Source organism: Aotus nancymaae, unplaced genomic scaffold (genome assembly GCF_030222135.1).
Source record: "Aotus nancymaae isolate 86718 unplaced genomic scaffold, 86718_ANA_hifiasm-v0.15.2.pri h1tg000018l, whole genome shotgun sequence".
NCBI classification, from domain to species: Eukaryota; Metazoa; Chordata; class Mammalia; order Primates; family Aotidae; genus Aotus; species Aotus nancymaae.
Genome location: NW_026988430.1, coordinates 4,413,548 through 4,527,209, shown reverse-complemented (window position 1 = coordinate 4,527,209; position 113,662 = coordinate 4,413,548). Strand labels below are relative to the sequence as shown.

The window sequence follows — 113,662 nt, the reverse complement described above, 5'->3', positions numbered from 1 at the left end:
ATAATCAACCAGTGGAGAGGAGACATGCACAGCCATCCAAGTGCATGGTTCTGTGACAGATCACAAGGCCATGGTGGATCTCTGTGACGTCCTCTCCCAGCTGTCCCCACGTGCTTCCCCTGCCCTCAGCGGGTCAGGACTTTGCTGCTTGGCCTCACTTTGATTCTGAAGCCTCTGGGCCTCTGTGGCAAACCTTTGTGGGAAGTTGTTTGACTTCACTTGGAAACACCAAGAACACCAGAGAATGCCCGGGGTTTCAGGCTTAGTGCTGTCTCCACATTAAATAGAACCATTTTTGTGTGCTCTTGAGGAAAGCTTCACTCTGCCGGGTCTAAGAACTTTTAAACCAGCAAAGCTCCATCTTTCCAGGACAGGAATAGGAACATTTTGTGACTGAGAGATGAGGTGCAATACTGAACACTCCGCTTTCACACCTTGACAGACTTGTACCTTCTGGAAGGAAGAGAGGAAGGTTTCCTTCTGCTGAAAGCTCCTTTTTGCCTCGTTTCTGAAGCCAGGGAATGTCAGCAGATCCCAGTGCACCTGTGGTGCCTGCGTCACCATCTGCCCGGATGTGCATCTGACCACAACCCCCACCCCCAACCCAGACTCCAGGTTCCCTCCAGCTGGAGTCCTGGGCTCCTGATACAGCCTGGACTGTTTGTCCTGCCTTGGCTGAATATGGGAGGGGAGGGCTGTACCTTGTATTTCCCTGGGTTCTCAGCCTTGACTTCCTCAATGTCTAGCAGGAGTGACCACGCCCAGTCCTGAGCCGCCAGGGGAATGCCTTTGTACACTGTTTGGGAGAGTTACAGACAAAAGAACGCTTCACTGAGACAGGACACAGGTGACCCCGGGGAGGAAAGCTGGCAAACAGGCCTGCTGTCTATGGTGAGGATGGGTGCCACCCACCCACTGAGAGGCAGGTGGTGCCAGGTCACAGCCATGGGTGCCTGTCTCCTGGCTCTGCAGAGAGCAGTCACGGGGGCCACTCCCTCCCCATGGTACCTTCTTGCTGTTCTGTGTTTCCGTCTCAGCATCTTCAGCCACTTCTTAATTTGTGTTATTTCCTGACGTCTGTGCTGTGAAATGGGCCATGATAGAGTTAGCGGAGCTGTCAGGCTTCTGGTAGCGGCCCATAGATGCTAAGTCCTGGGCTTCAGGGTCCGGAAGGGACCCAACCGGAAGGAGCCAAGAAAGGGCAGACCCCAGGGGCTGAGACCCTCTGAACTAACGAGCTGGCAGTCTGGACTGGTGATGCCAGGACACACCATCTGCAGGCCACAGAAGCCCTGAGTTTCGGTCAGTCCCAGGCTTCAGCTCGGGACTTGGTGCAAACAGGCAGTGATCTTTGGGTCGGCAGTTCTTGCTTTGCATTTTGGTGAAACCCTCAGGGGACAGGGTCCAGCAGGAATGGCTGCCCTTCTCAGTGACAGCCGTGGCCCACTCACCACCACCCTGGCCCTTGGGCCACTCCCGCTGCCTCAGCAACCACCCGATTCCCTGTCCCTGGACCAGCCTCCCACACAGCAGGCCCAGGCTCTTACCTTTACCTCCAGAACACTGACAGGGGGCAGCTCTGTCTGACTGTAAGGCAACCCAGGCAGAGCTGAGAGCCTGCCCAGGCCAGGATCCATCCCCCTCCCAGAGAGGACCCCAGGGAAGGACCAGCCCATCCCTATCCACCCTAAGTCTCAGCCCGGAAGAAGGCACAGGGAAGGAAGGCAAAGCCTCCCTGTGGAGCCGACCGCCCGCGAGGCACTGGGAGCCTGGAGGAGAGGGAGCTCAAGGCTGGCCTGGGGGTGGGCACTTGGGGCCCATGGGGTGCCTCGGGCTGCACAATGGGGCTGCCCTTCCTGGGCTGGAGGCAACACTCTCTGTGGGAGCTGAGCAAGTCCAGTCCTGAGACGGGATGGGTGCTGCCCAGGGTGGGTGGCCGAGCCCTGACTGACGGGAGTGACCACATCACCCACCAGAGTCCAGGGAGCCTGGCCTGAGAGCTGCCCAGGGCCCTGAGGATGCACCTGCAGCCCATTCCACCCGGTGCTTCACACGGGCCTTGCAGGGTCTGACCTCCCAGCATGCACCTGCCTCTGCCTGCACCCTGGTCGCTGACCCTGCCTGTTCCCCGCCTTCCCCCATCCTGCCCGGCCCAGAGATTGTGACCCTCTTTGGCCACCCTGGCCCTTCTGTGACCCTCTTCCTGTCACAGCCTAAGAATGAGACCCCCAAGATCTGCCCACACCCCTGCCTTGGCCACTCTCACTGGGCTGCCCAGCGCTGCTGTGGAAAATTCTGGGGTGACAAAGGTGACCAAGGGCCCTGCAGTCAGTGGGGCTGGCCCCACCACCCCGCCTCCAGCCTCAGCTGGCTCTCAGGGCAGTCAGCCTTCAGCCCTCAGCTTCCTCCCAGCCACTGCAAAAACCGGGACATGCAGTGCCTGGCTGTCCTCCCCCGCTGTCCTGCCTGCCCCCGACTCTGCCCCCCATCCACCTCTGCAGTGCTGACTGAGCCAGTGGGAAGCAGAGTCTCTGGAAGGCCACGCAGAGCCTTGGGGACTGACCAAGTCCCCCCACTGAAGGGTCCCAGGTGAGCCACTGTTACCTGCTCACCTCATCTGTTGTCCTCCCCAGACTGTCAGCTCCACCCTGGGCTGGCTTGGTTCAGGTACATCCCAGAAGTGGCAGTTCTCACAGGCTCACCCCGCCCCCCTCCCCCAGGCTCCTCCTCTCTCCATCCTGTGAGTCCTGAGGGGTCGGCTCCAGGCTGGGCTCCCCTTCCCAGGCCCAGAGCCCTTCCCAGCACCACTCCCAGAGAAAACCCCAATGGCTCCCACCAGGCCCCTAAACACTGGCCAGATGGGTGAGCCCCATTCCACCACCACTCCCAGGTGACAAGGGGCCAGACCCAGTGGCCCCACTCCTGCCCGTCTCTAGAGTCCCTGCCCTGGACTAGGGTGGGCTCCTTCCTGAGGACTTGAGCACAGGGGGACCTGGACAGAGAGGCCTGTTGTTCCCAAATGCCCCGAGACAGACACACCTGCCCCAGCAGGACAGACGGCACTCACCTGCTGAGGGTGAAGGGCCCACAACGGCTGTTCCAGGCAGCTGGAGACAGATGGGGTTAGGGACCAGATGTCTCTAGAGGATCAGCCTCTGGGATCATTCAGGAATAATGAAGATGCCCAGTTTTCTGTAGGAAGCAAGACATCTGGGGACTGCTCCATTCTACTCCAATTCTCACTCACTCGGGCCAGTGACGCCGCTTCAGGAATAACGCCAGCTAAACGGCAGGGTGTTTGGTTTGGGGGAAAAAAGATCTATTGAGTCAAAAGCAGCCTCTGTGCTCGTGGAGACCCCGTCTCAGGTGGAGGGATCGGCGGACTCCGCAATTCCCAGCTGTCAGTACAGGAGGGGGCTTCGTTTTCCCGGGTCACTGAAGAAGAACAAGAGAATTCTGGGGCCTTGGTCCTGGAGAACACCCAGGTGGCCATCCCTCCTGGGAACACTTGAGGCAAAGGGAGGGCAAGGCTTCTAGAGGATCAGAAAGAGAAAGGGTCACTGGAGGAAGGTCCCGTTCCTTCCCCAAGCCCCTTTGACAAGGAGCTACGATCGTCACCCTCCAGGCAGCTTTCCAGAGCTCCATTTTCCACAGCTGCCTGAGGATAGGGCGCTCCCCACCCCACTCCTAGCTGAAGGATCCCATGTGTCTAGTGGGTCCCACAGGGACCATCAGTGACCGCATCTGAGTCTGAGTTGGTGAGAACTCCTCCTGTGGGGATCCAGCTTAGGGCACAGACTTAGACTGAGAGTCACCCCCAGCACCCCATCCACAGGGCCAGAATCTGCCCCATCAGGGTCTGGAACCCCAGGGAAATTTTGGATCCAAGACAGAGTGTCTGCAGAGGTCAGGGCTTGAGTCCAGCACGGCACAGGGCAGGGCTGAGAGCACGGCCCAGGGTCATGCAAAACAAAGTCATCCAAGGGTCCCACTGCACCCCAGCACTCCAGAGAACACCCCAACGGTCCCTGGGCCGGTAACCTCCTTTCTGACCCTAGACATCTCCGGTAAAATGGGTACATTAGGGGACAGCACCCCCCTCCCCCTGGAGTCACTGTGATGACAAACGAGATGAACATCTATATTGTCAGTGGAGAACGGGCACCTGGTGAGTGCTCAGGGATGGCCCTCCTCAGCACCTGCCCAGGGGCCAGCACCGCCCACCCAGTCAGCAGGGAGGGAACAGAGCAGGTCACACTCACCTGAGTCTGCTGATCCAGCTGTGCCTCTCACTTAGGAAAAGCCTCCTCTGCGCAGAACCACACACCGCTGTGTGTCTTGTCTCAAAGAGCTCCAGACATAGAGCAGGGCAGGCGGGTAGGCGGGTGGGTACCCAGCACCAGGGACATTGTAGGGTTATGGCACCCATCACAATGGGCCCCTGCCTGGGCCAGCAGGGACCAGAGACAGCATCCTCCACACTCTGAAGTGTCAACATGTGTGCGTGCAGTGTGCACGTATGTGCACACATATGTGGGCGAACATGTGTGCATGTGGGTGGCTTCCCTGGGCAGGTGGCCCCACTCACGTGTGCACCCCAGTCCTCGTCACTGTCACCCCCGATCCTGGGGGCCAGCGCGTCCACAGGGTGGCAGCGGGGAGGTCAGTGAGGAGGCTGGTACAGTAATCTAGATGAGAAATGATGCGCAGTGATTAAAAAGGTCATGGCAAGTGGCTGGAATCAGGACATATTTTACGGGTAGGGCCAACAGTACATGGATAAAATAGACAGCATTTAGAGTTTCAGATTTTCTTTCTACCAAAGGATCCCTTTCTTTAAAAAAAAATGTACAAAAGATCAATTTAAAAAACTGACCAAAGAAACACCACAAAATTGTGTCTGATTGAGGCTGGGGTTGAACCTGGGCACCCTGTGTTTTCAGCACCCCAAACACCCCGGCTATTCCAGAGGCTCCTGCAGTGAAAAGGTGTCCCAGCGGGGTCGCCAATGACGTCACAGCACGGGGGGAGCACAGCGCATCTGCGCGTGGAGGGCCGTGCTTCCTAGGCTCTTCCCGCCGCCCTGGCTAACCCCTGCGTCAGGTCCGCTGCACCGGGGCTCAGGGGCCAGTGCTTTCCGGAACCCCTGCTCGCTGAGGCTGTTCCCGCCGCATTCTGCGAGAAGCTTCCTTTTCAGGTCTTTTCTCGGGGCTCAGGTCCTGCACCGCCTCGGTGGTCCCTCGCCTGTCCAAGCGCAGCCTCTGGCTAGGGCCGGGGCCTCCCTTACGTTTTTATTTTTAAAAACCAACATATTTTTGTTACACAGATACAAAAATAAGTGGTTATGTGCCCTGATCAAGCCAGAGACAAGTATGGAAAACAAGTAAAACACGCAGCCGTAATTTTTTTTTTCTGAGCTAAGGTCTCGCTTTGCCGCCCAGGCTGGAGTGCAGTGCTGCGATCTCGGCGCAGCTGCAACCTCCACCTCCCGGGTTCAAGCGAGTCTCCTACCTCAGCCTCCTGTAGCTGAGATTACATGTAGGCAAACGCCACCAAGCCCAGCTAATTTTTGTATTTTTAGTAGAGACGGGGTTTCACCATGTTGGCCAGACTGGTCACGAACTCCTGACCTCAAGTGATCCACCCGCCTTGGCCTCCCAAAGTGCTGGAATTATGGGTGTGAGCCACTGCGCAGGCCCATCCCTAATTTTTCAGATCACGCTGGAGATAAGCAGCCTTCTTTCCCTGCGCCGTGAGGGCTGGCAGCTCCTGTGCAAAGAGCTGCTTGCCGTGTTCCCTAGGAATGGGCTACCCCAGTTCAGAGGCAGCGCTCTGTGCACCAAGGCAAACAGCGGGCTTAAGCAGATAAGTTCTCAGCACTTTGGGAGGCCAAGGCGGGAGGATCACCAGAAGTCAGGAGTTCAAGACCAGCCTGGCCAACATGGTGAAACCCCGTCTCCACTAAAAATACAAAAATTAGCCGGGTGTGGTGGCAGGTGCCTGTAATCCCAGCTACTTGGGAGGCTGAGGCTGGAGAATTGCTTTACCCTGGGAGGTGGATGTTGCAGTTGAGCTGAGATTGTGCCACTGCACTCCAGCCTGGGCGACAGAGCGAGACTCCGTCTCACTCCATCTCAAAAAATAAAAATAAAAATAACGCACCTGATATGCAAAATTAAAATGTTCATGTCAAATATATGTGAATGTTTCATATGAACTGATCTTAGCACATTGTAAGCACATTGTAATGATCTCTTTTGGAAATTTCAATTGCTGCATGTGGGTAGCTCACATTGGCTATCTTAATGGGTCAATTCAATGTCACATCATGGTACAAGATACTCACCGTTCTCTTACTCCTTGGTTATGTGAGTGACCGATAATTTCCCAGAGGTTCTGTGTACTGTCCTAAATTATAGGACAATAACATTAACCTATATTTAATGAACACATCTAAACCCAAACCAATAACTTATCATTGTAGTAAAAATATACAACAGGAATTATGAGATGGCTTCCCCAGTGAAAAGTGCTGTGTGCACAATCATTCTCTAGGTGACTTTATATTTCTCTAGTCCAATTCTCTGGGAACAATGAAAGTGCTCTCTCTTTGCTCTTCTCTAGTACCTACTTTTCACGTGCAAAGATATGGACCCTAGTGGGAAATAGTGCATGAGACCACCAACACCTGATGGTTTGCTCCTGATACTATAAATGAAAGTGTTCTCCAAATAATGTTAACATCTGTGTTTGTCTATCACATTGCCTCAATGTTTATGTGATGCTATACAACTTAGAAGGTCTAGAAGGATGTTTTTGCTTTTTTCCATATAAAAAGTGGTTCAGCACAGATACAGATGATTATAGATAGATAGGGTCGTATTTTGAAATTTGTTTCTCTAAGGGACTTATTTCACTTCAAATTTGAAATTATTCTGGTTTTAAATGTAACAAATGATAAACCTTATAGAATGATAACACAACTGTACGTGTTATAAAGGCACAGGGTATATCAAATGATGAACCAATCATTTTGTGTTGAGGTTGGTATTATTTTTTACTGAGACTTCAATTCTCAGTAAATGAGAACAGTTTTTATATGGAGGGGCCATGCCCTACCACCACCACGTGCTGGGGTTGTCCTCATACTGTGAGGTTCTGCCCACACCAAGCCAGGATGAGAATTTCATTCCTCACACTGTTCTCGGTACTTGTTTGTATCCCATAATGTCCCCCCAAAAGTTCATTTTTATGCTGTTTGTTCTCTTATATTTAATACATGTATCAAAAAGTTATCTTCGTTTAAAAAATAAAATTGTATACTATCTTTTAATCTATGTCCCTATAAAATAATCTTGGTCCATATACTTTTGTTATTACAGGCAGATCAGGACAAAATTCCTCTCTCTGGAATAAATGCTATGACCACTCCTCTTTCAGCATTATTTTTCTTAAATTATTTTTTAAACAGAAATTTATCTAACTTACATTAACCAAATTTCTTTTCAAAGTCACCACATTTAAGTTAAAAATATTTACCTTCTGTTGTCAAGAATTCTCTGAATATAAAATTAATTTTTTTAAAACTTTAGAAGAAATTGAAAATATCTACATGTTACTAATCTAAAAATACAGGCTCTGGGTTTATATGGTGTTAACATGTCTTCCAAATTTTAAGGAATATGTATTTAAATGCCACGCCCTTTGATTTCAAGTTTAGAAGATGTTTCAACCTTTTGGCTGTGCATAGTGGCTCATGCCTATAATCTCAGCACTTTGGGAGGCTGAAGTGGGAGGAACACCTAAGTCCAGGCATTCGAGTCGAGCCTGGGCAACATGGTGAACCCCATCTCTACAAAAAATTACAAAAATTGGCCGGGCATGGTGGCACCACCTGTAGTCCCAGCTACTTGAGAGGCTGAGATGGGAGGATTGCTGGAGCCAGAAAAATTGAGGCTACAGAAGGTAAAGTGTTGAGGCGAACAGATGGTAAATATTTTTCACTTAAAAGAGATATTGGTTACATTGAAAAGACATTTGTATAAATAAATTTCTGTTAAAAATAATTTTAAGTGAGTCTTGTTAACACTACTGTACTCTAGCCTTGGCAACAAAGCAAAACCTGTCCAAAGAAAGAAAGAGGAAGGAGGGAGGGAAGGAAGGAAAAAAGGAAAAAAGGAAGGAAGGAAGCAGAAGGGGAAGGGGAAGGAGAAGGGGAATGGAAGGGGAAGGGGAAGGGAAGGGGAAGGGAGGGGAAGGGGGAGGGAAGGGGGAGGGAAGGGGGAGGGAAGGGGGAGGGAAGGGGGAGGGAAGGGGGAGGGAAGAGGGAGGGAAAGGGGAGGGAAGGGGATGGGAGGAGAAGGGGGAGGGAAGGGGGAGGGAGGGGAAGGGGAGGGAGGGGAAGGGGGAGGGAAGGGGAAGGGAGGGGAAGGGGGAGGGAAAGGGGAGGGAAGAGGGAGGGAAGGGGGAGGGAAGAGGGAGGGAAAGGGGAGGGAAGGGGATGGGAGGAGAAGGGGGAGGGAAGGGGGAGGGAGGGGAAGGGGAGGGAGGGGAAGGGGGAGGGAAGGGGAAGGGAGGGGAAGGGGGAGGGAAAGGGGAGGGAAGAGGGAGGGAAGGGGGAGGGAAGAGGGAGGGAAGGGGGAGGGAAGGGGAGGGAAGGGGAAGGGAGGAGAAAGGGGAGGGAGGGGAAGGAGGAGGAGAAGGGGGAGGGGGGAAGGGGGAGGGAAGGGGGAGGGAAGAGGGAGGGAAGGGGAAGGGAGGAGAAGGGGGAGGGAGGGGAAGGGGGAGAGAAGGGGGAGGGAAGAGGGAGGGAAGGGGAAGGGAAGGGGAAGGGGAAGCAGAAGGGGAGGGAAGGAGAGAGAGAAAGAAAAGAAGGAAGGAAAGAGAAAGAAAGATGAAAGAAGGAAGAAAAGGAAGAAAAATGGAAGAAAGGAAAAAAAGAAAAAAAGAAAATGTTTCAAGTTTTACAGTAGCAAAGCCACACTGTAATGAATAAACAACAGAACAAAAACAAAAAAGGATTCTACACACCAATCTAACCAACAATAGTTATAAACTTCTGATTCAAATATGAAACAGCAGTTTCAATAATAACAGGGTATGAAGACCCCACAAAGGTCAAGTAGGACGTATTATACTTCAATGAAATTATGAGTTGAGAGGAGGAAATCTGTCAATCTAATCAAACAAATCGAAGAATTATGAGGAAATTGTACTGCTAATGTATTATTTGGTAAGCTATTCAGTGGAACACAAAGATATTCTTAATAAAGTTGCATATACATTTTAAAATGTTATCATTGAAATGGATTTTTAAAAATGAAGACATGAATAACTTGAAAATGTATTCAGGGATAAAGAGAGAAAAATTAATTTAGATTGTTTACTTATATAAAATATGTTTTGAAAGATATAGGCTTGTCATTTTTTCTTCCTTTTTTTTTTTTTTTTAAAAGATGGGGTTTCACCATGATGGCCAGGCTGGTCTTGAATTCCTGACCTCAGGTGATCTGCCCACCTCGGCCTCCCAAAGTGCTAGGATTACAGGCGTGAGCTACTGTGCCCGGCCCTGTCTTTTTTTATTCCTTAAATAAAAGGAGCAGATATTTAAATCCCATGCCTTTCATTTTAAAATTTAGGAAATGCTTACAGCTTCCCACATTGAAATTTAACACAGCTAATCTAATCAATGGATAACAAAATCAGAACAAATGGAATTCTCTTGACCAATCTATTTTCTTAATTTTTAAAAGTCTAAATGTATACTCAAAGAAATAAAACTATTAATAATTGATTTTATTATTCAAAAATCTCTACTGATCATTTACGTTACACTAAGTGATCTCCAGCTCATGGAGGTAGATCAGTGAAAAAAATATATAAAGTTACCCAGCTTTGTTAAGCTTACATTCTAAGAAGAAGTAATGGAGCAGGTAATTTAAAACAGGACTGTTATGATATGGCTTGGAATTCTAAAAACTGAATGCTGTGGTTGCTGTGTAGACTGCATTGAAAGTGAGGGCAATGATATAAGCTTAAATTCATATATACTATGGCTAGTCTATAATTTTGAGGGTCCGTGAAATAAGAAAGTATAATAGGTCTAATTATTTCCCCAAGAAATCTCTGCAGTAGACCTTGTGGGGGAAGTAGTGTAGTTTGTACTACAGTGGTGAGGGTGGGAAGGTGAATTTGAAAACACCATTTGGAATTACTGAACTTTAAAGGTAAAGCTGGCAGGTTTTCCATACACATCAGATCTGAAAATGTGTGTGTGTGTGCACACGCATGTGATGGAGAGATAGAGAATGAGAACCAGACAGATACAGAGAGAACTAAAAGGGGACACCAAGAATATTGAGCTGAGAAATTATAAAACGGGAGTTGCCCTTAAACAGAACGGGGAGAGCGAGTTTAGGGAGTATCACTGGCTCCATGTGGACATAATTAATTTTGAAATTCCTAACTGACATCCAAGTGAAGAAGTCAGACAGTGTTGGGTGTAGTCTAATGTTGAGGTGTAATATGAAATGTCAGGAAATTAATAACAGAAAAATTAGTGAGAAAGCAAAGATTTAAAGATAAATCCAGGTCCTGAGCTTAGTGGTTTTCTAACGTTTAAAAAGGAGTAAAGGTGAGAAGAAACCAGCAAAAAAGGACTAGGGGTAAGTATCAAAAATATCAGGAAAACGTGGGTTAAGTGTTCTGGAATTCTATCAAAGAAAGATTTGCAAAAAGGAGGAAGAGATCAACTGTCAAATGCTGCTGATACATAAATTAAGAAAAAGGCTGAGGAATTACGCTTCAATTCATAACTTAATAAGAATATTGTTTGTGCTTTGATAAAAGCAATTTTGTTGGCATGAATAGGTGAGAAACCATATTGGTGTCACTGCTTAAAGGAATATCTGACCTCTGGATTATTATTATTATTTTTTTTTGAGACAGAGTCTCGCTCTGTCACACAGGCTGGAGTGCAGTGGTGCAATCTCAGCTCACTGCAACCTCTGCCTCCTGGGTTCAAGCTAGTCTCCTGCCTCAGGCTCTTGAGCAGCTGTGCTGGGGTGGCCCCACGCTGGGAGCACCACTGGTGGGGTCACCACCTGCAAGGGTCTGTCCTGCAGACCCTGTCTCAATGATGGATGAATAGACACACACAGATATTATGCTTTGCCAGTCTGGCTGAGGGTCCGTGGCTGCTTACAGACTCCCTGGAGAGTGCTGTAAACAGATAGCAGCCACCAGCCCTCTCCAGCCAGTGAGACTTGCATTTATTTAGTAAAGTTTAACTAACAAAGGCTTGAGTCAACACCATTAGAATTTGAAGATTAAAGCACAGGTTCCAATGCCCAAAGCAAACACCGTCAGTGGATAATATGCCTGGTCAAACCCCACCTTCCCCACACTGAGAGGGCCATCCGGCTCAAAAGGTTAGTTTTAAGATCACATGAGTAAACAAGTTAGGCAAACTCCCCAACATGCTCTATTTGCTTCACTTATTAACTAAACGTAAGGAGGATTTAGGCTGCCTTCAGCTGAAACTTCTACTGAAACTATGAAAAAACCCTTAGGTCTTCCAAAAGGGTTTGAGACTATATTTTAAAACTTTCTTTACGTTTCCCTTAATATTTTTGCCACCACCCTGAGTGAATTTCCACACAGCTGGGACAACAGGTTCACACCACCACACCCAGCTAATTTTTGTATTTTTAGTAGAGACGGGTTTCACCATATTGGTCAGCTGGTTTTGAACTCCTGATCTCATGATCCACCCACCTCGGCTTTCCAAAGTGCTGGGATTACAGAAGTCAGCCACCATGGCTGGCCTGACCTCTGGATTCTTAAGGAAATTTTTCATTAAACAGTGGAGGCACAAATTGGATTAGTTGCAATTCTAGGGTCAGGACACACTCTAAACATGTGCTTCTGCATGCCCTGCTGTTTTTCAGCTAGGTATTCTATTATCTTTTAATAATATAATAATCACCTGCAAAACCAACACCCATTTAATTGACAAACTTTACAAACACTGATACTAGAGGTTATTGGAGAAGACGTGGTTTCACGTAATATCTTATGAGTCACTGATGGGCAAGTAAGCTGGTGAAATGTCTTTGGAAAACTGGTCATACCTGCTATACTTAAGCATTCAGATACCAAACACCCAGAAATTCCATATTGTAATATATTTCCACCAGAAAAAACAAGAGACCTATATTAAAATATCAATTATTATTAAAAGTAATCACACTGGGTTTCCTGAATTTTGTATTAGCACCTCACTCTCTTGTTTTCAGCAGTACAACCTCTACCCAATATATATTTAGCATTTTTTAATCTACCACTCTCTAAGAACAAATATTATATTTTCTATCAATTCTACATTCAGCGTCTAGAACAGAAACCAGCATTTGTAGATTCCAAAGAACTATTTGTTGAACAAATAATGAATAATTTAAATAAGTTGTTATTTATAGTATCTATATACAAATAATGTATCATGTCACAATACAGTGACTTAGTCACTGTCCACTGGGATTTCCAAACACAGAAAGAACCTCAGGAGGCGTTCCGCCTGGCACCGCTGCCTTCGCCTCTCTGCGCCAGGCCGGCGCCCTTGGGTCCGGAGCCTCCGGGGTTCGGCTCCCAGGGATTTCCGGGAGCAGCTGGCCCCGCCCCAGGGCTCCCTCGGGCCCCGTGATTGGCACCGCGGGCCGGGGGTGGGGCTTGGGCGGGGCCGGGGGTGGGGCTTGGGCGGGTCCGGAGCGCCGAAGGAGCACGACGGCGTCAGGAGCCACAGGCGTCGCTTCCTGTTGCCAGTGGCTGAGAGGCCGCATCCTCTGCTCGGAGGCTGAGGGGCTGCCGCAACCGTGAGCGCCCCCCGCCTCGCTCCATTTTCCATTGGTGAGTTAGGGGGTCAAGAGGCGAGAAGGGCGGCCGAGGGGCGGCGGAGCCGAGGCGCGAAAGGGCGGGTGGGCCTTCCGCTTCCCCCGCGATCCCCAGCCCTGGTTGCCCGGAGACTGCCCGGCTTCAGAGCCCTCAGCCCTGCCCAGCCCGCGCCTCCCCGGCTTCCACCCAGCCTTCCCCGTGCACCGCCGCTGCGCGCCCGTCCGCCCTGTCTGTTCCACGCCAAGCCCGCGCCCGCATCCCCTCACCAGCGGTCTTGCGTAAATGCAGCTTCACTCGTGACCCCACTTTACCCCAGTTCCGACCCCGATCTCGGCCACGTCCTTTCGCCTCGCCCTGACACACCTCGTCCTCTCTCCCGACCCCTCTGGTAACCCCGATGCTCCGCGCTCACCTCCCCGAGACCCAGTATTCGGGTTTCCCCTTTTCTGGCTCAACTTTCTTATCCCAGTCACCCCCATCACCTGTCCAGCTCCCCAAGGTCTGCTGATCCCAAACACTCCACCTCTGCCCCCTCTCATCTAAGGCCCTCCGCCAAAGTAGGTGCCCTGTTGAGCTCACTGCTTTCTTCTGGATAACGCCGATCTCAGCCTTATTCCAAGTCTTAACTGTGTCTTCTCGTCTTAGCGTCCTAGCCCACTGTATACTTCCTTTCCGACTCCTGGGGTCCTGAGGACACCCATCCCTAAGTCTTTGCTAAAGTGTCCTGAACTCTTGCTGCCTCCTTTCCTACCACCCTCACCCAATCTTGTTAAAAATGACATCTCCATGTCCTTTCACCCTCCCTGACCCCACCGCAGCTCTTCACCCCAACTTCGTCCATTCCTTTCCTCGACCCAACTCCCATTCAATCTGAGAACTTGGTGCAGAGTCTCCTGCCAACTCCACCAACCGCCCCTCAACTGCCAAATGTAGGTGCTCACTGAGACTGGCAGTTAGAGACTGAGCAGCGTGATTGGTGGGCCTAGGGCCTCAGATGATAAATGAGGTTGGAGGAGCAGTGGGCTCTCCCCAAATTGTGGATTGAGCCGGAGGGTTTTCCTGGCGTCTGGTCTCCTGTACCCCGCAGCGACTGTGTTTCTGGCATTCATATTAAATGACTTGTGCTGGCTGCTGGAATGGTAGGTATCATTCAAATACCTGGAAGGTGAGAGATGGCCACTCACTCAGTTCGCTTAGCATAGGATGATGGAAGCCATCGCTTCCTTCTGGCTGCTGTTCTGGCCCTGAAGAGCCTCTGGGAGGTTTTTAAAGAGTCCTAAAGAACATTGTCTCTGCTGTGGTCACAGAACATTGACGATGTTCCTTTTTCTGGCACTTGTAAGGGCCTCTCCCTGCCAGAGCTGATGGCAGATCAATCCTGATGCAGAATTCAGGGGACACGATGGGTGCCAGAGGCAGTGTTACCTGTTGTGAAGAGTATAGGTGAGTAGGTCCTGGGGAGGCTGAGGCCTCAGTAGGTAAAGAGGGTCTTGAATCGCTTTCTTTTCTTACGAGTGCTGGCTCATTGACTTTTGGCCATTTGGATTCCATGAACACAGGGAACCACATTATCTCAGAGTAGCTGAGGCAGAAGGACATTCCAGAGGCACCCAAGTCCCATGCTCAGCATTTATAGTTTCCTGAGGGCTTTTGGGGACACATTTTCTCTGAATCCTGAGGACCCAGCATCAGATGGGTGGGCCATTTGACCACAGTTTTAAAGGGTCCTAAAGAACATTGTCTCTGCTTGCCGTTTATAGTCTTACTCCTTTGAAAACTAAATGCTGTTTACCTTCAATGTCCTTCCATTCATATGCAGGATATTTAAGTTGTTTTCAGCCTTATTGGCAGCTTGGCTTAATGGAAGGAGGTCCACAGTGGCCCCAGCACTTAAGAGTTACATACCCCAACTTCCCAGGGTGTGAAATGGAGATACTTGCCCTGTGCCTTGATTTTATTTTATTAATCGGTTCATTCAACAGCTTATTTTTTGAGCACCAGTGTGTGCCAAGCACTGTTCTAGGTACAGTGGTAGTCAGGCAACTTTCCTGTTTTCATTCATTCAGCGTTTGGTCCTTGTTAGAATCCTCTGGGATATGGGACAAGAATATAGGGAAGATAGGTGTTAGTGGATGGAAGGAAGGAGGGAGGAAAGAAAGATTCCAAGTGTTCACTGACTCCAGTTCTGCCCTCATCCACTAGCCCTGAGTCTGGGAATTACAAGCTACAAGTTTCTCACCCTTCATCTGGTATTTAATTGCTTCAAAGCTCCAACCCCCCACCACCTCACCCATCACAGAAATCCAGCTTTCCTCAGGTGGACAGAGGTGCTGTTTCCTCAGTCAGCACTCACATGCCTGAAGGATCAGCTGCCTTTCTGAATCAGAAGATAACTTTGTCATTCTTTTCCAATTGAAAAAACATGACTCATCAATTGGTACAGCAGCTGAATGGCTTAAAGCCAGGCTGTGGCTCTGAAGAGCCAGGTACACAATTCAGGCAGTGGTGAGAAGGCCGTGGGGAGTGGCTGAGAAGTCCCTCAAGAGAAGAGGCTGCTGTTCACTGATAGTGGAGTGTTTTGAGAGTGGTGAAGCCAGGTTATCTTTCTTCTTTTAATGTAAGTCTCATCTAAGTAATTCTCTTTTTTTCTTCCTTCATATCTGTAGGAAGTGAAATTGGACATATAGAGAAGTCCAGGCAGTGTAATGAAGGAAACCAACCGGAACTGTTCCTTCCTGTGTTGGAACATTTAAGAAAGTAGAGCTCTGAGACTTTGGGAGCGTTGGTAGGACCTGGGTTCGGCTCGTTGGGGCTATAAATCTGATCGGCAGAACTGTTTCTTGTTGGTTTTAGACCTGTGATAAAATGGAGCTTCCAAGTACCTCTGAAGAGGAAGTAATAGTTTGCCTGAAATTCTCTGAGCCAAAGACCTGAGGCCGTTTCATCCAGGGAAATATGCAAGAGTTGGGATGAAGAAACCAGAGAGTTCTGTCCCTTACCTGAGGCCCATGGCTGCTGAACCTCAGTTTTGCCCATGACCCATGACATAGTCCTGGGAGGTCCTGAGAACAGGTGCCCAGGGTGATTGGGTTACAGCTTGCTTTTTTCCAAGGTACTGGCAGAAGTTACAGGCAAAGACATAAATTAGTATATGTAAGGTATACATTGGTAGGGGCAGGGTAAGGTGAGTTAAAAGGTTTCCTGATTGTCAATTGGTTGAAAGAGTTAAACTTTGCCTAAAGAGTTGAAGTCAGCGGAGAGAGAAATGCTTGGGGTTAAGATAAGGTGGGTTGTGGAAGCCAAGGTGTAGATGAAGCCTTCAGGTAACAGGCTCCAGAGAGAGTAGATAGTACATGTATTTTATCAGACCCTAAAAGGTGTGGGACTTTAGTTAAATCTCTCCTAGATCAGTAAAAAGCCTAGAAAGGGAAGGGAATCTCTGCAGGATATAAATTTTCCCCACAAGAGATGGCTTTGCAGGGCCATTCCAAAATATGTCAAATAAACATATTTGGGGGTAAAATACTTTGATTTCCTTTAAGGCCAGTTATCTCTCATGTGATGTGAGACCAGAGTCAGGTTGGAGTTGGTATCTTCATTGCTAAGAGTCTGTCCTGTGAGTCTTAGGATTCTGTTTTAATGTTAATGCTGGTCAGTTGTGTCTAAGCTTCAGAAGGGAGAGGCTATCATGAGGCACTGCCCATGCCCCACTTCCTGTCATGGCTTGAACTAAGTTTTTAAGTTTTTTAAAATCCTTTCGGCCAAGAGGGAATCCATTCAAGCAGTTGGGGGGTGTAGAATTTTATTTTTGGTTTACAGCTCTCACTCAGGAATTGGGGTTTTTCTAGGGCTGGGTTGGCTTCCTCCTGGGGGCCGGTGGTAGAGTCAGGCCGCTTATCAGCCCTGGGACCTCAGGAACTTCCTTGACCTGGGTCAGCTGCCTTTCCATATCTGTCAGGTGAAGATAATAAAACAGCACTTCTAGGGTGTTTAGGAGGGATATCAATTAGGCAATATAAGTGAAGAGAGCCTTGGTTTTGTTAACTTCTTTGTGCCATTATTTTTTGAGAGCCCAGACAGCCATCCCTTTCCTGGTGTTCCCCTGATGCTCAGCCAGGCATTCGCTAGAGATTTGTTTAGATGTGAATGTGCCTGCCTAGCCTAGGTCTGCCCAAGTTGCTGGGATGGGGCCACTAGCCAGCAGCCCCCTCAGGCTCAGGCCAAAGTCCTCACCCCACCCCACCCACTCCCAGGGGGAAGCCGGCAGCCCTGAGGGATTGAACCACTCACTGACTTCAACTCTTCCTGCATACTCATTTGGACATGGCATTCTTGTTCTGTAGATTTAGGTGGTCACATCCGCTGGGATGACAGACACCAGGTACAGGTACATATCAGGCCCTGTGACAGGCGTTTTACACATTCTCCATCTAAGAGGTCTGTGCGTGCCTACCTGGTTAGTGGCAGATTGCGATGAGACCTCGTGGTTGTTGCGATTAGACGTGCCCCTGTATGCCACTCAAGCCAGACCCTTGAAGCCCAAAAGGAGAAGAAGTGTAGCAAGGGAGCCCTTCCTTTTCAAAGCCATTCCAGTTGTACTTTTTACTGCTGAGCTGGCAGACATTGGACTGGGACAAGAGTGAGGGGTGGGGGCAGGGTGTTGCAGGACCCAGCCCCTGAATGTGACTTGTAAGCCCCTGCTTCCTGGTCCCAGTCGGTTCCTTCCACCTTCAGCTGCATCCTCCCCCTTGAACCCACAGCTCTGTATCTGCATCAGCCTGTCGTTCCCTGCTTACAGGTTGCCATCCTACAGGGCCGTGGCTTTCCAGGCAGCATTTGATGTGAATTGCCTTGACCACCCACTCCTTGGGGTGGACCCACCCCTGGCACCCAGGACTCCTTGCCTCCCAAGGACTGAGCCCTCTGGGCTCTCCTTCCTTCAAATCTACTCTCAGTTTTTACTTTTGTGTTGAGTGAAAGGGGCTGACCTCCTGCTGCTTGCTGGGAATGGACTCTGCCTGGTGGGGAGCTGGCCGCCCGTTCATCTGGCTGCCATCTGTCTCTTCAGGTGTTATGTGATTCTCCGAGGGAGCAGCTGTGTGATTGGAGATGCTCTCAGTGGTGGAGAATGGACTGGACCCCCGGGCTGCCATCCCGGTAGGTGGGCGAGAGAGGATCAAGGGTGGGGAAGGGCTGCAGGGGACGGTCATTTCTTTGGCTTGGCTCACTTCGAAATGAATGGGCACTGCCCTGCAAGAGAGGCCAGGTAGAAGAAAAAGTTACAACACAAGTAGGCTCTGAGGAGACCCTGTCCTTTCTAGATCACCTTATTGGTGATAAGGTGGGAATTTAGAAAAAGCATTGGAAATTTAAGATCAGTTACCTGAAGACTAAGGATTTCCATTCAGCCCTGTACCCTTAGGCCATGATTTGGTTACAGTCTGGGCAGTGCATTGAATTGGTGGGAAACGGATATTCCCAGGCACTAGTTTGTCGTTTCAGTAATGGGGGTAAGCCGGTTAGCTTACATGTATCTGAACATTTACCATTTTCTAGGATTTTCTAAATGTAATTATTTGTGACCAGTTCACCAGAGCCCCTTAAGACTCTCTCTTGGAGAGCCCTTTGCACCCTCCTGGGATGTCTCAGGCACTCTGTGGATGGAGCTGTTGGTTCCCTTGGAGAGGCAGAAAGTCAGGTAGCTTTGGGGCTGATCCCTTAGCAGCATCCTGAGGTCACTTTCTGGGAGAGGCCAGGATTTCCCTTTCCTCCTCACTACTGCTTCCCAGCTCAGAGAACTCTCTGCTTGAAAGGAACTGTAGCCCCCAGAGCTGTGCCTTTCCCCTCCTGGCCACAGGAGAGTCCAGCTCCACCTGTCTCCCAGCTGGCTTTCATGCAGAGGCTCTTCCCTCCCCTCGGCACCCCCACTGTACCACCCCAGTACCGGCTGAATCCCGCCCCAGGACCCTCCAGAGCTAGGGCAGAGCCCTGGCCAACTCAGCCTTTTAACAGCAGCTGCATAAACTGACTCCATGAGGGTATGCGTTTCTTGAGTGTATGCCGTATTTCTCTCTGTATACCCTAACCCAACACCTAGTAGGCACAGTTGAACGAAGTGTGTTATGTACTTTTTTTAGATAATATACTAATAACATCTTGCATTGAAAAGAACATTTAACATTAGACTTTTTCAAGATTAAAAAGTTTTGAGCTTCAAAGGATACTGTTAAGAAAATGAAAAGACAACCCACAAAATGGGAGATAACATTTGCAAATCAAATATCTGATAAGGGTCTAGTATCCAGAACATATAAAGAACACTTATAACTCAATAAAAAGACAAATCCTCCAGTTATAAAATGGGTAAAGGATTTGAATAGGCACAGAAGATATACACATGACCAGTAAAGACGCTCATTATCATTACACATCAGGGAAATGCACATCAAAGCCACAGTGAGCCACTACTTCACACCCACTAGGATGGCTGTCATAAAAAGTCAGTAACTAGTGCTGGCAACAATGTGGAGAGACTGGAACTCATATTGCTGGTGGGAGTGTAAAATAGTGCAGCCACTTTGGTTAACAGTTTGGCAGTTTCTCGATAAGTTAAACAGGGTTACATATACAATTCCACTCCTAGGTATATACCCAAGAGAACTGGAAATATAAATCCACCCAAAAACTTGTACATGGATGTTCATAGCGGCATTGTTAATAATAGCAAAAGAGTAGAAACAACCCAGATGTCTGTTAACCGATGAATGAATGATAAAATGTGGTATATCTATGCAGTGGAGTATTATCTGGCAATAAAAAGGGATGAAGTACTGATACATGCTTGAAAATATTATACTTTTTGTATTTTTAGTAGAGACGGGTTTCACCATTGTTGGTCAGGCTGGTCTCGAACTCCTGACCTCAGGCAATCCACCCGCCTTGGCCTCCCAAAGTGCTGGGATTACAGGTATGAGCCACTGTGCCCAGCCATAAAATCTTCTAAAATTAGATAGTAGTGATGGTTGCATAATTGTGTGAATGTACTAGAAACAATTGAACTATGTATTTTAAATGGGTGCATTTTATGGTATATGAATTATATCTCATTAAAGCTGTTACTTTTTTAAAATTTAACTTTTCAAAGATTATTAACATTTGTTGTTTTGGCTGAAATCAAAATAAAAGATTATAATATATATCCATAATCCTATCACCCAACAATTCAAACCAGTTTTTCTTCAATCCCTTCCAGTCCTTTTCCAAACACTTAATGTGATTTTCACATACTTATAATTATGCTCAATTTTTACTCTATATTTCCAGGAGACTTTATATACATTTTGTGGTGTATTCATTTAACAAACATTTATTGAGTATTTCTATGTGCCAGGCACAGTGCCAAATGTTGACACAAGGATGAATAAAACACTGGTCTTAGTACCACACTCAGCTCTTTTATGTACATATTTATGTATTTTTTTCCATTTTTTTTGAGACAGAGTCTCGGCTCTGCCACTCAGGCTGTAGTGCAGTGGCATGATCTATGCTCACTACAACCTCTGCCTCCTGGGTTCAAGCGATTCTCCTGCCTCAGCCTCCTAAGTAGCTGAGATTACAGGCGCTCACCATCACACCCAGCTAATTTTTGCATTTTTAGTAGAGATGGGTTTCATCATGTCTGCCAGGCTGATCCCAAAGTGTTGGGAATACAGGCATGAGCCACCGTGCCTGGCCTCTTTTATAATTTATCTAGTAGGTTTTCTGGTTTTCAAGGGAAACCACTTCCCTAAAAACAAAAGGTAGCCCTGCCCTCAGGAGCAATCTTTATAGTGCTATAGATCAGAAAGTATTATTTCTGCTTTAATAGATGAGGGAATTGAGGCTCAGAGAGGTTAAGTGAAATGTCTGAGGAGGCCCATCTAGTTACTGATGGCTAGGACTGAGCCTAGTCCTGTGGCTTCCAGGCCTAGGATCTTTCTTTTTTTTTTTTCCCCCTGTTTTCTTTCTTTCTTTGTCTTTTTTTTTTTTTTTTTAAATACAAAGTCTCACTCTGTCGCCCAAGCTCGAGTCAATAGCGAGATCTTGGCTCACTGCAACCTTCACCTCCTGGATTCAAACATTTCTCCTGCCTCAGCCTCCCCAGTAGCTGGGATGACAGGCTCACACTACCATGCCCTGCTAATTTTTTTGTGTTTTTCAGTAGAGATGGAGTTTCATTATGTTAACCAGGCTGGTCTTGAACTCCTGACCTTGTGATCTACCTGCCTCGGCCTCCCAAAGTGCTGGTATTGCAGGGGTGAGCCACCACGCTCGGACTTTTTGGCCTTTTCTTTCTTTTTTTGAGACAAAGTCTTGCTATGTTGCCCAGGCTGGAGTACCGTGGTGTGATCACAGCTCGCTGCAGCCTTGAACTCCTGGACTCAAGCAGTTCTCCTGCCTCTAGGGTCCCAAAGTGCTGGGATTACGGGTGTGAGCCACCACACCCAGCCTAGGATCTTTCTTAATGTAAACCAGGCTCCTGATCTCCTCACATTTTTTATTGCTGTGGGGATGGGGGGATTGTTTTTGTTTTCCTCTTAGCTTATGGATTCTCTACAGAAACTTGTTTAGGTAAAAAAGCTGGGAAGCCCCACCCTTGTCCTAGATGGGTTTACCCAAGCTCCCATTGTTGCAGCTATGATAGGGTTAAATTTAAACACAAGATTATATGGCTCTAAGTTCACATAAGTTTGATCTAAAAATCAAAAAGAGTCTACACTGAAGGATATGTAAAACAACAATAGCAATAATTATCTCTGGGCAGTGTGTGTGATTTTCCTTTTCTTCTCTATGCTTTATCTTTCTTTGCTATAGTTAACAATGTGCTAATTTTGCAGAAGGAATCTACAGACCTACCCGTAGATGTGTGTGCATGTGGTTGCACGTGTATTTGGCAACAGGCAAAGAATTACACTCTAGGGAATCTCCATAGGATTTTCTGCTAAAGACCTGTGTTCTGTTTGGCATTGCCTAGGTCATCAAGAAGAAGCTGGTGGGATCCGTGAAGGCCTTGCAGAAGCAGTGTGTGTCCCTGGACACAGTGGTCACTAGTGAAGACGGAGATGCCAATACTATGTGCAGCGCCCTGGAGGCTGTTTTTATCCATGGCCTGCACGCCAAGCACATCCGAGCTGAGGCCGGAGGAAAAAGGAAGAAAAGTGCCCACCAGAAGCCTCTGCCCCAGCCTGTCTTCTGGCCCCTCCTGAAAGCTGTCACTCACAAGTGAGATTAGCTGGAGAAGTTTGGCTTTGGGAGGATCAGCAGAGTGTGGGACACTTGGCTTTTCCTCCCCAGCTATTCAGGAAGCCAACAGAGATGCCCTGTGTTGTAGCATAGAGATAGGGTGAGGTAGGGTTGAAAGTGTCTTCTAGAAAGGTTTATCTCTAGACCAAGCTTCCCAGCCAGTGTGCCAGCAGATCTGGAGACCCTCAGCACTCAGGCAAGAGCCTGTGGCTGCTTTGAGCCCTGGGACTGGTTGCCTTTAGCAGGAACAGCCTTTTTGCCACACTGGGGCAGAGTTATGTAGTTATAACAGAGGTTGTGTGGCCTGCAAAGCCTAAAGTATGTACTATCTGGTCCTTTACAGAAAACGTTTGCTGACCCTGCCTTAGATTGTTCGAACATCTGAGTTGTAAATCTTATCTCTTAAGGAGGTATGGGGTTATTTTTATTAAAGACTGGAATCAGGAAGGAGCATATGAATATTCATCCTGAGACACTTATCTCTGGCCTCTGTCTGGGCTTTTGAGCAAGTAGCTGGCACTGTGCCTCTAAGGACCACTAAATGCCACCTTGAGCCCAAAGAAGGCTTGTCAGTCTCTGATCTTCCTTTCCACGCTGACTGCCACTGCCCCATCTCAGGTTCCTCTTCTTTCCTGGGTAACAGTGGCTTTCTAGTTGTCCCCTTATCTCACTCTGTCTTTCCTTGAGTCAGTCATCTGGTCAACATTTACTGAGCTGAAGCTCCTGGAGCTTACTCACTGAGCCTAGTAGAGTTCGGTCTATATTCCCATGGGGGAGATAGAAACACGCAAGGGATTGTGGTAGCTCAGAGGAGGGGCATGTACATCAGACCGAGGCATTCCAGGATTGAGTTTGGTACACCTGGGGTCTGATCTCATGCAGAACATCTACCCTGCAGTCTGCATGACTGTGGTCAAGTCACTTTTTTTTTTTTGAGATGGAGTTTCGCTCTTGTTGCCCAGGCTGGAGTGCAATGGCGAGATCTCGGCTCATTACAACCTCCGCCTCCCAGTTTCAGGCAATTCTCCAGCCTCAGCCTCCCAAGTAGCTGGGATTACAGGCATGTGCCACCACGCCCAGCTAATTTTGTATTTTTAATAGAGAAGAGGTTTCTCCATGTTAGTCAGGCTGGTCTCAAACTCCCAACCTCAGGTGGCCCACCCGCCTAGGCCTCCCAAAGTGCTGGGATTACAGGTGTTAGCCACTGCGCCTGGCCAGTCAAACCAGTCAAGTCACTTTTCTAAATAAAAATCTGTAGCTCCAGGCTCCCAGATACTAGCCTAGAGTCTGATTCACTAGGTTTGGGCTCCAGAATTTGTATCCTGCTCAAGTTCCCCAGGGATTCTGGTGGATGGCCTGGGTGTGGGACCATTCCCCTGTGTTGCCTTATTGGTTTGATATTCAAGACCCTCTCTTTCCTGGCCTTGCAACCAAATCACCCACTCTTCCTCCAAGTGCTGTCATTGGAGCTCTCCCTAATCCTCTTACAGGGTTGTTGATATCCTACCCTTTATGCCTTTTTTCATCAGTCTTTTGTGCCTGAGGGTAGGGACCATGTCTTTACCCTGCATCTTCACCGCTCCAAGGACGTTGCACTTAGGGAGCTCTGACAGCATGCCTTGGATGAGCAGATGATGTCCAAGGCCCAGGGGTAGTTGGAACGAACATGGAAATTATCTTACACAATTCCAATCTCAAAAGGTTGGGGGTTATAGCTCTCTCTCTCTCTCTCTCTCTCTCTCTCTCTATATATATATATATATATATATATATACACATATACACATTTCTCTTTTTTTGAGGTGGAATCTCGCTCTGTCACCCAGGCTGGAATGCAATAATGCAATATCAGCTCGCTGCAACTTCCACCTCCCGGGTTCAAGTGATTCTTCTGCCTCAGCCTTCTGAGTAGCTGGGATTATAGGCATGTGCCACTGCCACGCCTGGCAAATTTTTTTTGTATTTTTAGTAGAGACGGGGTTTCACCATGTTGTTCAGGCTGGTCTTGAACTTCTGACCTCGTGATCCGCCCGTCTTGGCCTCCCAAAGTGCTGGGATTACAGGCGTGAGCCACCGCACCAGGCTTTTTTTTTTTTTTTTTTTTTGAGACAAAGTCTTACTCCGTTGCCTACGCTGGAGTGTAGTGGTGCAATCTCAGCTTATTGCAACCTCTATCTTCCCAGGCTCAACCTCACCCTCCTGAGTAGCTGGGACTACATGTGCAAGCCACCACATCTGGCTGTTATGTTGTTGTTGTTGAGATGGAGTTTTGTCCTGTTGCCCAGGCTGGTCTCGAACTCCTGAGGTCAGGTGATTCGCCTGCCTTGACGTCCCAAAGTGCTGGGATTACCGGTGTGAGCCACAACATTTGGCCTAAAACACTATGATTCAAGAATTCTTCATGCCTGTATCTATTTGCAGTGGTTATTCCTCGTTCCTGCTAACCAGGGGATAAAAGCACATCTCCATGATTTGGGGTAGTTTCTTGAAACACATCTGTTCTCCCTTTGCAGACACATCATCTCAGAGTTGGAACACCTGACGTTTGTCAACATGGATGTGGGCCGCTGCCGGGCATGGCTACGGCTGGCCCTGAATGATGGCCTGATGGAGTGCTACCTGAAGCTGCTGCTGCAGGAGCAGGCCCGCTCGCGCGAGTACTACCAGCCCACTGCCCTGCTCCGGGACGACGAGGAAGGCGAGTTCCTCCTGAGCTTCCTGCAGGGCCTCACGTCCTTGTCCTTTGAACTCTCCTACAAGTCTGCCATCTTAAACGAGTGGACACTTACCCCACTGGCCCTGTCTGGGCTTTGCCCGCTTTTTGAGCTGGACCCTCTCTCTACCTCTGGTGCAGAACTACAGCGGAAGGAGTCTCTGGATTCCATTTCCCATTCCTCAGGCTCTGAGGACATTGAAGTCCAGCACTTGGGTCATAATATCCGGAGGAACCAGAAGCTCACTGCCTCCTCCCTCAGCCTGGACACGGCCAGTTCATCCCAGCTGTCCTGCAGCCTAAACTCTGATAGCTGCTTACTCCAAGAGAATGGCTCCAAGAGTCCAGACCGTTGCGAGGAGCCCATGTCCTACGACTCAGACCTGGGCACAGCAAACACTGAGGACTCAGACTGGTCTCTGCAAGAGTGAGTACCCTCCCCCCACTGCTTCCTACCCTCTCTCCTCCCTCCCTTCTTTCTTTCCTCTCTTCCTCCCTTTCTTCCTGTAGCATGTGATTGTCTGTCACTGAACTCTAGTAGTAATTCAAGAAAGCCAAGGGAGACATCGCCTTCTCCAGGAAGTGGAGTCGCTGGGAGCAGGCAACACAGGCATAGTGGAGAGAGTGGACTTAGAACAGCTCAGAGCTGGTTTGGGCTCCAGCTCTGCCACGGTGACTTTTAGCAAGTTACTTGGCCGAGTGCAGTGGCTCACACCTGAAATCCGAACACTTGGGAGGCTAAGGCAGGAGGATTGCTTGAGCCCAGGAGTTCGAGGCCAGCCTGGGCAATGTAGCAAGATCCCATCTCTAAATGTAGAAATAATAATAAAATAAAACAAAAACAACAAAAAAGCAAGTTACTTAGTCACTGCAAGGCACAGTGTAAAATATTGTTGTCTTCTTCTAGAAGGAAAGGAAGGAAACTAGTAGGTCAGAGCATATTTAAAACTTCCAACAAATAGATGAAACATAATGCATGAGTGTGACTTCACAGAAGACCTTGGGGACACAGGACCTGAGTGCTGTGTGCAGGAGGTGGTGGACAGGTGGGGACAGACAGGTGTGTGGAAGAGTACATGGGGCAGATGAACTTGGCTGGAGAGGGAACTGGGGCAGAGCCTTCTTCACACAGCCTTCTAAAATTTTTTTGCATAGATAATCCATTTTTATATAGTTAAAACAAATCTGAAATATGTATAGTAGAAGCCCTTCCCATCCTGTTCTCCCTCTACCATGTTCTTTCCTCCCACTCCTACAACCATAATGATTAATTTTCTATATATTCTTCCAAATTTCTAAATGCATCTACAACAAATACCAGTATAAAGATTTTTAAAATTTCTTTCTTATTTATTACTTTCTCCCCTACAAAGGCAGTATCTACATACTGTTCTATATCTTATTTTAGAGAGATCTTTTCATATCAGAGTTTCTTCATTCTTTTAATTTATTTTTGTTTTTATTTTTTATAGAGACGGGGGTCTCACTATGTTGCCCAGGCTGGTCTTGAACTCCTGGGCTCAAGATATCCTCCTGCCTTGGGCTCCCAAAGTGCTGGGATTACAGGTGTGAGCCACCCTGCCCAGCCTCATTCTTTTTTTTCTATTGCATATTGTTCCAGTCTATGAATGTACCTTAGTTTACTTAATCAGGCCAGTATTTAATGGGTGCTGGGGTCTTTGTTTTCATAAATAACCTTGTGTATGCAGTCATTTAGTTCTGTATAGATATCTCTGTTCAGTAAACTTCCAGAAGCAAAACTGCTGAGCAAAAGATAGATTAATATGGAATGTTTACAGATAATTGCCCACTTATACACCTCCAGGAATGTCCTTGTGTCTCAGCCTTGCCAACTGATGGTATTAGCAAACTTTTGGATATTTGTTCATCTGATAGGTGGAAAATGGGAACTTTTTATTAAAAGCTCCTACAGTTGGTCCATGTTCCATCAGCCTGTGTTTGGGACGACCTTCTTTCCACTCCTCCTGAGGTCTCGCCTTGGTTCAGGTCCCTCCAGGGTCCTCACCCAGCATAGGAGGAGTACCAGCATTGGGTGGTATAATGGACTGGGCTTGGAGCAGACCTAGTTTCAAGTCCTGGTCCGCCACTTACAAGCCTAGGAAGGTCAGGCACATTGCTGACTCTTTCTGGGGCTCTGTTTCCTCATCTGTAAAATGGAGATTCCCTCGTGGGGCTGTTTGAGAATCAAATCAGATGCCTGTTAGTGAACGACACATGGGAGATTGTCTGGTAGGCCCAGAAATGGCTTCTGAGCACATTAGGTGGAGTTTTCAAATGTTAAATGGAGGGATTTAGATAGAATCCATTGGGAAGGAATAGTCTCTGCCTCCGGTGACCACTGGGACCGTGGCGTGACAGGCCTGCAGTGTGACCCAGGCACAGGGCATGACTTAGGCTCACTCACCTGTCTTAGTCCTTCCTGTGTGTCTGCCTCCTCTGCAGACCAGCCAGCCATCCCCTTGTCATGTGTCTCGCCTTTGTCTCATGTGTCTTGTGATTGGAAAATTCCAGCTTAAGGTCACTGAATCAGTAACCATCCTCTCTGCGCAGGAAGTGTTGTCTCGGCTATTATGGGGAAATTGGAGGGAAAAGGGTCAGGATGTATAGACGCATACTGGACAGTGGCATGAGGATCTGGCAAATGTAAGACACACAGAGGCACAAACACACAACCAACACCAGCATTCATCAAGCTGGGCCTTCAAGTCAGTCCTTGAGCATCCACAGAGACCAGCATTTCTTGAAGTGTATATTTCAAGGGTAAACTGTTCTCATCGACACTTAGAGTTCATTAAAGTTTTTACATTCTTTGAATATTTGTAACTTTAAATTAGACATAAATTCCTTGTGCCTATCATTACACGTATAAAATCAAAACATCCACAAATTAAATGTAAAAGTATAAAAGACACAACATTCAAAATGAAGTTTATTAATATAAAGTGGTTCTGTTTAGCAGAAACCAAATTGCAGTTTGCCTAGTGAATAGAGGATTGACTGTCCTGAATAGCTTCTTTTGTGCAGATTGGATCTGTATTATAATAATCACTGAGTGGTGTAGGTATAGTCTAGAGGGTCTAAGTACTTAGTTTTAAGTACTTAGAATGGTCCCTGGTGCATAGGCATCAATAGTGCTCAATCGGTGGTATTACTGTATTTTATTGTGTTCTTATTTAATTTTATTTATTTATTTATTTGAGATGAAGTCTCGCTGTCACCCAGGCCAGAGTGCAGTGGTGTGATCTCAGCTCACTGCAACCTCTGCCTCCTGGGTTCAAGTGATTCTCCTCCCTCAGCCTCCCAAGTAGGTGGGATTACAGGTGCCAGACACCACACACAGCTAATTTTTGTACTTATAGAGAAAGAGTTTCACTAATGTTGGCCAGGTGAACTCCTGACCTCAGGTGATCCACCCATCTCCACCTCCCAAAGTGCTGGTATTACAGGCATGAGCCACTGCACCTAGGCTGGGTAGACATACGGTTTTTTGTTTTCGAGACAGAGTCTCTCTCTGTTGCCCAGGCTGGAATGCAGTGGTGGGATTTTGGCTCACTGCAACTTCCACCTCCCAGATTCAAGCAATTCTCTGCCTCAGCCTCCCGAGTAGCTGGGATTACAGGTGCCCGCCACCATGCCCAGCTAATTTTTTGTATTTTTAGTAGAGACGAGATTTCACCATGTTGGTCAGGCTGTTCTCAAATTCCTGACCTCATGATCTGTCCACCTCAGCCTCCCAAAGTGCTAGGATTACAGGCATGAGCCACCACACCCCACCATGTGTTTTTAATTCTCTTAGTTATATACCTAGGGGTGGAATTGCTGGGTCATATGTACCTCCATGTTTAATTTTTTGAGGAACTACCAAATTGTTTTCTACAGTAGTTATGTCATTTTACATTCTCATCACTAATATATACAAGTTATAATTTTTCTACATCTTTGCCAACCCTTGTTATTTTCTGTCTTTTTTATTATAACCATCCCAGTGGGTATAAAGTAGTATCTCATTGTAGTTTTGATTTGCATTTCTCTTTGACTGATGATGTTGAGTATCTTTTCATGTGCTTATCGAACATTTCAATATCTTCTTTGGAGAAATGTATGTTCAGATCCTTTGCCCATTTAAAAATTTGGTTATGGTTGGGCGTGGTGGCTCACGCCTGTAATCCAAGCACTTTGGAGGCCAAGGCGGGCGGATCACCTGAGGTCAGGAGTTCAAGACCAGCCTGACCAACATGGTGAAACCCCGTCTTTTAAAAAAATAAATAAATAAAAATAAAAAATTTTGGTTATTTATCTTTTTATTGTTGATTTGTAAGAGTTCTGTATATATTCTGGATAATAGGCCCTTCTATATAATTTAAAAATATTTCCCCCCATTCTGTGAGTTGTTTTTTTTATATTTTGTTTTTTGTTTTTTACCTTCTTGATAGTATCCTTTAAAACACAAACATTTTTTATTTTTGTTTTTTGAGACAGAGTCTTACTCTGTTGCCCAGGCTGGAGTGCAGTGGCGCAATCTCGGCTCACTGCGGTCTCTCCCTCCCGTGTTCAAGCGATCCTCCTGCCTCAGCCCCCCAAGGAGCTGGGATTACAGGTGTGTGCCACCACGCCTAGCTAATTTTCGTATTTTTAGTAAAGATGGGGTTTCACCATGTTGGCCAGGCTGGTCTCAAACTCTTGGCCTCAGGTGATCCACCCATCTTGGTCTCCCAAACTGCTGGGATAAAATTTATTTATTTATTTATTTATTTATTTATTTATTTATTTAGACAGAGTCTTGCAGTGTCACCCAAGCTGGAGTGCAGTGGTATGATCTCAGCTCACTGTACCTCGGCGTACTGGGTTGAAGCAATTCTCCTGCCTCAGCCTCCCAAGTAGCTGGGACTACAGGTGCCCGCCACCATGCCCATCTAATTTTTTTTGTATTTTTAGTACAGACAGGGTTTCACTACGTTGGTCTGACTGGTGTTGAACTCCTGACCTCGTGATCCACCGCCTCGGCCTCCCAAAGTGCTGGGATTATAGGCATGAGCCACCGTGACTGGCCAATTTATTTTTTATTGCTTGCTTATGGTGTAGATCTCACATCTAAGAAACCATTGCTAATCCAAAGACATGAAGTTATACCTCTCTTTCCTTCTAAAAGCTTTAAGGTTTTAGCCCTTACATTTAGGTCTTTAATCCATTCTGAGCTAATTTTTGTATATAATGTGAGATAGCAGTCTCGCTCTTTTCTTTTGCATGTGACCCACTCACTTATCTCAGCACCATTGTTGAAAAGGCTATTCTCTCCCCATTAAAATGTGTTGGTATCTATGTTGAAAATCAGTTACTTTTTTTTTTTTTTTTTTTTTTTTGTAAACAGAGTCTCCCTCTGTCGCCCAGCCTGGAGTGCAGTGGTGTGATCTTGGCTCACTGCGACTTCCATCTCCCAGATTCAAGCAATTCTCTGCCTCAGCCACCTGAGTAGCTGGGATTATAGGCACCCACCACCATGCCTGGCTACTTTTTGTATTTTTAGTAGAGATGGGGTTTCACCATCTTGGCCAGGCTAGTCTTGAACTCCTAACCTTGTGATCCACCCACCTCGACCTCCCAAAGTGCTGGGATTCCAAGTGTGAGCCACCGAGCCTGGCCCAAATCAGTTACTTATACGTGTATGGATTGGCCACCTATTCTTGACTATAATGTCTTGAAATGTTGTTTGGGGTTAAGATGGTATAGGTAAGAGCAGAGCTCACTGGGAACAAAATCAGGTAAGCAACTGGGATTCTAAAATCCTCATTTCCATAAGCCCAAATTAAGGGGCAGCTGGTCTCAAACGCCTGGCCTCAAGCAATCAGCCCACCTGGGCCTCCCAAAGTGCTGAAATTACAGGGGTGAGCCACGGTGCTCGGCCTGAAATAGTTCTTTACAGCGAGTGAAAACGGAGTAATACAAGAGTCTATTGTTTAATTTCCACATATTTTGGATTTTCCAGTTATTTCCTCTGTTACTGATTTCTACTTAATTTTTTTGAGACAAAGTCTTAAAAAGACAGGCATGAGCCACCGTGCCCAGGCCATTGTGATTGGAAAAGATAATCAGCCACCATGAGTGCAGTCTTTTAAAATTTATGGGCCAGGCATGGTGGCTTATATCTGTAAACTTAGTGCTTTGAGAGGCTGAGGCAGTAGGATTGCTGAGGCCAGGAGTTTGAAATTACCCAGGGCAACATAGCGAGACCTTGTCTCTACAAAAAAATTTTTAAAATTATCTGGGTGTGGTGGTATGCACCTTTAGTTCAAGCTTCTTGGGAGGCTGAGGTAAGAGGGATTACTTCAGCCCAGGAGGATGCTGCAATGAGCTAATTGCACCACTGTACTCCAGCCTGGGAAACAGAGAGACATTGTCTCTGATTTTTAAAAAAATTATTAAGACTTGTTTTGTGGCCTAAGGTGTGGTCTGTTTTGGAGGCAGGCAGATCACGCGATCAAGAGATCAAGACCATCCTGGCCAACATGGCGAAACCCCGTCTTTACTAAAAATACAAAAATTAGCTGGGCATGGTGGTATATGCCTGTAGTCCCAGCTACTTTGGAGGCTGAGGTAGGAGAATCACTTGAACCCGGGAGGTGGAGTTCGCTGTGAGCCAAGATCTCACCACTGCACTCCAGCCTGGGCAACAAAGCATGAAACTCTGTCTCAAAAAAAAAAAAAAAGATATCGAACAAATACAAAGGAGCCAAGCCAAACTCACTAATGAAGAGAAGAATGCAAATTAAATTAATAGCTAACTGGTCCTCGTGCATTTGTAAGGCATCAAATCTTCTAACATTCCGTGTTGGTAAAAATGAGGGGAAAGGAACAGTCTTCTATCTTGCTGTATTCACTGGGATAGCCTATCTGGAAAGCATCTCTTTTGGTCTGACAATTCCATTTCTAGGAGTCCATCCTAATAAAATGCACACATACACAAAGGTATTCACACACACACACACACACACACACACACACACACACACACATTCACTAGAGCCTGTTTATAGTAACCAAAAAATGAAAACAAGGACCTAATTAAATAAAATAACATACATCTATCGGACTCTCTGTGGCACTTAAAAGCATACAGTGGGTCAGGTATGGTGGCTCATGCTTGTAATCCCAACACTTTAGGAGACTGAGGCAGGAGGAGCACTTGAGGTCAGGAGTTCAAGACCAGCCCAGCCAACATGATGAAACCCCATCTCTACTAAAAAAAAAAAAAGAAATACAAACATTAGCTGGGCACGGTGGCAGGCACCTATAGTCCCAGCTATTAGGGAGGCTGAGGCAGGAGAATGGCTTACATCAGGGAGGCAGGGGCTGCAGTGAGCCAAAATCTAGCCTGGGAGAAAGAGGAAGACTCTGTCTCAAAAAAAAAAAAAAAAAAGCATATAGTGGCTCTCCACATCCTGTTGCGGAACATCATCTGTGGTATACTACAAAGTAAAAAACAATATGCTGCAAACAACTCAAAAAATATGATGTAATTTGTCTTAAACTATGCGTGTATATAAAGACATACATAAACAAGCACGCATCTCAAGACACAAGTTCAAGAGAGAAAAAAAAGAGAACAAGCACTCAAACAGGTATAAAGAACTCCCACAAAAACAATGTAGAAAGAGACAGAGCAAACTCTTGTGACCCATAAAGAAGATAGCAAAGCTGGAGGGAATTCACTTTCTACTTTACGCGCATCTATTCTGTCCACATAACACTCCTCACAAGGAACACATGTAACTTCTGTACTTTTTTATTTTTTCGAGACGGAATTCCGCTCTTGTCGGCCAGGCTGGAGCGCAATGATGCAATCTCGGCTCACTGCAACTTCCACTTCCTGGGTTCAAGTGATTCTCCTGCCCCAGCCTCCCAAGTAGCTGGAATTATACGCATGCACCACCACGCTCAGCTAATTTTGTATTTTTGGTAGAGATGGGGTTTCTCCATGTTGGTCAGGCGGGTCTCAAACTCCCGACCTCAGGTGATCCGTCCACTTCAGCCTCCCAAAGTGCTGGGATTACAGGTGTAAGCCACCACATCTGGCCACCTTTTTCTTTTAAATTTACTTTACATTTTAAAAAAGAAAGAAAAGAGTACAGCACTACACAGACACCTATAATATGCCAGCAATTTTCTAATTTCTTGTTGTAACAAATGCTTTCACATTACTATCAGCTGAAAAAGAATTCAATAATGAGAATACATAAAACACATAAAAACACATACAGTTCAAATAACACTGTTCACAAATAGTAAAACCCAGTGTAATCTAAACACATACCTAGGCATTAAGCTCCTGTTTTTTTCATAAAACATCCTTAAGTCTTGAGGACTGTTGGCCTATTAAAAAAAAAAAGGTTTAATTTCCTAAACAATGGGAGCAAAACTTCCAAATCATGATTGACGCTCATATTTTTTTAAGGGACTGAGGGAGTGGGAGTTTCAAGAAAAGGATTGAGGGGAAAGTACAAGGGAGGAGGAAAGGAAAGACAGACAATGCTCATATTCTTGCTACAGAACATAAATTCTCAACTTGAAAGCCATGAATTGCTGAAGGAGCCATAACTGGTCATTAGAAACTCATAAAACTTGTGAAATTGTGTGAAAATTCTGTACATTTGAGTATAACGTATCTTTTCTGAGGTACCTTTTTCGAGGTCAGTCTCTCAGAGGAGTCTGAAACTTAGAATAGATTAAGGACCACTATTCTGAAGGTTACATGGCCTGCCCAATATGTAGATTATTGTGTAAAATTCAGGTGTACTTTACCTTAGGAGCCTGAAGGAATTCAAAGAAGATAACTATGTATACTGCTACTATTCACTCTCTCCACAGCAACAAGTAGCTGATAACAACAGCTACTGACTTAGTGAAGCCTCCTCTATATGCAAACTAGACTAAGAAATTAAAAGTGTTTAACTTGGATATGTCACTAATTTTCTTAATATTATCTTGGGCAAATATTTTCACTTTGTTCCAGTTTTCAAATTCAAAGATCTTCTTTGTAACATAAGAAATTATAACATGGCAGCCGGGCATGGTGGCTCACGCCTGTAATCCAAGCACTTTGGAGGCCAAGGCGGGCAGATCACCTGAGGTCGGGAGTTCAAGACCAGCCTGACCAACATGGTAAAACCCCGTCTTTATTTTTAAAAAAAGAAAAAAAAAGAAAAGAAATTATAACATGGCAATATTAACTCAAAAGAAATCATTGTGATTATACTCTACAGGGTCACTTTTTGACAGGATATTGGGGGAGAGGAGGAAAAGACAGACTCATAATAATTTCCATAAAGTGTGTATAATTACCTCCCGCTCACCTAGCAGTGTCAGGAACAGACAGCTAGAGATGGTTTCCAGTGATCTCCCCAGACCACCCCCAGCCCTCATGTGGATTCCAGGCTAAGCAGGAAGTTCTGGTGTCACCGTTCACACCCGTTTCCCAGCAGGCTGTTATCCCTGACCCCAGCTAGTTTTTTTTACTAGCCTGGAAAACATACAACAGGCTTCATGCCCAGTTCAACTACAAAGGGCAGGCAAATAAAAGGGGAAAAGCAAAGGATGTTCTGGGTCATTAACACAGTTTTTGCCTATAACAGAATCAAAGTAAGTCACAGAGAAGCCAAAAACACTGCTTTCAAAGTATTCTTCATTTTACAAATCAAAGGCAACTATAAAATGAGAAGATTCCAAAACTGAGGCCATAAGAAAAAAATCAGGCTACCTGAAAAGGTGGTTTTCCAACTAGGCATTGGTATATGACTGTTCCTATGCGCCACAAGTCAGCCTTAGCATCATAATGTTGAGACATAATAACTTCAGGAGCCTAGGTACAGAGAAATATAAGGGGTATGGAGTACATTATTCACATAATTAATAGGCACATATTAATTAACTGGTTAAAATGACACTCCTAACAAACTACCAGAGTAAAACAACACCCTGTGATAGTTCTCTAATCAAATAACTTAGAACTATATAATTATATATTGAGATTTACTAGTAAATCTCAAAAACAATGCTGCATGAAAAGACGCAGTTATAGAAACAAATGTTTCAACTGATTATAATGGACACATGAAGTCCAATGACAGGACTGAAATAATAATAAAGAAAAATACACACCAATTACAGGACAGAGGTTCCCTCAGGTGTGTGAGAGAAGCAGAGCAGGAAATGAAATCAGGGACAGGTGCAAAGGAACTTGGACTGTTTCCAAAATATTTTATTTCTTTTAAAGACAAGATCAAGATACCCAGATACCGGGTCAGAAAAAAAAAAAAAAAAAAAAACACAAGATCAAGACAAACATGGCAAAATGTTAACTTTGTGAAATACGGATGGTGGGTACACGGGTGTTTGCTATATTATTCCCTATGTTTTTTGTAATCTGAACACTTTCATAGTAATAGAACAACTATGATGCAAAACCTCACACAACAATAAACATTGTCCTAAAAGCAAAACCATTTACCTGCTGCTTTGTTACAGGTATTTTCCCATCTCTCATCAAATTCTGCTTTTAAATATACCATTAATCAGCACTATTAAATAGAAATGGAAAAATATACTTAAAGATAGCAAGTTTTATTTCCCAGATGTAACATTTCTTTTCAGTTTTAATTCCCTTTGGAAATGGGGTCTTCCTGTGTCCACAGCTGGCCATGAATTCCTGGGCTCCAGCAGCCCTCCTGCCTCAGCCTCCCAAGTAGCTGAGTTTAAAGGCATGTATCACTACACCCAGCTCGGGCATAACATTTTTATTTATTTTCCCTAGTAAATTTCTTATTAAGTCAATTTCTTTTAATAATCAGCCAAAGCACTCTAACCTCATGGCTAAAGAAAGAAAAAGAAAAAAAAGAAGTACAAAGTAATTTTAAAATTTACATAAAATTATAAAATTTATTATATACAAGCAGTAAAATTAGGATCAAGAAAGTAAAGCTGATAAATTTTTTTGAAATGTGATTACTAGTTCAAAGTTGATTTTAGTTTAGAGAAATTTCTAATTTAATATAAACTGATTTTAAACTTAGAACTAAAATAGGGACATTTATTTCACATAATTCTGAAGCTCTAGAATTAAGGTATTTCCAGACTAAATACTGCACATTAGTTTACAAATGACTTACTTTTGCAGTCCACTATGCTAAAGCAAAAGATGTCTGTATTACAGCATCATCAGTAGTATAATCAACATTAGGAATAACAACTTGGACTATCTGTAAAATCACATCTTATTTGGAATCAAGCATTATATTTAAATTCCAATGCTTATGGAGCCACACTTTAAACATGCAAGGATGCAAACACTCACTCACCATGTACATGGGGGATCCACACAGTGTTGCAGCCATCATGTTACTATGTAGATAACGAGCAAAACCAAGATCCGCTATTTCACAAAATAAAAAGTAGAAAAGCAAATGATACCTTTGTTCATACCTAACATATATGATTCTTCAAGACACAAGAAGGCACAAAGGACTGTGAAAAATAAACAGCTTATTGAATAAGACTGTCCACCAAAGAAAAAAGTGGCTACCTTGATTTCAACAAGCTAAAAACAGTAGTGATCGTCAACTGTACAAGTCATTGCTCTGCCAGATTTGTAACCAAGGTGCACCAAACTTTGCAAGTGAAAATACTAATTATAGTAAGTTCATTAATAAAGATTTCATTAAATATCAATACCAGATGTAGAATGTGAATAATTATGTTTTTCTTTTCTTTTTTTTCATTTTTTGAGGTGGAGTCTCGCTCTGTTGCCCAGGCTGGAGTGCAGTGGTGCAATCTCAGCTCACTGCAACCTTTGCCTCCTGGGTTCAAGCAATTCTTCTGCCTCAGCCTCCCTAGTAGCTGGGACAAGAGGCATGCACCACCACACCTGGCTAATTTTTGTATTTTTAGTAGACAGGGTGTCACCATATTGGCCTGGTCTTGAACTCCTGACCTCATGATCTGCCCACCTCAGCCTCCCAAAGTGCTGGGATTACAGACATGAGCCACTGTGCCCAGCCAATTATGTTTTTCTTTTGAGATACTGCTAAAAAAGAAAAAAGAAAAAAAACTGCCAAGGGCTAAACTAGATGGTCTCTGAGATCCCTATGTCAAAAGCCTAGGAACTGTAAAGAATCAGGGTTAATTTGCTGCCAGTAACCACACCACATCAATTTCCCACTCAAGAGAAGCAGGTATTCATAGTTAGAGTTCTCGATGTGGGTCTGTCAGCACCGCCTGAGATTTAGCAGACACTGTCAATAAAGTTAAGGATTCACCTATCTAAGCAACCTCCACAACCTCAATAAAAATATCAAACTGCATCAATAAAATCCATCATTTGGCTGGATGTGGTGGCTCACACCTGTAATCTCAGCACTTTGGGAGGCTGAGGCGGGCAGATCACCTGAGGTCAAGAGTTCAAGACCTGCCTGGCCAACATAGTGATACCCTTTCTCTACTAAAATACAAAATTTAGCTAGGCATGGTGGTGCATGCCTGTAATCCCAGCTACTCAGGAGGCTGAAGAAGAATCACTTGAACTCAGGAGGCCTAGGCTGCAGCGAGCTGAGATCATGCCACTGCACTCAAGCCTGGGCGACAAGAGCAAAACTCCCAATAAAAGAAAAAAAAAATAATCCATCATTCAACAAAGCTAAAGTTGTCTAAAAATAGTTTCAAAAATGTTCTTTCCACAACACAATACATGGCCATTTACCTATTTTGATGCGAATACCACTGACACTTGACTTTCTGCGATTGGCATAGGATAGCAAGATGTTCTGTGGTTTGAGATCTCTGTGGATGATTCCTTTGCTGTGCAGGATTCTCATGGCAGCTGCAATCTGATGCAGAAACACTCTGATAGTGTCTTCACTGAGAGTTCCTTTCACTGGTACAAAAGGAGTCACGTAAATATTTAAGTACACAAAATCAAATTCCATCTGCATATTCCATCAACATCGCTGGGTTGTGAAGGAAAGCATGAAGGGAATAAGGAACCTTTATTCACATTTATTCATTTTTAACTTTAATAATTGAAGTCTATGAAGAAATACGAGATTTCTCAAGACTTGAAATCAATCTGTTGTAAACAGAACTGACTGGTACTTTCATCTTTGGTTTCACCTGTGTCTTCTGCTTTTCCCTTCCTGTTTTTACTGCTGAAGGTGCCCACGTGACTCTGAACACCATAGGTACTCAATAAACATGAATCCCCTTTACCAGCCAAAAACTAAGTTCCCCTTCATATTAGTCAAATATCTGGAATAAGTGTCCATATTTAATTCTAACCATTATGTGAACACAAATGAAAAACAAGCAAAATCCTTGACCAGAGGGACCTGGATTCTACTCCTACCTGTAGCTGTGAGGCATCTACGTTCCTGCATCTTCTCTGTCCTTTTCTCTCCCACATACCTGTCCCACCATAATATCTTTCATAACTCAAGATACCCCAAGAATAAATGTTTTAACCTATTTCACCACTATAAAGAGGTGATATGAGCTGGGCGCGGTGGCTCATGCCTGTAATCCCAGCACTTTGAAAGACCGAGGTGGGTGTATCACGAGGTCAAGAGATCGAGACCATCCTGGCCAACATAGCCAACTCCCCGTCTCTACTAAAAACACAAAAATTAGCTGGGCGTGGTAGCACATGCCTGTAGTCCCAGCTACTCAGGAGGCTTGAGGCAGGAGAATCACTTGATTCTCGGGAGACAGAGGTTGCAGTGAGCCAAGATAGCGCCATTGCACTCCAGCCTGGTGACAGAGCAAGACTCCGTCTCAAAAAAAAAAAAAAAAAAGACAATCCCTCTGTGCCATATATAAAACTTGATGAGACTAACTACATGAGGTTGACATGATGATTAAATAAAACCCATTTAATAATGAAAACTTGCAGCTGGGTGCAGTGGCTCAGACCTGTAATCCCAGCACTTTGGGAGGCTGAGGGCGGGCAGATCACAAGGTCAGTAGTTCAAGACCAGCCTGGCCAACATGGTGAAACCCCATCATCTAATAAAAATACAAAGAAAATTAGCTGGTGTGTGGCGCACACCGGTAGTCCCAGCTACTCAGGAGGCTGAGGCAGGAGAATCACTTGAACCTAAAAGGCGGAGGTTGCAGTGAGCTGAGATGGTGCCACTGCACTCCAGCCTGGTGTCAGAGTGAGATTCTGTCTCAAAAAATAAATAAATAGTGGCTGGGCGCAGTGGCTCACGCCTGTAATCCCAGCACTTTGGGAGGCCGAGGCGGGTGGATCATGAGGTCAAGAGATCGAGACCATCCTGCTCAACATGGTGAAACCCCGTCTCTACTAAAAATACAAAAAATTAGCTGGGCATGGTGGCGCGTGCCTGTAATCCCAGCTACTCAGGAGGCTGAGGCAGGAGAATTGCCTGAACCCAGGAGGCGGAGGTTGCAGTGAGCCGAGATCGTGCCATTGCACTCCAGCCCGGGCAACAAGAGTGAAACTCCATCTCCAAAAAATAAATAAATAAATAATGAAAACTTGTGCTCATTTCAGCAGCACATATACTAAAATGAGAATACAGAGATTAGCAAAAAAATACTATATTACAACATTTAAAAAATATGAAAACTTCAGAAAAAGGTTTGCACATAATAAATATTTCAATGTAGTAAGTATGCAAAGAAGTTTATTATAATGAGTCTAAAAGTCACAAGTGTAATTCCTTACCTACACTAAGGATTTAATATCCATGAACCTATTTAAATTATTTGTGAATGCATGTCTGTTCATGTAGTTCTTAGAATATGTTCTACATAACATATTCCATTTGCAAATAAGAGAAATAACATTAATACATGGAACAAGTGCAATATTATGGTTTTAAAATTATTTTAATGACCTGTCAAGTAATACATGTCCTTAACATCTTCAAATAAAATAAATCTTTATGGTTTAAAAATTATCAAGTATGCCAAGTGCTGTGGCTCATGCTTGTATTCCCAGATCTTAGGGAGGCAGAGGCGGGAGGATAGCCTGAGCCAGGAGTTCGAGACCTGCCTGGGCAATATAGCAAGACCCCGTTCTCCACAAAAAGGAAAAAAACAAAACAAAACAAAAAGACAAAAAAAAAAATTATCAAATATGGCCCAATGCATGGTTCACGCCTGTAATCCCAGCATTTGGGAGGCCATGGCGGACTGATTGCTTGAGCCCAGGAGTTTGAGGCTACCCTGGGCAACATGGTAAGACTCCATCTCTACCAAAAAAAAATGAAAAATTAAGGCCAGGCACAATGGCTCACACCTATAATCCCAGCACTTTTAGAGGCCAAGGTGGGCCAATCACCTGAGCTCAGGAGTCTGAGACCACCCTGGGTAACATGGTGAAACCCCACCTCTGCTAAAATACAAAAAATTAGCCAGGTGTGGTGGCACATATCTGTAGTCCAGCTACTCAGAAGGCTGAGGCACGAGAACTGCTTGAGGCCAGGAGGCAGAGGTTGCAGTGAGCTGAGATTGCACCACTGTACTCCAGCTTGAACTATAGAGTAAGACTCCATCTCAAAAAAAAAAAATTAAAATTAAAAAAAAATTTTAAATCATCAGGTACTTTTTTTCTGTGTGGGCTGTTCTTAACCTGTTCTTCTTTTTTTCTTTTAAAAAAGATGGGGTTTCACCATGTTGGCCAGGCTGGTTTTGAACTCCTGACCTCAGGTGATCCGCCCGCCTCAGCCTCCCAAAGTGCTGAGATTACAGGCATGAGCCACCATGCCCAGCCCCTTAACCTGTTCTTAACCTATCTTCCCTTTTTTCCCATGTTTGGGGATTCTTTTCCTGATTTTCTCTGAAAAAAAAAATTTTTTTCAAAATACACTAAAACATAGAAAAAGAGAAAACTTTCATAATATCATCTTGGCCCGACATGGTGGTTCACGCCTGTAATCCCAACACTTTGGGAGGCTGAGGCGGACAGATCACGAGGTCAGGAGTTTGAGACCAGCTTGGGCAGCATGGTGAAACTCTGTCTCTACTAAAAATACAAAAATTAGCCGGGCATGGTGGCACACACCTGTAGTCCCAGCTACTCAGGAGGCTGAGGCAGGAGAAATGCTCCAACCCATGAGGTAGAGGTTGCAGTGAGCCAAGATCGCACCTCCAGCCTGGGTGACAGAGTGGGACTCCATCTCAAAAAAAAAAAAAAAAAAAGTGAAAAGAAACATGTAATTAATATATTTAACCCAATATATCCAAAATATTACCATATCAACTTGTAATAAGTATTTTTAAATTAGCAAGATTTCATTATTCTTTCCTTCTGATGAAGTATTCAAAATCCATTGTGTATTTTACACTTACAGCACATCTTGATTCTGAGTAGCCACATTTCAAGAGCCCAATGTGGTCAGTGGCTACTGTATTGGGCAGTACAGCTTTCAGTCATTCCTCTAAGGATTAGAATTTCTTTCACATGTCTTTAAAGTGCTTTCAAACTACAAGGGATTCCTTTAAAGACTGTGGCAGAGAAAGACCAGGGAGAGGTTAAAAAACCAAAACCATACAGCAGTATAAATAAACACTGGCGGTAGAACCATGCTTGCCTGGCTGACTCCAACATTCAAGCTCTTAACCATTCAAGCCTCCTAACAATACCGCTGTAGAATACCAAACAAAGAGTTCAACAAAACTGTCGTAATAGTGCTTCTATGAGTGATTAATAGTTCTGTTAACCAATGAGACCGATAACTCTTTTTTTTAACAACATGTTCTCTAGAAAAGAAAAAACTGATATTCTAAAGAGGGCTGTAAGCTGCTGTCACTCAGTCTGACCCCATGTGGAAAGGTGCTTCACCAGGAACACTAAGGACGTCAAGAAAGGCAGAGCACGGTGCTTTCCAGCTTTGACTCCTTTCCACCAGCAGTGAATGAAAGTGCCTGGCTCACTGAGTTTTATCGATGAATAATCAACATTTTGAAATTTTTTTTTTTTTTGAGACAGAGTCTCGCTCTGTTGCCCAGGCTGGAATGCAGTGGTGTGGTCTCAGCTCACTGCAACCTCCGCCTCCCAGATTCAAGCAATTCTCCTGCTTCAGCCTCCTGAGTAGTGGCGCTCGCCACCACACCCAGCTAATTTTTTGTATTTTTAGTAGACACGGGGTTTCACCATGTTGTCCAGGCTGGTCTCGTACTCCTGACCTCGTGATCTGCCTGCCTGAGCCTCCCAAAGTGCTGGGATCAAAGGCATGAGCCACCTTGCCTGGCCAAAATTTTTTTTTATTAAATTGCCAGGTTTTTTTTCTTCTAACTACCAAATTCAGGACAATGGCTGCCTCTAGGAAAAGCACAGGAACGGGACTGCAGAATGGCTTACAGGGAGCTTCAACTTTATTTATAATTTCTTTTCTTTCTTTCTTTCTTTTTTTTTTTTGAGACAGAGTCTTGCTCTATCACCTAAGCTAGACTAATGAAATGGTGTGATCTCAGCTCACTGCAACCTCCACCACCCAGGTCCAAGCAATTCTCCTACCTCAGCCTCCCAAGTAGCTAGGACTACAGGCATGCACCACCATGCCCGGCTACTTTTTATATTTTTAGTAGAGCAGGGTTTCACCATGTTGAACAGGCTGGTCTCGAACTCCTGACCTCAAGTGATCTGCCCACCTTGGCCTCCCAAAGTGCTGAAGTTACAGGCGTGAGCCACCACGCCCAGCCTATAATTCCCTTGTAAATAGTGGTGGGGGTTCGATACCAGTATTCTTTACATTTTTCTCTACACAGCTTTTGAATGTTAGCAATATTCTATATTTCAAAGACTTCTGAATCACCCCCAATTACTAGGTGAAATTGAACATTAACATGTTATCTTTTGTAAACTGTCCACACTCTTTGTGTATGCATCAATTGAGGTCTTAGTGCTTTTTTTTATGTTTATTTTTTATTTTTTTCTCTTTTGTTTTTTTACTTTTTTTTTTACCTTTTGTTTTTTTAGTTTTTTTTTTTCTTTTTGGTCTTAGTGCTTTTACCATCAACTGCCATAATCTACTTATAGGTTGAATGTGTTAACCTTTTGCTGTCTTTTTGAGTATTCCCCCTGCATCTTTTAAGGGGTGAACAAGTAGGTGTTGGCTTCATTAGTATCATTAAAAGAAAATATTCTGGAGGGACATAATTTGATCTGAATATCCTACATGTATGCATTTCGGGTTCAGAATTTCAAGCACCATCTAACACTAACATCTGTACTTCTGTACCACAGAATACTGTAATGCCTCATAATGTTTTTGTTGCCTTTTTTTTTAATTACAAGAAATGTTCACAAAAGTATATTCTTGGATATATTTTTCACTATAATTTTTTTATTTTGAAAGAAATGAAAAGGACTAAAACTCAGTCAAGCCTTTTGAAGGAAAGGAATTCTATCTGGTTTCTTCCCTCCTGGGGATAGGCCCATATCTCAAACACTGTCAGAGGTACCAAAAAGGTAAACACTGATATAAAAGTAAAGCTTAGGAACAAAACTACAACCAACACCAACTGGGCTACAAAGTCACCACAAGTCAGACACAAATATTTATTGAATGTTTCTATACAAGAGCAGAAAATGGGTAGTGTAATTCAGAAGTACCTCTCAGGATTAAACAGACTGCAGCACTATCTTTGTTGAAAACTGACACATAGACAAAGTTACCTTGCAAATAACCTGCGAGGTCTCCACCATTGCAATACTGACATAGAAAAGAGAAAGTAATGAAAATAAGGATAGTGATTCAAGATTAATTCAATCCATTGTCAACTGTGATTAAAAAATCATTTGTATTTATAATGAAATGGAAATCTAGTCTAAAAACATTACAGATTCAAAATTTTTTAATTTTATATTCCTTGAGTAGAATTGAGATCACTGAATCAACTTTATTAATACAAAAATTAAAATAATTCATCTACTGCCAATTCTAAAGTACATATTAATCAAAAGGGATTTGAAATATGCAGATTTATGCTAGAATCTAAAAAAAAAAAAAAGATATTTGAAATAAATTCAACAGAAATTTGCATACTACCTACCTCCATCACCAAAAAGACAGAGTTGGGTAATTCCTGAAAAGTAAACATATTAAATATAATTTAGAGAAAAATTAAACACAAAATTTAAAGATAATGATACTTAAAAATACCATACTTGTTCATTATTAAAACTGGTAAAATGAAATCACAAAATCTATTAGGAAGTGAAATAAAAATTCCCAACACAATGATGTAAGTATCTCCTCTAGAAAGCCAGATCAAGTTTTAGTAACACTAATGTAGTCATCAAGAAGTAAAATTTTGGGCCGGGCGCGGTGGCTCAAGCCTGTAATCCCAGCACTTTGGGAGGCCGAGGCGGGTGGATCACGAGGTCAAGAGATCGAGACCATCCTGGTCAACATGGTGAAACCCCGTCTCTACTAATACAAAAAATTAGCTGGGCACGGTGGCGCGTGCCTGTAATCCCAGCTACTCAGGAGGCTGAGGCAGGAGAATTGCCTGAACCCAGGAGGCGGAGGTTGCGGTGAGCCGAGATCGCGCCATTACACTCCAGCCTGGGTATCAAGAGCGAAACTCCGTCTCAAAAAAAAAAAGAAGTAAAATTTTGTTTACAGAAATAACTAGAGAAAAATTCATCTTTTGGTTATGATTGACCTAAAACAACAGATCTAAGACAAAAAGTATGGTAAATTTACAATGGGGAAAAAGGAAGGATTCTTTGCTCCTTGGGGAAACACTTCCACTTTGAAAAGTTTATGATTTGCAGCAGCAAAACATCATCATCCTCCCTAGCAACACTAAATGCACAATTGATTTCTGGAATACATGACTCAGGATGCCTGGTTTTTCTGTTTTTCTGTTTTTTATGTTTATTTGGGGAAATTGCATTATCAGGACTTGTTGGCAAAGGTAAATGTTTTATCACATTACCAACACATGTTCTAAAATGTTAAGGAAATGAATTGAGGGCTCTTAAAAAGTTTCTGCTGGTAAGTAAATCAAAGATTGATTAGCTGGCTCTTCAATGGCAATTTTTATAATGATAACTAAATTTTAGATTGGGCTTCCCTACGGCTTAATTTGAGCCAGTGTGCAAATGTGATTCAAAACACAACTTTTCGGCTGGGCTCAGTGGCTCACACCTGTAATCCTAACACTTTGGGAGGCTGAGGTGGGCAGATCACCTGAGGTCAGGAGTTCAAGACCAGTCTGGATAATATAGTGAAAGTCCATCTCTACTAAAAACACAAAAAAATTAGCCGGGCATGGTGGCGTGTGCCTGTAATCCCAGCTACTGCTGAGGCTAAGGCATAAGAATCATTTGAGGTGGGAGGTAGAGGTTGCAGTGAGCTGAAATTGCACCACTGCACTCCAGCCTGGGCAACAGAATGAGACCCTGTCACAAAATAAATAAATAAATAATAAAAATTTAAAAGTCTTGAAGGACACACAACAGTATTTTCTTCTGGAAAAAGGAAATACAGAGGCATAAGAAGAGGGCATCTCTTTTTTGCTTCATATACTGCTAGACTATTTGAGATGTTTTTATACTGATGGTCATTTACTTTTGTAATTTAAAAAAACAATAAATTATTTTTAAAAGTCAAATAGCATGAGTAGGTGGTTCTCTCCAGTAGAATTCAGATGCCTAGAAGCAGAAGTAGAGAAAAAAGCAGCATGATACAAAGCAATAGAAAAGAAGTAAATGATAAGCCAGGCAATTCAAAAGAAAAATTCCTGGTTTCTTTTTTATTTTAAAGTGATACTTTCAAAAAAATTTTGTTTTAATTTTTTTTTTCTTCTTGAGACAGGGTCCTGCTCTGTCACCCAGGCTGAAATGCAGTGATGTGATGTTGGCTCACTGCAACCTCCACCTCTAGGGTTCAAACAAGTCTCCTGCCTCAGCCCCTAAAGTAGCTAGGACCACAGGTGCACACCACCAAGCCCGGCTAATTTTTATTATTTTTAATTTAATATTTTTTAATATTAAATTTAATATTAATAATATTAAAATTTAATATTTTTTCTAGAGACAGGGTTTTGCCATGTTGCCCAGACTGGTCTTGAACTCCTGGACTCAAGCAATCTACCCGCCTTGGCCTCCCAAAGTGCACCTGGGAGGCATTAGCCACTGCACTTGGCCTAATTCCTGGTTTCTAGAACCCAAATCCTCACATCTCTCTGCTTTATTTCTTAATTCATTCTCTACCCCTCAGGAAACTTCTATGGTTTATCTCACAGAAAAAGAGGAAGAAAACATTCCTACAATCCTTGGGTTTATTTCCCTTGGGGTTACCTGGAATTAGACTGCCTCACAGCATGACTAACTAGGATTGGAATTATCATCCACACTTTGGTGAGAGGGTGGTGTTAACGTGGAAAAAGTAGTTTGCTCAAGATCCTAAGTTAAGTTGAGTTTGCTAATAAAAACAGTACTCTTAAGCCCGTTTCCTATTCACATCCATGGCTCTTCCTCTCAGATCATTTCTTAGTCTATTTAGGCTGCTAAATTTTCATAACAAACTAGCATAGACTGGGTGGTTAAAAACAGAAATGTATTTCTCACAATTCTGGAGGCTGGGAAGTCCATCAAGGCACAGGCAAATTTGGTTTCTGGTGAAGGCCCACTTCTGGTTCAGGCAGCTGTCTTCTCACAATAAGCACACATAGTGGAAGGAGCAAGGGAGCTCCCTCTGGGGTCTCTTATAAAGGCACTAATATCTCATTCATGAAGGCTCTACCCTCACGATCTAATTGAGGCCCCACCTCCTCATAGCATCACCTTGAGGGATAGGATTTCAACACAGGAATTTTGGAGGGACGTGAACACTGACACTATAGCAGATCTTTAAGTTCTACAAAACTTAAAGATGCAAAATACAATATATAGAAGCCAGTTCTAGCTTCCTGACCTAACACAAACCCAACATAGGTTTATGAAAAAACTCTCCCTCAACATGTATCTCAGTAATACTAATTACACCAAAGGTTGCAAAAATATTCAGAATATATAACACTGATTTATATACAAATTTATAAATTGATACTCACCTAATCTGACCCTGATTTGCTATAATTCTTCAAATTCCCTAAGTCCTAACTCTTTTTAACAGTCTTACAAAAGATACCTTCTCCTGTAGTTATCCTCAAAAACAGGTAGGTATCTGGGATAATTGGTTGGGCTTTCTGGAAAATAAGTTAAGTTCCTATATTATCCTTTGTATATAACTGAATTCCAGAGATCAAAAATATAAATATGAAAAATTGAAACCCTATTTACTAGATGAAAACATGAGAGATTACTTTCATAAGCTCAGGGTAAAAAAATTCTTCTAAAATATGAAACTTAGGGGTCATTAAAGAACAGGTTGGATAAGTCCTAACATGTAGAAACTTTTATATATTAAAAAGAGGGGGCCAGGCACAGTGACTCACACCTGCAATCCTAGCACTTTAGGAGGCCGAGGTGGGCATATCACCTGAGGTCGGGAGTTCAAGACCAGTCTGATCAACATGAAGAAATCTCCTTTCTAAAAATACAAAATTGGCTGGGTGTGGTATATCTAAAAATACAAAATTAGTTGGGTGTGTTGCCACATTCCTGTAATCCCAGCTACTCGGGAGGCTGAGGCAGGAGAATCGCTTGAACCCGGGAGGTGGAGATTACAGTGACCCGAGATTGTGCTATTGCACTCCAGTCTGGGTAACAAGAGAGAAACTCTGTCTCAAAAAAAGAGGCTACAGTAAGACACCCCCCCAAAATACCAGACAAAATGGGAAAAATATCTCAAAACATGACAAAGAGCTAGCAACTCTGATTCCCTCTCGTTTACCTCCTACAGTCCAAGTGCCCTCCTATCAATTCTATCTCCTAAACATTTCACCAATCTGTCCAGGCCTCTGTCGCCACTGATGCCATCATTCTCTCTTACCCAGTTATATATATAACTCTTTCTTTTTAATAACAATATGCACTGAGCACGGTGGTTCAGGCCTGTAATCATAGCTACTCAGGAGGCAAAGGCAGAAGGATCGCTTGAGCCCAGGAGTTAGAGGCTGCAATGAGATATGATGGTGCCACAGAAGAAATGCACTCCAGCCTGAGTAACAGAGTAAGACCCCAATTCTAAATAAGTATTTAAAAATAAAAATAAATGTACAGTTCAATGTGTTGTGACAAATGTTTACACCTATGTATCTACCATGCCAATCAAAATATATAACAATTCCATCACCCCAAAAAGTTCTCTTATGCCCCTTTGCCATCAGTCCCTGAGACCAAGGGGCAACCTCTGTTCTGATTTCTATCACCCTAGCTTACTTCTGACTCCTCGCAAAATTCACAAAAACAGAATAATACTGTGGTAGTATATGCCAGGCTTCTTTTTCTCAAAACAACGTTTGAGATTCACGTTATAACAAGGATCGTTTGTTCCTTTTTATATATGTCAATTTGTTCACTGCATTATTTACTATAAAATGAGTTTCAAAATTTTTTATATGTCCCTACTACAGCTTCTGAGTTTCTTATCTTGATTTAAAATGTCTTTCTGGCTGGGCGTGGTGGCTCATGCCTGTAATCCCAGCAGTTTGGGAGGCCGAGGCAGGCAGATCACCTGAGGTCAGAAGTTCAAGACCAGCCTGGTCAACATGGAGAAACCCCATCTCTACTAAAAGTACAAAATTAGCCAGGAGTGGTGGTGCATGTCTACAATCCCAGCTACTCGGGAGGCTGTGGCAGGAGAATCGCTTGAACCCAGGAGGCGGAGGGTGCAGTAAGCCAAGATCGCGCCACTGCACTCCAGCCTGGGCAACAAGAGCAAAACTCCATCTCAAAAAAAAAAAGTCCAGGCACAGCGGCTCACGCCTGCAATCCCAGCACTCTGGGAGGCCGAGGTGGGCAGATCACCAGAGTTCAGGGGCCTGACCAACATGGAGAAACCCCATCTCTACTAAAAATACAAAATTAGCTGGGCGTGGTGGCACACACTTGTAATCCCAGCTACTCCGGAGGCTGAGGCAGGAGAATCACTTGAACCTCAGAGGTGGAGGTTGTGGTGAGCAAAGATTGTGCCACTGCGCTCCAGCCTGGGCAACAAGAGCAAAACTCCATCTCAAAAAAAAAAAAAAAGTCTTTCTATCCCTTGGATTATATAATCATCTAAATATTATTCTGAGACTGTTATTGTTTACTTTATATACTTAACGCTTTAATTCATTTGGAAATTATTTTGGAAAATAATGATAACGCAGTTCCAATTCTATTTTCTCTAAGATGTCTCAGTTTTAAGAGCACCATCTATTAAATGAATCATCTTTTTCTTGCTGTACTAAAAATTACCAAGAGGTAGATATTTAACCAGAGCACCGACAATCATGCAGGTAAGTATTCCTAAGTGAAAGTACTTATGCTCAGAGTGCTCTAGGAGATTTATCTTTTGAAAAACAAAAATAGTATCACTCTCCTGCTTTAACACTCTTCAATAGCTTTGCATTGCCCTTAGGATAAAGATCAGATCTGGCTCTTGTTAACCTCTCCAGTATCATCTAACACTTCTCTTGCTCTCATTATTTTTATTTTTTATTTTTTTAAAGATGGGGTTTCACCATGTTGGTCAGGCTGGTCTTGAACTCCCGACCTCAGGTGATCCGCCCGCCTTGGCCTCCAAAGTGCTTGGATTACAGGCGTGAGCCACCACGCCCGGCCCTGCTCTCATTATTGTACTCCGGACACACTAGCCTTCTTCCAGTTCCTCAAACTCCATGATCTCTCCTGTCAGCGGTCTTTACAGAAGGCTTCATCTCCTAGGGAAACTTACTTTATCTTCTCCCACTAACCCCCACCTAAACCTTCTCCCACTCATCCCTCACATCTCTATAGACATCATTTCCCCAGGAAGCCTTCCCTTGTCCCACTTCCCTAGCCCCCATATTGTTTCCTCCAAACCTCTTCAACAGTTCTCCCTTACAGCACTTGGCACACTTTTAAATAGTAACTACTGGCCCAGGTGTGGTGGCTCACACCTATAATCCCAGCACTTCGGGAAGCCCAGGTGGGCAGGCAGATCACTTAAATTTAGAAGTTTGAGACCAGCCTGGGCAACATGGTGAAACCCTGTCTCTACAAAAAATAGAAAAATTAGCCAGGCATGGTGGTGCCTGCCTGTAGTCCCAGATACTTTGGAGGCTGAGTTGGGAGGATGGCTCAAGCCCGGGAGGTGGAGGCTGCAGTGAAGCATGATCATGCCACTGCACTCCAGCCTGGGCAACAGAGTCAGACCCTCTCTCAAAAAAGAAAAAAAGAAACAGTAACTATTTGCTTAATGTCATCTTCCCAATTTACTGTACATTCCATAATGACAAGGACCATTTCTACTTTGTTCACCACTATACTCCTGTACATCTCATTACCTAGCTCAGTAAAAAAAAAAGGAACACAACCAATGCATCAAAGAACAGCAATGGGAACGTCACAGAAGAAATGTAAAAAGACAAATACAGCAAAAAGCTGATCAATACCCTAACGATTTAAGGGAAAGAAATCAGCCAGGCCTGGTGGCTCACGCCTGTAATCCCAGAACTTTGGAAGGCCAAGGTACGCGGATTACTCGAGGTCAGGAGTTCGAGGCCAGCCTGTCCAACATGGTGAAACCCTACCTCTACTAAAAACACAAAAATTAGCCAGGCGTGGTGGTGGGCATCTATAACACCAGTACTCAGGAGGCTGAGGCAGGAGAATTGCTTGAGCCCAGGAGGCAAAGGTTGCAGTGAGCCAAGATCATGCCACTGTACTCCAGCGTGGGCAACAGAGTGAGACTCCGTCTCAAAAATAAATTTTTAAAAAAAGAAATAAAAAAAAATGAGGCTGGGCATGGTAGCTCACACCTGTAATCGCAGCACTTTAGGAAGCTGAAGCAGGAGGATCACTTAAGTCCAGGCGTTTGAGACCAACCTGGGCAACATAGTGACTGTTGTCTCTACAAAAATAAGTAAATAAATACAATTTAAAAATTTTATAAAAAGATATTTTCCTAGTCTGAGATTGTAAAACTTTTTTTAAAAAAGGTCACTACTGGTTAAAAAGAACTGATATAGGCTGGGCACAGTGGCTCATGTCTGTAATCCCAGCACTTTGGGAGACTGAGGCAGGTGGACTGCTTGAGGTCAGAAGTTCAAGATTAGCCTGGGCAACAAGGTGAAGCCCCCATCTCTATTAAAAATACAGAAACAAAATTAGTCAGGAGTAGTGGTGGGCACCTGTAATCCCAGATACTCAGGAGGCTGAGGCAAGAGAATTCCTTGAACCTGGGAGGTGGAGGTTGCAGTGAGCCCAGACTGTGTCACTGCATTCCAGCCTGGGCAACAGAAAGAAATGGTATCATCTTTTAAAAGACAGCTAGTATCTTTGACCAAGCAATTCTACTTCGAGGAATTTATTCTATAGGAATGCTATAAAAACACATAAAGATATATGCACAGAGCTTTCTCTGCAGTACTGCTTCTAATATGGAAAAAATAGAAAACACTCCAAATAACCATAATTAGGTGGGTTTTTTTGTTTTTTTGTTTTTTTTGAGACTGAGTTTCGCTCTTGTTACCCAGGCTGGAGTGCAATGGCGCGATCTCGGCTCACCGCAAACTCCACCTCCTGGGTTCAAGCAATTCTTCTGCCTCAGCCTCCCGAGTAGCTGGGACTACAGGCGTGCGCCACCATGCCCAGCTAATTTTTGTATTTTTAGTAGAGACGGGGTTTCACCTTGTTGACCAGGATGGTGTCGATCTCTTGACCTCGTGATCCACCCACCTCGGCCTCCCAAAGTGCTGGGATTATAGGCGTGAGCCACCGCGCCCGGCCAATTGGGTGGTTTTTTAAGAGACAGGACTCACTCTGTCACCCAAGCTGGAGTACAGTGGCCAGTGGCACAATCACAGCTCACTGTAACTTCAATTTCCTGGGCTCAAGTGATCCTTTGGCTTTAGCTTCCCAAGAAGCTGGGATTACAGGCATGCGCCATCACATCTGGCTAACTTTATTTTTTGTAGAGATAGGGTCTCACTATGTTTCATAGGCTGGTCTCGAACTTCTGGCCTCGAGCAATTCTACTGCTTCACCCAAAGCACTGAGATTATGGTGTGAGCCACCACACCTGGCTCATAATTGGGTTTTAAGTAAATTATTATTTAGCCCCACAATATTATACTGATTATGAAAAGGTATCTAAGATACAATAAGCTTAATGAAACAAGTTGTATTTCTGTACAAACACTACTAATTCTCTCACAATGAAAAGCTTTAAAAACTAAGTATAAATGGCCGGGTACAGCGGCTCACGCCTGCAATCCCAGCACTCTGGGAGGGTGGATCACAAGGTCAGGTGTCTGAGAAGAGCCTGACCAACATGGTGAAACCCCATCTCTACTAAAAATACAAACATTAGCCAGGCGTGGTATAATCCCAGCTACTCAGGAGGCTGAGGCAGGAGAATCACTTGAACCCGGGAGGCAGACATTGCACTGAGCCAAGATCAGGCCACTGCACTCCAGCCTGGGTGACAGAGTAAGACTCTGTCTCCAAAAAAAAAAAAAAAAAAAATACTAAGTATAAATGGTTATAGATTAATATATGTATTTAGAAAATTCTAAAACAAATACATAAAACAGCGGTTATCTCTGGGAATTGCCATCTCTTCTCTAATTTACCATTTTCATAGTATTTGATTACTTTAACTGTGGGCATACATTACTTCTGGAATTAAAGGAAAAATGAATTTCATTTTAAGTGTCATTTAAAACTGAAAGCTGATTTTTACAATATCAAAAGTTTTCAATTTGGCCAGGCATGGTGGCTCACGCCTGTAATCCCAGCACTTTGGGAGACCGAGACAGGTGATCACCTGAGGTCAGGAGTTCAAGACCAGCCTGACCAACTTGGAGAAACCCCATCTCTACTAAAAATACAAAATTATCCAGGCACAGTGGTGCATGCCTGTAATTCCAGTTACTGAGGAGGCTGAGGCAGGAGAATCGCTTGAACCCAGGAAGCAGAGGTTTTGGTGAGCCAAGATCGCGCCATTGCACTCTAGCCTGGGCAACAAGAGCAAAACTCCATCTCAAAAAAAAAAAAAGTTCTCAATTTATAAACGTCAGACAGATAACGAAAACTAATGGTCAGTAAAAATGACATTTGCTTCAAGTTGGTAAAGTTACTATACTAGTTCCTAGACATACTGTACCCCTTGATGAACAATTTAAATCAAGAAAACAAATCTAGGCCGGGCGCAATGGCCCATGCCTGTAATCCCAACACTTTGGGAGGCCGAGGTGGGTAGATCACAAGGTCAGGTGATCAAGATCATCCTGGCCAACATGGTAAAAGCCCATCTCTACTAAAAATACAAAAATTAGCTGGGCACGGTGGTATGTGCCTGTAATCCCAGCTACTCTGGAAGCTGAGGCAGGAGAATCACTTGAACCAGGAAGTCAGAGGTTGCACTGAGCTGAGATTGTGCCACTGCACTCCAGCCTGGTGACAAAGCAAGACTCCATCTCAAAAACAAACAAACAAATCTGAAGTATTAGGTCAAGACTCTGCTTATTTAATAGCCAAATGCTCAAGACGTTTGACTGATACTTCCTAAGTTTATTTCCATTAAATTAGTTCCAAAGCATTGGTGGTTCAGTGGTATAACTCTCAAATCCCACCCAGGAGACTCAGGTTTGATTCCTGGCCAATGCAGCTCCTCCTGGTTGCCGGGCATTGTAGCTCACACCTGTAATCCCAGCATTTTGGGAGGCCGAGGCAGGTGGACTGCCTGAGATCAGGAGTTTGAGACCAGCCTGGCAACATGGTAAAAACCCATCTCTACTAAAAATGCAAAAATGAGCCGGGCATGGTGGCAGGTAATCCCAGCTACTCGGGAGGCTGAGGCAGGAGAACCGCTTGAATCCAGGAGATGGAGGTTGCATTGAGCCTAGATCTCGCCACTGCACTCCAGCCTGGGCAACAAGAGTGAGACTTTGTTTCAAAAAAAAAAAAAATTCCAATAGTATACAATGTATGAATACAACATTTCAATGCAGTCACCTTGAAATTCCTGACTGTTTAACAGTGCCCGCTGGTGCAAGTACCAGGAACAAAACGTTTTCACCTGATGCTCATCTGCAGACCCTGTGGCTCAGCCATCCCAGCTGGGTTTGCCATCAGCTCAGGATACTCACCATGTCACAGCTCTGTCCCCTTGTCAGGAAGACCCTCAGATGTGACCAGAGCACCGGCCTCCCAGAGAAAGCCCAGGAAACTCCCGTGATGTGCCCTGGCCCTCCCACCACCCCTCTGCTGCAGGAGGCAAGGACACCACCAGATGCTCCCTGTCTCGGGACAGACAGGCCTTTTACTTACCAGGCCCTGGCTCACCAGTGTCCCAGCGCCTCTGTTAAGGCCGCTCACACACTGTGGAATGGAGACTTGGGAGCATTTTCAATCCACATTTCTGATTTAAAAGGTCTAGTTTTTTTAAGGCGGGTTTTTCCCATTCATATTTCAATAGAAAGTGTTTTTTTATTCTTGACCCTACACGAGTCACCCAAGAAATCCAGACATTCTCACTCCCAGCGGATGCACAGGAGCCACTCAGGCCTGGCCTGGAGGCAGCGGGTGGCTGGCGGGCAGGCCACTGCCCACAGGCCCACCCAGTGCCTTTCCTTGGCCCTCACTGCCAGTGCCAAACCTCCCGTTGGCAGGGCAGGGCCAGTCCTGGTAACCCCGCTTCTCTTCTGTCGCCTCTTTACTCCCCACCTCACTGCTTCTCGCCTTCTGAGCCCACCCCTTTCTTGAAGGCCCCTTTCAGAAGACAGGGTGGCACCCTCTACCCATCTAGGCACCCTAGCTTCCCCCAGGGGCCTCACCTCCTTCCAGTACAGTAGATGGTAGACCCAGAAAAGAGAAGAGAAACTTGGGGAGGTGGCCCAGTGGAGGACCACGGCATGCTACCTGGTGCTGCCCTGCCAGCGGCTCAGCCCCTCTCCATCCTCAGCAAAGCACCTCTATTGTTTTCCCTTCTCCCCCACCTCCTTTTTTTTTTTTTGAGACAGAGTCTCACTCTTGCACAGGCTGGAGTGCAGTGGCATGATCTCAGCTCATTGCAACCGCTGCCTCCTAGGTTCAAGCGATCCTCCTGCCTCAGCCTCCTGAGTAGCTGGGACTTCCCCTTCTCTTCTGCCTGAAGGAGGACAGGTGTTTTGGAGATTCCAATCCAATCCCTAAGAGCTCATCACATAATATAAGCAGTTATAATAGCTGATATAGCTGGGCGCAGTGGCTCATGCCTGTATCCCAGCATTTTGGGAGGTGGAGGCGGTCAGATCACCTGAGGTCGGGAGTTGAAGACCAGCCTGGCCAACATGGTGAAACCCCGTCTCTACAAAAATACAAAAATTAGTGTTATAGCTCTTTTAGAATTTGTCTAGCAGGCTTTCCGGTTTATGCCAGAAAGCTCCCCCCCCCCGAAAAAAAAAAATCAAATAATTTTTAAAAAATCAAAAATACAAAAATTAGCTGGGCATGATGGTGGGTGCCCAGGAAGCTGAGGCAGGAGAATCGCTTGAACCTGGAGGCGGAGGTCACAGTGAGCCAAGATTGTGCCACTGCACTCTAGCCTGGGCAACAGTGACTCTGTTTCCAAAAAAAAAAGCTGATATATTGTGTGTGCTGGGGCATGTGGTAAGCACTGCTTAGTGGACCTCATTTGGTCTTCCCAATAATCCAATGAAGTGAGTGTTACTATCCCTTTTATAAGAAAGCTGAGCTGCAGAGACAAGGCAGAACCAGGCAGAGCTCCCAATGTCTACCAGCTGGCAAGCAGCAGAGTGGGGCATCATACCTGCCTGATCCCAGGCAACAACCATCACCACTGCCAGCTGCTGCCTGGCTGTAGTGCAGGTCAGGAGGGACCTAAAAGGTAGGGAAGGAGAGAAGATTCCTCCAGTCACTTATTTTCTAAGCATGTCTGGCACCAAAGACCAATGCTGAGTTCTGCCGTGTGCCTACCCTGAAGGATCCCAAGATGCCACCAGGCCTCAGACATACTGAGATTCTCAGAGGAAATGTGGACTCATGGGCGGGCAACGCCTAGCAGGGGCAAAGATACAGGAGTAAGGGAGTTTCAGAATGAGCATAGCCAGATTCAGCTTCCCAACCAACCCTGGACCCCCAGGAAGTGGTGTCAAGAGGGGCCATGGCCTGGGGTGCAGCCCATCTTCCTCCCAGAACACTGGCCTGACTCAGACAGCTCTCAGCACACACAGCTAGGTCCACAGGCACAACTTCATCCTTGGGGCCCCTGAGGGCAGGGGGTCGGCTGGGGCTGGGGGTCTGCTGGGGCTGGGGCTGGGGCTTGTGATATCTGGTGTGAGTGCAGGGTCAGGTCAGAGGGGCCAGGCTGCCTGTCCAGAGAGGCAGATAATTCCCAAACAGAAGACCCCAAGGGAGAAGGACCTGGGGCTGGATTCCTTGCCTCCAGGAGGCTGTTCTGAGCTTACCCTGAGGACGGATTGGAGGGTGGCCCTCCTTCCCCACGAGGATCAAGAGGGGGTGGGGGATGGTGGGAGGGCAATCTGGCCAGAAGAAGCTTGGGGGTGGCTCCCGCCTTCCCCAGTCCCACCATCTCAGCCCCGTGGCCTCCTCCTCCCTGGAGACAGCCAGGTGTGGCCCAGGATCCCGGGAAGTGCAGGGGAGGGGGTCGCGTCTTCGCTTCTCAGGCCCCGGCCCGGCCCAGAGGGGACAGGAAGCCAGGACACCGGGGATTGTCTCTCGCAACCTCAGCCCAGCCCCAGTCTGGGAGGAAGGTCTGCCCGGCGCTCTCCGCCGGTGCCTCCCTGGTGATATTGTTGAACAGGAAACCGGGCAGCTCGCGCGGTCTAGGAGGGAGCGCGGGACGGCGATCCCACACGCGCCTGCCGGGACAAGTGGAAGCGACGCTGGCGAGCAGACGCCCCGAGGTGCCCGGGCAGGCAGGGTCGGGAGTGGGGCGCCGAGCGGGGGTTGGAGTGGGAGGTGCGATTGGGGTGGGGAAAGGGGCAGGGTGGGGGAGGGAAGGGTGCGGCAGGTGGCGGGTCCGCCCCCGGGAACTCGGCGCGCCTGCTCCCCTTGTCTCCGCGCTGGGGTGGGAGCTTCGCGGGCCGCATCCCACGGGGAGGAGAAAGTAGGCGAAGGGCTGCCCTCTGTCTGGGGGCGGGAAGGGAGCAGGCCCAGGCCCTCAGCGCAGACCTAGTCATTGACGCCTCTGTAGCTTGCGTCTCCTGGGCAGTGGACGCAGGGGACCTGGCGACGGGTGCGTTCTCGCGATCCAGTGCTCCTCCAGGCTCCCCCAATCCTTCCCCTTCTCTGTGTTTCCCCAGGGTCGGGGAAGAGGCGAGGCCGGTTCCCCTTCTTATCTAGCCTAAGACGCTGCGCTCCGGTGGGCGTCCCTGCGCTGGGAATCCCGCTCGGGGTTTTTCCAGGCCAGGCCAGGCTGAGCCCGGAAAGGCCCTGGTGAGGGAGAAGGTGGGCCCGGAGCGGGCGGATCTGCAATCCAGGTGGACAGGCTCTCAGTAGGTGATTCAGGGTGCAAATGACCTCCCTGAGAACGGGAACGCCCGGACGAGTCAACCAGCCCCAGCCCGGCATTCCCAGAGCCGCGCGCCGGAGAGACGCAGGGACAGCAAATCCCCGGGGGGTTTGGGGGGAGGTAGGGCAGGGGCGGCCCCACTCTCCATGGGTTCCGCTCGTGACCGGCCAGCGCCCCTTCAGTCGCAGCCCTCCTGGCCTTCTGCTCCGGGCCTTGTCCCAATGCCCCCCAAGGTCCCCAGCAGAGGCATTCAGGCTCCTCCTCGCCCCGCCCAGACACAGCTGCTTTGGGTATCGGTGACTGCACTTCTGAGCGTCCCTGTCCCTCTTCGCTCCCTTTGCCAGCTCCGGTTCCTCGCAGCATCTCCGGCCTCGCCCCTGGAAGCCCCGCCCACGGCGATGGTAGGGGCCTAACCTGCAGCCACCACCGGCTCCGCCCCACAGCCGACTGGAGTGCGCTGCGGGGTCCAGGGGGAAAGGGCGCCGGGGGAGTGTCCTCTTTGGGGTTTGTTGGCCCACCTCTGGGCAGCTCGATGACCCCGCCTCCGGGGCCCAGTGTGCTTAGTGACTCAGTTTACACCCTTTCCTCGTCGAGGAACGCTTGAGAAAGTGGCGAAGGAGCCCTGTGGGGGCCTCCGTTGGACCCTGCTCCTTCGGTCCCTCAGCCTCGGCAAGCGGTGGTCTCCTAGCCCCTGGCCCGGGCCACTTTAGGGGGCAGGAGGAGGTGTGGTCAGTGTGGGAGTTTGGCGGGCCCAGGCACCGACTCGTGGCTGTGGTGGAGGGGCGCAGGCCTATTTACTTAGGCCCTCGCCCATCCCTAACACACCGGAGCCGGGGTGGGGCGGGGGGAGCGGGGCTTGTGACCACTCGGGAGAGCTTTGAGGGCCCCTGCTCTGGGACTCCGCACGGATAGTCACTGTCTCAGAGTGCATTCTCCAGGGGCCACTCTCGTGGGGACACTGTAGAGGTCACAGGGCAGATGGGCAGGCCGCAAGGGCGGGGCCTTTCTCGGGAGGCTGCCTGAGAGCAGAAGAGCAGGGGGCGGTGCGGGCCGGGCTGGGCGGGCCGGGCTCCGGCTCAAGTCTGCGGGGCAGGGTGGCGCGAGCTGTGGTCCCAGCTACTCGGGAGGCTGAGGCAGGAGAATCGCTTGAACCCGGGAAGCGGTGGTTGGAGTGAGCCGAGATTGCGCCACTGCACTCCAGCCTGGGCACCAGAGCGAGACTCCCTCTCAGAAAGCAAAAAAAAAAAAGAACACTTGTTCATCAAGTGGGAAGTGTTTTGAATTGCATCCTTCGCGAAGAAGGATTTAGAGAATATGAGAGCATGTGCGGTTTTGTTTTCTGGGTGTGAGATTTCATGCACTTACTTGGGGTAGGACCCCCCCACAAGCATTCTCTGTTCACAGCGTTTTCAAAATTTGACCTTCTGTGTTCAGTCTGGGTCTTCCTAAATGCTGCAGTGGTCCATCCTGGTTTCTATGCCTCCCAGGTTCAAACAATTCTCCTGCCTCAGCCTCCCAAGTAGCTGGGACTACAGGCACCTGCCACCACATCCAGCTAATTTTTATATTTTTAGTACAGACAGGGTTTCACCATATTGGCCAGGCTGGTCTCAAACTCCAGACATCGTGATCTGCCCGCCTTGGCCTCCCAAAGTGCTGGGATTACAGGCATGAGCCACCTCACCCAGCCTGTGAAACTTTCTTAATCGTCATTGAAGTACTTCAGTTTCAATGAGCAAAGAAACTCACTTTGAAAAGTTAATTGGATAAAAATATCGATATCTAAAACACTCCATAGTATGCTAAATTCTTTCACAGCAGCAGGCTGAGATTTGTTCTTTGTGACATTTGTGGGAAAAATGACAGCAAATATTGTCCCTAGTTTATAGATGTAAAAGGGCTTGCCTCAGTTCACAGAGAAAAAGTTTGAGCCAGGTCTTCTTTAATTGCATGCCTATCATACAGAATAGTGATTATAAGCTTTAGACACATGGATGAGACCTAACTGTCTCTTAGGTTTTTTTGTGCAATTTTAGGTCTTATAGCCAGAGAGATTTGAAGATATTTAATATCTCTAAGCTGCAATCTCTTTATCTGCAAACTGGGGTTAGTAATCCAATCAACCTTATGGGGGCTATTGTAAGAGTAGATGAGATGACAAATGTAAAAACGCAGAACTATACTTACAAAGTAAGCAGACAAAATATGTCAACTATTATTGTCATTATTGTTTTCTCTCTGAATAAACTCTCTGCTGAAGAGTTTATTAGATTATGTTTCCTGAATCGAGAATTCAGTTCTAGAAAAAAAAATTAAAAAAAAGAAAGAAAGCAGGGAGGGGTTCAGTTCTAGCTTTCATCTCTGGCACTGACATATTAGGCAAATATGATTCTTATACAATAATCAGTTGTTTTGCTGTGAGCGTTGGAAGTGGTCATGCTATTGAATGGCATTGCTTGTATTCCCTATTGAGTTCTACAATGACGCAAATGTTATAGGCTGTGCCAAAGGAAACCTGATGATTAGCAAAGAGTCCCTGAACGGAACTGCTCTTCTGCTTCACAGCCCTGAAGGATGAGAGACTGAGAGATAGATTCTAATTAAGTTACCATAGATCTTTATTTGCTTGTAGGAGGTGGCCCTGATTGCTCTCAGCTTTCCAACCTGGGCAGCCCGTCTAGTGAAAGTCTTACTTCCTTGGTCATCAACTGTCAAGTCTGAGTAACAACCTTTAAGAACAAGCCAAATGTGTGGGTTGTTTGCCTCTCCCTAGTATGCAAAAGTGCCCCTGGCACACACACTCAAAACTTCTTAGACCAAAAGCCTTATAGCTGTAGTTTGCCTTGAAGGAAGTTGTATTGTCTATAGAGTATGTGGGCCATTTTCTGCCAATAAAATGTTTAAATGTGCTCTCTCTCTCTCTGAGGCTTTGTTCATTGTATCTGGTGTCATTTTGATTCTCAGGGAGTAGACACCTAGCCTTGCTTCTAATGTGAAGTGTCTACTACCTCAGTGTTCTCTATTCCAGATTCGAACTTACTTTGACCCCCCCTACCTGAAGCCTTTCCATTTAATCATATTATCAATGAACATTTTTGTTTCCATATTTTTTTCTTATGTTACTATTCCTTAGTTCCTATCTGTAAGATTATAAAGTCCTTTGAACAAGCAGTTGATATTTCATATATATGTTAAAAACTGAGGTGTGAGGCCGGACATGGTGACTCATGCCTGAAATCTCAGCACTTTGGTAGGTCAAGACAGAAGGATCACTTGAAGCCAGGAGTTCACTTGAAGCCTGGGAAACAAAGAAAGACCATGTCTCTAAAAAAGAGAGTTAATCAGGCACAGTGGTGTAATCCCTGCTACTCTGGAGGCTGAGGCAGGAGGATTACTTGAACCCAGGAATTCCAGCTGCAGTGAGCTATGATAGCACCACTGCACTCCAGCCTGGGTGACACAGTAAGACCTTGTCTCCAAAAAAAAAAAAAAAAAAAAAATTAAAGTGTAAGATGAGGAGGTGAGGAAACGTCCAGGAAAATGCTCTTATTTTCTGCTTTTAGAAACCAAAAGAATGTCTCATTGTGGGGTGCTACCATTATATGTAGGAAGTTTTATTTATTATTTTTTTTTTTTTGAGACGGAGTTTAGCTCTTGTTACCCAGGCTGGAGTGCAATGGCGCGATCTCGGCTCACCGCAACCTCCGCCTCCTGGGTTCAGGCAATTCTCCTGCCTCAGCCTTCTGAGTAGCTGGGATTACAGGCACGCGCCACCGTGCCCAGCTAATTTTTTTTGTATTTTTAGTAGAGATGGGGTTTCACCATGTTGACCAGGATGGTCTCGATCTCTTGACCTCGTGATCCACCCGCCTCGGTCTCCCAAAGTGCTGGGATTACAGGCGTGAGCCACCGCGCCCGGCCTATGTAGGAAGTTTTAGAATGAAAAAGATTCTGAATTGATCCTTGCTAACTTTATTTCAGAAAGTGGTAAAACAGCTGTGGAGTACAGGTCCAGTGAAGAGATTGTAGATGTCAGATGGGAAGAAAAACTACATGGTAGTTCAAGTATGTGGAGATAAAACTCAAGGATAGGCCGGGCGTGGTGGCTCACACCTGTAATCCCAGCACTTTGGGAGGCTGAGGTGGGTGGATCACCTGAGGTCAGGAGTTCGAGATCAGCCTGACCAACATGGAGAAACCCCATCTCTAATTTAAGAAAAAAAAAAAAAAAGATAAGATAAAATAAAATAAAATAAACTCCAGGATAACAGGGCCAGGAGTGGTGGCTCATGCTTGTAATCCCAGCACGTTGGAAGGCCGAGGTGGGCAGATCACCTGAGGTCCGGAGTTCGAGACCAGCCTGACCAACATGTAGAAATAGTAGCATATGCTTTTAATCCCAGCTACTCGGGGAGGCTGAAGTAGGAGAATTGCTTGAACCCAGGAGGCCGAGGTTGTGGCCATCCGAGATTGCACCATTGCACTCCAGCCTGGGCAACAAGAGCGAAATTCCATCTCAAACAAACAAACAAAAAAAAAGAAATCAAGGGTAGGGTAACATAGCCAGTGTCACCATAATTCAAAGCAAGCAGCAGAATTTGGAGGATAATTTGTTTCATTCTTGGGAAAATGTGAAACTCTGAAACTGCTTTTGAGTGCAGGGTATTTTTGAGGCTTTTCCTGAATTCTTGACCCTTGGCTCTGACCCCTTATTTGAAGTTTGGAGAGAGAACTGAGGACTGTATTACTCTAGTTGTGGACACAGGAGAGGGGTTAGTCTCCCCCCCACCCCAGGAGTTAGGGATGCTGGGCGGCTTGAACACAGACCTTTTTAGAACTCCCTTCAAACAGGATCCCAGAGATATGGGGACAAGGTAACTGGCCTTAAGAATGATTGTGAAAATTTGGAGTCCTTGCTTATTCCCTGGCGGCCCCTACCCAATAGGGTCATGAATCAATTATCAAACATGCAACAAAAGATATAGAAAGTTTAGCAAAAATGGCAACATTTTGGAATAAATCACTGTAATATGTGTTCTGCCTGCCACCCTAACTGGCACACATTTTGTAGGTCACTTGCTCTCCCTGGAAGGAGGAGTATTCTCAGATTTCACCTTGGAGGAGGAAGAGTTCAGGCTGCCAGAACTGGGCTAGTGCTTCTGAATATCCTGAGGTAAGGTCCTATGACTTCCCTGGGAAGCTCTCCCATGCCCCACCCCACTCCACCCCACCCCACCCGGCTGCTGGAGTCCTGGGACCCACCCGGGTCTGCTCAAATCCTTCCTAGCTAAGGGGAGGGGAGGGGTGCTTGGGCGGGATTGTGACATAAGATCGCTCTGGTGACATGGAGCAGATCCTAATAAAGGTAGTGTAAATAAAGGTGTCATAAAGGGTGCTTGTCAGGGTTGCCAGCCTCTAGGGGCTGCCAGAATGATTCTCGCTCAATGCGAGGCGCCAGTGCTTATTATGTCCTGGCTACGTCTCTGGGCCCTGTGGCCCCTTCTCATGTGGCCACTATTGTGGCTACTAGTCCAGGAAGCTCAGCCTCTGGAGTGGGTCAAGGACCCGCTCCAGCTGGCCTCTAACCCCCTGGGGTTGACTGAGCCCTGGTCTTCCCGCTCCTCCGATCTCCCCTGGGAATCTCTCCATGTGAGTACTCCCTCAGCAGTCCCAGGGGGCTTTGATTACCTGGGGTCCTCTGCTTCCTCCCAGAGGTCAGCCCTGCCCCAGGAATCGACTGAGAATTTGGTTCCATCTCTGGAAGCAGATTCAGCTGGAGAGCTGCCCCCGGGGCCCAAGCACTCCTTGTCTGAACACCCGGATCTGAAAGAAAAGCTGACTTGGCAAGAAAGGCTCCCACAGGTGGGTCCAATGCTCGGCTGGTATCAGAACCAGCCCGTAGTTCAGCCTCGTCACTTCAAAAGTAAGGTTCAAACTGCAGATCTAGATCAGGCTGCAGATCATCAGGCAGATGAAAAAGCAACAGAGTTTATAATTTCTCCCAAGAACCTGAAGGAAGATTTAGCTCAGCGTTGGAGGCTTGCTAAGATTCTGGGAACTCCACATCAATTTGTATCAAAACCTCAGCATCAGAAACAAACTTTGCAGGATGAATATTTAGACTCAATTGTGGATATGCTGTATTCCAGCAGCCTGCCTCCAAAACTCCAGCTGAACTCAAATGAGCCTCCAGGGTCCCGTGAGCAAGTTGGACTTTCTCAATTACAACTAGAGCCTGAAACTCAAAATCCAGAGACCCTTGAAGAGATCCAGTCCTCTTCACGCCAGCAAGAAGCCCCAGAGTGGCTTCCACAGCTCCCTGGGGAGGTAGAGCCTTCTTCAACCCAGCAGGAACCCCCAACCCAGCCTCTAGAGGAGGCAGAACCTTCTGTAACCCAACAGGAGGCCCCAACTGAGCCTCCAGGTCCTCCTATGGAGCCTGAACTTTCCCTCAGTGAGCAGGAGCAGCCAGCTCAGCCTTCTGAATCTTCTGGGGAGCTTGAACCTTCTCCGACCCAGGAGGGGAACCTAGTTCAGCCTCCAGAAGAGATGGAACCTTATGCAACCCAAGAGGAGACCCCAACTGAGCCTCCAGGTCCTCCTATGGGGCCTGAACTTTCCCTGAGTGAGCAGGAGCAGCCAGCTCAGCCTTCTGAGTCTTCTGGGGAGCTTGAATCTTCTCCAGCCCAGCAGGAAGCCACAGTTCAGGCTCTAGAGCCCCCTAAGGAGGTAGAACCTTCAAGCCAGCACATGGTCCCAGCTCAGGTTCCAGAGCCATCTAAGGAGTTTGCAGCTCAACCTCCAGCTCATTATGAGGTGACATTTCCAACACCAGGTCAGGATCAAGGTCAGCATTCAACATCGCCTAGTGTCACAGTTCAACCTTTGGACCTGGGGTTTACCATCACTGCTGAATCCACTAGAGAGGTTAAACTGTCTCCAACCACGAAGGAGACCTCAACTCAGCCTCCAGATCTGGGGCTTGCCATAACTCCAGAACCCACTACACAGACTGGACATTCTACAGCCCTGGAGAAGACTACAGCTCCTCGTCCAGATGAGGTTCAGACTCAGTATCAAAACCTGACTGAAGTCACAGGTCCACCTACTGAACTAGACCCTACTCAAAATTTACTGGTGCAGCCTGAAACTTACGCCCAAAATAAGGCTTTAACTGTTCCAGGGGAACAGGCCTCCGCAAGCACCAACATATGTGACCTCTGCACCTGCAGAGATGAGACGCTGTCATGTATTGATCTCAGCCAAAAGCAGAAGCTCCGCCACGTGCCTGTGCCAGAGCCGAACACCTACAATGGCACCTTCACTATCTTGTAAGTATCACCTTTCCTCCATTGTCCTCTGTGTCCTGCCTGACATGGCAGGCTTTTCCTGGAGGCCTTCCTGGGCCTTCTTTATCTCCCCAGACCATACTGACAGCTGACTTTCTGCTTTCACCTTTGCTTGTCCACTCTTCCTTCTCCTCATTCTCCTTTACTGTTAGGCCCCTTCTCCAGTCTTTTACTTTTACTCTAGTCTTTTACCCTTACTCGTTTCCTTATCCATTTTTATTTAGCCTCATCACATCATTGCTTAACCGCTGCTCTCCTCCCATTTTCACGTCACCCTCTTTACAGCAGCCTGTCCCTCTCCCCATGTCAGTGATGATGCTCTAAGTGATTAAGAGTTGATTCTGGAGCCAGGCTGCCTGGGTTTAAACCGAGGTCTGTCATTTATTAGCTTGGTGACCCAGAGCAAGTTATTCTGCTCTGTGATTCAGTTTCCTCATCTTTATTTATTTTATTTTATTTTATTTTAAAGATGGGGTTTCACCATGTTGGTCAGGCTGGTCTTAAACTCCCGACCTCAGGTGATCCACCCGCCTTGGCCTCCAAAGTGCTTGGATTACAGGCATGAGCCACCACACCCGGCCCTTCCTCATCTTTAAACTGGAGATTATTGTAGTTACCATTTCACAGGATTGTTGCAAAATTTAGGTGAGTGAATACATGAAACACTTGCATCGGTGCCTAGCATATGTAGGAGTGTTGGTTGTTAACATGATTACTCAGTCCTTTAGTTTTGTCCGGAACTCATCTTTGTCCCCGGCTTTCTATATGTAGCACTCGTTTTGTGTCCAACCCAGGGCCAAGTATGCTACCGTCTCCAGAACATGAAAATGATAGGAAGGAAGAGAGAGAATAGGCATAAAAAGGGAGGTATATATAATTAAGTACTAAAAGATAATACAGAACAGCAGTGCTAGAATTTACCAGAATCTGTGATCCTTGAGGTGTGGAGGTCAGGGAAAGCTACAAGGATAAGTTAAAACTTTACTTGGGTCTTAAAGAGTAGCTATAATTTGTTAAATAGAAAAAAAAAATGGGAGTATAGTCTAGGCAAAGGCGTGGCTACAGGTATGGTTGGAATTTAGTAGACCAATCTCGCTGCACAGAATCACATGAAGGAACAATGAAGATATGATTTTGTAAAACCTTGATTATCAGCTATAGGAGTTTGAAAGTTACACAGTGAAATATGGAAAGCCATTGAAAGTTTCCAAGCAAGAGAGATTAAATGATTAAAACAGGAAGATTGTTTTATTTTGTTTTTTGCTTTATGTTCAAGTGTAGACATGCAAAGGATTATTTTAGAATCCATACGTAGAGTGCCCTAGAGGAGAAACCTTAATTCAGGGAGACAAAATAGAAAGGTCTGGCAAAACCTAGGAGTAAAGTGTGAAGGGGCTAAATCAGATCGGTTGTAATAGAAGTGGAAAGAAAAATCCTAGGATGTTTCAGCAGAGGGCTCTGGGCCAAAGCCTTGGTGTTACCTGGCATAGGGTTTCTTTCTTCTTATTTGTTGATAATGATAAGCTTTTGCCCATTTTCTGTTGAATTATTTACCATTTTTGTATTGATTTGTAGAAGGAGTTGTTTAGACACATAATTGCTTTTGGATAAAATAGTTACATTCAAAGTAATTAACTGGCATCATCTGTCTAAAAGATTGGATGGATAGGAAGTTAAGCTTTGGGAGACACCTCATCATTTGTGCCAGTGGCCCCACATTATTTTTTGATTAATTGTACAAACTGGAAAGCCGATAGCTCTGGAAATTAGAAGGCAGGTGTTATTTTCTGTAACTGAATATCCCTGACAAGGTTGCCATGATTCTTTTACTTATCCTGTTCATTCTTTTCCTACTTATTCAAGGATATAAATTGTGTTTCTTCACAGAAATTTCCAAAGAAACAATATTTCTTACATTGATGGAAAGGTATGGAAGGCATACCATTGGACTGAGAAACTGTGAGTATATTCTCTCCAAATATGACAAAAAAACTAACTGCATTATAAGATCCTTCTTGGTCCAGAATTTTGAGGTCTGTACTTCTGAGAAAAGGTATTTCCCCTCCATACCCCAAATCAACCTCTGTTGATTGCAATCCTATGGTTATTTTAGAATTAAATTTGGTGAGCTCTCTTTAAAGTAAGAGGCAATTTAAATTTATTTTTTAGCATACAAATAATACATGATTATATTCCCTTTTTTGCCTCTCTCTCTCTCTCTCTTTTTTTTTTTTTCCCCAGAGACAGGGTCTTACTTTGTTCCCCAGGCTGGAATGCAGTGGCACAATCACGGCTCACTGCAGCCTCCACCTCCCAGGCTCAAGTGGTCCTCCCATCTGAACCTCTCTAGTAGCTGGGACTACAGGTGATGCCAACATACCCAACTAATTTTTAAATTTTTCTAGAGAGGAGGTCCTGCTGTATTACTCAGACTTGTCTCGAACTCCTGAGCTCAAGCAATCCTCCCTTCTTGGCCTCCCAAAGTGCTGGAATTACAAGTGTGAGCCACCATGCCCAGCCAGAACTACATTTTATCTCTTATTTATTTTTTGAGACAGAATTTCATTCTTGTCACCCAGGCTGGAGTGCTATGGTGCAATCTCAGCTCACTCCAACCTCCACCTCCCAGGTTTAAGCAATTCTCCTGCCTCAGCCTCCTGGGTGGCTGGAATTACAGGTGCCCGCCACCACACCCAGCTAATTTTTGTATTTTTAGTAGAGACAGGGTTTCACCATATTGGCCAGGCTGGTCTCGAACTCCTGATCTCGGGTGATTCACCCACCTTGACTTCCCAAAGTGCTGGAATGATAGGCATGAGCCACCATGCTAGGCCAGAACTACATTTTAAAATCAAGAAAATCATTACAAAAGTCAGGATAGTGGTTACCTATAAGGATTAGAGAGAGGTTTATGATTGGAAAGGGGCACATTGGGGACTTCTGGGATGCTAGCGGTGATCTTTTCTAACGATGTTACATGGGTATCTGCTTTATAATTATTAAACTGAATATTTGGCCAGGTGAGGTGGCTCACATCTGCAATCACAACACTTTGGGAGGCTGAGACAGGAGGATCGCTTGAGCCAGGAGTTTGAGACTAGTCTGGGCAACAGAGTGAGACCCTGTCTCAGAAATTAAATTAAATATAAACAACATTTATATTATGTGCACTTTATGCATATTGTAGTTCTCAAAATTTTTTAATGGGGAAAAATGTTGAATGGCTTCACTTGCAGCCCTGACATAGTTCCATGTGGGGCTTTCATAATAAGGTTTGGGAAAAGAGAGGAGAAAATGGAGGTTCTGCTGATCTTGGTGCCACCCAGAGTTGGAGTCTAATAGGGACTTAGTGATTTAGAGAGGAGGCATTGAATATACAATTTGGTGGGAAGAGTGGGTAGGGTGTGCTTGTGTGTGTGTGTGTGCATGTGTGTGTGTGTGGTGGAGAGAGATGGACACAAAAATGAAAATGTAAGAAAAGGTTTTAATGAAAGTAGAGCAGATACCATCTTGAAATTACCATTACCCAGCTTTCCTCCACATATAGGAGATAGTCCTGTGTAGCAAATAGTTGTAGTTTGCATTTTAATCTAGAAATACCTTTTTCATTTTGCAGAATTCTCAGTGAAAATTATTTGACTGAATTACATAAGGATTCGTTTGAAGGCCTGCTATCCCTCCAGTATTTGTAAGTGAGTTAGTTAATCCTATTTATGAGTTTTTAGTTGTATTATCTGTAAAATGAATAAGGGGTTCAAATTAGATAATCTCTAAGATTTCTGCCAGGAATAAAATTCTTTAATTCTGTAAGTTTATATAGGGTCTTAGCCCATCTCTAGAATTAGTTACTTCCTATGCATTTTCAATTTTTAAATTATATAGACCAAATACAGACAGAAAAAAATTCACATGGTGAATCTGAGCAGTGATTGACACTCATATGATCGTTGTTTTATAACTGTTCACATAGCATCTTCTTATATTCAGTCTACAACCAAGAGATAAAATCTAATCTAGGGTCTATTTTTTTTTTTTTTGAGACGGAGTTTCGATCTTGTTACCCAGGCTGGAGTGTAATGGCGAGATCTCGGCTCACCGCAACCTCCGCCTCCTGGGTTCAGGCAATTCTCCTGCCTCAGCCTCCCGAGTAGCTGGGATTACAGGCACACGCCACCATGCCCAGCTAATTTTTTGTATTTTTAGTAGAGATGGGGTTTCACCATGTTGACCAGGATGTTCTGGATCTGTTGACCTCGTGATCCACCCGCCTCGGCCTCCCAAACTGCTGGGATTACAGGCGTGAGCCACCACGCCCGGCCTTCTAGGGTCTATTTTTAAATAGCCCATTAAGTTAATGGTTTTTGCATTTTTTTTTTTTTTTTTTGGAGACGGAGTCCCGCACTGTCACCCAGGCTGTAGTGCAGTGGCTCGATCTCAGCTCACTGTAATCTCCGCCGCCTGGGTTCAAGCAATTCTCCTGCCTCAGCCTCCCAAGTAGCTGGGACTACAGGTATGCACTGCCATGCCCTGCTAATTTTTTTGCATTTTTAGTAGAGTCTGGGTTTCACCATGTTGGCCCAGATGGTCTTTTTTTTTTTTTTTTTTGAGACGGAGTTTCGATCTTGTTACCCAGGCTGGAGTGTAATGGCGCGATCTCGGCTCACCGCCACCTCCGCCTCCTGGGTTCAGGCAATTCTCCTGCCTCAGCCTCCTGAGTAGCTGGGATTACAGGCACACGCCACCATGCCCAGCTAATTTTTTATAGTTTTAGTAGAGACGGGGTTTCACCATGTTGACCAGGATGTTCTGGATCTGTTGACCTCGTGATCCACCTGCCTCAGCCTCCTGAGTAGCTGGGATTTACAGGCACACGCCACCATGCCCAGCTAATTTTTTATAGTTTTAGTAGAGACGGGGTTTTACCATTTTGACCAGGATGGTCTGGATCTCTTGACCTAGTGATCCACCCGCCTCGGCCTCCCAAAGTGCTGGGATTACAGGCGTGAGGCACCGCGCCCGGCCTTCTAGGGTCTATTTTTAAATAGCCCATTAAGTTAATGGTTTTACATTTTTTGTTTTTTTTTTTTTGAGACGGAGTCCCGCACTGTCACCCAGGCTGTAGTGCAGTGGCTCGATCTCAGCTCACTGCAATCTCCGCCGCCTGGGTTCAAGCAATTCTCCTGCCTCAGCCTCCCAAGTAGCTGGGACTACAGGTATGCACTGCTATGCCCTGCTAATTTTTTTGCATTTTTAGTAGAGTCTGGGTTTCACCATGTTGACCCAGATGGTCTTTTTTTTTTTTTTTTTGACACGGAGTTTCGATCTTGTTACCCACGCTGGAGTGTAATGGCGCGACCTCGGCTCACCGCAAACTCCGCCTCCTGGGTTCAGGCAATTCTCCTGCCTCAGCCTCCTGAGTAGCTGGGATTACAGGCACACGCCACCATGCCCAGCTAATTTTTTGTATTTTTAGTGGAGACGGGGTTTCACCATGTTGACCAGGATGTTCTGGGTATGTTGACCTCGTGATCCACCCGCCTCGGTCTCCCAAAGTGCTGGGATTACAGGCGTGAGCCACCGTGCCCGGCCATCTAGGGTCTATTTTTAAATAGCCCATTAAGTTAATGGTTTTTGCATTTTTTTTTTTTTTTTTTGAGACGGAGTCCCGCACTGTCACCCAGGCTGTAGTGCAGTGGCTCGATCTCAGCTCACTGCAATCTCCGCCTCCTGGGTTCAAGGAATTCTCCTGCCTCAGCCTTCCAAGTAGCTGGGACTACAGGTATGCACTGCCATGCCCTGCTAATTTTTTTGCATTTTTAGTAGAGTCTGGGTTTCACCATGTTGGCCCAGATGGTCTTTTTTTTTTTTTTTTTTTTTTTTTGAGACGGAATTTCGATCTTGTTACCCAGGCTGGAGTGTAATGGCGCGATCTCGGCTCACCGCAACCTCCGCCTCCTGGGTTCAGGCAATTCTCCTGCCTCAGCCTCCTGAGTAGCTGGGATTACAGGCACACGCCACCATGCCCAGCTAATTTTTTATAGTTTTAGTAGAGACGGGGTTTCACCATGTTGACCAGGATGGTCTGGATCTGTTGACCTCGTGATCCACCTGCCTCAGCCTCCTGAGTAGCTGGGATTTACAGGCACACGCCACCATGCCCAGCTAATTTTTTATAGTTTTAGTAGAGACGGGGTTTTACCCTTTTGACCAGGATGGTCTGGATCTCTTGACCTAGTGATCCACCCGCCTCGGCCTCCCAAAGTGCTGGGATTACAGGCGTGAGGCACCGCGCCCGGCCTTCTAGGGTCTATTTTTAAATAGCCCATTAAGTTAATGGTTTTGCATTTTTTGTTTTTTTTTTTTTGAGACAGAGTCCCGCACTTATACCCAGGCTGTAGTGCAGTGGCTCGATCTCAGCTCACTGCAATCTCCGCCGCCTGGGTTCAAGCAATTCTCCTGCCTCAGCCTCCCAAGTAGCTGGGACTACAGGTATGCACTGCTATGCCCTGCTAATTTTTTTGCATTTTTAGTAGAGTCTGGGTTTCACCATGTTGGCCCAGATGGTCTTTTTTTTTTTTTTTTTTTGAGACGGAATTTCGATCTTGTTACCCAGGCTAGAGTGTAATAGCGCGATCTCGGCTCACCGCCACCTCCGCCTCCTGGGTTCAGGCAATTCTCCTGCCTCAGCCTCCTGAGTAGCTGGGATTACAGGCACACGCCACCATGCCCAGCTAATTTTTCGTATTTTTGGTTGTGACGGGGTTTCACCATGTTGACCAGGATGGTTTGGATCTGTTGACCTCGTGATCCACCCGCCTCGGCCTCCCAAAGTGCTGGGATTACAGGCGTGAGCCACCGTGCCCGGCCATCTAGGTTCTATTTTTAAATAGCCCATTAAGTTAATGGTTTTTGCATTTTTTTTTTTTTTTTGGAGACGGAGTCCCGCACTGTCACCCAGGCTGTAGTGCAGTGGCTCGATCTCAGCTCACTGCAATCTCCGCCGCCTGGGTTCAAGCAATTCTCCTGCCTCAGCCTCCCAAGTAGCTGGGACTACAGGTATGCACTGCCATGCCCTGCTAAGTTTTTTGCATTTTTAGTAGAGTCTGGGTTTCACCATGTTGGCCCAGATGGTCTTTTTTTTTTTTTTTTTGAGACGGAGTTTCGATCTTGTTACCCAGGCTGGAGTGTAATGGCGCGATCTCGGGTCACCGCAACCTCCGCCTCCTGGGTTCAGGCAATTCTCCTGCCTCAGCCTCCTGAGTAGCTGGGATTACAGGCACACGCCACCATGCCCAGCTAATTTTTTGTATTTTTAGTAGAGACGGGGTTTTACCATTTTGACCAGGATGGTCTGGATCTGTTGACCTCGTGATCCACCCGCCTCGGCCTCCCAAAGTGCTGGGATTACAGGCGTGAGCCACCGTGCCCGGCCATCTAGGGTCTATTTTTAAATAGCCCATTAAGTTAATGGTTTTTGCATTTTTTTTTTTTTTTTTTTGGAGACGGAGTCCCGCACTGTCACCCAGGCTGTAGTGCAGTGGCTCGATCTCAGCTCACTGCAATCTCCGCCGCCTGGGTTCAAGGAATTCTCCTGCCTCAGCCTTCCAAGTAGCTGGGACTACAGGTATGCACTGCCATGCCCTGCTAATTTTTTTGCATTTTTAGTAGAGTCTGGGTTTCACCATGTTAGCCCAGATGGTCTTTTTTTGTTGTTTTTTTTTTTTTGAGATGGAATTTCGATCTTGTTACCCAGGCTAGAGTGTAATAGGGCGATCTCGGCTCACCGCCACCTCCGCCTCCTGGGTTCAGGCAATTCTCCTGCCTCAGCCTCCTGAGTAGCTGGGATTACAGGCACACGCCACCATGCCCAGCTAATTTTTCGTATTTTTGGTTGTGACGGGGTTTCACCATGTTGACCAGGATGGTTTGGATCTGTTGACCTCGTGATCCACCCGCCTCGGCCTCCCAAAGTGCTGGGATTACAGGCGTGAGCCACCGTGCCCGGCCATGTAGGGTCTATTTTTAAATAGCCCATTAAGTTAATGGTTTTTGCATTTTTTTTTTTTTTTTTGGAGACGGAGTCCCGCACTGTCACCCAGGCTGTAGTGCAGTGGCTCGATCTCAGCTCACTGCAATCTCCGCCGCCTGGGTTCAAGCAATTCTCCTGCCTCAGCCTCCCAAGTAGCTGGGACTACAGGTATGCACTGCCATGCCCTGCTAAGTTTTTTGCATTTTTAGTAGAGTCTGGGTTTCACCATGTTGGCCCAGATGGTCTTTTTTTTTTTTTTTTTTGAGACGGAGTTTCGATCTTGTTACCCAGGCTGGAGTGTAATGGCGCGATCTCGGGTCACCGCAACCTCCGCCTCCTGGGTTCAGGCAATTCTCCTGCCTCAGCCTCCTGAGTAGCTGGGATTACAGGTACACGCCACCATGCCCAGCTAATTTTTTGTGTTTTTAGTAGAGACGGGGTTTTACCATTTTGACCAGGATGGTCTGGATCTCTTGACCTAGTGATCCACCCGCCTCGGCCTCCCAAAGTTCTGGGATTACAGGCGTGAGCCACCGCGCCCGGCCTTCTAGGGTTTATTTTTAAATAGCCCATTAAGTTAATGGTTTTTGCATTTTTTTTTTTTTTTTTTGGAGACGGAGTCCCGCACTGTCACCCAGGCTGTAGTGCAGTGGCTCGATCTCAGCTCACTGCAATCTCCGCCGCCTGGGTTCAAGCAATTCTCCTGCCTCAGCCTCCCAAGTAGCTGGGACTACAGGTATGCACTGCCATGCCCTGCTAATTTTTTTGCATTTTTAGTAGAGTCTGGGTTTCACCATGTTGGCCCAGATGGTCTTTTTTTTTTTTTTTTTTTTTGAGATGGAGTTTCGATCTTGTTACCCAGGCTGGAGTGTAATGGCGCGATCTCGGCTCACCGCCACCTCCGCCTCCTGGGTTCAGGCAATTCTCCTGCCTCAGCCTCCTGAGTAGCTGGGATTACAGGCACACGCCATCATGCCCAGCTAATTTTTTGTATTTTTAGTAGAGACGGGGTTTTACCATTTTGACCAGGATGGTCTGGATCTCTTGACCTCGTGATCCACCCGCCTCGGCCTCCCAAAGTGCTGGGATTACAGGCGTGAGGCACCGCGCCCGGCCTTCTAGGGTCTATTTTTAAATAGCCCATTAAGTTAATGGTTTTGCATTTTTTGTTTTTTTTTTTTTGAGACGGAGTCCCGCACTGTCACCCAGGCTGTAGTGCAGTGGCTCGATCTCAGCTCACTGCAATCTCCGCCGCCTGGGTTCAAGCAATTCTCCTGCCTCAGCCTCCCAAGTAGCTGGGACTACAGGTATGCACTGCTATGCCCTGCTAATTTTTTTGCATTTTTAGTAGAGTCTGGGTTTCACCATGTTGACCCAGATGGTCTTTTTTTTTTTTTTTTTGACACGGAGTTTCGATCTTGTTACCCACGCTGGAGTGTAATGGCGCGACCTCGGCTCACCGCAAACTCCGCCTCCTGGGTTCAGGCAATTCTCCTGCCTCAGCCTCCTGAGTAGCTGGGATTACAGGCACACGCCACCATGCCCAGCTAATTTTTTGTATTTTTAGTGGAGACGGGGTTTCACCATGTTGACCAGGATGTTCTGTGTATGTTGACCTCGTGATCCACCCGCCTCGGCCTCCCAAAGTGCTGGGATTACAGGCGTGAGCCACCGTGCCCGGCCATCTAGGGTCTATTTTTAAATAGCCCATTAAGTTAATGGTTTTTGCATTTTTTTTTTTTTTTTTTTGAGACGGAGTCCCGCACTGTCACCCAGGCTGTAGTGCAGTGGCTCGATCTCAGCTCACTGCAATCTCCGCCTCCTGGGTTCAAGGAATTCTCCTGCCTCAGCCTTCCAAGTAGCTGGGACTACAGGTATGCACTGCCATGCCCTGCTAATTTTTTTGCATTTTTAGTAGAGTCTGGGTTTCACCATGTTGGCCCAGATGGTCTTTTTTTTTTTTTTTTTTTTTTTTTGAGACGGAATTTCGATCTTGTTACCCAGGCTGGAGTGTAATGGCGCGATCTCGGCTCACCGCAACCTCCGCCTCCTGGGTTCAGGCAATTCTCCTGCCTCAGCCTCCTGAGTAGCTGGGATTACAGGCACACGCCACCATGCCCAGCTAATTTTTTATAGTTTTAGTAGAGACGGGGTTTCACCATGTTGACCAGGATGGTCTGGATCTGTTGACCTCGTGATCCACCTGCCTCAGCCTCCTGAGTAGCTGGGATTTACAGGCACACGCCACCATGCCCAGCTAATTTTTTATAGTTTTAGTAGAGACGGGGTTTTACCCTTTTGACCAGGATGGTCTGGATCTCTTGACCTAGTGATCCACCCGCCTCGGCCTCCCAAAGTGCTGGGATTACAGGCGTGAGGCACCGCGCCCGGCCTTCTAGGGTCTATTTTTAAATAGCCCATTAAGTTAATGGTTTTGCATTTTTTGTTTTTTTTTTTTTGAGACAGAGTCCCGCACTTATACCCAGGCTGTAGTGCAGTGGCTCGATCTCAGCTCACTGCAATCTCCGCCGCCTGGGTTCAAGCAATTCTCCTGCCTCAGCCTCCCAAGTAGCTGGGACTACAGGTATGCACTGCTATGCCCTGCTAATTTTTTTGCATTTTTAGTAGAGTCTGGGTTTCACCATGTTGGCCCAGATGGTCTTTTTTTTTTTTTTTTTTTTGAGACGGAATTTCGATCTTGTTACCCAGGCTAGAGTGTAATAGCGCGATCTCGGCTCACCGCCACCTCCGCCTCCTGGGTTCAGGCAATTCTCCTGCCTCAGCCTCCTGAGTAGCTGGGATTACAGGCACACGCCACCATGCCCAGCTAATTTTTCGTATTTTTGGTTGTGACGGGGTTTCACCATGTTGACCAGGATGGTTTGGATCTGTTGACCTCGTGATCCACCCGCCTCGGCCTCCCAAAGTGCTGGGATTACAGGCGTGAGCCACCGTGCCCGGCCATCTAGGTTCTATTTTTAAATAGCCCATTAAGTTAATGGTTTTTGCATTTTTTTTTTTTTTTTGGAGACGGAGTCCCGCACTGTCACCCAGGCTGTAGTGCAGTGGCTCGATCTCAGCTCACTGCAATCTCCGCCGCCTGGGTTCAAGCAATTCTCCTGCCTCAGCCTCCCAAGTAGCTGGGACTACAGGTATGCACTGCCATGCCCTGCTAAGTTTTTTGCATTTTTAGTAGAGTCTGGGTTTCACCATGTTGGCCCAGATGGTCTTTTTTTTTTTTTTTTTGAGACGGAGTTTCGATCTTGTTACCCAGGCTGGAGTGTAATGGCGCGATCTCGGGTCACCGCAACCTCCGCCTCCTGGGTTCAGGCAATTCTCCTGCCTCAGCCTCCTGAGTAGCTGGGATTACAGGCACACGCCACCATGCCCAGCTAATTTTTTGTATTTTTAGTAGAGACGGGGTTTTACCATTTTGACCAGGATGGTCTGGATCTGTTGACCTCGTGATCCACCCGCCTCGGCCTCCCAAAGTGCTGGGATTACAGGCGTGAGCCACCGTGCCCGGCCATCTAGGGTCTATTTTTAAATAGCCCATTAAGTTAATGGTTTTTGCATTTTTTTTTTTTTTTTTTTGGAGACGGAGTCCCGCACTGTCACCCAGGCTGTAGTGCAGTGGCTCGATCTCAGCTCACTGCAATCTCCGCCGCCTGGGTTCAAGGAATTCTCCTGCCTCAGCCTTCCAAGTAGCTGGGACTACAGGTATGCACTGCCATGCCCTGCTAATTTTTTTGCATTTTTAGTAGAGTCTGGGTTTCACCATGTTAGCCCAGATGGTCTTTTTTTGTTGTTTTTTTTTTTTTGAGATGGAATTTCGATCTTGTTACCCAGGCTAGAGTGTAATAGGGCGATCTCGGCTCACCGCCACCTCCGCCTCCTGGGTTCAGGCAATTCTCCTGCCTCAGCCTCCTGAGTAGCTGGGATTACAGGCACACGCCACCATGCCCAGCTAATTTTTCGTATTTTTGGTTGTGACGGGGTTTCACCATGTTGACCAGGATGGTTTGGATCTGTTGACCTCGTGATCCACCCGCCTCGGCCTCCCAAAGTGCTGGGATTACAGGCGTGAGCCACCGTGCCCGGCCATGTAGGGTCTATTTTTAAATAGCCCATTAAGTTAATGGTTTTTGCATTTTTTTTTTTTTTTTTGGAGACGGAGTCCCGCACTGTCACCCAGGCTGTAGTGCAGTGGCTCGATCTCAGCTCACTGCAATCTCCGCCGCCTGGGTTCAAGCAATTCTCCTGCCTCAGCCTCCCAAGTAGCTGGGACTACAGGTATGCACTGCCATGCCCTGCTAAGTTTTTTGCATTTTTAGTAGAGTCTGGGTTTCACCATGTTGGCCCAGATGGTCTTTTTTTTTTTTTTTTTTGAGACGGAGTTTCGATCTTGTTACCCAGGCTGGAGTGTAATGGCGCGATCTCGGGTCACCGCAACCTCCGCCTCCTGGGTTCAGGCAATTCTCCTGCCTCAGCCTCCTGAGTAGCTGGGATTACAGGCACACGCCACCATGCCCAGCTAATTTTTTGTATTTTTAGTAGAGACGGGGTTTTACCATTTTGACCAGGATGGTCTGGATCTCTTGACCTCGTGATCCACCCGCCTCGGCCTCCCAAAGTGCTGGGATTACAGGCGTGAGCCACCGTGCCCGGCCTTCTAGGGTCTATTTTTAAATAGCCCATTAAGTTAATGGTTTTTGCATTTTTTTTTTTTTTTTTTGGAGACGGATTCCCCCACTGTCACCCAGGCTGTAGTGCAGTGGCTCGATCTCAGCTCACTGCAATCTCCGCCGCCTGGGTTCAAGCAATTCTCCTGCCTCAGCCTCCCAAGTAGCTGGGACTACAGGTATGCACTGCCATGCCCTGCTAAGTTTTTTGCATTTTTAGTAGAGTCTGGGTTTCACCATGTTGGCCCAGATGGTCTTTTTTTTTTTTTTTTTTTGAGACGGAGTTTCGATCTTGTTACCCAGGCTGGAGTGTAATGGCGCGATCTCGGCTCACCGCCACCTCCGCCTCCTGGGTTCAGGCAATTCTCCTGCCTCAGCCTCCTGAGTAGCTGGGATTACAGGCACACGCCACCATGCCCAGCTAATTTTTTGTATTTTTAGTAGAGACGGGGTTTTACCATTTTGACCAGGATGGTCTGGATCTCTTGACCTAGTGATCCACGCGCCTCGGTCTCCCAAAGTGCTGGGATTACAGGCGTGAGCCACCGCGCCCGGCCTTCTAGGGTCTATTTTTAAATAGCCCATTAAGTTAATGGTTTTTGCATTTTTTTTTTTTTTTTTTTGGAGACGGAGTCCCGCACTGTCATCCAGGCTGTAGTGCAGTGGCTCGATCTCAGCTCACTGCAATCTCCGCCTCCTGGGTTCAAGGAATTCTCCTGCCTCAGCCTTCCAAGTAGCTGGGACTACAGGTATGCACTGCCATGCCCTGCTAATTTTTTTGCATTTTTAGTAGAGTCTGGGTTTCACCATGTTGGCCCAGATGGTCTTTTTTTTTTTTTTTTTTTTGAGACGGAGTTTCGATCTTGTTACCCAGGCTGCAGTGTAATGGCGCGATCTCGGCTCACCGCCACCTCCGCCTCCTGGGTTCAGGCAATTCTCCTGCCTCAGCCTCCTGAGTAGCTGGGATTACAGGCACACGCCACCATGCCCAGCTAATTTTTTGTATTTTTAGTAGAGACGGGGTTTTACCATTTTGACCAGGATGTTCTGGATCTGTTGACCTCGTGATCCACCCGCCTCGGCCTCCCAAAGTGCTGGGATTACAGGCGTGAGCCACCGTGCCCGGCCTTCTAGGGTCTATTTTTAAATAGCCCATTAAGTTAATGGTTTTTGCATTTCTTTTTTTTTTTTTTTTGGAGACGGAGTCCCGCACTGTCACCCAGGCTGTAGTGCAGTGGCTCGATCTCAGCTCACTGCAATCTCCGCCGCCTGGGTTCAAGGAATTCTCCTGCCTCAGCCTCCCAAGTAGCTGGGACTACAGGTATGCACTGCCATGCCCTGCTAAGTTTTTTGCATTTTTAGTAGAGTCTGGATTTCTCCATGTTGGCCCAGATGGTGTTTTTTTTTTTTTTTTTTTAAGACGGAGTTTCGATCTTGTTACCCAGGCTGGAGTGTAATGGCACGATCTCCGCTCACCGCCACCTCCGCCTCCTGGGTTCAGGCAATTCTCCTGCCTCAGCCTCCTGAGTAGCTGGGATTACAGGCACACGCCACCATGCCCAGCTAATTTTTTGTATTTTTAGTAGAGACGGGGTTTTACCATTTTGACCAGGATGGTCTGGATCTCTTGACCTAGTGATCAACCCGCCTCGGCCTCCCAAAGTGCTGGGATTACAGGCGTGAGGCACCGCGCCCGGCCTTCTAGGGTCTATTTTTAAATAGCCCATTAAGTTAATGGTTTTTGCATTTTTTTTTTTTTTTTTTGAGACGGAGTCCCGCACTGTCACCCAGGCTGTAGTGCAGTGGCTCGATCTCAGGTCACTGCAATCTCCGCCGCCTGGGTTGAAGGAATTCTCCTGCCTCAGCCTCCCAAGTAGCTGGGACTACAGGTATGCACTGCCATGCCCTGCTAAGTTTTTTGCATTTTTAGTAGAGTCTGGGTTTCACCATGTTGGCCCAGATGGTCTTTTTTTTTTTTTTTTTTTGAGACGGAGTTTCGATCTTGTTACCCAGGCTGGAGTGTAATGGCGCGATCTCGGCTCACCGCACCCTCCGCCTCCTGGGTTCAGGCAATTCTCCTGCCTCAGCCTCCTCAGTAGCTGGAATTACAGGCACACGCCACCATGCCCAGCTAATTTTTTGTATTTTTAGTAGAGACGGGGTTTTACCATTTTGACCAGGATGGTCTGGATCTCTTGACCTAGTGATCCACCTGCCTCGGCCTCCCAAAGGGCTGGGATCACAAGCGTGAGACCCCGCGCCCGGCCTTCTAGGGTCTATTTTTAAATAGCCCATTAAGTTAATGGTTTTTGCATTTTTTTTTTTTTTTTGAGACGGAGTCCCGCACTGTCACCCAGGCTGTAGTGCAGTGGCTCGATCTCAGCTCACTGCAATCTCCGCCGCCTGGGTTCAAGCAATTCTCCTGCCTCAGCCTCCCAAGTAGCTGGGACTACAGGTATGCACTGCCATGCCCTGCTAATTTTTTTGCATTTTTAGTAGAGTCTGGGTTTCACCATGTTGGCCCAGATGGTCTTTTTTTTTTTCTTTTTTTGAGACGGAGTTTCGATCTTGTTACCCAGGCTGGAGTGTAATGGCGCGATCTCGGCTCACCGCAACCTCCGCCTCCTGGGTTCAGGCAATTCTCCTGCCTCAGCCTCCTGAGTAGCTGGGATTACAGGCACACGCCACCATGCCCAGCTAATTTTTTGTATTTTTATTCGGGACGGGGTTTCACCATGTTGACCAGGATGGTCTGGATCTCTTGACCTCGTGATCCACCCGCCTCGGCCAAATGGTCTTGATCTCCTGACCTCATGATGATCTCCCGCCTCAGCCTCCAAAAGTGCTGGGATTACACGCATAAGCCACGGAACCCGGCCGGTTTTTGCATTTTTAAAGGACTGTGAAAGAAACAGAAAAGAAACAGGGAAATATGCAACAGAGATCATATGTGGCCCACAAAGCCTAAAATATTTGCTACCTGACCTTTCCAAAAAAAGATTTGAGAAAATTGGCTTAGTAGAATGAAAGGAATTAAAGTTAACTTCACATTGTTGCCTGAAATAGAAGAAAATATAGACCACCCACATTCATTTCAACATCATCAATCTAGAATTTTTTGGTAATTTAATCTGAATTAAATGAACATTTAAATACTAAAAAAATCAGCTGAATTATATAAATAATATTATCCAGAATATTAAGCTACCAAGAGAATAGACTGGTATTAAGGGTTTCATTTTAGGTGTTGTTATATTAAAATAGATGTTTAAAATGTTGGTTAAGTGGTATAGCTGCAAATGGTTACATTAAGTAAGTGTATCAGAAATGCCCCTTAGTCTTCAATAATTACAAAATAAAATAAATATCTCCTCAACCCTGTTACCAAGGAAGGGATACCTGCATAGTATTTCTGTCTGTTTAGAGATAAGAAGATACTATGTTCATTGCTATGAAAGCTTGATTCTTATCCTCTGTCCATGGTCCAGAGGTGTGTATGTCATTAATCCTTATTAAGCCCATTAGTGATGCTCTTTTGCAAACAGATTCTTTCAAACGCAGAAGGCTTAAGGAAAGTGGGTATGAAGACCCTCAAGTGGATGCCAAAGTGCTACAGAGGCCACAAAGTAATAAAACAACATTTCCTTTAAAATAGTCATTTTCCTTCTATGCACTACTCACTCCCCCAGTTATCCATTTATTTTGAAAATATTTGAGTTTGCTTTATTTCTAAATGTGTCAGTTTTTAGCATGGTGGGCAATGCAGATGAGCAAGACCTAGTCCATGCTTTCAAGGAGTTTATGCTCAGAAGAAATGGGATGAAAAATAACTACATTAAAAAAGAAGAAATAAATGTGGGCACTAGGAGGGATAATTGTTTCTGGAGCATAGAAGAGGGGGAAAATGACTTCAATTTGGCCCCAAGAAGGTGTCACTAGAACAATGCCATTTGAATAGGACTTTGAAGGGCCATTGTGTAACATTGGACAGACATCTTGGGGAAAATATTCTAAACTTGCAAAAGGAAAATGGGAGAAGGCTAAAACACAGGAAAGTATTTGAGGAATGCCATGAGTACCTGTCGAGTATAAGGAGGGAGAGTAGGAAATTGGAGCCAGATCTTCTAGGGCTTTGAATGCCAAGCTCAGGAGCCATGATGGGGAACCGTGTTATCACAGCAGTGCTGTAAGGTAGCCTCACAATCCCTGGGAGGGCGTGTTAGAACTCAGTTCTGGACTCCACCCTCATAGTTGCTGATTCAGTTCATCTAGAGTGGGACCAAGAATTAGCATCTTCAATAATTTCCCAGGAGATGCTGGTCTTGCAAGCCACTTCTGGAGAGTTTATATGATGACTGTGTATAGGGTAGTTTAGGAAGGGAGAGACCAGAGATGGAGACATCAGCCAGACAACATTACACCATCCAGGTAAAGAGGGAGGGACAAGCTGACAAGTGGAATCAATAAAAATAAGAGAGCCAACTGTAGTCAAGAATGGGTGTTGTCTATACCTGTTTTTATTCAAAAAATGAAAATCCAGTTCCATGTTGTTTTTGTTGCCCCATCACTATATAACTGAAGAAATTGCTTTCATGAAATATTAAAGCAATATAAAGCCAAAAATGAATTTCTATTAGTATGATAGAAATTCTGTTAATATGATTTGAATTAGTTCAAAGCTATGTGTTAAAGGGTTAACTTCCTTCCAAATGATGTGAAAGGATGTCTTATTTCTTCTGATATTGAACTGGCTTAGGAAAACAGACCTAAACTAGGAAGGTATATAAATGTGAGACTATTCCTTTTAATATTAGAAACTATAATGTAGAGATAAAAACTTTGAGCTCATAATCTAGGATTTGATGAGACTACAAAAGGGCATCTAATCAAGTCTACTGCTCTCAGGAATAATTAATCCTAAAGTCTATCAAGATCTATAGTTGTATATTTTATTTATTAAAACCATGAAGGTAAGACTCTAGGAGAGGTACAGGCAGGGTTAGGAGCTCTGGGCAGTTTAAATACATGTCCAAATGTTTAGAGCTTAGATGAAAACCGTGTATTCAATACTATTCTAAACTCTTGCTATTTATTCATACTAATTTGACATCTAATAACTAATCAAGGCAATATTTTCCTTTTACTTTTCCTAGAGATTTATCCTGCAATCAAATACAGTCTATTGGAAGATACACATTTGAATCACTACCATTTTTACAGTCTTTGTAAGTTACAAATAAAACTTGATTACATTTGGAATTTTTATAAAACTTAATTATAAACATCTTTGCTATTCATTTTGAAATATGATTAAAATTTTACCAGTAGAAAGTTAACTAAAATTATATGCAAATTCTTTTTGTCTCTAGCAAAGATTAGTGTGAACATTTTTTTTTTTTTTTTGCGATGGAGTTTCACTCTTGTTACCCAGGCTGGAGTGCAATGGCGTGATCTCGGCTCACCGCAACCTCCGCCTCCTGGGTTCAGGCAATTCTCCTGCCTCAGCCTCCTGAGTAGCTGAGATTACAGTCACGCACCACCGTGCCCAGCTAATTTTTTGTATTTTTAGTAGAGATGGGGTTTCACCATGTTGACCAGGATAGTCTGGATCTCTTGACCTTGTGATCCACCCGCCTTGGCCTCCCAAAGTGCTGGGATTACAGGCGTGAGCCACCGTGCCCGGCCGTTAGTGTGAACATTATTACACAGATCATAGTGAATCATCAGAGAGCAGTGGTTCTCAACTGGTGTGATTTTGTAGTCAGGTGACATTTGGCAATGTCCGGAGACAGTTTTGGTTGGCAAAACTGTGGGTGTGCTCCTGGCATCTGGTGGGCAGAGACCAGAGATGCTGCTAAACATCCTCCAGAGTACAAGACAAACCCCCACAGCAAAGAGTTTCATTTTGTTTTTTTTGAGACAGTCTCGCTTTGTCGCCCAGGCTGGAATGCAGTGGTGTGCTATCAGCTCACCACAGCCTCTACCTCCCAGGTTCAAGCGATTCTCCTGCCTCAGCCTACCAAGTAGCTGGGATTACAGGTACCCACCACCATGCCCAGCTTATTTTTTGTATGTTTAGTAGAGATGGGGTTTCACCATGTTGGTCAAGCTAGTCTCAAACTCCTGACCTCGTGATCCGCCCGCCTTGGCCTCCCAAAGTGCTGGGATTAAGGCTTGAGCCACCGAGCCTGGTGGCAAAGAGTTGTATAGACCAAAATGTCAATGACACTGAAGTTGTGAAATCCTATTCTAGAGAAATAAAGATCACTAAACACAAGTATTTACTGAGCATTCGCTGTTTTGTATCTAATGCACCACATGTGCAATGCTAAAGTATAAACCATAAGCTAGTATCGTCCACAGTGAGATTTCTTTAGTGCACAGAGAAAGGATTGAGGTTATGTTCCATCCTATATAAATTAGAATCACGGCAAATGATAAATGTTCTGAAATAATTTTTTTTTCCTTTGGCTTGTGTCTTTTTTTTTGTAGAAATCTTAGTTGCAATTTACTCACAGAACTGAGCTCTGGAACATTTCAGGCCTGGCATGGAATGCAGTTTTTACACAATTTGTAAGTGAAATAGAAAATGAATACGTGTGAACAACTATTTACATGTGAAAACCTCATACAATTATTGGTTAGCTGGGTATAAGCCCATTACAAACTCTGAAAAGTATGTCTTAAGATCCATTCGTTTTTCTCAAATGGGGAAACTAAGGCACAAAGGCCCAGAGCCTTACATAGCTTATATATGACTTGCTCTGCTTTTCCTAATTCTGACCTTTGGCATGGACAAGAAAAGGCATTAAACAAATGACCCTCAAATTAGCCTTGTTGACAGGCATGGGGGCTCAGGCCTGTAATCCCTGCATTTTGGGAGGCAGAGGCAGGCAGATCACCTGAGGTCAGGAGTTCAAGACCAGCCTGGCCAACATACTGAAACCCCATCCCTACTAAAAATACAAAAAAATCAGCTGGGCATGGTGGCACAGTTTTTTTGCTCCCTGGAGGACTTTGTGTTAAGCTTCCTTCCTTGTAGCTAAATGTTGCAGTCATTTAAGCAGTTAGAAACTGTGCATATGAGCAGGAATCAAAGTTAAATCCAAAGCATAGGGCCAGGTATGGTGGCTGACAGCTGTAATCCCAGCACTTTGGGAGGCCGAGGTGGCTGGATCACCTGAGGTCACAGGAGTTTGAGACCAGCTGTGGAGCCATAGAAAAAAAAAAAAAGAAAAAAAGGAGATCATGTCCTTTGCAGCAAAGTAGATGCAGCTAGAGGCCATTATCCTAAGCAAACTATCACAGGAACAGAAAACCAAATACCGCATGTTCTCACTTGTAAGTGGAAGCTAAACATTCAGTACATGTGGACAAAGAAAAGAACAACAGATACCGGGGCCTACTAGGGGGCGAAGGGTGTGTGGAGAATGAGGATCAAAAACTACCTATTGTGTACTATGCTTATTACCTGGGTGACAAAATAATCTGTACACCAAACCCCCTGGCATACAATTTACCTATATGACAAACCTGCACATGTACCCCTAAACCTAAAATAAAAGTTAAAAAATAGATGGAGGCTGGTGTGGTGGTTCACACCTGTAATCCCAGCATTTTGGGAAGCCAAGGTGGGTGGATCACATGAGGTCAGGTGTTCAAGACCAGCCTGACCAACATGGTGAAACCCCATCTCTACTAAAAATACAAAAATTAGCCGGGCATGGTGGCAGATGCCTGTAATCCCAGGTACTCGGGGGGGCTGAGGCAGGAGAATCATTTGAACCTGGGAGGTGGAGATTGCAGTGAGCCTAGGTCACACCATTGCACTCAATCCTGGGCAACAGAACAAGACTCCAACGGAGATGGGGTTTCACCACGTTGGTCAGGCTGGTCTTGAACTCCTGACCTCAGATGATCTGCCCGCCTCGGCCTCCCAAAGTGCTGGGATTACAGGTTTGAGCCACCTCACCCATCCAATAAATGGGAACTTTAACTAAAAACAAAAATTGTGGTAAAAGAATTGGTGTTAATTCTTCTTTAAATATTTGGTAGATTCACCAGTGAAGCTGTCTGGTCTTCAGCTTTTCTTTGAGGGAAGTTTTTTGATTACTACCTCAATCTCTTTACTTGACATAGGTCTATTCAGATTTTCTGTTTGTTAAGTCAGTTTCAGTAGTTTGTATCTTTCTGGTAATGTGTCTATTTCATCCAGGTTATCTAATTATTAGCATATATTTTATATAATCCTTTTATTCATATTATAATCCTTTTTATGTCTGTAAGAACAGTAGTAGTGTCCCCTCTTTCATTCCTAATTTTAATAATTTGGTGTTCTCTATTTTTTTCTTTGTCAGTGTAGCTAAAGGTTTGTCAGTTTTGTTGATATTTTCAAAGAACCAACCTTTAACTATGTTGATTTTCTCTGTTGTTTTTCTGTTCCCGATTTCATTTATTTCTCCTCTAATATTTATTATTTCCTAGCTTTGGGTTCAGTTTGCCGAGAGCTTTTTTTTTTTTTTTTCCTAGTTACCTCCAGTGGAAGTTTAGGTGCTTGACTTGAGATTTTTGAAATATCTGTGGGCTGAGTGCAGTGGCTCATGCCTGTAATCCTAGCACTTTGGGAGGCTGCGGTGGGAGGACTGCTTGAGCCCAGGAGTTCAAGGCCAGCCTGGGCAACATACTGAGACCTCATCCCTATAAAAAAATTTAAAAATTAGCTGAATGTCGTGACACATGCCTATAGTCACAGTTACTCAGGTGGCTAAGGCAGGATGATCACTTGAGCCTGGGAGGTTGAGGCTGCAGTGAGCCATGATTGCGCCACTGCACTCCAGCCTGGGAAACAGTGAAACCCTGTCTCAAAAAATGAAAACTGAAAAAACAAAATATTTGTGGCCAGTTGCAGTGGTGTGTCCCTATAATCCCAGTACTTTGGGTGGCCAAGGAAGGAGGATTGCTTGAGGCTGGGAGTTGGAGACCAGCCTGGGCAACATAGTGAGATCCCAGCTCTAAAAAACTTTTTACAATTAGTCGAGTATAGTGGTGCACGCCTGTGGTCTCAGCTACTCTTAATTATATAACATTGTCGTTCAAACTAATACCAACTTTGTTTTGATAGTACACAAAACTTTGCTTCTCTAAAGCTCCACTCTCACCCCCTCCTTTATACTGTTATTGTCACACATTACATCTTTATACATTTTATGTTCATCACCTAGATTTATAATTATTGCATTATGCAATTATCTTTTTCTTTCCTTTTTCTTGAGACAGAGTCTCCCTCTGTTGCCCAGGCTGGAGTGCAGTGGCACAGTCACTGCAACCTCCACCTCCCAGGTTCAAGTGATTCTAGTGCCTCAGCCTCCTGAGTAGTTGGGACTGCAGGCACACAGCACCATGCCCAGCTAGTTTTTGTATTTTTAGTAGAGGCAGCGTTTCACCATGCTGGTGAGGCTGGTCTTAAACTCCTGACCTCAAGTGATCCTCAAGTCTCAGCTTCCCAAAGTGCTGGGATTACAAGTCTGAGCCACTGTGCCCAGCCAGTGCTTTTTATTTCTTTGTGCGGATTCACATTAGTATTCCTCATAGGGCAGGTCTTCTAGCAACAAAGTCTCTCAGTTTTTATTTATCTAGAACATCTTAATTTCTCTTCATTTTCAAAGGTAGTTTTGCCAAGTATAGAATTCTTGATGGAAGTTTCTTCAGCACTTTGAATATGCCATTTCATTGCCTTTTGTCCTCCACTGTTGTGTGTGGTTGTTTTGTTTTGTTTTTAGACAGGGTCTTGCTCCGTTACACAGGCTGGAGTGCAGTGGTGCAGCCATTCACCTCACTGAAGCCTCCACCTCCCAGGCTCAAGCAATCCTCTCATCTCAGCCACCTGGGTAGCTGGGACTACAGGCATGCACCACCATGCCCAGCTATTTTTAATTTTTTTTGTAGAGATGGGGTTTCACTATATTGCCAGTGCTGGTTTCTAATTCCTGGCTGCAGGCAATTCTTGAGCCTCAAGCCTCCCAAAGTGCTGGGGTTACAGGTGTGAGCAACGGTGCTCAGCACTTCCATTGTTTTTGGTGAGAAATCAGCTATTATCTTATTGAGGATCCTTTGTATGTGATAAGTTGCTTTTCTCTTGCTGCTTTCAAGATATTTCTGTCTTTGGCTTCTGTCAGTTTGATTTAATATGTTTAAATGTGGATCCCTGAGGTTTTCCTACGTGTAGTTCCTTGAGCTTCTTGAATATGCAGATTGTTTTTCATCATGTTTGGGAAGTTTGGGGCCATTATTTCTTCAAATATTCTAATTTTTTCTATTTTTCTTCTTCTGGGACTCTCATTATATGTATGTTAGTAAGCTTGATGCTGTGTTCCACAAACAGGTCTCTGAGATTCTATTCACTTTCATTCATTCTTTTTTATTTCTTTTCCTCAGACTTGATAATCTCAATTGACCTTCAAGTTCCCAATTATTTCTTCCGCCTACTCTAATCTGCCATCGAGAACTCTAGTGATTTTTCTATTTAAGTTACCACACTTTTCAATTCTAGAATTTCTATTTGGCTCATTTTTGTGGTTTCTATCCCATTACTGATATCCTCTATTTGATGGGACATTGCTTTCATACTTTCCTTTAGTTCTCTAGTCTATAGAACTGAATGGTTTCTCTTATGTTTAGAGTGAAGATTGACATTTCACATTTAGCATGTTGTTTAACAACTTTTCACAAGCTGACCCTGCCTTTCAGGAAGTGAAATGAAAATGGCAGAATTTATCTGAAGATCCACAATCTAGAAATTGAACCACTGCTCTTTTGACAGGTGCCATCTCAGTGGCATCACTGGCAAGTCCAGATTGCCTGACACACCGGTAACCAATGACTGGGGGTCAGGTCCCAAAAGATGTCTGGGCTTAAGGGAGTTAAGTCTATGCTGAAAGATGGAAAGGGAGAAGAGGACATAAAAATGAATTTGTTTTTCTATACCACAAGGCTTTTGTGTGCCAAGGGGTCCATGTGTATCAAAGTCAGAGAATCCCTCCTCCTGGGAGCCAAGAGGAAGTCTCTCAAAACTAGAAGGGAAAGGTGTTTTCCCCACATCAATCCAACTTTGCAGGCATTCTATTAATGACATATGCCCCTTCCCCCAAAACAACAGTGAAGTGTTCTGTGTGCTAACAACATAGCTTAAAAAAAAAAAGTAAAACAAAATTCTGCATTTTTATAAAACTTGATAAAAAATAGTGTTTCAAATTGTACAGTCAACAGAAGTACACAGTTATCAAAAATGCACACATTTCACTTGGCATCTCCAGCACCTTCGGCTTTCTGTGCCTGGTCTGTTTTGGCATCTCCATTTTCTGCAAGGTTATTCCCTTCCTTGCCAGCATCAGCTTTTCACTTTTTCCCCTTGGGTACCTTCTTTCCCTTGTTTGCAGGGGCCTTTTTAGGCTTGGCTCTGGCTTTGGAGGAGCAGGTTTAGCAGACAACCTCGCGGATCTTCTCTGTGGTTCGTCCTTCACCTTGGCTTTATCTCCTTTAGCATCCCCTTCAGCCTTTCTCTTGGGTATGGTGGCGACGGAGGCGGGATGTAGGTGCTGGGCGCAGGATGCAGCGGCGCATGGGCTTTGGTTGGTCTGGGGGTCGTTCCCACCTCTAATTCTTCACACTGCTCCTTTATGGCTATTTGTTTGGTTGTTGTTGCTTTTATGAAGGGATGAATTTTCGGGTGTCTTTATTCCACCATTTTCACTGATGTCACCTACAACATGGTTTTAAATTTCTAAAGTCTCACCGGCCACATGTCTGTAGTCCCAGATACTTGAGAGGCAAAGGAAGAAGGATCCCTTGAGTCCAGGAGTTCTGGGCTGTAGTGTGCTATGCTGATTGGGTGTCTGCACTAAGTTCAGCATCAGTATGGTGACCTCCCAGGAACAGGAGACTGCCAGGTTGCCTAAGAAGGGATGTCTCAGCCCAGTTCAGAAATGGAGGAAGTCAGAACTCCCATGCTGATCAGTAGTGGGATCGGGCTTGTGAATAGCCACTGCTAGCCAGCCTGGGCAACATAGTGAGTGAGAATGTGTTTCTTAAAAAAAAAGTTTCAATGACCGTAGACTAATTAAATATTTAATCATAGGAAATGATTAGGGAAAAGAAATAAAAAGGGAAACTATAATTCTCTCTCTCTCTTTTTTTTGCTCTATTGCCCAGACTGGAGTACAGTGGATCAATCTCGGCTCACTGCAACCTCTGCCTCCTGGGTTCAAGCAATTCTCCTGCCTCAGCCTCATGAATAGCTGGGACTACAGGCACGCACCACCACACCCTGCTAGTGAGAAACTGTAATTCTCATAGAGGCCTTCTCAGAGTAGATGAAGATTTAAAGGCATTTCTGTATTTAGTCTTCTCAAAATTAAGGCTGGGCCCAGTGGCTCACACCAGCACTTTGGGAGGCCAAGGCAGGCAGATCACCTGATATCAGGAGTTCAAGACCAGCCTGGCCAACATGATGAAACTCCCATCTCTACTAAAAATAAAAAAATTAGCTGGGTGTGGTGGTATGTACCCATAGTCCCAGCTACTTGGAAGACAGAGGAAGGAGGATTACCTGAGCTTGGGAGGTAGAGGTTGTAGTGAGCCAAGATCACACCACTCCAGCTTGGGCAACAGAGCAAGACCCTGTTGGAAAGAGGAGAGGGAGATCGAGGGAAGGGAGGGAGGAAGGGAAGGGGGAGGGGAGGGAAGGGAAGGAAAGGAGGAAGGGGAGAGAAAAGAAAGAGAGAAAGGAAAAAAGAAAAGAGAGAGAAAGAGAAGAAAGGGGGAGGGAAGGAAGGAAAAGAAAGAAAAGAAAAAAGAAAGAGGGAGGGAGGGAGAGAAGGAAGGAAGGAAAGAGAAAGAAAGAAGAAAGAAAGAAAGAAAGAAGAAAGGAAGAAAAAGGAAAGAAAAGGAGGAAGAGGGGAGGAAGGAAGAAAAGGAAAGGGGGGAGGGAGAGGAAGGGAGGGGAGAGAAGGAGGGAAGGAAAAATGGAAAGAAAGAAGGAGGGAGGGAAATGAAGGAAAGAAAGAAGGAAAGAAGGAACAAAGAAAGAAGGAAAGAAAGACGAAATAAAAGAAAAGGAGAGGTGGGAAGGAGGGAAAGAAGGAGGGAGGAGAAATAAAGGGAAGGAAGAAAGAATGAAAGAGAGAAAGAAAAAGAAAGAGAGGGAGGGAGGGAAGGAAGGAAGAAAGGGAAAGAAGGAGGGTGGGTGGGAAATGAAGAAAGAAGAAAGAAAGAATTAAAAAACCCATAAGGTTAAAGTAAACCCTCTTTCTTCATACAGATTAAACACATGAGTTCAAATTACAGCTTTGCTTCTTAATAGCTTGGTGACCTAGGACAAATTATGTAACCTCTCTGTTCCTCAGTTTCCTCATTTATAAAGTAGGGCAATAATAATATCTACCATATAAGGTTATTGTGAGGATTAAATGTGAAGCGCCGATCATTTAATACCTGGCAGCCCAATAGATACTCGCTGTAGTAATTATTATTTTTATAATTTCTGCAAAAGTATGGTGATGATTCTTGGGTTAACCTAAAGGCAGATTTTCTTTTATTTCTTCCTGTTTCTTTTCTTTTTTTCATTCACTTTAAAGAATTAAAAAGAAAATAGATTCCAGCATTTTGGAATAAAAATTTGCATCAAAATGAATTTATTCTTTTTATTGACATATAAACAAAATGTCATTTGTTTATTCAATAAACATTTATTAAATGCCTAGTAAATTTCAGACATCGTGCCCAGCACAGGGATCACAATGACAATAAGGTGTGGTGTCTTCCCTTAAGGAGCTGATAGTCCAGGAGACTGACAGGTAGACAAGTGATTACATGAAATGTAGCAAAGGCTGTGATGTGATACAAGAATACAAGTGGGAGTATGTGATAGGAGTATGGTTTTGACCAGTTCCTCCTCTTAGATTTATCCCTTTTTCTTTGGCTCTAAAGCAAAAGAATTGGTCCTATTTTTTTTCTTAACTGTGCAAATTAAACCATAAATTTTAACTTTATAAAGATAAGACAAGCGGCCAGGAACAGTGGAACACACCTGTAATCCTAACACTTTGAAAGGCCGAGGTGTGTGGATTACCTGAGGTCAGGAGTTCGAGACCAGCCTGGTCCACATGGTGAAACCCTGTCTCTACTAAAAATACAAAAGTTAGCTGGGCATGGTGGCGGGCACCTGTAATCCCAGCTACTCAGGAGGCTGAGGCAGGAGGCAGGAGGATCACTTGAACGTGGGAGGCGGAGGTTGCAGTGAGCTGAGATCCAGCCATGGAGGACACTAGAAACTGTTTCCTACAGAGTCAGGGCTTCCTACTAGCATTGTCACTTCTGGGGTTTTTGACCTGAAAAGTTCTGTGGCATATTTTTTCTTTGTTTTCCATTTTTTGGTTTTTCTATTTGTTCCCCTCTTTCTCTCCTCTGCTTTATCTTCTAGAGACCTAGGTAGTTCCCAGAGGAATAGTGCTTTATGGAGTCTAATGGTGATTTATTGGGTAAAAACAGAAAGTGATTTTTTTTTACCTACACGTTCCATACCAAAAAATGAATATAAGCTTTTCATGCAGTTTCACACATTGAAAATGCAGGTAATTTTAATTCCTTGTTCTTTTCAGAATTCTCAATCGCAATCCTCTGACAACTGTTGAAGATCCATATTTGTTTAAATTGCCAGCATTAAAATATCTGTAAGTATTACAGTACTCTCATGAGTCATGAAATGATTTATGCTCTTTTTAAGTTTTTCATCAATGATTAAGTATTTTGCATTTAGGCTAAAAAGTGATAATTTAAATTTAACTGGGTTATTGAAAAAAAGTTATTGGCAAAGAAAAGGATTAAGAAAGGATGTAAAATGGTCAAGACAGCCAGCAGGGGAAGAGGACAGTGTTGAAGAACCCATATAGGTTTGGAACATGCAGACACGTGGAGGAATATTACTTAACCAAGAAAGGAAGAAGGAATAGGTGTTCATTATTCTAAAAAGGAAGAAAAGAGGAAATAATCAAGATGAGTGAATCCAATATGAAAATGAGAAGTAAGATAATGGTAAAATATATATATATATACACAGCTGACTACAATCACCATGTCAAGTAAGAAGAAAAAATAAATAAATAAATAAATAACAAACAAAAAAGTACAAGTTCTACTCTTGAATATCATTAATTTGATGATGCAAATCAACTTAAATTTCTTTAATAAGAACTCTCTGGAATTCTGCAGCACATAAACTCTTGAGTTGGCTTGTTTTATAGAAAAGCCAAAATTGAAGTAATCACATGTCCTTGAAATATCTTTTTTAAGTACAGAATTTTTGTATTGGCATTTATATCATGAATGTTTCGGTTTTCCTCTTCAGAGACATGGGAACAACACAAGTCCCACTTACAACAGTTAAGAACATCCTCATGATGACTCTTGAATTGGAAAAACTGTAAGTTATTTTTTTCTTAGATTTATTTTCACTTAATTGGTTCTTTAGGTTTGTTTTAGTATTTTCTTAAGTCAGGTTTACTGAGATGCAATTTTCATATAACAAAATTCACCCTTTTTGAGTGTACAGTTTTATGAGTTTTGACAAATGTATATTGACATAACCACCACCACATTCCCAATATAAAGCATTTCTGTCACCTCAAAAAGGCCCCTCACGTCCCTTTATAGTCAGTCCCCTCCTCCCACCATCAGCCCCTGTAAACTACTAATCTGATTTCTGTTCCTATAGTTTTGCCTTTTCCAGAATGTCTTATAAATGAAATCATATAGCATGTAGCCTCTTGTATCTGGCTTCTTTTACTTAACATAATTTTTTTTTGAGACAGAGTTTCACTCTGTCACCCAGGCTGCAGTGCAGCCACATGACCTCAGCTCATTGCAACCTCCACCTCCCAGGTTCAAGCAATTCTCCTGCCTCAGCCTCCCGAGTAGCTGGCTGAGACTACAGGCACCTGCCACCATGCCTGGCTAATGTTTCCTATTTTTAGTAGAGACGAGGTTTCACCATGTTGGCCAGGCTGGTTTCGAACTCCTGACCTCAAGTGATCCACCCACCTCGGCCTTCCAAAGTGCTGGGATTACAGGTGTGAGGCACCGCCCCTGGCCTCACTTAGCATAATGTTTTTTGAGACTATGCTACGTCCATGTTGTTGCACCTATCAGTACAGCTGGCCCTCCATATCTGCAGGTTCCTCATCCATGGATTCAACTAATCATGGATGGAGAGTATTTGGAAAAAGTAAAATATATGAAATAATAAAAACAGTAGAAAATTTAAAATATGGTATAATTATTTACATACCATTTATACTGTATTAGGTATTTAAAGTATACCCAAGGCTATATACAAATGCTATGTTATTTCATGTAAAAGACTTTAGCCTCTGTGGACTTTGGTATCTGCAAGGGGTCCTGGAGCCAATCCCCTGCAGACACGGAGGGACAACTGTTCACTCCTTTTCATTGCTCAGTAATATTCCAGTTGTGTGGATGTATCCATTTGTTTATTCATTCATCAATGTATGGACATTTGGGTTGTTTTCAATTTTTTGGCAATTATGAATAAAACTGCTAAAAACACTCATATACAGGTCTTTGTGTGTGAACCTATGTTTTCATTTCTTTTGGGCAAATACCTAGGAGTTGGATTGTTCACATGCTAAGTTCATATTTAACTTTTTAAGAACTTGCTAAACTGTTTCCTAAAGTGTCTGTGCCATTTTACATTTCCACCAGCGTTGTGTGAGTGTTGAAGTTGTTCCATAACTTTAGCAGATTCTTTTTTTTTTTTCTTTGACACAATCTTGCTCTATCCCCAGGCTTGAGTGCAGTGGCACTATCTTGGCTCACTGCAACCTCCACCTCCTGAGTTCAAACAATTCTCCTGCCTCAGCCCCCTCAAGTGGCTGTAGGCACCCACCACCACACCTAGCTAATTTTTGTAATTTTAGTAGAGATGGGTTTTCACCATATTGGCCAGGCTGGTCTTGAACTTCTAACTTCAAGTGATATACCCACCTTGGCCTCCCAAAGTGCTGGGAGGTGTGAGCCACCGTGCCCAGCCCAGCCGATTTTTTTTTTTTTTTAATTTTTTAATTGCCAAAGCAGGAGTGCAGCTGCACAATCTCAGCTCACTGCAATGTCCGCCTCCCAGGTTCAAAGAATTCTCCTCCCTCAGCCTCCTGAGTAACTGGGATTACAGGTGCCCACCACCACGCACAGCTAATATTTGTATTTTTAGTGGAGACAGGGTTTCAGCTTGTTGGCCAGGCTGGTCTCAAACTCCTGGCCTCACATGATCCACCCACCTTATCCTCCCAAAGTGCTGGGATTACATGCGTGAGCCACCACTCCTGGCCCAGCCCAGCAGATTCTTATATTTCAGTTTTTAAAGAAATGTTTGCCTTTCTACTGCTAGATGTGTAGTGGAATCTCATTGTGGTTTTAATTTGCATTTCTTTAATAGCTAGTGATGTTGAATGTCTGTTCATGTGCAAATAGCTTCCTTACTAAATTGTTCAAATCTATTCCCATATTTTAATTGAATATTAATCTTTTTATTAATGAGGTTTGTCCCCTGTAATCCCATAAGAGATTATTTATTATTGAGTTTTAAGAGTACTTTATAGACTCTAGATACAAGTCCTTTCAGGGACCAGGTGCAGTGGCTCATGCCTATAATCCCAGCACATTGGGAGGCTGAGGCAGGAGGATTGCTTGAGGCCAAGTGTTTGAGACCACCTGGGCAATATGGTGAAACCTCGTCTCTACCAAAAATATAAAAACAATCCAGGTGTGGTGGTGCATACCTGTGGTCCCAGCACTTTGGGATTGCTTGAGCCTGGGAGGTCGAGGCTGCAGTGAGCCATGATCACCACTGCACACCAGCCTGGATCACAGAGTGAGATGCTATATCAACAAATAAATAAGTAAATAAATTTTCTTTAAAAAGTCCTTTTAGATATGTGTTTAGTAAATATCGTCTCTCAGATTGTGGTTTGTGTTTTCATTCTGTTAAAAGTGTTTTTTCTGGCTGGGCACAGTGACTCATGCCTGTAATCCCAGCACTTTGGGAGGCCAAGGTGGGTGGGTCACCTGAGGTCAGGAGTTTGAGACCAGCCTGGCCAATGTGGCAAAATCCCATCTCTACTAAAAATACACAAATTAGTGGTGGCGGGCACCTGTAATCCCAGCTACTCAGGAGACTGAGGCATGAGAAATGCTTGAACCTGGGAGGTGGAGGTTGCAGTGAACTGAGATTGCACCACTGCACTCCAGCCTGGGCAACAGAGTGAGACTCTGTCTCAAAATGAAAAATAAACAATAAAAATAAAAGTGTTTACTGAAGAGCAGAAGTTTTTAATTTTTATAAGCTTTAAGTTAGCAATTTTTTCTTATATGGCTTATGCTTTTTTCTTTCTTATTTAAGAAATCTTTAAGAACTTGTTGTCTAATCCAAAGTCAAAAAGATTTTCTTTTATGTCTTCTCCCAGAAATTGTATAGTTACATTTAGGTCTATGATCCGTTTTGAGTTAATTTGCATATATGGTGTGAGGTATCTTTTTTTTTTTCAATTTTATTTTTTATTTTTAGTAGAAACGAGGTCTCACTATGTTGCCCAAGCTGGTCTCAAACTCCTGGCCTCAAGTGATCCTCCTGCCTCACCCTCCTAGAATGCTGGGATTATAGGCATGAGGCACTGTGCCTGGCCTTCTTTGCAGTTAAAATTATATATACATATATACATATACATATATATACACACACACACACACACACATCAGCTAGGTGTGGTGGCATACACCTGTAAGTCCCAGCCTCTAGGAAGGCTGAGGCAGAAGGATCATTTGAACCCAGAAGGTGGAGGTTGCAGTAAGCCAAGATGGTACCACTGCACCCCTGTCTGGGTGACAGAGCATGACCCTATATATATCTGCAGGGCCCTATTGTGAGTTTGTTACACAACTTACTGCAACTTAAATTGTGCCACCCACCCCCCAACACACAATATGGCAAGCTAAATAGAAACTCAGGTATGCTAAGGCTAGTTGAGGGCATTATACAGGATTAGCATGGAATGGGCCCTTCATTTAGCACTCTGCTGCATTCATTTTTGTCAGGTCACTTTCTCATCTTCATCACGTTATCAAATCTGTTTTATTGCTCTAGCCTCATTTTCCTCAGCCTCCTGCAGCAGCTTCCAAGTCAGCTAGATCCCTTCCTCTCTGGATGAAGTCCTCTTCATCAACCAGCCTTCTCACTTAGTTCTCTGACATAGTGAAGTTCTGTCTGCTTTTTTCTTTACCATTAGTGGATAGGAAAAATGCTCCTATTCTCTGTAACCATTTGTCATCAGGACTCAAAAGACATTGAACTAACTGCCCTATTGGAGTTCATTATTGGAAGTCTTCAGGAGTTTACACATTTATATACAAAGAAAGTAGGGCAGCTCATGTGAGTCTTGGCTCGTGTGTAATGATCTTTAATGCGTATTGGAAAATTATTATTCTCAAGTAAGAATAGTCTATACCTCAGGTCATTTACAGTCTCAAAGATTTGTCAGTATACTTTAAAACAGTTCTGGGAACAGTTAAGGAGACTAAAGAGTCATAAAAACTAAATGCAATGTCTGATGTGTGATTGAATTCTGAATTTTTTTAAGCCATGATATGATTGGGACAATTGTGAAAATTTGTATAGGGACTACATAGTAGGCAATGATAATATTAAGTTTCATTGGGTGATAATAGTATTCTGGTTATGGAGGAGAATGTCTAGGTTCTTAGGGGCTGCACACTGAATTATTTAGTGGTGAAGGCTCATTATATCTGCAACTAACTCTCAAATGGTTTGTCCAGAAAAATGTGTAGACATACATACATGGAAAGCAAATGTGGCAAAGTATTAGCAACTGTTGGGGTTAGGTGGGAAATGAAAAAAAAAAAAAAAGCAACTGTTGATTCCAGATGGAAGTTATACAGGTGTTCATTATACCATTTGAAAATATTTCCCAGCCATCCTAAGGCTTAAAGGAAAAAAGGAAATTGTTTAAAATAAGAAGTTGAAGGCACAAAAATAACAACAAAAACTTTGGGTTCATGCCTGTAATCCCAGCACTTTGGGAGGCCAAGGAGAGAGGGTTGCTTGAGCTTAGGAGTTCAAGACCAGCCTGGGCATCATGGTGAAACCCCATCTTTACAAGAAATACAAAAATTAGCCGGGCATGGTGGCACACACCTGTAGTTCTAGCTACTCAGGAGGCTCAGGTGGGACGGTCACTTGAGCCCAGGAGGCAGAGGCTGCAGTGAACTGAGATTGTACCACTGCACTCAGCCTGTGTAACAGAACAAAACCCTGCCTCAACACAAACAAAAGAAACACCTCTGTGTCAGAGTTAAGGTTGCTATGTAAGTAAAATGCCAGGTTATGGTTCTGGGTCCATTCTTTCTATATGAAGATCAAAAGCTTCCACTGGACCCAAAGGAACACTACTAGTCACTAGTGGTTATTTCTCTATAGGTTTGAAAGCTGTGTCAGGCCAACTTACTGGATGCAGTTTTAATATAAAACACTATATGTTTGTTTATACCCATTACTGGAGATAGGAAGAAAAAAAAACAAAAAAACTCTATATGTTGTACTCCGAACTCATAGACTTCATATATCCATGAGACACTCTTCTGTTTTCACAGTTTTAATGAGGTCCTGATAAAGTCATCCTTTTGAAGGACCCAGAAAAGGCCCCCACAGCCTCTGCAATGTAATAATTATAGTAGTTAACATTTATTGAGCACTCACTGTGTGCCAGGCATTTTTCAGGTATTGATTCATTTAATCCTCAAAACTCATTAGAGGTAGGTACTATTATAACGACAAGGCCAAGGAACAGAGATTAAGCAGTTTGCCCAAATTCACATTATTAGTGGAGCTGGGATTTAAGCCTGATCTGGCTGTGGAATCTGTATTCTTAATGACCATGCTATACTGCTTAAGATTAACCTTGAGATTTACTCCAGATAACAGAGGTTTTTTTAATCTCTCTAAAACTGCCCCAATAAGCCATAACAAGAATCAATTATCTTGGTATCTCTTTTGCCCAAATTTATATTTTGAAAAAAACTCAAACATACCATAAAGATGAAAGAATAGTACAGAATCCAATCAAAGGTCAGGCACTGCATGTCATGTCTTCATTTCCTTTAATCTAAAACATTCCTCTACTTTTTTTTTTTTATCTTTCATGATACTGGTATTTTTTAAGAGTCAAAGATCGCTGTCTTGTAAATTGTCCCACAATCTGGATTTGTCTGTTTCCTCATGATGAGATTCAAGTTAAGCATTTTTGGGAAGAATACTGCATAGGTGATACATCCTTCCTGCCTCATGACCACAGGTGGCCCATAATGCTAAGTTTGATCACTTGATTAAGGTGATCTTCCAGATCTCTCCATTGGTGTTATTTTTGCTGGGTGCAGTGGCTAACGCTTGTAATCCCAGCACTTTGGAAGGCTGAGGTGGGCAGATCACTTGAGTCCAGGAGTTCTAGACTAGCCTGAGCAACAAGGTAAAACCCTGTCTCTACTAAAAATACAATAAACAAAAGAAAATTAGCTGGGCGTGGTAGTGCAAGCCTACAGGGGGCTGAATTTGGAGGATCACTTGAGCCCAGTCAAGGCTGCAATGAGCTATGATTTTGCCACTGTATTTCAGCCTGAGTGACAGAGTGAAACCTTGTCTCATAAAAAAAATAAAAAAGAATTTTCCCCTTGGTAATTAATAAATAATCTGTGGGGTGGTTCTTTGAAATCAGTAAAGATCCTGTTCTCCAAGTGTCTTTTTACCCAACTGTGTATCAATAATAATCCTTGTCTGAATCAATTTTTATTACAGTGGTGGTGCAAAGTGACACTTTTTTAAATTTTGTCATTCCTTCTGCATTTACTAGCTGGCATTATTTCATTAAAGGAGAACACCCCCTCTTTCTTTTTGAATATCATTCTTCATGGATTCTTCTTTATATTAATTATGTTGTAGCTTATTATTGTTGTTATTCTTTTGAATGCTCAAATCCAGATTTGGCCAATGCAATCTCTGTTATTTTTTTACCCCACAATACATGTTAAACTAAGCTATTTTTAATGCCCAGAGAATGTCTAATATTTCCCACTCCCAACAGGAATTGAGAAAGAGACTACAGAAGTTGGGGACTTATTCAGACTCTTCTTAGAAGTCTACCTTCTTCCTGTGTACTTTCAGCCCAAAGTGAAACTTTTGAGTTGGGAAAAGATACTTCTGAATTAAACTGCTGACCAATGTCACCCAGTTCTAATCCCAACCATGTTTATTCTAGGCATACCATACTCACTGCCATGCTTACCCTTCTGTTGTGCACCTCTGTCCTCCTTCCTGTGGCCTTCTGGTTCCTACCCAACTGTCCAGTCCATAGGCCTCAATAACACCTTTTTGCCCAGCCCTGTGGTAGCATTGGTCTGCCTCCTTTACCTGCTCAAGAAACCCCTTCACCATTAATTTATTGTTCTGTGATTTTATCTATAGGATCTTACCCAGCCATATGGCCTGCTGCCTCTGCCAATTTAAAAATAGCTTTGAGGTTGTCTGCAAGACAGTCAAGCTGCATTGCAACAGTGCATGTCTGACAAACACCACACATTGTCCTGAAGAAGCATCCATAGGGAATCCCGAAGGAGCGTTCATGAAGGTGTTACAAGCTCGGAAGAAGCACACGAGCACTGAGCTGACTATTGAGCCAGAGACACCCTCAGACAGCAATGGCATCAACTTGTCAGGCTTTGGGAGTGAGCAGCTAGACATCAATGATGAAAGTGGTGTTATCAGTGCACTAAATTATATCTTGCCTTATTTCTCGGCAAGAAATCTAGAAGATGTGGAGGCAACGTTGTTATCATTCATTAAACTGCTTTTTTCAGATACACAAGGTGGTGACAGGCCCCTGGGTATTTTGAAGAACCATGCAAAGAGCCCCTCTCTTCAACCTGCATCTGACTCAATTTATGAAAATAAATTGAGAAAGCTGTATTTTCTGGAAAATGTGTTAGATGCAGAAATTCAAGGAAAAATTGATGAGGTTAAAAGGGAAGAAAAAACTGCCATGCTTGTACAGTCCAGCGATTTAGGTCCCAAATTTAAACGGCAAATTTTTCAAACAAAATTAGAAACTGCTCAACCACAGGAAAACAGCCTGGCAAAGATTCAAAGTGTAGGAAAAATCCTGCAGAGAGCAAACAGAGTCCTTATGGGCCCAAGGAGCATCCAGAAAAGGCACTTCAGAGAGCTGGGAAAGCAGAGCATCAGGAGGGAACAGAGTGCCCAGGCATTTGTGGAAAACACTGCCAAAGGAAAAAGGCCTGGGATTGCAGCCCCAAGGGAGCTGGAACAGCCTCATGTGGTGCAGAGGCCTGAGAAGTTAGTGGGAAACACTATCTACACCAAGCCTTTGTTCACCCAAGAGCATAAGACTGTGGTCTCCTCTTTGCCGAAAGCCTTCTCCATGGGAGGGCCTTCCGCCTCCACCTCTGCAAAAGCCCAACCTGAGGTAAGAAACAGACAGAAAGACTTAACCTACGCCACTTTGAAGGCTGCTAAACCAACCATCAATTCCAAAATAAAACACCACATTCATACAACTCGCTCCCGTGTGGTCCACAGAACACCCAAGGCCAAAAAGAGTCAAAAGCTCAAAAAGAAAAGTCTTCCCAACAGACTGATGCTGGTGAAGAGGCCTCCATTCTCTGCAGCAAAAAGCCTGTTCCCTGACCTGTTCCCCAAGCCCAAAAACTTCAATTACCCATGGCTCTTGTCCCCAGGTGATCGGTTTGAAATTCAGCTAAACCAGAAGCTGCAGTCCCTCATCCCTAACAACAATGTGAGAAGGCTCATAGCTCATGTTATCCGGACCTTGAAGATGGACTGCTCTGAGACCCAAGTGCAATTAGCCTGTGCTAAGCTCATCTCCAAGACAGGCCTCCTCATGAAACTTCTCAGTGAACAGCAAGAAGTAAATGTGTCCAGGGCAGAATGGCATACGGACCAATGGGAAACTGAGAACTATATCGAGAGCACAGAAGCCCAGAGTGAACAGAAAGAGCGGAAGTCAAGTGAGGTGAGGACCACAGAGAAAGGTGAGACCCAGACTTTCCCATCATTTAGCATATGTCAGGAAAGTGCCAACACAAGAGAACCTGGGACTCACAGGCCATAGCTTGTCTTGGCCATGTAACTTTGGCCAGGTGGCTCATGCCTGTAATCCCAGCATTTTGGGAGGCTAAGGTGGGTGGATCGCTTGAGGTCAGGAGTGTGAGACCAGCTTGGCAACATAGTGAAACCCTGTCTCCACAAAAAACACAAAAATTAGCTAGGTGTGGTGACACATGCCTGTAGTCCCAGCTACTCAGGAGGCTAGCTAAGGTGTGAGGATCACCTGAGCCCAGGGAGGTCAAGTCTACAGGGAACCATGATCATACCACTGTACTCCAGCCTGAGCAACAGAGTGGGATCCTGTCTCAAAAAAATAAAAAAGAACCTGTAAGCTACTCACTTGGAATACTAGGGTTTTTAATAGTTAGCTTTCATCCTATCTCTTTGTTTTTTTAAAGAAATTGTTCTTTCCTTTTTTTTTTTTTTTAGCTCACTAAAGTTGTTCCAGGATACAGCTACAACAAATTCATCGTGGCAATACCTGTGACCGTAATTGCGATTTTCATCCTAATTTTCTGTGCCATCAAGGTAAGAACAATAATTAATTCAGGTTTTCAGAATGCAATTCTGTCTCTGTGTAGATTCAGAACCCACAAACTGAAAATCAAAGCCACTTTCCCACCTACTACTACTTGGCATTCTCCTTCAGTTGTTTAAGGCCGAGGTATGCTTTGTTCTTTTACTATAATGTACATTCCAGGATTTTAAAAGGATCTTCACTTCCAGGAGATTTCTGTCAATTGAAATTAAGTTAATCCCACTAGACTATTTTAAGAAATTAAGTTGATATAATAGCAAAATTTCTCCCACTCAAAACTATGTCAACAATTGAATGTACTGTGCCACTAATTTATTTCCTTGTTGTTGAAATGAAGAGAAGTATATAATCTCCACCCTCACAGAGCTGTCATCACCCTGGAGAGGAAGGATGAAGCAAAAGAGAGAAGTCTTGTCTTGTAGACTTACTAGACTCACACAGTGTCTTCCTTCTCCAGTGTGTAGGGTGCTGTCTAAATAGGTCCAGTTAAAGCACTACAGGGTAGCCATCTTTTAAAAAAGTAGTTGGCCACTTATTTAAGTTCACAGGGGAGGGGGAATGTCTCATACTCCAGCCCTCCTGAGCCCAGGCCCTCTGTGAGATGTGTCACCATTTCTCAGACACCATATGAGACATTCCTCCTTGGATTAGGGATGCTCAATCTGCATTACCTATCTAAAGCCTACATCTGGCTACTCTGGAGCGAGTCCTGTTTATAGCGCCCATTCCCAGAGCTTGCCTCTGTTTGCCTTTTGTTCGATTACATGATGTATTACTTTTCCCAACAGGCCAGTGCTAGCATATTGGAAGAGTGAGTTAATAAGTTGGCAACCTTGACGCTATGCTGCTAATCCAACTTTATTTCCCTCACTCACTATTTCCATTATTGTGGCAGCCCTCCATTCCAGCCAGAGCAGCCCTTCACCATACCCTGGTCACACCGTGCCCATTTCTGCTTTTGTCTGTGCCCTTGTCCACCTAAAATGCCCTTATTTCACTCTGTCACCATTTCTTAGGCACCATATGAGAGACTTCAGAGGCTGAAGTGGGAGGATTGCTTGAGCCTGGGAGGTCAAGGATGCAGTGAGCTGTGATCATACCACTGCATCCTTGCCTGGGCAACAGAGCAAGACCCTGTCTCAAAAATAGCCACCACCAAAAACTGTCTTGGGATTTGAATAGGATCACGTTAAATTTGCAGATTAATTTGAGAATTACATCTGTACAACATTCTAGGAACGTGATATCTCTTGTCATGTATTCATTTTTTTGAATGTCTGTCAGAAGAGTCTGTTTCCATCATATAGATCTTACACATCTTTTGTTAGATAAAAGATCTTTGTATTTTTGTTCCTAAATACTTCATACATTTTTATTGCCATTGTAAATGGGATCTTTCTTCCATTTTCTAATTAGTTATTGGTGGTACGTGGGAAAAGTATTTAAGGTAGTCATCTTTTTAAAAAAATTTTTTTGTATGCTGATCTCTTGATTTTGTATATAGCCACCGTACTGAATTCTTATATTACTTCCAGTAAAATGTTAGTTGATTCTCTTAGGCTTCTTTGGCTGTCTAATATTTATCATTTCATATGCAAATAATGATAGTTTTGTCTCTTCCTTTCCAATAGTTATACTCTACTTTCTTCCTCCCTCCCTTCACTTCCTTCCCTTTCTTCCCTTCCTTCCTCCCTCTCTCCCCCTCCCCCTTCATTCCTTCCCTCCTTCCTTTCTTCCCTCCCTCCCTCCTTCCCTCCTTCCTTCCTTCCCTCCTTCCTTTCTTCCCTCCCTCCCTCCCTCCTTCCTTCCCTCCTTCCTGCCTTCCCTCCTTCCTTCCTTCCCCCCCTCCCTCCCTCCCTTCCTTTCTTCCTTCCTTTTTAGAGCCTGTTTTTACCCAGGCTGGAGAGCAGTCACTGTAACCTTAAAGTCCGGGGCTTAAGGGATCCTCCTGCCTCAGCTTCCTGAGTGGCTGGGACTACAGGCCAGCAACTAATTTTTTAAATTTTTTTGTAGAGACAAGGTCTTGCTATGTTGCCCAGGCTGGTTTTCCTGCCATTTTAGAGGAAAGATTCGGGTTTCCTTTTTTTCCTACTTTTAAGAGTTTTTATTAGGAATTATATGTTGAATTTTATCTGAAACAGTCAATAAAATATATTAAGTGCCAGCTGCATGCAAGATCCTAAGTTAGATACAGTCAGCCCTCTGCATCAGCAGGTCCACATCTTCAGATTCAACTAGATGAGGCTGAATATTTGAAAAAAACACCATAAAAATACAAATAGAAAGTACAGCATAACAACTGTCACCATTGTACAATATCTATACATTCTATTAGTGATGACTTAAAGTACATGGGGCCAGGCATAACGGTTCACACTTGTAATCCCAACACTTTGGGAAGCCAAGGTGGGAGGATTGCTTGACTAGCCTGGGCAGCATAGTTACTAAAAATAAAAACTAGCCAGGTATGGTGGTGTGCACCTGTAGTCCCAGCTACTGAAGAGACTGAGTTAGGCAGATCACTGGAGCCCAGGAGGCTGAGGCTGCAGTGAGCTGTGATTGTGCCACTGCACTCCAGCCTGAGCAACAGAGAGTGATCCTGTCTCTAAATAAAGTATATGGGGGATGTGTGTTGGTTATAGGCAAATACTGCATCATTATATGTAAGGGATTGAGCATCCACAGATTCTGGTATGGTGTGGAGGCAGCATCCTAGAACCAATCCCTTGCAAGATATCAAGGATGAGTGTACTGTGGAAGAATCAAAGCACTGTTAAACAGCATACAATTCCTGTCTCCAAAAAGTTCTGTCCTCGGGTGGATGAGACTTATAATGAATAAAAGGAATAAATACAGATTTGGAGATAGTGGTTGTTGTGATGGGTAATCTTAATTGTGTTTTCTTCCAAAACAGATGTATTGTCCTAGAAGGGCACCAAACAAAGATGAAGAAGCATTCTTAAGGTAAATATTAGTCTGGTGATTTTTTTTTTTTTTTTAATTCAGAGTCTCACCCTGTTGCCCAGGCTGGAGTGCAAGGGCACAATCTCAGCTCACTGCAACCTCCACCTTCCAGGTTCAAGCAATTCTCCTGCCTCAGCCTCCTGAGTAGCTGGGATTACAGGCATGTACAACCACGCCCAGCTAATTTTTTGTATCTTTAGTAGAGACAGAGTTTCACCATGTTGGCCAGGCTGGTCTCGAACTCCTGACCTCGTGATGCACCCGCCTCGGCCTCTCAAAGTGCTCATATTATAGGTGTGAGCCGCTGCACCCAGCCAGTCCAGCAATTTTTAAATTATAATTTAAGAAATAGAGGAAAGCTTAGAACTCTATCCTCATTTTTCAGAGAGGAAACTACCCAAGACAGGAAGAATACTTACTTACCCTAATGCTTAGCCTGACTCCTCTGAAATTAGCTCCCCAGCCAAAGCTGAGCTGGATGGAACTAACAAGGACACATCTGATATCCCCAGCCCTTTGGGGAGGTGGGAAGGGACAGGAAGGGGAAAGGTTTTGGTGCCTGTTCCTGCTGGTGGTGGCAGGCTAGGGGCCTTCTTGGAGGCTCTGGGGAAGGGGTAGGGAAGGCCACCTGGTGTTGGAGTGAGGGCGCTAGTCTCCTTCAAGGCTGATGGAAGGAAGAATATGTGAGTCCTTCCTCTAAAGTGGCAGGAAACACTACTATCTCTCTTTTTTTCCCTTTCTTTTTTCCCTGGATCCAAGAACTGAGGAAACACTACTTTTTCATCTCACTGGTTTTTGCGCTCCCACTCTATTCCTTTTATACAAACCTCACCGAATTTTAACTAGGAAGGCCAAGCCAGGTGGCTCACACCTGTAATCCCAGCACTTTGGGAGGCTGAGGCAGGTGGATCAATTAAGGTCGGGAGTTGGAGACTAGCCTCACCAACATGATGAAACCCCATCTCTAATAAAAATACAAAATTAGCCAGGCATGGTGTCACACACCTATAATCCCAGCTACCTGGGAGGCTGAGGCAGGAGAATCGCTTAAACCCAGAAGGTGGAGGTTGCAGTGAGCCAAGGTCATGCCATTTGCACTCCAGCCTAGGCAAAAAGAGTGAAACTGGTCTCAAAAAAAAGAAAGAAAGAAAGAAATAGGAGAGACTTTAGACAGTAGTTTGTCCTTTATGATAGGAAACCTGAGAACGAGAAGGGGAGAGTGTCTTGCCCCATGGTCACACAATGCAGTCTGGCTTTTTCTATTTTATTCACATTCAAAAGAATGCTGTCCTTTAAGCTGATGTCACAGCTCACTCACTCACCAGTGACAGCCTGCCATATGAAGAGCTATGAGATGGACGACTTGGCTAGTTGCACTCAGGCATTTTTGCTTGAGGTGATTCAACTTATAGAATAAAGCAAATAAAGCATCTAGGAAAAAAAAACACCTCATCCTCCATCCCCCCATCAAATGATGCCCGTGAGACTAAGTCCGAAGGGGACTGATGTAAAATGCTTCTGCCTAGCATGGTTGTGCTGTCTGTTCACTGTACAAGGGCACTTGGCCAAGGGGGTGAGTGGGACTGAACATCCTCCCCGTGCTCCATGCTGAGCCACACACAAAGTCCCTCCAGCTATATTGTAGGGCCTTTCTGGACAGACAGGGAGAGGTTCTGAAAGTCCCATCTGCATGGAATTATTTTCAAGACCTCAGGTATGTGGTTTGCAGTGGTTCTGCTCACTCTGATTTTGGACTGAGGTACTCATTTAGTCCTAATTAAGACCAGAGAAGTACAATGTGAGAGACGTGGGAAACGGCAGCATCACTCAATGTTTTGTGCCTATGTCTCCTCAGGGGCACTTCCAGAAGTCTGCCACACAGGACATACTCATCGCAAAGTGCGACTCAGGTACATTGGAGCATTATTCATTGCTGTGGCCAGAGAAAGAAGAAGACATGAAAAATTAATATTTCCCTTTCTATCTTCTAGGGTGGCATTTTGTTAAGAGCGCTGCTCCAGCTTACAGATAAGTACAGATCTCTCAGTGCCACACGTGTGAACAACAGGCTACAGAAGCTGCCTGACGAGGAGTCTTACAGTGAGGAGGAGATCTTCAGCCGTCACTGACTGGCCTGCTGTAGTATTGGGATGCGAAATTAAAATAATTCACCAAGACAAAAGTATGCCAAATTGCAGGGTCTTTATTGCCGGCGACCGCGGAGGACTCACGTCTCTCTAACCCGCGGCTCCGAGGGGGGAGCGTCAAGGTTTTTTATACCCGAAAGACCACCTTGGGAGTGGGTTGAGGAATGGGGAGGGGGATCAACGGGCCCCAGACATTCCGAGGGCTGGTGGATTCTGTAAATCACCTCCTGGGCACGGACGGGGGTGGGGGACTCCGGACATTCCGAGGGCTCGGGGCTTATTGTCACTTTAATTGCTACATAAATGATTCACAAAAGTCAAGACAAACATTAGTTTACATATTGGGTACCGACAAAAGTCAAGATAAACGTTAGTTTACATATGGTTTGGGTACCGGTGGAAATTACAGATCTTAGTTCACAGGGGCCAAGATGAGATTAGCTTGGGCTGCGCATTCCGATAAGCAAAGGCCGGCAATTCTATCAGTTACTGATGAGAAAGGTAAACAACAGCAAAGGCCAGCAATTCTGTCGGTTACTGATGAGAAAGGTAAACAACTTCACCTGGTGGACATTATCCAGAGCAGACTAGCAGTCTTATTTACAGAAACCAAGTCAGCAGTTATTGCAAGGAGAATGGGGCAGTTATTACAACTCATTTTTGGAGACTCATCTTTGTCATATAAAATGGCATTGCTCAGGTTCTGGCTCCAGGCCAGCTATAGCACACTGCGGTTTTTATAGGGGTAGAGGGACTGGGGGAGTGGGAGAGCTGATCTGGCGGGTGGCGATTGGTCAGGTTGGTCGTCGGGCGGGAAATCAGCCGGGCGGGGAGTTTGTTGGGTGGGAAGTTACTGGAGAGCTGATGAGGCGGATGGTGATTGGTTTGATCGGTTGCCGGGCGGGAAGGTTGCTGGAACTGCGTCAGTCTGAAGTTATGCGGGCCGAGCCAGGACAGTAATCAGAGTGAGACAAGGGACCCTCCCTGCGTGGGGGAAGGGGCTTTTCCCTATCGAGGCTTTCCATGTGGCCGGGGCCTGAGGGAAGGGAGGGGAAATGGGGCCCAAGGGTCCTCCACCAGACAAGAGTGACCCCAGCCCACCTCAGGCCTTCTGAAAAAATTTGTTTTTCTTACAATATATAGTTAATTCTAGCAATTCAGTAAGACATTTGAATGTGTAATTACAAATTTATGTGGAAATAACAAGGGCCATCGGAAAGAAAAACAGTACTGAAGCCAGTGGCCCACGCATCCACCAGAGGCAGCAGGCAGGGGAAGCACAGGACCATCTTGCCCTCCCTTGTTTCCCAGTCTAATTAGTCACCGGGACCTGAAAACACACCCTCAGGGGGTGGTGATTTTACAATTAAATACCATTGTTCTTGGTGCCCTCTCCCCTGGTTCATCAAGCACCAGTCATAAAATACAACATACTTGACCTCCTGCCCACAGGGGACCTCCCCCACCTCCTGGCCCCTCTCATAAGATCACTGGGCCTACCTGCACTGTGGGGGCCAAGCCCTGTCTTTTTCCCAAGCCCTCAAACCCATGCATGAATGTTCATCCAGAAGTGGGAGGGGGCTTTTCACCCTTGTAAGATGGTGGAAAATTCACATTGTTTTTTGGTTTTGTTGTTGTTTTCTTTTTAAAAATCCCAACCCTTGGAAAGCAGAGAGATGCTGGAGGGGTAGGGTCAAGAAGAGTGTGTGAGAGCAGTAATTTCCCAAAACTGCCCTCTGCAAGACTATATTTCAGGAAACATACTGGTGGGGCTACCTCTCCATTCACATGTACTCCCCTAGCCTCTCCCCATCCCTCACTGATGCACACCCATAGCCGCACTGTTCCATGACAGCAGTAGAATACTGCAGAAGGCGAAAGGATTCCTCCACTCCATCTTCAAAGAAAAAGTCACTAATAAGTCACATTTGGTAAGTTAGTGAACGTTAAACACATTAGTGAGCAAAAGAAAATCTGAATGAACAAGAATTGGTAATCTACCTAACAGAACACAAGTGAACGCTGGCAGTTCAGTAATAGGAGGTAAAGAATGGCACCAACTGCAGAACAGCAGCCCCCATCCCAGGAACAGTATGACTGGGAAGCAGCCCCGCGTGCGTGCTGGTGGGGGTTCTAAGCAAAGCGAGTTGCCCATCAGTTCCAGTGAGTTTCCTGAAGCTGGACAAAAGACACCTGTTCTCGGGCCAGGTGCGGTGGCTCATGCCTGTAATCCCAGCACTTTGGGAGGCTGAGGTGGGTAGATCGTGAGGTCAGGGGGTTGAGACCATCCTGGCTAACACAGTGAAAACCCATCTCTAATAAAAATACAAAAAATTAATTGGGCGTGGTGGCATGCACCTGTAGTCCCAGCTACTCGGAGGCTGAGGCAGGAGAATCACTTGAACCCAGGAGGTGGAGGTTGCAGTGAGCTGAGATTGCACCATGGCACTCCAGCCTGGGCGATAGGGTGAGGCTCTGTCTCAAAAAAAAGAAAAGACACCTGTTCTGCTGCTGCCTGCCCCAGTTACTTCCCCAAGTTCCTTACTGAGACTGAAAAGTGTCTTTCTGCATAATGACTTCAGTGAGCAAACAAATATTTGAGTTTAAAGCACAAGACTAAATAGTTATAAGTATAGGCAGAGCAGCAGCTACCATTTACAATTTGCTTACTTGATGCCAAACCCTGGTGGATTAGGCATTTTACAGTCTTTCTTTATTTTATTTATTTATTTATTTTGAGACGGAGTTTTGCTCTTGTTACCCAGGCTGGAGTGCAACGGCGCGATCTCGGCTCACCGCAACCTCCGCCTCCTGAGTTCAGGCAATTCTCCTGCCTCAGCCTCCTGAGTAGCTGGGATTACAGGCATGCGCCACCATGCCCAGCTAATTTTTTGTATTTTTAGTAGAGACGGGGTTTCACCATGTTGACGAGGATAGTCTCAATCTCTTGACCTCGTGATCCACCCGCCTCAGCCTCCCAAAGTGCCGGGATTACAGGCATGAGCCACTGCGCCCGGCCGTCCTTTTACGGTCTTACATCATTTAGCCCAGCAATCCATGGAAGCATAGTTTTTAAAATCATGATCTGACAGATAAGGAAACAGGGCTCGAAGAACATAGATGACCTGCCCAAGTGTCCAAGGCCACACATCCAAAACAACAAGTTCGCGTTTTGCACCAGGACTGTTAGACTTCAAAGCCTCTTAACCATTCCACTGCCCTGCTGTAGGGCATAGGAGATAGAGGGGGATGAGCTATGGTTGCCATCAAAGAATCGGTAATGATAACATACCGATGGTGAGGATGATGACAGCTGCTGTTTATTGGGCACCAGCTGTGGTCCAGGTACAGTGCTAAGCACTTTAGTTACACTGATAAGTCACCAGGACAGAAACTCCCACACCAGCTCTGTAGAGGGGTGAGTGTTAGACATAAGCAGGGAGCTGACAAGAAGCCAAGACTAGGCTGGGCGTGGTGCCTCACACCCGTAATCCCAGCACTTTGGGAGGCCGAGGAGGGTGGACCACCTGAGATCCAGAATTCAAGACCAGTTTGGCCAACATGGCAAAACCCCATCTCTACTAAAAAATACAAAAATTAGCTGGGGTGATGATGTGTGCCTGTAATCCCAGCTACTCAGGAGGCTCAGGCAGGGAGAATTGCTTGAACCCAGGAGGCAGAGGTTGCAGTGAGCCAAGATCGCACCACTGCACATCAGCATGGGCAACAGAGCAAGACTCCATCTCAAAAAAGAAGCCAAGACTAGAGATCCTTGCACTGCTAGGCTCCCAAAGTCTGGATTCCAAGCATCTCCAGGTTCCTATTTTGGCATATTTATATAATTTTTATGCTTAATTTTAAAATATGTTTTGTGTATCTCAAATGTGTACTTTTTTTTGGAGACAGGGTCTTGATTTGTCACCCAGGCTGGAGTGCAGTGGTGCATTCATAGCTCACTGTAGCCTCAAGCTCTTGGGCTCAAAAGATCCTCCTGCTTCAGCCTCCAGAGTAGCTGGGGGGCTACAGGCATGCACCACCATGCCCAGGTACAAATCTTATTATTCCCAAATGCTACCCCACCATATTTCTAAAAACTCCGCAGAGTAATATTCTACTTTGCCCAGTTTGTCCTCTATTGAGCAGTTTTGGCTGAGCCCAGAGTTTCTGCTGGGCCAGCCTGTGGATGAGCTGTCTCTCCCAGGCTGGTACCTATCCCTGCCTGTCGCCTGGGAGGGGGAGGGGTGCCCAGGGTCAGGTGGAACAAAACATGACTGCCTAGGACTGCCCCTGTCTCCATCTCACTGACGGCAGACCACAGCTCAGAGGGCCAGCTCTTAAGTGAGACCTGAGTGCCAGAGAGAGGTGGACACAAGGCCAACAGCTACCAACTGAATGAAAATTCTGATTCCAATGAAACCTGCCAGAGAAATAAAGCATTTGTAAAAAGATAATGAAATAAGGTGATATCTGATTAGGGTAAACACGTTGCAGACGAGAAATGCAGCGGTTCAGAGGAGGGAAGGTCAGGCCTCCTGGGAAGAGTCCTTGAAAAAGATAGAATGTGCCAGATGCTGTGCCTGGTGCTGGGAAAGAGTTGACTAGGGCAGCATCCCTCTCCTCAAAGGGCTCCCAGACTGGGGGGAGGAACGGACATCTGAATACATCCTGAGGAGACAGCATGGGACGGCATAGTGGCAGTGGAGCCAGACGTGGTTCTGCTCTTGGTCAGCTGGAAAGGAGTAGATGTAAGAGTTAGCTTAGAAGAAGGGAAGTGGAAGACAAGTTTTCTGAGCTGACAAGAGGAAGGAGAAGCCTTCTAGACAGGACACCACAAAGGCAGAGAACCCCTAAGCAGAGTGAGCATGAACCTGCACAGGTTAAGGGCTCAGTCACACAGGACCACCCCCACATCAGATCCCAATTGCAAGGCCAGGCATCACCTATGCATCTGACCAACTGGCTATAAATTGGAGGTCCCCACAACTCCCTCCTCAGGTTTGACCATTTGCTAGAGCAGCTCACAGAACCCAGGAAAACAGTTTATCTACTATTACTGATTTATTACCAAGGATATGTTAAAGGATACAAATGAACAGCCAGATGAAGAATAACACAGGGTGAGGTCTGGAAGGGTCCTTGTGGAGTTGGGGTGCACCCCCCTCCTGGCACTTTACCACTTTTTGGTAGGCATTTGGGTGTCCTAGTCTTTGCAAAAGAAAAAGGTGGGGAGTCCATGGTGGAGTCACATGGTGAAGACATAGTTAAGTCAGAGGCCTGGAGAGGTGTCATTCTAGCTGGGCAGTAGTTGACACACAACCATCCTCTGAGTTGACTGGAGAAGCACTTGGGATTGACTCAAAGTTTGTTCTGGAATGTTCTCACTGGAAAGAAAGCTGAGTGGTCTGCAGGCCATATAGTATTGAAGAAAACATAGCCATCATTGAAAAAGGCTGCCAGAGTAAAGGTGTCTACAGGGAAATTTAGGGGTTTGTTTGTTTCGTTTTTTTTTTTTTTTCTTGAGATGGAGTTTCACTCTTATTGCCCAGTCTGGAATGTAATGGCACGATCTTGGCTCACTGCATCCTCTGCCTCCTGGGTTCAAGCAATTTTCCTGCCTCAGCCTCCCTAGTCTGGGATTATAGGCATGTGCCACCACCCCAGCTAATTTTTGTTGTTTCAGTAGAGATGGGGTTTCACCATGTTGCTCAGGCTGGTCTGGAACTCCTGATCTCAGGTGATCCACTTGCCTCAGCCAGTTTTGGGGTGTGTGTGTGTGTGTGTGTGTGTGTGTGTGTGGAGACAGTGTCACTCTGTCGCCCACGCTGGAGTGCAGTAGCATGATCTTGGCTCACCGCAACCTCTGCCTCCCAGGTTCAAGTGATTCTCCTGCCTCAGCCTCTTGAATAGCTGGGATTACAGGCACCCACCACCACACCCGAATAATTTATATATATATATACATATGTATTTTTGTAAAAACAGAGTTTCATCATGTTGGCTAGGCTGATCTTGAACTCCTGACCTCAAGTGATCCACCCACTTTGGCCTCCCAAAGTGCTGGGATTACAGGCATGAGCCACTGTACCCTACCAGGAAATTCAGTTTCTGAAAATACACCTGTGGATCTCTAGCCTCGAATATCCTTGGA

At 45.1% G+C, this 113,662-nt stretch overlaps 2 protein-coding genes and 2 non-coding genes across 6 annotated transcripts; all 4 read left to right on the top strand.

Moving 5' to 3' along the window:
* The first annotated feature begins 12,806 nt into the window (after positions 1–12,806).
* LOC105723629 (pleckstrin homology domain-containing family M member 1-like) lies at positions 12,807–35,228 on the top strand. The gene is made up of 4 exons (XM_064378145.1): positions 12,807–12,903; positions 17,957–18,045; positions 21,902–22,149; positions 24,684–35,228. Exons 2-4 carry the CDS (start codon positions 17,998–18,000, stop codon positions 25,312–25,314), a joined length of 927 nt encoding a protein of 308 aa, XP_064234215.1. The 5' UTR covers positions 12,807–12,903; positions 17,957–17,997; the 3' UTR covers positions 25,315–35,228.
* LOC135275771 (U7 small nuclear RNA) lies at positions 20,611–20,671 on the top strand. The gene has a single exon (XR_010343355.1). It is a non-coding gene; the product is annotated as a U7 small nuclear RNA (small nuclear RNA).
* Positions 35,229–55,362: 20,134 nt separating the features above from the next.
* On the top strand, positions 55,363–55,424 carry LOC135275840 (U7 small nuclear RNA). The gene has a single exon (XR_010343407.1). It is a non-coding gene; the product is annotated as a U7 small nuclear RNA (small nuclear RNA).
* Positions 55,425–62,922: 7,498 nt separating this feature from the next.
* On the top strand, positions 62,923–107,547 carry LOC135275716 (leucine-rich repeat-containing protein 37B-like). Of its 3 annotated transcripts, XM_064378142.1 has the most exons (12): positions 62,923–64,862; positions 66,768–66,839; positions 68,497–68,568; positions 82,745–82,816; positions 84,084–84,164; positions 92,246–92,317; positions 92,992–93,066; positions 100,186–101,770; positions 102,295–102,393; positions 105,318–105,367; positions 107,223–107,277; positions 107,359–107,547. In XM_064378142.1, the coding sequence occupies exons 1-12, from the start codon at positions 62,962–62,964 to the stop codon at positions 107,494–107,496; spliced, it is 4,272 nt and encodes a 1,423-aa protein (XP_064234212.1). In that variant the 5' UTR covers positions 62,923–62,961; the 3' UTR covers positions 107,497–107,547. The 3 variants fall into 3 exon arrangements, with proteins under 3 accessions (XP_064234212.1, XP_064234210.1, XP_064234211.1); XM_064378140.1 differs by lacking the exon at positions 68,497–68,568 and having other exon boundaries at positions 62,998–64,862; XM_064378141.1 differs by lacking the exon at positions 84,084–84,164 and having other exon boundaries at positions 62,998–64,862.
* The last annotated feature ends 6,115 nt before the right edge of the window (positions 107,548–113,662 follow it).

Coding starts and splice junctions, on each gene's coding strand:
- LOC135275716 (XM_064378142.1), top strand. CDS start 62,962: ATGATTCTCGCTCAATGCGAGGCGCCAGTGCTTATTATGTCCTGGCTA. Junction 92,318..92,991: donor TTGCCAGCATTAAAATATCT/GTAAGTATTACA, acceptor TTTCCTCTTCAG/AGACATGGGAACAACACAAG. Junction 105,368..107,222: donor GATGAAGAAGCATTCTTAAG/GTAAATATTAGT, acceptor ATGTCTCCTCAG/GGGCACTTCCAGAAGTCTGC.
- LOC105723629 (XM_064378145.1), top strand. CDS start 17,998: ATGCTCTCAGTGGTGGAGAATGGACTGGACCCCCGGGCTGCCATCCCG. Junction 18,046..21,901: donor ACCCCCGGGCTGCCATCCCG/GTAGGTGGGCGA, acceptor GGCATTGCCTAG/GTCATCAAGAAGAAGCTGGT. Junction 22,150..24,683: donor CTGAAAGCTGTCACTCACAA/GTGAGATTAGCT, acceptor CTCCCTTTGCAG/ACACATCATCTCAGAGTTGG.